The following is a 117,356-nucleotide window of genomic DNA, read 5'->3' as shown; positions in this document are numbered from 1 at the left end:
CCCCTGCTCATCCCAATACTTTTTTGATCCTGCTCGTAGGCCCTATCTACTGCCTTCCCCAGTCCATGCAGCTCTGTTCACCTTGAGTTGACCACGAGCAGTTTGAAACACGTGTTTCTCCTTGTCTTTCCCCCTTGTCCAACACTCGGCCTCTGCTGTCTCGCTCCCTTGTTGGTAGGGCCACGGTCAGTAGCTCAGTGCACAGAGAATCCCAGGGGTGATCCCATGTCCCAGCACTCCCAACACAGCCATTGGGAGGTACTGTTCATGTTCAGTTTGTTTTCCTGAGTGGAATCTCAGTTACTGAAGCATTACTCTTTGTGCTTTTAGTTTCCCATTACACAGTTTCTTTGCTGGCCAACTAGGGATGAAAATAAAACACCAGAAAGACTCAATGAGGCAGAGGATTAGAGAGAGGAACAGAAAGAGTTAACGGGCATGAGGGAATCTACAAACTGCTTTCAGGTAATCTGATGGAAATCCAGCTCTCCCAAGGCGATCATACCATCAGTTACTTTCCACATCAGTCTAGACACTCCAAGTCAGAAGGAACAGTTTCTAAATCGGGCCTCACTCAAATATTTCATCTCGCTGAACTCCAGCATGTGTGATTCTATCCATGGCAAAAGGCCTGATCCCTAAATGTGCTTCATATAAACAGATATTTGTTTTGTTTTTATTCGTTCATAGGATGGGGGCATCGCTGGCAAAGCCAGCATTTATTGCCCATCCCTAGTTGCCCTTGAGAAGGTGGTGGTGAGCCGCCTTCTTGAACTGCTGCAGTCCGTGTGGTGAAGGTACTCCCACAGTGCTATTCGGGAGGGAGTTCCAGGATTTTGACCCAGTGACGATGAAGGAATGGTGATATACTTCCAAGTCAGGATGGTGTGTGACTTGGAGGGGAACTTGGAGGTAATGGTGTTCCCGTGCACCTGCTGCCCATGTTCTTCTAGGTGGAAGAGGTCGCAGGTTTGGGAGATGCTGTCGAAGAAGCCTTGGCGAGTTGCTGCAGTGCATCTTGTAGATGGTACACACTGCAGCCACGGTACGCCGGTGGTGGAGGGAGTGAATGTTTAAGGTGGTGGATGGGGTGCCAATCAAGCGGGCTGCTTTGTCTTGGATAGTGTCGAGCTTCTTGAGTGTTGTTGGAGCTGCACTCATCCAGGCAAGTGGAGAGTATTCCATCGCACTCCTTACTTGTGCCTTGTAGATGGTGGAAAGGCTTTGGGGAGTCAGGGGGTGAGACACTCACCGCAGAATACCCAGTCTCTGACCTGCTCTTGTTGCCAACATATTTATGTGGCTGGTCCAATTAAGTTTCTGGTCAATAGTGAGACTCTAGCATATTGATGGCGGGGGATTTGGTGATGGTAATACCATTGAATGTCAAGGGGTGGTGACATTCAACGGCGTTACCATCATCGAATCCCCCACCATCAATATCCTGGGGGCTCACCATTGACCAGAAACTTGTTGGAGATAATCATTGCCTGGCACTTGTGTGGCGCGAATGAACACTGTCCAGGTCTTGCTGCATGCGGGCACGGACTGCTTCAGTTTATCGGCTAGTGTATTTATTTTGTCACAAAACTAGGTTTTAAAAGTATTTAAATGGTACTAATCTTGCACCAGCGATGGAGTGCTGTGTTGGCTTTTTATAGGATATTGTCAATTATCCCTATTGCCCTTATGCGGAGATATTATAGGATATTGTCATACATCCAATATAAGTTTTAAATCCTGTTAATGAGATAATAAAACACAACCCCTTACATGCAGTGCATATGAGATATTGGTACTGAAACACACGTAACAAGGACTCCTCAGGAGGTTGCAAGCGTGTCGTCTTGACTGCTTACACTAGCCTCAGCAAGACTAGGTCAATAACGACCAAGGAGAGCGAGTGTGGACTCCAGGGGAGCTAAATTCGGTTGATTTGCGCTAACGGGGCGCAAATCAACTAGCGCCCGGGCGCGGCGCTGCTAACACCTCCCGCGAAATTCAGCGGGAGGTTAGCGGCGGCATTAACCGTTAGTGCCGCGCTGCATCGCCGGCGATGACGTCATCGCCGTGCGCAGCACCCCGCTCGCGCCCCGGCTGTAACATTGGGTGGCGCCCCCCCCCCCTCGACTTACCGCCGGATGCTATGTCCACCCGGGTCAGGGGGGCCCTACCTGCAGCCGGGGCGGCGCTAGTTACAGGGGAGGTGGTGGGCGGCCATTTTGTTGCTGGCCGCCTGCCCGCACCTGCCCCCCGTTGCTGTCCCGGCCCCCGTGAAGCCCCCCCCCCCACACCCGCGGGGTGCCGGCTGCTCTCCGTGAGCCCGGCACTCCTCTTGAGTGCCAGGCTCGTTTGCCGGCACTCCCGATCCCTGGTGGCCCAGCTGGGCGCCGGGACGCACTGCGCCAGGCCCCTCCCCTTTACTATGGGCACGTCACGTCGCGGTTTTGGCTTGCAGCGCCCCAAAATTCTATCAAGGAGGAGTTGGATATATTTCTTAAGGCTAAAGGGATCAGGGGATATGGGGAGAAGCCAGGGACAGGGTGCTGAATTTGGATGATCAGCCATGATCTCAGTGAATGGCGGAGCAGGCTCGAGGGGCCGAATGGCCTACTCCTGCTCCTATCTTCTATGTTTCTATTTTTCTATCTTTTATAGGTATAATTACATAGGACAAATGTGGATAGAATATGTCCTCGCGCTCTGTGCGTATCCTGTTGATGTGTGAGCTCGTTTAGTGGTAAGGCTTGCTGCTGCCATTTGTTGCGGGCGCCCATTAATGTCTTGGGTTGTTTATTACAGTCCGGACATTCCACACACGAGTGCTCATTAATTTTCTGTCGCATTCAAAGTCTTATCTCTTCCCAGCACATCCACAACATAAGCCTATTCACGCTAGGTTACTCCCCTACCCTCTGCTAACTGGCTACATTTGCTGTGGCACCTCGTGGGTAGGTTAATGAAAAACACCCTACAGTGAAATACATAGAAACATAGAAGACAGGAGCAGGACGTTCTTGCCATGGAGGGAGTGCAGCGAAGATTCACTAGGCTGATACCTGGGATGGCAGGAATGACGTATGAGGAGAGATTGTGTCGATTGGGCTTATACTCACTGGAGTTTAGAAGATTGAGACGGGATCTCATCGAAACCTATAAAATTCTGTCAGGCCTGGACAGACTAGCTGCAGGAAGGATGTTCCTGATGGCCGGGGAGTCCAGAACCAGGGGTCATAGTCTAAGGATAAAGGGTAAGCCATTTAGGACTGAAATGAGGAGGAATTTCTTCACCCAGGGAGTGGTGAACCTGTGGAATTCTCTGCCACAGAGGGCGGTGGAGGCCAGTTCATTAAATATATTCAAGAAAGAGTTGGATATATTTCTTGAGGCTAAAGGGATCAAGGGATATGGGGAGAAGGCAAGGACCGGGTACTGAATTTGGATGATCAGCCATGATCACATTGAATGGCGGAGCAGGCTCGAGGGGCCGAATGGCCTACTCCTGCTCCTATCTTCTATGTTTGTATGTATTTCAAAAAGAAAATACTGCAGATGCTGGAAATCTGAAATAAAAACAGAAAATGCTGGAGAAACTCAGCAGGTCAGGCAGCATCTGTGAAGAGAGAATCACACAATCCAGATAGAGGCCATTTCGGCCCATCGAGCCTGCACCGACACATATCCCACCCTATCCCCACGTATTTAATCCCTTAACACTAAGGGTCAATTTATCATAGCCAAATCAACCTAACCCGCACATCTTTGGACTGTGGGAGGAAACCGGAGCACCCGGAGGAAACCCACGCAGACACGGGGAGAATGTGCAAACTCCACACAGACAGTCGCCCGAGGCCGGATTTGAACCCGGGTCCCTGGCGCTGGGAGGCAACAGTGCTAACCACTATGCCACTGTGCTCCACCACGAAACAGAGTTAACGTTTCAGGTCGATGACCTTTTGTCAGAACTGCATTTTTTAGGGCATCGAGGGGTATGAGGAGAGAGCGGGATTATGGTATTGAGATGGAGGATCGGCCATGATCATATTTGAAAGGGGGAAAGAAGATGCATAAACGTTAGTGTAGAGTGGGGGTGCATGATGGGGATTTGGCTCTATACAAAAATGGTCAGGAAAGGCAGTGCATAGCATGACCTCACATAATCACGTAACTGGGCTGGCCACAAGGTACAATCAAAAACATCGAAATTCAAATGTTGCAAGACAGAGGGGGTGCTCAAGACGTGTGATCGCCCTAGAAACCAGACAGCCTAACAATATCCCAAGGACATTAAGTATATCAGGAAGCAGACACGAAGTCAACAGTTCTTGGGACTAGGACAAAGGGCCAGTAAACAAATGCTGATGGTCATAGCGCAGAACATTCTAGAAGGTAGGCGGGAACAATGTATAGCACAACAAACTGTATGTATAAATATCTACTAACTGCTGTAACAATTGGGAGAAGCTTGACGAAGGCGGAAGCAGGCTGTCTCCCCACCAGGGGCCGCCCCACCGGAGCGAATAAAGGCTGTTTGGACCCTCGATCTCGGACTTGTGTTGAGTGATTTTGAAATTACTCCACAACAATACTGAATGGCAGAGCAGGCACGAAGGGCCGAAGGGCCTACAGCCGCTCCTATTTTTCTATGTTCCCTGTTTCTATGTGCTGGACGAACTATGCATGATTTCTGAGGACAGCCCCAGTCACTATTCTGTTTCAGGCTGGTCCACAAAACGGTTCAGAACGATATTGACAAAAGGAAACTGAGACCTAAAGGGCTTATGGGTGACAATGGTCCTCAGCTCTTGCATATTCAACTTCTGTAGAACAGTCATTCGATTCAAGCTGTCTTGCACAAGCGGGTACTGGGTGAAGCCGAATTACCTGTATCGTTAAGACTGCTTTAGCAAGCTCCAGTATGATTTGGATAGGTTGGGTGATTGGGCAGACGCCTGGCAGATGCAATATAACGTGGATAAATGCGAGGGTATCCACTTTGGTGGCAAAAACAGGAAGACAGATTATTATCTGAACGACAATAGATTGGGAGAAGGGGAAGTGCAACAAGAGCTGGGTGTCCTTGTGCACCAGTCGCTGAAGGTAAGCATGCCGGTGCAGCAGGCGGTTAAGAAGGCAAATGGTATGTTGGCCTTCGTAGCGAGAGGATTCGAGTACAGGAGCAAGGATGTCTTGCTTCAGTTGTACAGGGCCTTGGTGAGACCACACCTTGATTATTGTGCGCAGTTTTGGTCGCCTTATCTGAGGAAGGATGTTCTTGCCATGGAGGGAGTGCAGCGAAGATTCAGCAGGCTGAACCCTGGGATGGCAGGAATGACGTATGAGGAGAGATTGAGTCGATTGGGCTTGTACTCGCTGGAGTTTAGAAGAATGAGAGGGGATCTCATTGAAACTTATAAAATTCTAACAGGACTGGACAGACTAGATGCAGGAAGGATGTTCCCGATGGCGGGGGAGTCCAGAACCAGGGGTCACAGTCTAAAGATAAGGAGCAAGCCATTTAGGACAGAGATGAGGAAGAATTTCTTCACCCAGAGAGTGGTGAACCTGTGGAATTCTCTACCACAGAAGGCAGTTGAGGCCAATTCATTAAATATATTCAAGAAGGAGTTAGATATATTTCTTAAGGCTAAAGGGATCAAGGGATATGGGGAGAAGGCAGGGACCGGGTACTGAATTTGGATGATCAGCCATGATCTCATTAAATGGCGGAGCAGGCTCGAGGGGCTGAATGGCCTACTCCTGTTCCTATCTTCAATGTTTCTATGTTTGAATGTTTTGTGTCATAACCTGCTGTCTGTCTCAATAAATGATTTTTAAAAATCTAAATCGCCAGTAATAAAAACAGAAAATGCTGGAGCTACTCAGCAGGTCAGGCAGCATCTGTGGAGAGAGAAACAGAGTTAATGTTTCAGGTTGATGACCTTTTGTCAGAGCTCTTGAAAAAGGGGTCCGTGTTACCCCACCCTCCTCCCCAGGATTCGGTGCAGGAGGCGAGCTGGGATTGTGAAGCCCCCAACCATTCACAGCCATGGGGAGAGGGAGATTAATTGAACGGACTATGACTGGTTGAACGTTGTATTACCATAAATAGATATTTGAGGAGCTGCGCAGCACGTAAAGGAAAGGACCGTGTGCTCAAGGCATTAACTGAGACCATTCCCGTAACTGCCTTCTATCCCTCTATAACAACTAAGGATTATTCCTAATCCCAAGAAGATTGGGGAGAGGGTCCTGTGGGGTCAGGCGGCAGTGGATCAGCCGATCCATTGTCCACTCCAAAGAAATTCTCCAGAGGAAATATCAAAATCATCATTTTTTTTGGCAGAACCTGCTACAACATAAACCTGACACTCCCAATCCCCTTCAGACTTTGTCTCCCTCCAGTATGAGTTGAGGTGTATTGTGTACGTCTGTGGCTTGTATTAGGCCTGTGTCTCACTGCACTTGCACTGTGCCGACTTGCCTTGACACGCTGCCGGCTTATTTACAGCAGCTTTTGAGTTGTCAGCTATTTCCATGCGGGGTGAGGCGCGGAGGAGGAGGCTCGACCAGCTGTTTTTGAAGCTGGGGATCAGCTTTTGCCTGTTCTGCCGTTTGGCAGATATGCCGCAACCCATCCCCAGCCCCACTGCTGACCCGACTAAAGAGCCTTTCTAGAACGCCCTTCACAACCTCAGGACCTCCCAAAGCACTTCACAGCCAATGAAGTACTTTAGAAGTGTAGTCACTGTTGTAATGTAGTGAAATCCAGCAGCCATTTGTGCACAGCAAGATCCCACAAACAGCAATGAGATCAATAGCCAGAGAATCTGATTTAGTGATGTTGTTTGAGGGAAAATTGTCGGCCAGGACACCGGGTTGAGCTCCCCTGCTCCTCTTCCAACAGTACCGTGGAATCTTTTACACACACCGGGGCAGACGGGCCGCGATTTAACGTCTCATCTGAATGACGGCACCTCTGACAGTGCAGCGCTCCCTCAGTACTGCCCCTCTGACAGTGCGGCGCTCCCTCAGTACTACCCCTCTGACAGTGCAGCGCTCCCTCAGTACTACCCCTCCGACAGTGCAGCGCTCCCTCAGTACTGCCCCTCCGACAGTGCAGCGCTCCCTCAGTACTGCCCCTCCGACAGTGCAGCGCTCCCTCAGTACTACCCCTCCGACAGTGCAGCGCTCCCTCAGTACTACCCCTCCGACAGTGCAGCACTCCCTCAGTACTGCCCCTCCGACAGTGCAGTGCTCCCTCAGTACTGCCCCTCTGACAGCGCAGTGCTCCCTCAGTACTGCCCCTCTGACAGTGCAGTGCTCCCTCAGTACTGCCCCTCTGACCGTGCAGCGCTCCCTCAGTACTGCCCCTCCGACAGTGCAGCGCTCCCTCAGTACTGCCCCTCTGACAGTGCGGCGCTCCCTCAGTACTACCCCTCTGACAGTGCAGCGCTCCCTCAGTACTGCCCCTCTGACAGTGCGGCGCTCCCTCAGTACTACCCCTCCGACAGTGCAGCGCTCCCTCAGTACTGCCCCTCCGACAGTGCAGTGCTCCCTCAGTACTGCCCCTCTGACAGTGCGGCGCTCCCTCAGTACTGCCCCTCCGACAGTGCAGCGCTCCCTCAGTACTACCCCTCCGACAGTGCAGCGCTCCCTCAGTACTGCCCCTCCGACAGTGCAGTGCTCCCTCAGTACTGCCCCTCTGACAGCGCAGTGCTCCCTCAGTACTGCCCCTCTGACAGTGCAGTGCTCCCTCAGTACTGCCCCTCTGATAGTGCAGTGCTCCCCCAGTACTACACCTCCGACAGTGCAGTGCTCCCTCAGTACTGCCCTTTCAACAGTGCGGCACTCCCCCAGTACTGCCTGTCCGACAGTGCAGTGCTCCCTCAGTACTACCCCTCCGACAGTGCAGCGCTCCCTCAGTACTGCCCTTTCAATAGTGCGGCACTCCCCCAGTACTGCCCCTCTGACAGTGCAGTGCTCCCTCAGTACTGCCCCTCTGACAGTGCGGCACTCCCTCAGTACTACCCCTCCGACAGTGCAGCGCTCCCTCAGTACTGCCCTTTCAATAGTGCGGCACTCCCCCAGTACTGCCCCTCTGACAGTGCGGCGCTCCCTCAGTACTGCCCCTCCGACAGTGCGGTGCTCCCTCAGTACTGCCCCTCTGACAGTGCAGCACTCCCCCAGTATTGCCCCTCCAACAGTGTGGCGCTCCCTCAGTACTGCCCCCTCTGACAGTGCGGCGCTCCCTAAGTACCACCCCTCTGACAGTGCGGCACTCCCCCAGTACTGCCCCTCCGACAGTGTAGCACTCCCTTAGTACTGACCCTCTGACAGTGCAGCGCTCCCTCAGTACAGCCCCCCTCTGACAGTGCAACGCTCCCTCAGAACTGTCCCTCTGACAGTGCAGCGCTCCCTCAGTACTGCCCCCTCTGACAGTGCAGCGCTCCCTAAGTACCGCCCCTCCGGCAGTGCGGCACTCCCTCAGTACTGCCCCTCCGACAGTGTAGCACTCCCTCAGTACTACCCCTGCGACAGTGCGGCGCTCCCCCAGTACTGCCCCTTCGACAGTGCGGCGCTCCCTCAGTACTGCCCCTCCAACAGTGCGGCGCTCCCTCAGTGCTGTCCATCCGACAGTGCGGCGCTCCCTCAGTACTGCCCCTCCGACAGTGCGGCGCTCCCTCAGTACTGCCCCTCCGACAGTGCGGCACTCCCTCAGTACTGCCCCTCCGACAGTGCGGCGCTCCCTCAATACTGCCCCTCTGACAGTGCTGCGCTCCCTCAGTACCACCCCTCCGACAGTGCGGCACTCCCTCAGTACTGCCCCTCCGACAGTGCGGCGCTCCCTCAGTACCGCCCCTCCGACAGTGCAGCACTCCCTCAGTACTGCCCCTCCGACAGTGCGGCACTCCCTCAGTACTGCCCCTCCGACAGTGCGGCGCTCCCTCAATACTGCCCCTCTGACAGTGCTGCGCTCCCTCAGTACCACCCCTCCGACAGTGCGGCACTCCCTCAGTACTGCCCCTCCGACAGTGCGGCGCTCCCTCAGTACCGCCCCTCCGACAGTGCAGCACTCCCTCAGTACTGCCCCTCCGACAGTGCGGCGCTCCCTCAGTACCACCCCTCCGACAGTGCAGCACTCCCTCAGTACTGCGCCTCCGACAGTGCGGCGCTCCCTCAGTACCGCCGCTCTGACAGTGCGGCACTCCCTCAGTACTGCCCCTCCGACAGTGCGGCACTCCCTCAGTACTGCCCCTCCGACAGTGCAGCGCTCCCTCAATACTGCCCCTCTGACAGTGCTGCGCTCCCTCAGTACCGCCCCTCCGACAGTGCGGCACTCCCTCAGTACTGCCCCTCCGACAGTGCGGCGCTCCCTCAGTACCGCCCTTCTGACAGTGCAGCACTCCCTAAGTACTGCCCCTCCGACAGTGCGGCGCTCCCTCAGTACCGCCCCTCTGACAGTGCGGCGCTCCCTCAGTACTGCCCCTCCGACAGTGCGACGCTCCCTCAGTACCGCCCCTCCGACAGTGCGGCGCTCCCTCAGTACTGCCCCTCCGACAGTGCGGCACTCCCTCAGTACTGCCCCTCCGACAGTGCGGCACTCCCTCAGTACCGCCCCTCCGACAGTGCGGCACTCCCTCAGTACCGCCCCTCCGACAGTGCGGCACTCCCTCAGTACTGCCCCTCTGACAGTACGGCACTCCCTCAGTACCGCCCCTCCGACAGTGCAGCACTCCCTCAGTACCGCCCCTCCGACAGTGCGGCACTCCCCCAGTACTGCCCCTCCGACAGTGTAGCACTCCCTTAGTACTGACCCTCTGACAGTGCAGCGCTCCCTCAGTACAGCCCCCCTCTGACAGTGCAACGCTCCCTCAGAACTGACCCTCTGACAGTGCAGCGCTCCCTCAGCACTGCCCCTCTGACAGTGCAGCGCTCCCTCAGTACTGCCCCCTCTGACAGTGCAGCGCTCCCTAAGTACCCGCCCCTCCGGCAGTGCGGCACTCCCTCAGTACTGCCCCTCCGACAGTGTAGCACTCCCTCAGTACTACCCCTGCGACAGTGCGGCGCTCCCCCAGTACTGCCCCTTCGACAGTGCGGCGCTCCCTCAGTACTGCCCCTCCAACAGTGCGGCGCTCCCTCAGTGCTGTCCATCCGACAGTGCGGCGCTCCCTCAGTACTGCCCCTCCGACAGTGCGGCGCTCCCTCAGTACTGCCCCTCCGACAGTGCGGCACTCCCTCAGTACTGCCCCTCCGACAGTGCGGCGCTCCCTCAATACTGCCCCTCTGACAGTGCTGCGCTCCCTCAGTACCACCCCTCCGACAGTGCGGCACTCCCTCAGTACTGCCCCTCCGACAGTGCGGCGCTCCCTCAGTACCGCCCCTCCGACAGTGCAGCACTCCCTCAGTACTGCCCCTCCGACAGTGCGGCACTCCCTCAGTACTGCCCCTCCGACAGTGCGGCGCTCCCTCAATACTGCCCCTCTGACAGTGCTGCGCTCCCTCAGTACCACCCCTCCGACAGTGCGGCACTCCCTCAGTACTGCCCCTCCGACAGTGCGGCGCTCCCTCAGTACCGCCCCTCCGACAGTGCGGCACTCCCTCAGTACTGCCCCTCCGACAGTGCGGCGCTCCCTCAGTACCGCCCTTCTGACAGTGCAGCACTCCCTAAGTACTGCCCCTCCGACAGTGCGGCGCTCCCTCAGTACCGCCCCTCTGACAGTGCGGCGCTCCCTCAGTACTGCCCCTCCGACAGTGCGACGCTCCCTCAGTACCGCCCCTCCGACAGTGCGGCGCTCCCTCAGTACTGCCCCTCCGACAGTGCGGCACTCCCTCAGTACTGCCCCTCCGACAGTGCGGCACTCCCTCAGTACCGCCCCTCCGACAGTGCGGCACTCCCTCAGTACCGCCCCTCCGACAGTGCGGCACTCCCTCAGTACTGCCCCTCTGACAGTACGGCACTCCCTCAGTACCGCCCCTCCGACAGTGCAGCACTCCCTCAGTACCGCCCCTCCGACAGTGCAGCACTCCCTCAGTACCGCCCCTCCGACAGTACGGCGTTCCATCCTTTTGACTCAGAGGTAAGGCTGCTACCAACTGAGCCAAGCTTACCCCAGCACACGCACTAATTGCAATTGTGCTTCAGTCCATTTTCAAATGTATTATTTAGTTTCACTCACTCCATGGCTTTCTCTCTTCCCTCTGTGGTCCCGCCGCCCCACCTACTGGGATGATGTGGCGCAACACCCTGAGGACACTGCTGGCCCGCAGCTGCCGAAGTCAGAGCGGAGGCTGTCCGATACACCGATGCACTGTCAGCCCGATACACTGTCAGCCCGGCAGTGGCGTGTTTACACTGCCTGGGTGCGACTGCAACTGCCTCGACCCTGGAGGCAGCTCTGTGCACCGGGCTTAAAGGCCGGTAATTTTTCAGTGGATGTTGGGAGCAGGAGATGGGAGAGCTCACACACTGAAATAAGTTAGCAAAACGCTGCGGATGCTGGAAATCCGAAATAACAACAGGAAACGCTGGAAAAACTCAGCAGGCCAGGCAACATCCGTGGAGAGGGAAACAAGAGTCAACGTTTCAGGTCGAAACCCTTCGTCAGGACTGAGAAAAAAAAGCAGGAAATGAAACAGATTCAGAAGCAAGTTAGGGGGCTGGGAAATGGGGGAGGGGATGAAAGAACAAAAGGGAAGGTCTGGGAGGGGTGAGGAGACATTAAGAGATATTCAAGGCACGAGACGAGATGGTAATAGGCCAAGTAAATAGACAAAGGATGGCTCTAGATGAAGTCCTGACGAAGGGACTTCGACCTGAAACGTTGTCTCTGTTTCCCTCTCCACGGATGTTGCCTGGCCTGCTGAGTTTTTCCCGCGTTTTCTGTTGTTACACTCAAATAAGTCTCGGGTAGATTTCTGGAGCGGCAGGAGGCCCAAGTACTTTGTGTACGCTGCAATGCTAAGGTTTATTGTTCTGTGTCTTCTTTTAGGGCCTTCCTTAGAAACCACCTCTTTGGCCAAGGAGCCCGTCACTTCCTAATATCTCTTTCTGTGGCTTTGCATCCATTTTTTAAATTGTGCCTCTGTGACAGCTGGGGACCGTTCTCTACAACAACAACTTGTATTTATATAGCGCCTTTAACGTTTTAAAACGTGCCAAGGCGCTGCACAGGAGTATTTTAAGAGAACAAATTTGACACCGATCCACATAAGGATAAATTACGGCAGGTGACCAAAAGCTCGGTCAAAGAGGTAGGTTTTAAGGAGCGTCTTAAAGGAGGAGAGAGACGTAGCGAGGCGGAGAGGTTTAGGGAGGGAATTCCAGAGCTTAGGGCCCAGGCAACAGAAGGCACGGCCACCAATGGTTGAGCGATTATAATCAGGGATGCTTAAGAGGGCAGAATTAGAGGAACGCAGATATCTCGGGGGGGGAGGGCGGCGGGGGGGAGGCTGAAGGAGATTACAGAGATAGGAAGGGGCGAGGCCATGGAGGGATTTGAAAACAAGGATGAGAATTTTGAAATCGAGGCGCTGCTTAACCGGGAGCCAATGTAGGTCAGCGAGCACAGGGGTGATGGGCGAACGGGACTTGGTGCCGGTTAGGACACGGGCAGCCGAGTTTTGGATGACCTCAAGTTTATGTAGGGTGCAAAGGCAGTATATAAATATATAGTGATGAATTGGACTTGGGTGTACAGGGCACAATTTCAAAATTTGCAGATGACACAAAACTTGGAAGTATAGTCAACAGTGATGAGGACAGCGATAGATGCCAAGAGGACATTGACAGGCTGGTGGAATGGGCGGACACGTGGCAGATGAAATTTAACGTAGAAAAGTGCGAAGTGATACATTTTGGTAGGAGAGACAATATAAACTAAAGGGTGTGCATGAACTGAGAGATCTGGGGTTATATGTGCACAAATCGTTGAAGGTAGCAGGGCAGGTTGAGAAAGTGGTTAAAAAAGCATACGGGATCCTTGTAGGATTTGCAAAATTCCCACATTTCCCCAAGGTTATTAATAAAAAGGGACCCTGTATGGACATTTAAAAAGGGTACCCAAAAGATGGCGTCCGCACCTCGTGACTGAAAGCCTGTGAGATTTTAAAAGCTTGGACACTGCAGCACAGAACAGGCTGCTTTGGGAAATCGAAACTTAAAATGCATTTCTGTGAAAAGGGCTTTTGTGTTTGAAAAACCAGACAGCTAGGCAAACATTGAATATGCATTTCGTCAGATTGGAAGAGATCAACCCAGTTAGGCCTAAGCATGAGGCCATTAGTTTGTCCGCATAAATAATCAGAAACAGCTTAAGGGAGCCATCAAGGCTGGACAGGCTGATTAAAATGCATTAATGACAATACAACTCGGACATCAGGCCATCAGGTGCGACAAACGGCCATCTAAAGCTAGTTAGTTTAGATTGGTATAATCATTTAAAACAGCCCGCCAAAAGTTAAACAATGGACTGACCTGATTTGGCGCGCAGATTAAGGGCCATCGAAAGGAGTATAACTGTAGGCCCTTAGTAGCAATCGCTCTCTTCTCTTGACTCTGACCTCTTGTCTGGTCTTGGGCTGCCGCCGCTCGTACTCGTGCCCTGGCCTCATGGCGGGTTCTCTTCTCGCTCCCCGCATTAATTTCGCAACCAAGGACATCCATACCAATTGCGGGTGGGGGACGAGACCCGAGTCCAAAGTCATACAGGACACACGGGCCACAAAAGGGCGAGACGAGACGAAACGAAGCGAGACGAAGAAAAAGGTAAAGGCCCGACAAGAGCAGAGAAGGGCAGCAGAAGACGCACTAATTAAGACCGAGCGCCTAGTTATAAGCTGGCGCTTGGGGGAAGCAAATATATGGACAGTGAGACTAAGTTGGCTAGTTAAACACTGCGATTAAGCAGGCGTTAAATGCAGGTGTCCACGTCATAACGAATATACCGGCGCTCCAAGAATGGGTAGGAAAATCTAAGCAGTGAAGACTGCCAACCGTCTCGCTGACGCAACGTTACCGCCGACGACCGCCCGAGGGAGAAGAAGAAGAGAACCCATCGCGACGAGACGATGACGGTAGCTGAGGAGAAGAAAGGTGTGTCGCAGCAACAGCTCCAGCACCGTGCCCTGAGACCACGTGGCGACGGAGTACCCCAAAGGACAGGAGACTAGACCTCAAAACTCGCAATTGCTAAAACAACAGGCTTTGCTTTGGATTGGTGAGCATGAATTCCTGGCCCCTCATAGCTTAATCTAGTTAGGTATAGGGGTGGGATAAGGATAAGGGGATTGTTAAAGTAGTTGTTTTTCCCTCGATGTGCCATGTATCCCCCATTCCCTGTATAAGTATAATTATTGTTATATGCCTGTAATTTTTCTACCAGTAATTTCTCATAAGACTGTGTTTTCGTTTCTGTTTCAATAAAATCTTGGTTTTCTTTCACCAAACCACCTGTCTACTCGAGTTTTCTGTATCGCCGCCTGTACTTAAGTCCAGTGTCTAGAACCCAGGGGTATGGGAGCGATTCGAACTGTTCACAGACAGTCAGGGGCATAACTGACTGGGCGCACGCGCCACACGCCACCCCCTACAACTCTGCCGGCCGCTGGGTGTCCCCCATGCTGCTCGTGACTGGAGACCGTGACTGGAGACTGTGACCGGAGACCGTGACCGGAGACCGCGACTGAAGACCGTGACTGGAGACCGTGACTGGAGACCGTGACCGGAGACCATGACCGAAGACAGTGACTGAAGACAGTGACCGGAGACAGTGACCGGAGGCCGTGACCGGAGACCGTGACCGGAGGCCGCGACCGAAGACAGTGACCGGAGACCGTGACCGGAGACCGTGACCTTGACCGTGACTGGAGACCGTGACCGGAGACCGTGACCGGAGACCATGACCGAAGACAGTGACTGAAGACAGTGACCGGAGACCGTGACCTTGACCGTGACTGGAGACCATGACTGGAGACCGTGACCGGAGACAGTGACCGAAGACAGTGACTGAAGACAGTGACCGGAGACTGTGACCGGAGACCATGACCGGAGACAGTGACCGAAGACAGTGACCGGAGCCCGTGACCAGAGACCGTGACCGGAGGCCGCGACCGAAGACAGTGACCGGAGACCGTGACCGGAGACCGTGACCGGAGGCCGCGACCGAAGACAGTGACCGGAGACCGTGACCGGAGACCGTGACCTTGACCGTGACTGGAGACCGTGACTGGAGACCGTGACTGGAGACCATGACCGGAGACCATGACCGAAGACAGTGACCGGAGACCGTGACCGGAGACAGTGACCGGAGGCCGTGACCGGAGACCGTGATCGGAGACCGTGACCGGAGATCGTGACCTTGACCGTGACCGAAGACAGTGACCGGAGACCGTGATCGGAGACCGTGACCGGAGGCCGCGACCGAAGACAGTGACCGGAGACCGTGACCGGAGACCGTGACCTTGACCGTGACTGGAGACCGTGACTGGAGACCGTGACTGGAGACCATGACCGGAGACCATGACCGAAGACAGTGACTGAAGACAGTGACCGGAGACAGTGACCGGAGGCCGTGGCCGGAGACCGTGATCGGAGACCGTGACCGGAGATCGTGACCTTGACCGTGACTGGAGACCGTGACCGGAGACCGTGACCGAAGACAGTGACTGAAGACAGTGACCGGAGGCCGTGGCCGGAGACCGTGATCGGAGACCGTGACCGGAGATCGTGACCTTGACCGTGACTGGAGACCGTGACCGGAGACCATGATCGGAGACCGTGACCGAAGACCGTGACCGGAGACCTCACACCCTGGGATTTGTCGCCAGTGTACAGCTGTACAGTGCATGTTTCAGAGCAGGGTGTTCCTGGCTGCTCCGAGAATTTTGTCTGCGTTCAATTGGTGGGGGGTGGGCGGAATTATGAGAAATTATTCCAGTCCTCAGTGCTGCCAGCTCAGTCGCCACAAAAATTCAGTGGGAACCTCGTTAGTGTCTCCCAGTTCTGATGGATTATTCAGAATGGGATTATGTCTGAACACCTCCAATATTATCCCAGGACCGTGAGGGTGGGCAATGTGGTCTGATTCTCCCACAGGAACAAACATCACTGACATCTCATCTCCAGACTGGAAATGCCACAACATACGGTTTTGACATTGGAGGCAACGTGTTGTGGGAGATATTTGCCTTGTGTAGACATCACATGTGTGACTCATTGTCTGAGAATGGCCATATCATGAATGCAAGTCAATAGCTGGGATCGGTACTGTGCAGGTCTGGGTAGCTGCTGTCACCGGGACCTGTTTATTAACTGAATGTTGTTATCCCACCGAAAAGCTAAGGGAGATAATGAACTCTTTAAGAAATAAGATTCCTTCGCTGCCTTTTCACAACCAGGCTTCCTCCAAGAATACTCTCTGAGAGCAGCAGAAATCAGATCACAGTGAGGGACGTGTTACAAAAAGGATGCATTATATCAGGGGTCATGTTTTATCAAAGTACAGTATTATAATCCAAGATGGTGTTAAATCAGACAGGGTCATAATCCAGGGCCACGTTTCTACAATCTAACATCATGTTATATCAAAGTATTTTAATTTAAACTCATGTTACATCAAAGTATTATAATCCAAGGTCGCTTTGTGTCTGTCATTGTTTTATCAGATAGTATTATACCAGACAGTGCTGTAATCCTTCTTCTTCTTAGGCAGTCCCTCGGAACCGAGGATTACTTGCTTCCACATTAAAAATGAGTTCTCAGGTGACTGATGAGTCCAATGCGGGACCTACAGACTCTGTCACAGGTGGGGCAGACGGTGGTTGAAGGGGCGGGTGGGTGGGGTGCTTGGGTTGACGTGCGCTTCTTGCGCTGCCTGCGCTTGGCTTCCGCTTGCTCCCGGCGAAGAGCCTCGAGGTGTTCGGCGCCTTCCCGGATGCTTTTCCTCCACTTTGTGCGGTCTTGGGCCAGGGATTCCCAGGTGTCGGTGGGGATGTTGCACTTTTTCAAGGAGGCTTTGAGGGTGTCCTTGAAGCGTTTCCTCTGCCCACCTGGGGCTCTCTTGCCGTGCCGGAGCTCCGAGTAGAGCGCTTGTTTTGGGAGTCTCGTATCGGGCATGCGGGCAATGTGACCCGTCCATCGGAGCTGATCGAGCGTGGTCAAAGCTTCGATGCTGGGGATGTTGACCTGAGCAAGAACACTGACGTTGGTGCGCCTATCCTCAAATCAAAAAAAAACAAATCAACTTTTATTGTCATTGTTAGTGCACAAGTGCAGTACAACGAAATGTAGGCTTGCGGCTCCCGAGAGTGTACATTTAGATTAAGACATTTAAACATTCCACATACATTAACATAAACATAACCATAATAAAGTGCATTGGCAGATGTGCAGGCTTTAGAGTTTATTTGTGGAGTTCAGTAGGATGACAGCCCTGGGAAAGAAGCTGTTCCTAAATCTGGTCATACAGGTGCGAATGCATCTGTAGCGTCTCCCAGATGGCAGGAGGGCGAACAGACTGTGGCTGGGGTGGGTAGGGTCTTTGATGATGGACCGTGACCTCCGTAGACAGCGTTTCTGGTATATGTGCTCTATGGTCGGTAGCCGGGTGCCGGTAATGCGTTGGGCAGTTTTGACTACCCGCTGCAGGGCTTTCCGGTCATAATAGCTACAGCTGCCATACCATACTGTGATAGAGTTTGTCAGGATGTTCTCTATTGTGCAGCGGTAAAAGTTAGAGAGGATCAGGGGTGACAGGTTACATCCCTTCAGCCTCCTTAGGAAATATAGGTGCTGCTGGGCCTTCTTCACCAGAGAGGAGGTATTGAGGAACCAGGAGAGGTCTTCCGTGATGTGGACTCTGAGGAACTTAAAGCTGTCCACCCTTTCCACCACAGCCCCATTGATGTGGATGGGGGTGTGACTACCGCCTTTAGACTTCCTGAAGTCCACAATGATTTCTTTGGTTTTCTTGATGTTAAGGGCCAGGTTGTTATCGGCGCACCACTTCACGAGATGCTGGACCTCCTCCCTGTAGGCTGACTCATCGTTGTTGGTGATCTGGCCTACTACCGTGGTATCATCCGCAAACTTGATGATGGTGTTGGAACCATGAACAGCCACACAGTCGTGGGTGAAGAGGGAGTAGAGGAGGGGGCTCAGCACACATCCTTGTGGTGCCCTCGTGTTCAGGGTCAGTGGGGGGGAGGTGTGGTTACCTAATTTGACAGTTACCTATCCTGCCAATGGATTTGCAGGATCTTGCGGAGGCAGCGTTGGTGGTACTTCTCCAGTGCTTTGAGGTGCCTGCTGTACATGGTCCATGTCTCTGAGGCATACAGCAGGGCGGGTATCACTGCTGCTCTGTAGACCATGAGCGTAGTGCCGGGTTTGAGGTCCTGGTCTTCAAACACTCTCTTCCTCAGGCGACCGAAGGCTGCGCTGGCACACTGAAGGCGGTGTTGGACTTCGTCGTCGACGTCTGCCCTTGTTGACAGTAGGCTCCCGAGGTATGGAAAGTGGTCCACGTTGTCCAAGGCCTTGTCGTGGATTTTGATAATCGGGGGGCAGTACTGTGTGGCGGGGGCAGGTTGGTAGAGGACCTTTGTCTTACGGATGTTTAGTGTAAGGCCCATGCTCTCGTACGCTTCGGTGAAGGTGTTGACGATGGTTTGGGTGAGGAGGGAGGAGGCTGTAATCCAAGGTAGTGTTATCTCAGTGACTGTTTTATCAGGGAGTATTATATCATACAGTGCTGTAATCCAAAGTTGTGTTATCTCAGTGACTGTTTTATCAGGGATTATTATTATAGTATATAAGCTGATTAGGGAGAGTTAGTATGGTACTGTGGCGTTGCCACATTGGGGAAACACTGTGTGTATGTAGATAAACCTGTATAATCCCCTTTTAACTGCTGTATTCCCCTCCCCCCGTAAGACAGTTGCAAGCTGAGAGGAATAAGGCACGTTCAGACTTGCCTGCTGCTGAGAGAAGGAAAACCAATCAGGTTCCAGCAGGTGACCAATCCGTGAGTCATCACAGGTTCGCGGGCTTCACGAATTCAGTACTGTATTGTGAGAGTTGGAGTAAAGACCTATTTCTTGTAGCTCGCTGTGTTGCCTATTTCTTTACGCGGGAGACCGTAGTCCCCCACAGTACTTACTAAACAGTAGGTCATGTCTAACTAATCTAATAGAGCCTGTTTGACAGAATCCCTGAGGTGGTGTTTAGAGTATGGTCAATGACTGAAGTATACATGGATTTTCAGAAGGCTTGTGATAAGGTTCGACACAAGAACCTGCTAGCTAAAATTAAAAGCATGGAATTGGGTACAATGTCACAGCACAGACGAGAAATGGGTTGGGATATAGGATGCCAGAGCTGGGATAAAACTTACCCTCTTGGATTGGTTAGTGTTGACAACTGTAGACTCCCAGGAACTGGTGCTCAGGCTCTACTTTTTCACAATCTATAAATGACCCGGATTTGACAGTATAGGGCAGTATATTTAAGTTTTCAGATCGTACTAAACTAAGAGGTTTACCTTTTAAATTTATTTATACATTCATGGAATGTGGGCGTCGCTGGCAAGGCCAACATTTTATTGCCCATCCTTAATTGCCATTCAGAAGGTGGTGGTGAGCCGCGGTCTTCAAACGCTGCAGTCCGTGTGGTGAAGGTGCTCCCACAGTGCTGTTAGACAGGGGGTTTCAGGATTTTGACCCAGCGACGATGAAGGAATGACGATATACTTCCAAGTCAGTATGGTGTGTGATTTGGAGGGGAACTTGTAGGTGATGGTGTTTCTGGATGGTAGAGGTCACGGGTTTGGGAGGTGCTGCCGAAGAAGCCTTGGCGAGTTGCTGCAGTGCACCTTGTAGATGGTACACACTGCAGACACGGTACGCCGGTGGTGGAGGGAGTGAATGATTAAGGTGGTGGATGGGGTGCCAATCAAGCGGGCTGCTTTGTCCTGGATGGTGTCGAGCTTCTTGAGTGTTGTTGGAGCTGCACTCATCCAGGCAAGTGGAGAGTATTCCATCACACTCCTTACTTGTGCCTTGTAGATGGTGGAAAGGCTATGGGGAGTCAGGAGGTGAGACACTCACCGCAGAATACCCAGCCTCTGACCTGCTCTTGTTGCCACAGTATTTATGTGGCTGGATCAGTTAAGTTTCTGGTCAATGGTGACCCCCCAGGATGTTGATGCTGGGGAATTCGGCGATGGTAATACCGTTGAATGCCAAGGGGAGGTGATCAGAATCTATCTTGTTGGAGATGGCCATTGCCTGGCACATGTGTGGCGTGAATGTTACCTGCCACTTATCAGCCCAAGCCTAGATGTTGTCCGGGACTTGCTGCATGTAGGCATGGACTGCTTCATTATCTGAGGAGTTGCAAATGGAACTGAATACTGTGCAATCTGAATCATGGAGAATGATTTTAAAATAAATGTATTGGAGGACAGGAGGGGGAGGGGCAAGAGAAGCAGCAAAGGAAGAGGGAGGTGTGATGAGGGAGTGGAACACTGTACAGAACAGCATTGAGGATGGACTACTGGATCAGTTGGAGTTGGTGTGCGATGGAGCTCAAGAGACCCCTAAGGACTTTAGGGAAAAGTGGGTCCTGGTGATGACATAGGCTCAGTGGTGCCCCCCTCCCCCGTACAGATACTCCATGGTGTCCCAGTGTCCAACAGCTCATTCTCTGTCATGTCCGCCTTTGCTACCAAGGTGTCAGCTGTGGCTCAGTGGTAGCACTCTCGGCTCTCAGTCCCACTCAAGCCCCACTCCAGAGACTTGAGCACATATTCCAGCCTCCACTTCCGTGCAGTACTGAGGGAGTGCTGCACGGTCAGAGGTGCGGTCATTTGGATGAGACGCTAAATCGAGACGGTGTCCGGGCTCTGAGGTGCTATTTGAAGAAAAGCAGGAGCGTTCTCCCCGGTGTCCTGGCCAATATTTATCCCTCAACCAACATCACTTAAACAGGTTATTTGGTCAATATCTCATTTATGGAGTGGTAAATAGCGAGGAGGGAAGCCTCAGGCTACAGGACGATATAGAGAAGATGGTTAGATGGGCAGAACAGTGGCAAATGGAATTTAACCCTGAAAAGTGTGAGGTGATGCATTTTGGGAGGACTAACAAGGCAAGGGAATACACAATGAATGGTAGGACCCTAGGAAGGACAGAGGATCAGAGAGACCTTGGTGTGCGTGTACATAGATCCCTGAAGGCAGCAGGACAGGTAGATAAGGTGGTTAAAAAGGCATGGGATACTTGCCTTCATTAGCCGAGGCATAGAATATAAGAGCAGGGAGGTTATGAGGGAGCTGTACAAAACGCTAGTAAGGCCACAGCTGGAATACTGTGTGCAGTTCTGGTCGCCACACTATAGGAAGGATGTGATTGCATTGGAGAGGGTGCAGAGGAGATTCACCAGGATGTTACCTGGGCTGGAGCGCTTCAGCTATGAGGAGAGACTGGACAGACTGGGGTTGTTTTCCTTAGAGCAGAGAAGGCTGAGGGGGGACCTGATTGAGGTGTACAAAATTATGAGGGGCATAGATAGGGTAGATAGAAAGGAACTTTTCCCCTTAGTAGAGGGGTCAATAACCAGGGGACAAAGTTTCAAGGTAAGGGGCAGGAGGTTTAGAGGGGATTTGAGGAAAAGCTTTTTCACCCAGAGGGTGGTTGGAATCTGGAACTCACTGCCTGAAAGGGTGGTAGAGGCAGGAACCCTCACAACATTCAAGAAGCGTTTAGATGAGCACTTGAAACGCCATAGCGTACAAGGCTACGGACCAAGTGCTGGAAAATGGGATTAGACTGGGCAGGGCTTGATGGCCGGCGCGGACACGATGGGCTAAAGGGCCTCTTTCTGTGCTGTTTCACTCTATGAGCTAAAAATTCGGTAGCGCCCCGTTTGGGGCGCTACTCCTGGCGATGCGCAAAGTTTAGCGCCAGGTGCACTTTAGCGCCACCTAGCGCGATATTGGATTGCCGTGCCCCTGAAGGTGATTGCAGCGCTAAATCAGGCGCTGCACGAGACGCCTAAGGCGCTAACCCGGCGGCGCAACCCAATTTTGCGGCGGCGGGGCGCAGCGCAGGTGCTGTCAATAATCACTTTCCCTGAGACACACTGGCGCCAGCCAGCTCTTAAAGGGGCAGGTGAATTGGCATCACCAGACACACTCACTGCCTTGTAGGCCTTCAAAGCAGTGGGAGCCTACCTGTGGCGCACCATCCTAGCAAGACATGGAAAGGGTGAGGCAGAAGGCGGAACGCCTCACTGATGGGGCATTGGATGCTTTGGTTGGCACAGTGGAATCAAGGCCAAGGAAGATGGTCGGAATGTGATTTATGTTTTGGACAGTCTCCCGGGTGTGAGAGGCAGTTATGTGTCAGTGTATTAGTTTTGCTTTCTGTTGCCATAGCTTTCTCATGTTTGAAGGAACCACATTTTGTGTAATGAAACACTTTCTTCATTTACAATGCCCATGTCTGCTATACAATGGCCATGTCTGCTATTTACATGCATCTTGCCCATCACAGGCTTGGGGGTATAAGACCGGTTCCATTCCTGTTCTTGGAATGGCAGCAAGCATTCCGTGAGAGGGGCCTAGAAGCTACTTCTGATCAGCCTCTGACGCGCAGCCTGAGAAGAGCCACTCGCGTAGAAGTTCAGGCCAGCAGGCATCTTCTCAGCCACCGACAGAGATGTCCTGCACCTTATCTAAGGCTGCAGATCTGGCTGAAGCAGCTGGCACAGCTCAGTCACCACCTCCTTTCTAAATCGCAGCCTTCTGACACACTGCTCCTCCGACATGTTCATGTAGGAAAACTGCTGTCGGAAAACCCTGCCAGCGTAAGGTCTGGTGTGGCGACGTCTGTTGGCCCTCCTCCGTCTGGCCATGCCCGCCCCCCTCTCCCAGCGTCTCAGTGCCCTTTCCAGATGATTCAGCAGCAGGACGTTCCCCTCCAATGCAGCCCCCATAATAAGTGCGCACAGGAAGTTTACCCGTTGTAAATGCTCACCAACAGCAAGGTGATGGTCAGAAGGCTGAAGTTCGTCTGCCTGCGCTGGCTCAGTGGTCAAATGGCTCTCAGTGTGCAGCTCAGCAACTCTGTGTAGCTCTCGAGGAAGTTGTGCTCCAAAAAATGGCTGCCGCTTTTAAACCACACCAGTCCCCTTTAAATAACGCTCCTCCAGCCCGAGAGCGACTTGGTAAGGTTCCAGGTAAGCTGTCACTATTAGCGCCAGGCGCTACGGAGGGGGGCGCCACTGAATTTCCGGTCTGGGGCGCCCAAAAGGCATTGCACACTCAAATGACGTCATAATCTGCCTGCGCCCATGAGCGGGCGCTAAGATTTAGCGCCGGCGCTAAATGCATGCTCAATATGGGGCGAGGCGCTAGGCGCCCTGCGCCCACCTGGAAATTGGCTAGCGCCCCACTTCTTGGCCTCTTTAGGCGTTAATCGGTGGCGCTAACAGCCGAATTTATGACTCTATCCTAGAAATTCAGTATAGCCACGTTTGGGGCGCTACAGCATGGCGTTTGCTAACTTTTGCGCCCGGCGCAACGTAGCGCCACCTTCGCCGATATTCAGTTGCATCGCCCCAAGAGGTTGCTGCTGCGCTAAAGCAGGCGATGCACGACTATCATTAGGCGCTAAGCCGGCGATCCAGGGCGCAAACACCGAAGGCGGGCGCAGCGCAGGTGCGGCGAGTTGCTCATTGAGGGCAGACAGTCAGGCGCCGGTCAGCACTTAAAGGGGGAGGGTGGAATTGCTTGGCTGCCACGCCCTGCACACTGCAGCCCTAAGGCAAGGCCTGAACACTGCTTCTGGAACAGCTCCACGCCCAGGAGAATGGAGAAGGCCAGGGATAGAGCGCAGTGCTTCAGCGAGGGTGACCTGAGGCTGCTGGTTGGCGCAGTGGACCGCAGGCGCCATATCCTCTTCCCTGAGGGTGGCAGGAGGCCGCTGCCCGCCGAATATCGGAAAGCATGGAGGGATGTGGCAAACCAGGTCACGTCCAACAGTGTGGTTGGCAGGACACCAACCCAGTACCGGAAAAAATTCAACGACCTCACTCGGGTTGTCAGGGTGAGTACCCTTTCCAGTATCCTCCTCATCCCTGCATGTGCACCTCACTTTATGGCCAAACAGGTCTGAAAGCCCTAATGGCCAGCCCTCATCCAGCAGCTATGGGACTGTCATGAAAAGCACTTGCGCAATCAGGACTTTAGACACTGTCAGGGCTATTCGACCATGGGAGGCAGTGCGGCCAAGATCAGGGTTTGACACTGTCAGGGCTAATCGAACATGGGAGGCAGTGCAGGCAAGATCAGGGCTTGACACTGTCAGGGCTAATCGAACATGGGAGGCAGTGCAGGCAAGATCAGGGCTTGACACTGTACTTAGAGGCGGTCCTTTCTCTTGCAGGCCAAGCTGGCACATAACAGAAGACAGCAGGCCGTCCTGACCTGAAACAGCTGAGCGACCTCGAGCAGCGAGTGGAGCGGATCATGGCAGGCCGGCTGAGTGGCCCCGTCGCCACTGGAGATGCTGACCCTGTTCTGGGCACCAATGGTAAGGTCATCACCTTTTTGACCTCTCCCTTTCCACTTGCGCCTCACACCAGCATCCTTTGCCACTATTGAACCAATGCAGTGCACAGCAGCACTCATGCCTCCCTCGCTGCCGCCCTGTCCTCACTCTAAAGCAACTCTTGTGCCTCCCTGCTTTCAGATGGTGACTCGCCAGGTGAGGAGGCGGCCCCTCAAGCTGGCACTGTGTCCGAGTCAGACATAGAGGTGGAGGAAGAGGAAGCCAGCCCATCAGGGACACCCTCAGCCGAGGCAGCCCATGGCCATGATGGTGACACGTCTTCCCTGGAGGGGAGCAGGGGGGAAGGGTCGGAGGATAGTGAAGCTCCGGGGACCAGCGGGCTGCAGCAACGCGGGAGGGGTGGGGAAGCTCGGCGGCCTTCTCCCCGGAGGGTGAGTGCGGCCTCCAGTCCTGCTACGGTGAGCGCAGAGGAAGTGCGGCTCCTAGCGGAAATGGGCGCCCAGGCTGAGCGCAGGCACACTGAGCTCATGGCTGCAGTGGCAAGGATGCCTGACTCCATAGAGTCACTGGCAAGGAGTGTGCAGGAATTCGGGGCAGCACAGGCCAGGAGTCTGCAACAATTCAGTGCAGCACAGGCCAGGAGTCTGGAACAATTCAGTGCAGCACAGGCCAGGAGTCTGCAGGACATCGCGGCAGCACAGGCTAGGAGTCAGCAGGACTTCGCTGCTTCACAGGCGGCTTCTAGCCAAGTGCTCAGTCGTGCCGTGCATTCACTGGCTGCTGTCATGCAGACACAGACCAGGGCCACACGGGCACTAACTGCTGCCACACTCGCTGGGTCGGCCAGGCATCGCCGGGGCACTCGCAGTGCCGCAGCAGCCCAGCAGTCTGTGCCTCAGCAGATTGCTGCGCATGCTGCAGTGCTGGCCCGTGCGCGTGCCAATGTATCAGCCGACCAGGGAGTGCCTGTGATCTGTCAGGTTGGCAGCATTCCTACAACCAACACTGTCACTCCTCCATTGCAGCTGCCACCAGCTGTTGGACAGACTGCTGCCGCCCAAGCAGAGTTGGAGCAATCAGCAGCCGGCCCCTCCAGGGCCAGAGCTGGTGCAGGCCGACCCCCAAGGGCATCTGCCGTCTCACCATCTGACCCTCAGCAGCCTTCCCCCAGCCTTGCTGCAGCCACTGGGGTCCCATTGAGGAGGAGCTGCAGGGCGGGCAGGGGCCAGTCACGGAAGCGAAACGGATCACCCTCGCAGGGGAAAAAGTAGAAGGTGTGGCCAAATGTTTTGTTTTACTTATAAAAGCCGAGACTGGTGTATTTGTTTCATATTTAAAGGCCGAAACTGGTGTATTTGTTTTACTTGTAAAGGCTGAGACTGATGTATTTGTGTTTTTGGGGGGGTTTCTCTCCATTAGTTTGTCATGTGGGAAGGGCACAGAGGTATCATAGTAAAAAAAATTCTTAAATTGCACTGTCCATGCTTTCTTTTGGAAGTCCTGGTTGCCCTGCTCGGCGGAGGGCTTGTGGAGCGGCTACATTCATCTTCTGCCATTGGCACAAGCCATTCCCTGAGAGGGGGGCCTAGAACCGACGTTCAATAAGCCGCCCTCCTGTGCTGGTCCTCCTCCTCCTCCTCCTCCTCCTCCTCCTCCTCTGGTGGTCCTCCAATGTCTGCTGGCAGTGGCTGAGTCCTGCGGATAGCCAGGTTGTGCAGCATGCAGCACACGACAACGAAATGGGAGACTCGCTCAGGCGAGTACTGTAGGGCTCCTCTGGAACGATCCAGACAGCGGAACCGTTGCTTCAGCACGCCGATTGTTTGCTCAATGATGTTCCTGGTTGCTTGATGGCTGTCATTGTATCGCTCTTCAGCAGGGGTGCTGGGCGCACGGAGCAGGGTCATCAGCCAGGTGCACAAAGGATAGCCTTTGTCCCCGAGAAGCCATCCTCGTGGGTGAGGCTGGGCCTCGAACATGTCTGCCACAGAAGTCTGGCGCAGGATGAAGGCATCGTGGCTGCTGCCTGGAAAGCGGGCATTGACAGCTAGGATGAGCTGCCTGTGGTCACACACCAACTGCACATTGAGCGAATGGTAGCCCTTCCGGTTGCGGTAATCCTCGGCATTCTCTAGAGGTGCCCGCAAAGCCACATGCATGCAGTCAATGGCGCCCTGCACCATGGGGAAGCCCGCTAATGCTGCAAAGCCCATTGCACGCTGTTGCTGCTTGTCAACGGTCATGGGGAAGGAGATGAACTGACGTCTCCTTCTGAAAAGGGCATTGGTCACCTGGCGGATGCAGAAATGTACTGCAAACTGGGAGATGTTGGAAATGTCCCCAGTAGCGGATTGGAAGGAGCTGGTGGCATAGAAGTTGAGAGCCACCGTCACCTTAACTGCCACCGACAGAGACGTCCTGCTCCTCAGCTGTGGCTGCAGATCTCCGCGAAGCAGGTGGCGGATCTCAGTGACCACCGCCCTTCTGAATCGCAGCCTCCGAACACACTGCTCCTCAGACATGTTCAGATATGAGAACTGCTGGCGGTATACCCTGGGTGGGTAAGGCCTCCTTTGCCGACGCCTGTTGCCCTTTCTCCGTCTGGCCATGACTGGCACTCTCTCACGTCGTCTCTGAGCCCTTTGAATGCAATGGAGAAGCCCAACGTTTCCACCCATTGCAGCCCCCATTATATGTTTCCAATCAATGCTATGACTCTGAAGTTAAAGACAAGTGCAAAGCTGTGGCCTGAAGCCACAAGTACCTGTGCGAGTGTTGAGCCAAACCAGAAAGCTCTCTGCCTTTGTCTCTCTCCAAAGATCCGTCTCTCACAAAGAAGGAGTGGTGCAAAATGGCTGCCATTTATACTGCAGGAGGAGTCCCCTTTAATTAGCGCCCCCCGCGCCCCGCAGCGACTGGGAACCATTCCCCTCTACCAGTCGCTAGGGGCGCCAGGCGCACAATAGGCCGGCGCCACTGAATTTCCGGTTTGGGGCGCACAAAGGGCGTTGCACCATGAAATGACATCAGGATCTGCGCGCGCAGCTGAGCGCGCGCAAAGGTTTTGCGCCGCCGCTAAATCTTAACTGAAGTTCGCGAGAGGCGCAGATCGCGCTGCGCCCGGGCGCTAGCCGCTTAGCACCCCACTTCTCCTCCTCCTAAGGCGCTAGTGGCTGGCGCAAACAACTGAATTTCTAGGCCTATGTTTGTGGGAGCTTGCTGTGCGCATATTGGCTGCTGCGTTTTCCTATGTTACAACAGTGACTACACTTCAAAAAGTACTTCATTGGCTGTAAAGCCCTTTGGGGTGTCCTGAGGTCATGAAAGGTGCTATAGAAATGCAAGTTCTCTCTTTTGTTATTGTGACCCCCCCCCTCCTTACTAACCCCGATGTGTGGCTCAATAGACAGGGCGGAGGAAGTATCTAAAAATAAAGGGGAAGGAGTGGGAGTCTGACTTGCACTGTGATTACATTGAGCAACGACACCGCTTCATAGACAGGGGAGACATTTAATGCTGAGGAGTTACTTGTGGTCACCAAGAAGCAAAGTCATTAAATGTGTTGCAAAAAATCTGGCAGACACCTTGCTGTGTGTGTCAATTTCCTAACGAATTAGATTAGGAAAGGCGGGGGATTGGAGCTGATATAAATACAGACACCCAGGTACATCGATGGGAAGATCGCAGCAAGGAGTAAGTCGGCGCTGTGCAATGGTTTGTGCTTTAAGGCTTTTGGTGCGGGGTTGTCTGCGGGAGTGTTGATACCAGGCGGCAGCGGGCTGTGTACTTGGGTTTACTCTTGTTTTTGGAGAGCTGGGTAAAGGCAGGGATTCAAGTAGTCGAGGGGCTGGCTGTCTTCGAGTCGAAGCTCGAGTCAGACAGTCACGGGGTGGGGGCTCGCTTGTGCGTTTCACCTGCTGTTATCTGTAGTTTGCTGCCTGAATGGGGGAGCTGGCACGGCTGGGGGCGGAGGGGGGGGGGGGGCGGGGTGTGAGTTTGTGTGACCCACGTAAATACTGTTTAATTACAGGGGAAAGTTCCCCAAAGCAGGTTTGAGCCCACAGTCGGTTTAAAAACAAGCGTTTGTGATATTAACAGTCGATCGGTTGTTTAATGGCTGGAAAATGGGATTAGAATAGATGGCCGGCGTGGACACGATGGGCCGAAGGGCCTCTTTCTGTGCTGTATAACTCTATGATGAGGGTAGTGCAGTTGATGTAGTCTACATGGACTTCAGTAAGGCATTTGACAAAGCCCCACATGGGAGACTGGTCAAGAAGGTAAGAGCCCATGGGATCCAGGGCAATTTGGCACATTGGATCCAAAATTGGCTTAGTGGCAGGAGGCAGAGGGTGATGGTCGAAGGTTGTTTTTGTGACTGGAAGCCTGTGTCCAGTGGTGTACCGCAGGGATCGGTGCCGGGTCCCTTGCTGTTTGTAGTGTACATTAATGATATAGATATGAATGTAGGAGGTGTGATCAGTAAGTTCGCAGATGACAAGAAAATTGGTGGAGTGGTAAATAGCGAGGAGGGAAGCCTCAGGCTACAGGAAGGTATAGACGGGCTGGTCAGATGGACAGAACAGTGGTAAATGGAATTTAACCCTAAAATGTGTGAGGTGATGCATTTTGGGAGTACAAACAAGGCAAGGGAATACACAATGAATGGTAGGACCCTAGGAAGGACAGAGGATCAGAGGAACCTTGGTGTGCATGTACATAGATCCCTGAAGGCAGCAGGACAGGTAGATAAGGTGGTTAAAAAGGCATATGGGATACTTGCCTTCATTAGCCGAGGCATGGAATATAAGAGCAGGGGGGTTATGATGGAGCTGTACAAAACGCTAGTTAGGCCACAGCTGGAGTACTGTGTGCAGTTCTGGTCGCCACACTATAGGAGGGATGTGATTGCTTTGGAGAGGGTGCAGAGGAGATTCACCAGGATGTTACCTGGGCTGGAGCGCTTCAGCTATGAAGAGAGGCTGGACAGGCTGGGGTTGTTTTCCTTAGAGCAGAGAAGGCTGAGGGGGGACCTGATTGAGGTGTACAAAATTATGCGGGGCATAGATAGGGTAGATAGAAAGGAACTTTTCCCCTTAGTAGAGGGGCCAATAACCAGGGGGCATAGATTCAAGGTAAGGGGCAGGAGGTTTAGAGGGGATTTGAGGAAAAACTTTTTCACCCAGAGGGTGGTTGGAATCTGGAACTCACTGCCTGAAAGGGTGGTAGAGGCAGGAACCCTCACAACATTCAAGAAGCATTTGGATGAGCACTTGAAATGCCATAGCATACAAGGCTACGGACCAAGTGCTGGAAAATGGGATTAGAATAGACAGGGCTTGATGGCCGGCGCGGACACGATGGGCCGAAGGGCCTCTTTCTGTGCTGTATATGACTCTATGGCCTAGAAATTCGGTGGCGCCCCATTTGGGGCGCCAGTCTCGTCAGGGCGCCGGAAGTACCGCCCCAGAAGGAGTCGCGAGCGCCCGCCGGAAATTCAGTTTCAGCGCCCCAAACGGAAGCGTGGCGCTGCTCGAGGCGCCCCGCATTCGTCTTGGGGCGCTGCAACAGAAAATCGCAGCGCAACGTGCCGCAGGCAGAGATCGCGAGTGCCGGCAAAAGAGCCCGGCACCGAGGAGAAGTGCTGGGTTCTTGGGACACAGCCGGCACAACGCAGGGGGGTGCTCAGGAGGCCGGGGACGGCGGTGCGAAGAGGCGCTGGCAGGCGGCCAGCAAACAAAATGGCCGCCCCGTACCTCCGCGCCTCTACCGCCGCAGGTAGGCCCCCCTGAACCGGTCGCAAATTGCGACCGGCGTTACAGTGGGGGGGCGCTACCAAATTTCGCTATCGGGGTGGTAGCGGGGCGCTGCGCACACCGATGACATCATCGGTGGTGGTGCAGCGCTACCGACTAACGCCGTCATTAGTGCCCCTCTAAATTTCGCGGGAGGCGTGGCCAGTGGCACTAAACCCACTAAATGCCCTCTTTGGGCGCTAACTGGTGGCATAGCCCACCGAATTTCTAGGCCTATGACTCTAAATTGCTGGAGCGGGGTATCTCGCGGCGAGCACCGTAAATCGGTTTTCTTTCCTCACCCTTCAGATCGTATTACTTCTGCATTGCAAACTGTTAGAAATGTGAATTGATAGCAACAGGAATCTCCTTAACCATTGAAATTTAAGGATAGAGAAAGAAATGGAGTTAACGGCAGAGAAGGAAGGTGAATTAGAATCAAATTAGATACGGAAAGAGGAATAAAGAGAGGGAAAGAAACAGAGAGAGAAAAAAAGAGACATAAAGGAAAAGTATGAAAAAAAAATTTTTAAGTAAAATTTAAAAACCTCTACGAACAATTTACTACTTGCAGGAGTGAGACTCCACAGTTTCATTGCTCCCTTTCTGGGTCTCCAAGGTTGAGTTTCATGTCAGGACCATTAACAGGGTCCTTACGCTGTGAAATACCAGCCTTCAATGGCTGCGGCAAGTTGAATTCATATTTACGGTGCAAATCCAGCAATTTCCTGACCCTCACGGGGCGGTTGAGGGCGCGCTCCCGTTTTCACGAGGCTGATGGCGGAACGGCACCAATCGGCCATCAACTTGTGGCGAATCGCAACTCACGCCGTCTCTCTTCCTCGCCGCGAATTGCTGGCCTTTTTACGCATCAATAATGGCCATGAACTCGCCGTTACTTCTGGGCCGAGAATGTGTTTCTGGGCCTTTCCTCGCTCTGTTATTTTAATGAACCTATTTATTTTGTTCCCTTTGGTTAGCGTGTCCTCTAATGAGGTTTATATGAAAGGTCTTGGGTATGTCCTGCCAGTTTACAGAACCAGAACCCTGGGGCACTGACTGAAGGGCGACGTTCTAAGCAGCGTGACTGCAGGCACTGGTCTCTGCGGCAGGTCCATCGACTTTTCTAGTGGGGTTGACACCAGAGGGACAGCCTTTAACAGGTCAGGTGTTGACCGCGATGCCCTAGTCAGCTTATCCATTGAGCCAGCAAACCACACAGAGCAGGAAGATCCCATACTTGAGCTGAGTCAGTTGAACTCAATTGCCCTCAGTGTTTCTGGGATAAGGTTCCTGCTCCTGTTGGCATGCAGGTGCAGCAGGCGGTTAAGAAGGCAAATGGTATGTTGGCCTTCGTAGCGAGAGGGTTCGAGTACAGGAACAAGGATGTCTTGCTACAGTTGTACAGGGCCTTGGTGAGACCGCACCTTGAGTATTGTGTGCAGTTTTGGTCGCCTTACCTGAGGAAGGACGTTCTTGCCATGGAAGGAGTGCAGCGAAGATTCACCAGGCTGATACCTGGGATGGCAGGAATGACATATGAGGAGAGATTGTGTCGATTGGGCTTATACTCACTGGAGTTTAGAAGATTGAGAGGGGATCTCATCGAAACCTATAAAATTCTGTCAGGCCTGGACAGACTAGATGCAGGAAGGATGTTTCTGATGGCCAGGGAGTCCAGAACCAGGGGTCATAGTCTAAGGATAAGGGGTAAGCCATTTAGGACAGAAATGAGGAGGAATTTCTTCACCCAGAGAGTGGTGAACCTGTGGAATTCTCTGCCACAGAGGGCGGTGGAGGCCAGTTCATTAAATATATTCAAAAAAGAGTTGGATATATTTCTTAAGGCTAAAGGGATCAAGGGATATGGGGAGAAGGCAGGGACAGGGTACTGAATTTGGATGATCAGCCATGATCTCATTGAATGGCGGAGCAGGCTCGAAGGGCTGAATGGCCTACTCCTGCTCCTATCTTCTATGTTTCTATGGCTGTACACCAGCCCTCCCTCCCTTTCTCCCACACCACCCTCCCCGCCCACCTTGCTGGAGGTACACGTGTGGCTGTTCAAGTGAGGAAAGGATTGTCCTCAGCAGAGATGCCACAACTGTCGACTAGCCTGCCAACACTCACTGTCAAGGCTCACGCATTAATCATAGCCACTTAGGTGAAGAACTGGAGGAACTTGAACCCCACCAAGGACACTGGAGATGGGGTGAACGGTAGAAGGGGAGAGGAGGAGGAAATGAATTGGTAACAAATATTAACCAGTAAAGAGTAGGTGCTAATCTATTGGATTTTTCTCTGATCTCCAGCACGCAGCGATCATCTCTTGGACACAGACCAGCTGATAAAATGCTTCCAGTGTTAGTGGTGATGTTGTATCTGCTGTCTCAGGGCTTTTTGGCTCAATGGTAAGTGATGTATCCGAAAACTGGACCTGGTGATATGCCAATTCAACACTTAACCCTTTCCCCTGCAGAGCAGACTAAGTGATATACAAAGTCGACGCTCAGCTATGTACGGATGACAGACTTCGATTGGAGGTTCTAAAACAGTCTTTATTCGCAGGCCTGGGGAGAACCTTCTGAGACTGCTCTCAGATACAACTCCACCGATATCCTAGCAATGTTCACAATTATACAAAAATCAAACCCCTGCCCTAGGGGCGGGGGCAAAGCTTATCAGCATATACAGAGTTATTGCTGAATGGCAGTTATAAACCGTGACATTTCATCCTTCCAGCCGCTTACAAATCATAGTTCTGTTATCAGTTGGTCCCGTGACCTTCTGTGATTGTGGCCTCATCTTAATCTATTGCTTTACAACTGTCCTTTGTCTCTAGCTAGGTGGTTTGTTTGTTAACATGCTTCCTTAAGATAACAGTCCTTGTTCAATCTCTGCAAAGCACAGATACTGACCTTGTCTCATGTTACTTCTGCAAAGCAAGAACATTATCTTTGGTCCCACCAGACTTTGATGTAATGGAACCCTGTTGTGGGTTTACAAACAAACAAATTCTTATGTATGTTATTGTGGCGACATGCCACCACTGGACATAATCCGCTCACGGCGGCACGGACAGTTTAAGCAGACGCCCCCAGCCGGGGGCCTTTTCCTCCAGCAACTTGTTTCCCGCAGGGACAGGCTGCCGGGAGCACTTCCTGTCTGGGAAGTATTTAAATGGATGCGCGGGCTTTTCCAGTTCCTCTTTGCATGAGGTAGAATACAAGCAGTTGTGTTTTACTAGCTCTGGTCTCGACTCCCACGTTTGCCGCGGTATCTCAACACTGGTGACCCCGACGCTCAGGACGAATCCTAAGCTAGCATGGCGGATACAAACGCAGTCACGGTTAAATTACCGGACTTTTGGGAGAACCTGGCCGAAGCCTGGTTCGTTCAAGCTGAGTCCAGATTCCGGCTGAAACACATTACAGTCGACGCCACAAAGTACGACTACCTCGTCTCTGCTCTCACCTACGCCACAGTCCCCAAGGTTTGGGCAGCGCTGCAGAATCCACCACCGGACGGCAAGTACGAACATCTGAAGGCTGCGCTCCTTAAAAAATTTCAAACGTCCTCTTACCAGCGCCACTGCCAACTCCTTGACCTCCCCGGCCTTGGTGATGCTTCACCCTCGGATCTGCTTTCCCACATGCTGTCCCTCTCGGACGACAAAAACCCCGGCGCCCTCTTTCGCACGCTTTTCATTCGGCAGCTCCCCGCCAGCATCCGCCCGCTCATTGTGGAGTCTGGCTCTACGGACCTGAGTGACATAGCCGAAAAGGCCGACCGGCTGCTCTCTGCACAGTCCGCTCGCGACGTCGCGCCCGACCTCACGGCAACGACCACGCGGTCTTCCCGGCCCACTAGGCCCGACCGCCCTACCACTCCAGGTCACTGCTACTACCACACCCGTTTTGGTGCTAGGGCCCAACGCTGCACGCCACCGTGTACTTTCAAACCCCCCCCGCACCGGCCCCCGCGATGGCCGTGGGGCAAAAGGGGCCTCTACTGTACGTCACCGACGACAGAACCAACCGCCGATTTCTGTGTGACACAGGGGCCCAGCACAGCATCACCCCCGCCTCCGCCCTCGATATCCAACGCGGCACACGGGGTATCACGCTGGCCGCAGCCAATGGCTCTGACATCCGCACATATGGCACCCGCATGGTCACGCTCGACCTCGCGGGCCGCCGCTACCGCTGGGAGTTCCTCACAGCCAAGGACCTCTGCCCACTCATCGGCGCAGACTTCCTACGCGCCCACGGCCTCCTTGTCGACATTCCGAGGCACCGCCTCGTCAACATCAACACGATGGCCCCCATCCCCGGCGCATTTACCCTGGCCCGTTCGGCCGGCCTGACGACCTACTGCCTCGCCAGAGCCACGGACGACTACTCGGCACTCCTAGCCGAGTTTCCCGCCCTCACTAACCCGACCTTTTCGGCCAAAGCCGCCAAACACGGTGTGGAGCACTATATCCCCACCACCGGCCCCCCAGTTTCTGCCCACGCCCGCAGACTCAACCCAGCCAAGCTGGAAATCGCGCGGGCCGAGTTCACCACCATGGAACAACTCGGCATCATCCGCCGCTCCAGCAGCCCTTGGGCCTCGCCCCTCCACATCGCCCCCAAGCCCGGCGGAGGCTGGTGCCCTTGCGGGGACTACCGCCGCCTTAACGACGCCACCACCCCCGACCGATACCCGGTGCCACACATCCAGGACTTCTCGGCCCGACTGGCCGGACGAACCGTCTTTTCCAAAGTCGACCTGGTGCGCGGTTACCACCAAGTCCCCGTACACACCGCGGACATCCCCAAAACGGCCGTCATCACCCCATTTGGCCTGTTCGAGTTCCTGAGGATGCCCTTCGGCCTCAAGAATGCAGCCCAGGCTTTCCAGCGCCTGATGGACTCAGTCCTCCGGGAACTAAACTTCCTATTCGTCTATCTAGACGACATTCTCGTGGCCAGCTCCTCCAAACAGGAACACCTCGAACACCTTCGCATCCTGTTCGGGCGCCTAGCCCAACACGGGCTCATCCTCAGCCCGGCGAAGTGCCAATTCGGCCTAACCGAGATCGATTTTCTCGGTCATCACATCACCCCTGCTGGGGCCGCCCCCCTGCCCAACAAGGTGCAGGCCGTCCAGCAATTCCCCCGCCCCACAACCATCAAGGGCCTCCAGGAGTTCCTCGGGATGGTGAACTTCTACAACAGGTTCATCCCCAGAGCGGCAGCCCTCATGAAGCCCCTATACGACTCCCTCCGAGGTAAATCCGGCAAGATGGACGTAGCCTGGACCACTGGCACGTCAGCCGCCTTCGACGCCACCAAAAACGCGCTCGCCGACGCCACCCTGCTCGCGCACCCGAGGGCCGATGCCCGGGTCGCGCTCACCACCGATGCCTCCGACCACGCGGTCGGCGCCGTGTTCGAGCAGTGGGTCAATGGCGCGTGGCAGCCACTTGCCTTCTGCAGCCGCCAACTGCGCCCCCCGGAGGTCAAATACTCCACTTTCGACCGCGAGCTTCTCGCGCTCCACCTGTCGGTCCGCCATTTCAGGTTCCTCCTGGAAGGCCGCCCCTTCACCGCGTACATGGACCACAAGCCGCTCACATACGCGATGGCCAAGCACACCGAACCCTGGTCCGCTAGGCAGCAACGCCAGCTCGCGGCCGTGTCCGAGTTTACTACGGACATCCAGCACGTCTCCGGTAGAGACAACATTGTCGCCGACTGCCTTTCCCGTCCCGCCATCTGCGCGAATCACCTCGCGGTCGACTACGCGCAACTAGCAGCGGCCCAGCTCACGGACCCAGACCTCCTCTCGGCGGCTACCAGCCTGCCAGGGCTACGCCTAGTCAAGGTCGCGCACGGGCCCGAAGCCACGGCAGTCACTTGCGACGTCTCACTCGGCCAACCCAGGCCGGTCATCCCTGAAACCTGGCGCCGCCGCATCTTCGACGCGCTCCACGGGCTCTCCCACCCGGGTACCCGCGTATCCGTCAAACTCCTCTCCCAGCGTTTCGTCTGGCGCGGCCTCAGCAGAGATGTTCAGACTTGGGCCACCTCCTGCCTCGCCTGCCAACGGGCTAAGGTACAGCTGCACACAAAAGCACCCCTGGGAGACTTCGAGGTACCCAGCCGCCGCTTCGACCACGTACACGTCGACATCGTCGGTCCCCTGCCGCCATCGCAAGGCCAAACTTATCTCCTCATGATGGTCGACCGCTACACACGCTGGCCTGAGGCAGTGTCGCTGACCTCCACCACCACAGCCGACATCGCCAGGGCGTTCGTTAACACCTGGGTTGCGAGGTTCGGCGTACCGACCGACATAACCTCCGACAGAGGCGCCCAGTTCACCTCCGAACTCTGGACGGCCACAGCACGCAACCTCGGGGTGACGCTCCACCGAACCACGGCGTACCACCCGCAGGCCAACGGGCTTTGTGAACGCTTCCACAGGTCACTCAAGGCCTCACTCCGCGCCGGCCTGCAGGACAGTACCTGGACTGACCGCCTACCGTGGGTGCTACTAGGCCTACGCACCGCGGTCAAGGAAGACCTCCAGTCCTCGGCAGCGGAGCTAGTCTACGGACAACTGCTGCGCGTCCCAGGCGAATTCCTTCCGGAGGCTACCACGCCTTGGTCGGCCGAACAGCAGCGGCTCAACTCTTTCTCTTCCGCTCAGCAGTTCGCCCCACTTCCGGTCAACCGACACGGCGAACTCACACCTCACGTCCCGCCAAATTTACAGCAGGCGCGTTTCGTCTTCGTGCAACACGACGCGCACCGCGGACCCCTGCGACCCCCGTACGACGGACCGTACGAGGTGCTACAAACCGGGGACAAGGTCTTCAAGCTGCGACTCGGTGACAGGGTCAACACAGTCTCCATCGACCGGCTCAAACCAGCACACACAGAACCAGGGGAACAGGTCCCCATGGCCCGGCCTCCAACTAGAGGCCATCCCGCCAGCAAGCCAGCGCAGCCGGCGGCGAACCGCCCGGCCCCACCAACTAGACCGGCGACCACTCAGAGCCGCTGCGGCAGAACCATCAGACCACCGTCACGACTCGTCCACTCCTCCTAAGCGGATTCTGGGGGGAGCTCTGTGGCGACACGCCACCACTGGACATAATCCGCTCACGGCGGCACGGACAGTTTAAGCAGACGCCCCCAGCCGGGGGCCCTTTCCTCCAGCAACTTGTTTCCCGCAGGGACAGGCTGCCGGGAGCACTTCCTGTCTGGGAAGTATTTAAGTGGATGCGCGGGCTTTTCCAGTTCCTCTTTGCCATGAGGTAGTATAAAAGCAGTTGTGTTTTATTAGCTCTGGTCTCGACTCCCACGTTTGCTGCGGTATCTCAACATTATCTTGTATATGTGCTGCCTCGCCTGGCCGAACAGATATCCTCCCCAATCTTCCCACGGGCCTCTCAGTCAATTAATCCTGTTTTTAGAGCTTAGCTGGATAAATACAATAAGTACAGACCTATATACCGTTTTAACTCAGGGTATGAATTAATTCGCTACCTCCACCCTGTACATTGGTGCTACATTATACATATTCTAACATAAACTAAAGTATAATATTAATTTGGTTACTACAGTAAGTAACCATTCGCATTATCAATTTTCGTAAAAACAAAGATCAGTGACTGTCATCGGAACGTAGAAATTCCTGGACCATAAAAGACCAAAGTCCCACCTAATTCGCCTTCTACCATCCTGGGAGTCCCATGATACAACGATAATGGGGTCATTGACCAATCACAGCAATCAATCTCCATCAGTGAATCTACAACAGCCCCATACACGAGGTGAGGAAAACCCCCAGTTGGTGGAGAGCTTTGGGAACCATCGGTCCAAAGTCACCTGTTCCTCTCGAGCACGCTACACACACCGCACATCATGTCATAGAGTCATAACAGCACAGAAGGAGGCCATTTGGCCCATCGAGTCCGTGCCGGCTCTCGGTAGAGCAATCCAGTCAGTCCCATTCCCCCGCTCTACCCCCATAGCCTTGCAAGTTTATTTCCCTCATGTGCCTATCCAGTCTTCCCTTAAAAACATTGAGTGTCTCCGCTTCCACCACTTCCGTCGGCAGCGAGTTCCAGATCCTCACCACTCGCTGCGTAAAAAAGTTTTTCCTCACATCCCCTCTGCATCTCTTGCCCAAAACCTTAAATCTGTGTCCCCTAGTCCTTGTACCATCAACTAGTGGGAACAGCCTTTCCCCGTCTAGCCTATCCAAACCCGTCATAATCTTGTACACCTCTATCAAATCACCCCTCAACCTCCTTTGTTCTAATGAAAACAAATCCATCTTCTCCAACCTGTCCTTGTAGCCAAGATCCCCCATCCCCGGAACCATTCAGGTAAATCTCCTCTGCACCCTCTCAAGTGCCTTCACATCCTTCCTAAAGTGTCGTGACCAGAACTGGATGCAATACTCCAGTTGTGGCCTAACCAGCGCTTTATAAAGGTTCAGCATAACTTCTCTACTTTTGTACTCAATACCTCTATTTATGAAGCCCAAGATCCCATAGGCTTTGCTAACCACTCTCTCAATATGCCCCACCACCTTCAGGGACCAATGCACATTAACTCCCAGGTCCCTCTGTCCCTGCACACTCTTTAAAACTGTGCCATTAAGTATATATTTCCTCTCCCTGTTCCTTCTGCCAAAACACATCACCTCACACTTCTCTGTGTTAAATTCCATCTGCCACTTGTTTGCCCATCCTGCTATCCTTTCTATATCCTGTTGCAGTCGATTGGTATCATCATCACTGTTTGCCACGTCCCCAAGTTTGGTGTCATCGGCAAATTTAGAAATTCTACTCTTTATTCCAATATCCAGCTCATTTATATATATCAAAAAAAGCAGTGGCCCCAGCAGTGACCCTTGGGGAACACCACTGTCTACCATCCTCCAGTCTGAAAAACAGCCATTTACCACAACTCACTGTTTTCTGTCCTTAAGCCAATTCCTTACCCAATCTGCCACTGACCCACCTACTCCATGAGCCTCATTTTGTTAACCAGCCTTCTATGTGGTACTTTGTCAAACACCTCCTGAGAATCCATGTAGACAACATCTATTGCATTCCCTTCATCAATCCTCCTTGTTACTTCATCCAAAAATTCAATTAGATTAGTCAAACACGATCTGCCTTTTACAAATCAGCGTTGGCTCTCCTTAATTAGCTTAAACCTCTCCAAGTGCCCGTTAATTTTTTCCTTGATTATTGTTTCTAAAACTTTACCCACCACTGATGTTAAACTGACCGGCTTGTAGTTACTAGGATTGTCCTTACACCCTTTCTTGAACAATTGTGTCACATTTGCCACTTTCCAATCCTCAGGCACCTCCCCCGCATCTAGGGAAGATTGGAAAATTATGGCAAGCCCTTCGCTATCTCCTCCCCCAATTCCCGTAGCAACCTGGGATGCAAGCCATCTGGATCAGGCGTCTTATCCACTCTAAGCATACCCAGCCTTTCTAGTACATCCTGCCTATCAATTTTCACCCCTTCTCATTGCTTCTACCTTTTCCACTTCTACTGATATTTGGTCAGCATGTCTCAAATTATTCAGATAATGTATCCCAAAATATTGTCTTCTGGAAGAAATCTATCTCATTTGTATTTGAATGAAGCAACACTAACTGCTTCCACCACCTCACTATGGAGCCCTTCAATAGATTATGAATGGGTTTCACTATGGCTGACTGACTCATGGTGCAATGACATGTAATGACTAAATCCCACTATTGGATTTTGCAGGAGCAGGAATCCGTACTTCTGTGCCGATGCTGAGGAGTGTTACTCCTTCGTAACCATCTGCAGCGATTCAGAATATGAGGTAATCTTGAATAGTCACCCCATGCTGATCAAACTAATCAGACCAAGATAACAGTGAGCATTAATGCTTTCTGAAATGAGCTCGCACCTCAGTTTCCTATCTTCACACGTCAATATTTTACTTTAAATGATCAAAGGAGGATGCCGAGAAACTCCAGTATGATTTGGACAGGTTGGGTGATTGGGCAGATGCATGGCAGATGCAATATAACGTGGGTAAATTTGAGGTTATCCACCTTGGTGTCAAAAACAGGAAGGCAGATTATTATCTGAATGGCAATAGATTGGGAGAAGGGGAAGTGCAACGAGACCTGGGTGTCCTTGTGCACCAGCCGCTGAAGGTAAGCATGCAGGTGCAGCAGGCGGTTAAGAAGGCAAATGGTATGTTGGCCTTCGTAATGAGAGGGTTCGAGTACAAGAACAAGGATGTCTTGCTGCAGTTGTACAGGGCCTTGGTGAGACCACATCTTGAGTATTGTGTGCAGTTTTGGTCGCCTTATCTGAGGAAGGATGTTCTTGCCATGGAAGGAGTTCAGCGAAGATTCACCAGACTGATACCTGGGATGGCAGGAATGACGTATGAGGAGAGTTTGGGTCGATTGGGCTTGTACTCGCTGGAGTTTAGAATAATGAGAGGGGATCTCATTGAAACTTATAAAATTCTGACAGGACTGGACAGACTAGATGCAGGAAGGATGTTCCCAATGGTCGGGGAGTCCAGAACCAGGGGTCACAGTCTAAGGATAAGGGGTAAGCCATTTAGGACAGAAATGAGGAGGAATTTCTTCACCCAGCGAGTGGTGAACCTGTGGAATTCTCTACCACAGAAGGCAGTAGAGGCCAATTCATTAAATATATTCAAGAAGGAGTTGGATATATTTCTTAAGGCTAAAGGGATCAAGGGATATGGGGAGAAAGCAGGGACAGTGTACCGAATTTGGATGATCAGCCATGATCTCATTGAATGGCGGAGCAGGCTCGAGGGGCCGAATGGCCTACTCCTGCTCCTATCTTCTATGTTTCTATGTTAAATGTGGAGAGTTGAGATGGGCAATTCCTCCTCTGTGCAGTGGTAGCAAAGATAAGTTCGTTTTATGTTGGCCCTCGGTACAACATTCCTTCTTCTTACATAGGAACAGGAGGAGGCCATTCTACTAAACCATGGCAAATCTGTACCTAAACTCCATTTACTTGCCTTTTCTCCATATTCCTTGATGCCAAAACAAAAATCCATCGATCTCAGCCTTTTGGGAGAGAGAGGTTCAGATTTCCACTATCTTCTTTGTGAAAAATGTTTGCTGATTTCACTCCTAATGGGCCTTGTTCTAATTTACATGATTAAGATTCTTGGGGGAGGGCTGGAGGGCTGTCCAGAGTGGGCCAGGACTCTGCCATTAATTGGTGTAAGTAAGAGAAGGGGGAAAATGAACAAAGGGCCTTTGCTTCTCTAGCAGCCTGTATGTTGGCGGTAGATTAGGGTCATGCCTGGAACAATATGTTTTTGGTGATGCAATAACAAAAATAAAATAACAAGACAGAAAAAGGAGGACCAACCATCACCTACAAAGCCCTGAGAGCAAATCAGCCCTGTATTCCATCTTTACCTGACCTTACAGCATCGGCGCTGACTTTAGAACGCTGGATATTGGTGGATGAAAGCTTAGCATTTCGATTTTCACCATTCTCATGGCGATTTCAGCGCATTTATTTTATCATCCCAGTATACCAGGCATCCTTCTGTTATCAATGGCAACAGTATTTTAAAAAATGTATTCTTTCTTGATATGTGGATGTCGCTAGCAAGGCCGGCGTTTTTTGCCCAACCCCAAGTGGTTTAGATACAACTTAGAGGGCAGTTAAGAGTCAACCACGTTGATGTGAGACTGGAGTCACAAATAGACCCAGACCGGGTAAGGGCGGCAGAGTTTCATCCCTAACGAACATTAGTGAACCAGTTGGGGTTTTATGGAAATCCAACAGCTTCATGGTCACCGCTACTGAGACCATGGGGTAGATTTTCCTGGGGCCGTCAGGCGGGGTTTCAGGCATGCCGGGGGGGGGGGGGGCTAAAGTCCCAAATTCAGGGGTCCCGACACCATCCCGCCCAAAACCCGCCCCCACGTAAGTTTCAAAGGAAGCGGGCAGCCGCCCCGCACTGGGACCCGCCGACCTGAGGCGGGAAGGGATTAGTGCCAATTAACTGCCTGTTAACAGGTAGTTAACAGGCAGTTTTTAGCCTAATCCCTATTTTGAGGGGTGTCGTGTGGGATTCCCCACGCCAGGTTAGAGGAGTCGGGCCGTCGGGTTGAAGGAGGGGTCGCGATGTCGGTGTTCAGGTGAGTGATGGGTGCATGAGTGCAAAGGTAAGTGTGTTTGGTGTGTCTAAAGTGTGTAAAGAAGTTTAAATTACCTGTACTTACCTTAACAGCCTTTCCTCCTCTGGGTGTCGGGAGTCCATCACTCAGCCGGCACTGAAAGCAAAATGGCTGCGAGCTGTCAAAAGTGACAGCCTGCAGCTTTCATTGCCGGTGAGACTTCTAACTGAGTCTGTGTAGAAGGACTCAGGTTAGAAGTCAGACTGTCGGCGTTTGACAGCTTCAAACAGCTGTGAAACACTGATATTTCATCTGTCAAGAACTCTTGACAGATGAAATTTCAGTCTGTGACGTCACCTGTTGCCGGGTGGCCCTTAATTGGCCTGCCGCGGGCTCAACAAGGTCAATCAAGGGAAAATCGCGCGGATTGGCTGGGCGTCGATGTAGGCGGGACTAAAACCCAAAAGTTGTAGTCCCACCTCCTTCCCGACAGCTTAGGGAAAATCTACCCCCATCTTTTTATTCCCAGATTTTTCAAACTGATTTCAAATTCTGAAACTGCCCTGGTGGGATTTAAACTCACATTCTTGGCATTACTAGTCCAGTAACATAACCAGTACGCTGCCATGCCCTGAATTTCTAGGTAGAAAAGTGTTGTATTGCTTCAGTGTACTCCATTGGCTGTGAAGTGCTTTGCGATGTCCTGAGGTTATGAAAGGCACTATTAAAAATACAGGTTTATCTTTTCTAAAAATGAAAAAAAAATTCCATCGAGCATTTGGTGAGTGTTAAAAAATTGTAGACGTGAGCCTCTGATATCAGGGCTGAACAGTGTGCAATCTGACCAAGTGAATCAGTGTTCACACTGTGATTCTTCCAATAGACACGTGCCTACGAACCCAGTACGTGGATCGGGACTCTTGTTTTGCCCACAGAGGGGAGGTACCGTGCGGTTAACCGCCTATCGGAATACTTTCATAAGAAAAATGGACCAGGTAGGCCACGGCTGAACACGTGAGTTAAATGAACACGAGCCCTGGGAGGCTTGATTTACATCTGAAACAATGCAAAGCAGGAAAAGAAAGCAAACTCTGCGCACGAGAGAAAAACAAATCAAGCTCGACCAAACCAACACAAATAAGACCAACCCAAGCAAAACCAAACCAAACTAATTCAAGCCAAGCCAAGCCAAACCAAACCAAACTAATTCAAGCCAAGCCAAACCAAACCAAACTAATTCAAGCCAAGCCAAACCAAACCAAAGTAATTCAACACAAGCCAAAACAAACCAAACTAATTCAACCCAAGCAAAACCAAACCAAACTAATTCAACCCAAGCCAAACTAATTCAAGCCAAGCCAAACCAAACCAAACTAATTCAAGCCAAGCCAAACCAAACCAAACTAATTCAACCCAAGCCAAACTAATTCAAGCTAAGCCAAACCAGATCAAACGAATTAAACCCAAGCCAAACCAAACCAAACTAATTCAAGCCAAGCCAAATCAAACCAAACTATTCAAGCCAAGCCAAACTAAACCAAACTAAAATAAAAACAGAACATGCTGGAGATACTCAGCAGATCAGGCCGCATCTGTGAAGAGAGAAAGAGAGTTAACGTTTCAGGTCTGTTGTGTCCGTGTATAATTGGACACAGACTGCAGGAGAACGGTACAACAGGTGTTTACTCAGCGTGGCTCACACTGGAACTGATCTGTACAGATTACTACTCAGGGCTATATACAGGTGTGGTCACTGCCGGTACTGCAGTATACATGAGCTGTAAAAGATAGTTCCCCCCTTAAAGGTATATACATTACAATTCCTCCCCTTTTAGATTAACAGTACCATAACACTCATTTAACAATTAAATATCAAACTAATTACAATTAACACGTTTAACATGCAACATTAGCTGAAAATAGTCTATTTATATATTCAGTCTTTGGGGAGGCTTCCTGATCCTTTCTGGATAGCGCCTTTCCTGAGTGTCTTGCTCTTGGTGCGGAGGCGATTCTGGCCCCCTGTCGTCGGTTGGTTCATCAGCTTCCGATGCTACTGTTTCTGGGGTAGATGCGACCTGTACGTCGGGTTAGAATCATAGAATCATAGAAAGTTACAGCACGGAAGGAGGCCATTTCGGCCCATCGTGTCCGCGCCAGCCAACAAAGTGCTATCCAGCCTAATCCCACTTCCCAGCTCTCGGTCCGTAGCCCTGCAGGTTCGAGCATCCCAAGTGCACATCCAAGTACTTTTTAAATGTGGTGAGGGTTCCTGCCTCTACCACCCTTTCAGGCAGTGAGTTCCAGACCCCCACAACTCTGAGTGAAGAAATTTCCCCTCAAATCCCCTCCAAACCTTCCACCAATTACTTTAAATCTGTGCCCCCTGGTTTTTGACCCCTCTGCTAAGGGAAATAGGTCCTTTCTATCCACTTTATCTAGGCCCCTCAATAAGGTCTCCCCTCAGCCTCCTCTGTTCCAAGGAAAACAGACCCAGCCTATCCAGTCTTTCCTCATAGCTAAGATTCTCTACTCCCAGCAACATCCTTGTAAATCTCCTCTGTACCCTCTCTAGTGCAATCACACCTTTCCTGTAATGTGGTGACCAGAACTGCACGCAGTACTCTAGCTGAGGCCTAACTAGTGTTTTATACAGTTGAAGCATAACCCCCCCTGCTCTTGTATTCTATGCCACGGCTAATAAAGGCAAGCATTCCGTATGCCTTCTTAACCACCTCAGATACCTGGCCCGCTACCTTCAGGGATCTTGGGTCTAACCAAAGTTCTATACAAGTTTAACATAACTTCTCCACTTTACAATTCTATCCCTCTAGAAATGAAGCCCAGTGCTTTTTCATAGAAACATAGAAGATAGGAGCAGGAGTAGGCCATTCGGCCCCTCGAGCCTGCTCCGCCATTCAATGAGATCATGGCTGATCATCCAAATTCAGTACCCTGTCCCTGCCTTCGCCCCATAGCCCTTGATCCCTTTAGCCTCAAGAAATATATCCAACTCTTTCTTGAATATATTTAATGAACTGGCCTCCACCGCCCTCTGTGGCAGAGAATTCCACAGGTTCACCACTCTCTGGGTGAAGAAATTCCTCCTCATTTCAGTCCTAAATGGCTTACCCCTTATCCTTAGACTGTGACCCCTGGTTCTGGACTCCCCGGCCATCAGGAACATCCTTCCTGCATCTAGTCTGTCCAGGCCTGACAGAATTTTATAGGTTTCGATGAGATCCCCTCTCAATCTTCTAAACTCCAGTGAGTATAAGCCCAATCGACACAATCTCTCCTCATAAGTCATTCCTGCCATCCCAGGTATCAGCCTGGTAAAAACTACCGGCCAACGTGGGTTTGCTTTTTTTGTTAAAATGGCCTTAACTTGTTAATGTTGGAATTTATCATCATCATGAGCACTGACATGAATCAGGTCATTCATGAAAGAAAGACTTATGAAATAATACTGAGCGGCCTGCTGGTGGCGCTGTCCAGGGAGAGTATAAATACTCGGGCACGGGCCCAGCTTGCACAGGACATTAACAGGAACTACAGGAAACTTTTTTTTAATCCGGCACCGACGTGGTGCCGGTTCATCAAAAATTCCAGATAACCGAACGCTATAGTAAAAGATACGGAGAGCTGACAGCGCCGTATAAAGCAACAAACCCTGTTGCTTAGCAACAAGTGCAGAACAATGGCCACAAGTTCAAAGCATCTCTGTAGCTTAGCAACAGCTGCAGCCACAACCTTGCATAGCAACAGATGGAGGAAGGCAAGTAGAATATGAAGTAAAACTTACCTGAACCTATTCCTGAATTTTGCCGGTTAACCGAGATTTCCGGTTATTTAGGTGCCGGTAAATCGAAAGTTTCCTGTAGTGAAGGACACAACTAGACCTCCATGTTGTAAAACGCTTAGACCAAGTGCCTAGTAGTTTTCTTATGTCAAGCACCATGATCTGTTCTCCAGACCGAGGCCATCACCCCACCCTCTCCCCCAATACTCAATTTAAACCAGGCCAACGTATCGAGGATTCACGTGGTCTGTAATCTACCCAAGAGCTGTAAACCAGGTACGTATGGGCGAGGCATGGGGTTGACTTGTTCCTGTGACTCTAGGGTCTGGTCAGCATGGCATCTCACGATGCTCTCCCCAACGTCCACTGTGTACATTAGTGGGCCCTGCCGTGTGCATATCGTTCCTGGCTGCCATTTTTCTGTTCGGTAGTCGCGGGCCAAGACTGGTTGCCCTACATTGAAGCTCCTTGTTGGCTTCTCATGGATTTGCTGGAATTGCTTACTCTCAACATCTCTTCGTACGTTTGGTCTGAGCAAATCCAGGCGAGATCTTAACCTTTGGTTAAAGAACATCATGGCTGGGGCCTGGTTGGTGACTGCATGTGTCGCATTCCGGTAGGCGAACAGGAAATTGTCCACCTTGTGCTGCAGCGGAATGTTGTCATTGTACATAGCCTTTATTGCCTTCTTAAAGGTTTGTACGAACCTCTCAGCCAATCCATTTGTGGCTGGATGATACGGGGCGGATGTGTAATGCCTTACCCCATTCTTTTTCAAGAACCTCCAGAACTCTTCGGACACAAACTGTGGTCCGTTGTCGGAGCAAATCTGTTCTGGCAAGCCATTCCTGGCAAAAATGGTCCGTAGGACTGCAATAGTTTTCTCCGTGGTGGTGGAGGACATTTTGATGACCTCAGGCCATTTCGAGTGCGCATCCATGGCTATTAAAAACATTGAGTCCATGAATGGACCAGCAAAATCAATATGCACCTGTTGCCATGGAGATGAGGGCCACTCCCATGGGTGTAGAGGGGCCTGTGGTGGTGCATTTTGGACTTTCTGGCATCCTGAGCAACTCTTGGTCAGGTCCTCAATTTGTTTATCGATTCCCAGCCACCACACATAAGCCCTGGCTAGGCTTTTCATTTTTACCCCTCCCAGATGACCCTCATGAAGCTCATTGAGCACTCTATCCCTTAACTTGGGTGGAATTACCACTCGGGATCCACACATCAAGGTCCCCCGGCACACTGACAGCTGTTCTCTCCTTGTCGAGAATGCTGGCAACAGTGAGTCGCCATGTGCTGGCCATCCCTTCACCATCAAATCACATACCCGAGACAGTGTCGGGTCATTTCGGGTTTCCTTTTTGATACAAGCGTTAGTTACCGGTAGGTATTCAACGATAGTCGAATGGAATATTTCAACAGGATCCACTGCTGGTGCTTCCTCCGCAGTCGGCAGTGGCAGGCGTGATAGCCCATCAGCATTTCCATGCTGTTTCGTGCCCTTATATTCAATCTCATAGTGGTGCGCCCCTAGAAAAAGTGACCATCTTTGTAGTCGTTGCGCAGTCATCACCGGAACGCCCTCCTTCGGATTAAAAATGGAGACAAGAGGCTGGTGATCCGTCAGCAAAGTGAATTTCTGCCCGTGCAGATAGTGATTGAACTTTTTCACTCCCCACACTAGGCTGAGGGCCTCCCTGTCAATCTGGGCGTAGTTACGCTCGGCTGAGGTTAGTGATCGTGACGCAAAGGCTATTGGCCTCTCTGAGCCGTCCGAGAATTTGTGCGACAGCACCACTCCAATGCCGTAGGGTGACGCAGCACATGCCAACCGAGTTGGTAATGCTGGGTTGTAATGGGCCAATACCTCTTTCGATGTGATTAGTGTTTTGCTCTTCTGGAAAGCTCGTCTACATTCGTCACTCCACTTCCATGGCACCCCAGTTTGCAGTAGGTTGTTCAGTGGGTGTAGTATTGTAGACAAATTTGGCAAGAACTTATGGTAGTAGTTTACCAGCCCGAGGAACGACCTCAGTTGTGACACATTTTCCGGTGCTGGAGCCTTGACTACTGCCTCAATCTTCTCTGGGGACTTATGTAGCCCCTCTTTATCGATAACGTGGCCACAATACGAGATCTGTTTTCTAAAAAACTCGCATTTGGGGCGGTTAGCTCGGAGCCCATATTCCTGCAATCTAGTGAGCACCTGCTCCAGGTTGGCAAGGTGATCACTGTCATTTTTGCCCGTGACCAGGATGTCGTCCAAATAACACTGGGTCCCTGGGATCCCTTGCAGGACTTGTTCCATTGCCCTCTGCCAAATAGCCGGAGCTGATGCTACCCCGAATACCAGCCGGTTGTATTGGTAGAGACCTTTATGGGTGTTGATTGTGAGGTATTTTTTTGATGCTTCTTCTACCTCCATTTGCAGATACGCCTGGGCCAGATTGACCTTAGTGAAGCATTTCCCTCCAGATAGCGAGGCGAAAATATCTTCAATCCGCGGAAGTGGATATTGTACGGTGTGAAGGAACGGGTTCACTGTTACCTTAAAGTCCCCACAGATGCGAACCTTCCTTGGTTCCCCAGGCGTGCTGCTCAACGACTTTTTCATCACAGGGACGATGGGTGTAGCCCACTCGCTCCAGTCTACCTTGGACAGTACACCTTAACGTTCCAGAATCTCCAGCTCTGCTTCGACGGCTGGGCGGATCGCAAAAGGTACCGGTCTGGCCTTAAAAAATTTTGGGCTTGCATTTTCTTCAATTTTAATCATCACTGTCATGCCTTTTAGTGTTCCGAGTCCTTGCTGGAATACTTCTTTCGCGGTGTTTGACATCTTTGACAGTCGCCCAGGTGTGACGTCGTCATCCTTTTTGTCAGCCACAGTCAGTGCCTGTATGGAATGCCAATCCAGTTGTATTTTCCGGATCCATTCACGTCCCAGTAATGGTGGTCCTCCATCTTGTAATACATACAGCTCTAGTTTTGGTGTTTCCTTACCGTTATATATAACGGTCACCCTTATTTTTCCTTTGGGGTAGACTTTTTGCCCCGTGTACGTCTTCAAAATAATTTTTGTGTCTCTCAAGGGTATGTGTGAGAATAGCCGCTTGTAGTCCCGTCGGTTTATGACTGTTAGGGCTGATCCTGTGTCCAATTCCATCTTTACCTGGACTCCTGCTATCTTGAGAGTGACCCAAATGGTTCCGTGATCCTCCATTGTGATCACATTATGTAGTTTCAGACAACTCAGTTCCCAGCTTTCGGAGTCGTTATCACTCTTTTGTTCGTCTGAACTATTCTCCGTCATCTTATGTACCTTCTTGTACTTTTCTTTGGTAGGTTTCTTATTGCTGGTTTTCTTTCCCGACCTGCAGACTCGTGCTATGTGTCCTACTTTTCCACATTGTCTGCACACTTTGTCTTTGAACCAGCAATCATTCTGGTCGTGTGTTGTTCTGCCGCAGCGATAGCACTTCTCTGTTCCATATGACATTTCGTTTGTGCCATATTCTTGCGGTCTCTGTTGTATCTCTGCAGCGCCCCGTGCTGCTGCTTCATATGATACCGCAATGCTGAAAGCCTTTTCCAGCGTAAGGTCCTTTTCAGATAAAAGCCGTTTCTGGGTTCCTTCACTTTGAAGCCCATACACAAACTTGTCCCTTAAGGTATCTGCCAGTCCCGCTCCAAACTGGCAGTGTTTCGATAGTTTGCGCAGTTCTGTTAAATAATCAGCATTGCTTTCATCCTCATGCTGGTTCCGTTTGTGAAAGTTGAATCTTTCTGCTATCAGCAGCGGTGTGGGGTTTAAATGTTCCTGTAATATCGTTACTATGTCTTCAAAACTCTTTTCCATTGGCTTCGTTGGGGTTACTAGATTTCGTAATAAACCATACGTCTTTGCACCCATTGAATTTAACAATACCGACGCTTTCTTGTCATCTGACACCTCATTTGCCTTGCAGTATACCTCTATTCGTTCGACATATGTAGTCCAATCTTCGACTTCATTGTCAAATGCGGTGATGCTGCCACTCTTCGGCATTTTGGGTGTGGCTTAAAATGGCGTCTCCCAATGGCTTAAAATGGCGTCTCCCGCACTTTCCTTCCTCCCCCACTGCTGCCAACGCCGCTCCCAGCGGTTCTCGTGGCAATGGCGGCGCCCTGTAGGTTTCGCGCGCTTCTCCTGCGCTGCTGCCAACGCCGCTCTCAGCGGTCCTCGTGGCAATGGCGGCGCCTCGCGGGTTTCTGCGCGTCTCTCTCTCCCTCTCTTCGATGCTGCTCGGCCCCTGAACACTGGCTGTGCCCTGTGCGCGCTGCCCTCTCTCTCTCTCCCCCGTCGACGCTGCTCGGCCCTTTGCTGTGCCACTCGGTCGGGCTCTAGCCCGCCGCTGTCCGGGAAGGGTCTGCGCACTACCTGTTGCCAGCCCGTTTCGCTGGACCACCTCGACTGGAAAGCCAAGCCTGGCTCTCGACAGCCTCCCCCGCAATTCTCGAGTCTCTGCTGGATGACTGGGTGGCTGCCCGTGGTCGACGCTCGAGTCTCTGGCCTTGACCTCCAATCCACTGAACTCCAGGAACGAATCCCCGGGAGGTGATGCAGAGTTGCAGGTAGGTTCGAACTTGCCTTGTCGCCAATGTTGTGTCCGTGTATAATAAGACACAGACTGCAGGAGAACGGTACAACAGGTGTTTACTCAACGTGGTTCACACTGGAACTGATCTGTACAGATTACTACTCAGGGCTATATACAGGTGTGGGCACTGCCGGTACTGCAGTATACATGAGCTGTAAAAGATAGTTCCCCCCTTAAAGGTATATACATTACAAGGTCGATGACCTTTCGTCAGACAACTAAGTGATCTTGTGGGTGTGTAGGCTTGGCAATGCTCACCTAGATTGCCCCTTTTATCTTGCTTGCAGCTTCCTCCCGTACGTCTTGGCTACCTGGTTCTGTACCGGCCTTGCGGCATGCGAGCCCCAGCCTTAGTCGAAGTTCATCCCGGTTGGAAGAGCAAGGCTCAGCTCGTCTTGATGTTACGTTGTGTGGAGGGCAGGAGAGAGAGAGCAAGCTATCCAAACTGCTCTTTTTATACTCCTCCAATACACAAACTGTTGTCTGTGGTTTTAATGGACACATGGACAAATGGATGCATTTTGGACGGACAAATAAGGCAAGGGAATACACAATGAGTGGTAGGACCCTAGGAAGTACAGAGGGTCAGAGGGACCTTGGTGTACATGTACATAGATCCCTGAAGGCAGCGGAACAGGTAGATAAGGTGGTTAAAAAGGCATATGGGATACTTGCCTTCATTAGCCGAGGCATAGAATATAAGAGCAGGGAGGTTATGATGGAGCTGTACAAAACGCTGGTGAGGCCACAGCTGGAGTACTGTGTGCAGTTCTGGTCGCCTCACTATAGAAAGGATGTGATTGCTTTGGAGAGGGTGCAGAGAAGATTCACCAGGATGTTACCTGGGATGGAGCGCCTCAGCTATGAAGAAAGGCTAAACAGGCTGGGGTTGTTTTCCTTGGAGCAAAGAAGGCTGAGGGGGGACCTGATTGAGGTGTACAAAATGATGAGGGGCATCGATAGGGTAGATAGAAAGGAACTTTTCCTCTTAGTAGGGGGGTCAATAACAAGGGGGCATAGATTCAGGGTAAGGGGCAGGAGATTTAGAGGGGATTTGAGGAGGAACTTTTTCACCCAGAGGGTGGTTGGAATCTGGAACTCACTGCCTGAAAGGGTGGTAGAGGCAGGAACCCTCACAACATTCAAGAAGCATTTGGATGAGCACTTGAAATGCCATTGCATACAAGGCTATGGACGAAATGCTGGAAAATGGGATTAGACTGGACAGGGATGGATGGATGGCGCGGACACGATGGGCCGAAGGGCCTCTTTCTGTGCTGTAAAACTCTATGACTCTATGACTCTATGGCCTGGGGGAATGGGTTTTCGATCTCTTGAAAGGTTTTTGATCTCGTTTCGATCTTCCTGCCGATTAACTTAACGAGTTCATCTTGACTAGAACAATGAGTTGTCAGCCTTGCTAATCAAGACTTGGGAGTGGGATCCTCGGGCCATTGTTCCCAGGACAGTTTGTTTCCATATGAATGAGTCAGCTCCAGCTTGAGTGGTTTTACACTGCTCCCCCCCCCCAAACAGTCTGTCCAGTTTTTAATAGGGGTTAAAAATCCAAAAATCCATGAAGTCTGCGTCGACTGCTACAGGCCCCCCTTTGATATTTCAACTTTTCCCAGACAGAAATATCATCAAAAGTTCTGTCGTCTTCCGCTGCGGGAGGCGCACTGTATATCCCAACCAAACCGTACATCAACTTTTACTCCAGGGTCCTGTAACTCACACTTTATGCAACAAATCACATCACAGTTACAGGTGTATATACAAACAGACAGTCAACTCCGGGCTATTCTTTAATCAAAGCTTGCCACCGGTTTCGGAGTGTTTTACTTCGCTTTCTGCATGATAACCGGAGAGTTATTATCTTAATGGCAAGAAACTGGAAAGTACTGAAGTACAAAGGGATCTGGGGGTCCTGGTGCACGAAACTCAAAAGGTTAGTATGCAGGTGCAGCAAGTGATCAAGAAGGCCAATGGAATGTTGGCTTTCATTGCTAGGGGGATAGAATATAAAAATAGGGAGGTATTGCTTCAGTTGTACAAGGTATTGGTGAGACCGCACCTGGAATACTGCATACAGTTTTGGTGTCCATACTTAAGAAAGGACATACTTGCTCTCGAGTCAGTACAAAGAAGGTTCACACGGTTAATCCCGGGGATGAGGGGATGGACATATGAGGAGAGGTTGAGTAGATTGGGACTCTACTCATTGGAGTTCAGAAGAATGAGAGGCGATCTTATTGAAACATATAAGATTGTGAAGGGGTTGGATCGGGTGGATGCAGGGAAGATGTTCCCGGTGATGGGTGAAACTAGAACTAGGGGGCATAGTCTTAGAATAAGGGGCTGCTCTTTCAAAACTGAGATGAGGAGGAACTACTTCACTCAGAGGGTGGTAGGTCAATGGAATATGCTGCCCCAAAAAGCTGTAGAAGCTACATCATTACATAAATTTAAAACAGAAATAGACAGTTTCCTAGAAGTAAAGGGAATTAAGGGTTACGGGGAGCGGGCAGGAATTTGGACATGAGTCTAGGTTCGGATCGGTCATGGCCCTGTGGGTAGCGGAGCGGGCCCAGGGGCCGTGTAGCCTGATCCTGCTCCTATTTCGTGTGTCTAATTCTGTTAGATTCAGGAGATGGTTCTGTGATAGTGGATTGGCGGTTAGGATCAGATCAGCCATGATCTTATTGAATGGCGGAGCAGGCTCGAGGGGCCGATTGGCCTACTCCTGCTCCTATTTCTTATGTTCTTATGTTCTAAGGTAAAACACTAAGACACATTGAACTATTAAAATCACATGAGAAATCACACGAATCCATGGGGGAATCTCGATATTCAGACCGATGTCCCACCATGGCGGAGAAACCAGTTCTTTTATCTCATTCCCCGTTTCCCTGTTCCGTTGCTCAAGGGTATAGAAATGCTTTTGGGAGAGTCCAACCTCCTTTATTAATTTAGTGAGGTGTTCGGGCAGAGGAGGAATTTCATGTCCGAACCGTGTTAGGTATTGTTGCTGGTCCTGTACCGTGTCGTTCACCGTGAGGTGTACCGTGGTGGGCTCTGGAATGCGAATGATGCGCTCTTGAGCCACCTGAACTTCTGTGTGGGGTTTGAAGCAGAAAGTCTTATCGGTGACCGGGCACCAAGTGTCGTTGTGTACCCGGTACTGGTCCACGCTTGTCGCGACGCAGTACGTCCCTCTGCCCACATATGCTACCTGGGGTGGAACGTGGCTTTGGGCCATCACCTCCATGGTGCAATTAATGGGCTCCGCACCCTCTGATTCAAACCCGCACACCGGCCGATTAAACACATTCAAATGCTGGGGACACAACACCATGTGCGCGCCCCTGCTCTGGCATCCAGTGAGGTCAGTGCCGGTCATGGCGTTCTCCCACTTTACAACAAACGGTGGGGTCCCATGATGTCGCACATGCACCCCGTTCTTTAGGACGCCAATATTCTCTACTCGATATACCACCGCTGGCCGCGGCGACCCACCCATTACCGGCATCCGGAGTACAATCCCCATTACAGTGTGGTTGGACTGGCTACAGTCAACTGGGACCGGGTATGCCTCTGACGCCAGCCGGAGTTGGCACGGGCTCATTAAATTTTCATACGGGCTGAGCGCAGTGAGGTGCCGGTTGCTGACCCACGAAGGGACGCGACCTCGCTGTAGGTCCTCCAAGTTACTGCACCCTTCGTTCAGCAGCCACGCACCGTACAACACACACGCATCGTTTTTCGCTGCCTGCGCCGAGGCATTCTGATCCTCCTGATCAAACTATTGATCGTCTGAGCGTGTGCCTCCAGCTCGGCTATGACTTCCTTTAAATGTATCGTCATAGGCCTGATCCTTCCCGTAACTCCGACCCCTCTAGCTCGTTACCCTCCCGCATTATCTTTCGCAGCTGGTCCCTTAAGGTGTTGGCCTGCATCTGCAACTGTGCATCGTCCATACTGTTGATCATGGACGTGCCCGTGCTGAAGGCTGTAGCTGCATCATTAAATACCCCCCCGTCTATATCTCCCCGAACCAACGCGATGGTTTACCATTAAATCGTACAGACTTTCCCGATTCACGTCCCCGTAACTTAATTCATAAAATTGTCGGAACATTTCCTTCAACAGGGTCTCATAATTTTTCCGTTTCTACCGGACACCACCGGGGCAGCTGTACCCGGGTTAAATTTAAAATGACCAACGCGACTTCAAGACCTTGCCGGTCGGGACTAACGCTAACCCATTCCTCGGTCCCGGTGTGGTGGCGGGGCAACTAATCTGTGTTTGTTGTACCGGTGGGGCTGTGGGCAGGGGCTTCCTCTCGTGTGCTACCAGTTCTGTGGAATTTACTGTGTTGGGAGGGTCTGGGATCACACAGGAGTCCCCACTCTGATCCCATCCGATCCCGGCCCCGGAATCCTGCCACCGCCGCAAGAAGGCGATCGACAGAGCCGCCGGGCAGACCCGTTCCGACCCCCAAATACACACGTAAATTCCCTGTTCCTCTTTCCACCATTTATTCCAGCACATTTCTACTCCCCCCCTCACCCCCGTAATCTGTCAGTACGTATCGTCTCCCAGTTTCTCCCAGTCTGTGGATCTGTTACCCTTGGCCTGGCCCGACTTCCTTAACCACCGCCACCGTCCCAAGGGAATGTGTCCCTCACATCTTAGACAGACGCGTTTCCCCTCGGTCACCCTAACCCGTGTGGCTGTGACCTGCAGTTTGGGACACGGTATGGAAGCTTCTCCATACGTGAAAACCTCGCCGCCGGAGTACCGAGTCGTGTTCGATCCCAGCCACCCTGGCCACCTTCCCTTGTGGAAGTAAGTGGCCATTCCGTCCGTGTCCCCTGTCCTACCCCACTGTGTCACAGTAGGCCCGTTCCTTCCTGTGCAGCCGTAGAGGAAGGACACCTCGGTGTCTCCTCTTTCCATGCTGCCAATCCCGATCATCATTAGGAATAGAAGTACGATATCCATCTCCCTTTGTTCCTCCGATCTCCTTTGGTTCCCTCGCAAAACAAAAGCAAAACAGTTCCACTCTGTGAGAGGGTTTTCCTCCACGGATCTGGTTTTGGTTATTTACAAGATATTTACAGTGTTCCCTGCCGCATTGACAAGCGCCCCATTTAAGACCTCTCCCGTCGGGGCCTCTTGCGGCTCGCGGTCAGCGAGTAGGGAGGCGTCCACGGCACCCTAGGCCGTGGGACCCGACTGCTCCTCTTTACCACTCCGTCCTCCGGGTCATCATCGTCCCACACCATGGGAGGAAGACCCGCGTCCACCAGGCTCATGACTGTGCCCTGGTACCTCTTGACTTTTGTTTTCCCCTCCTCGGAGTTAAACAACTTGCACTGGTTTACATGAAACCATTTTGTGCGTTTCGGGAGTTTTACTGCATACAGAAACATAGAAGATAGGAGCAGGAGTAGGCCATTCGGCCCCTCGAGCCCGCTCCGCCATTCAATGCGATCATGGCTGATCATCCAAATTCAGTACCCGGTCCCTGCTTTCTCCCCATACCCCTTGATCCCTTTAGCCTTAAGTATACCATGGGGCTCGCTTTATCTACGATATTATACGGCCCCATATACAGCGGCTCGAACGCCCCTACTCGGGCGTAATTACGGACCATTACCTGGTCTCCCACCTCCCATTCGTGGGTTCTCTAGGGTTCTAACAGCAGCCGATTTTTCTGGTGCTGGCTCCCCAGGTTACTGGCTGCCTGCCAGTGAATCTGTTTTAAAGTCACGTACAGATTCTGGACAAACCTGTCCCGTTTTACCTCCCTGACCTGCGCTTCGGTGAGGACCGGCGCCAGCACGTGGGTTGGGGTGCGCATAATCCTCCCGGTCATCAGCTCGTGTGGGGAGTACCCTGTGCTTCTGGAAGGGCTGGCCCAGACACCCATTAAAACTAGAAACAAGACCTCATCCCATCTCTGCGGGAACGGGCCTATCTCCTTCCTCAGTCTTTCTTTCAGTGTCCGGTTCATGCGCTCCGCAATCCCTGATGACTGGGGGTTGTGAGCCACATGCCACTTCCTTTGTATTCCCAAGAGTTTTAAGGTGGTCTGCGTCACCTGCCCCGTGAAATGGCTCCCTTGGTCGGACTCCACGACCTGTGGCAGCCCCCACCGGGAGAACACGTCCCTCACCAGGATCCTAGCTGTTGCTAGTGCCGCGGCTGCTCGGCAGGGGAAGGCTTCCACCCACTTGGAGAATACGTCCACCAGGACTAAACAGTACTTGTCGCCTGCTTTAGTGGTGGGCAGTGGTCCGATGAAATCGACCTGCAGGGATCGCCACGGCTCCTCTACCCTCCTGGTGTGTCCTATGGGGGCTGCGGATCGGGGTTATTGGCTGCGCACACCAAACAGTGCGCACAGAAAACCCGGACATCCTCCCTGAGCTGGGGCCACCACCCTGCCTCCTCTACCCTTTGCCAGGTAGTTTCCGGCCCTGGGTGTCCCGCTCCCGGGCCCCCATGGACCAACTGGAGGAACTCCTCTCTGTGCTGCGCTGGGACTACCCACCAATCCCCTTTGAAAAGCATCCCCTCTTTGATACTAATGTCCGCTGCCCCGAACGGACCTTCTATGGACTCCCCATTCTCTCTCTTTACCAGGACGGCATTAAGGACGGGACCCTGGGCTTGGACCTGCTTTAAGGCCGGGGCCAAAGCTTCCCCCTGTGTGCCTCCCTTGTCCTGGATTGCAGCTACCGGACCTGCTTTGTACGGATCCCAGAATACTCCTTCCCTGGCCCCCTGTTTGGCCAGCTCGTCTGCCTTTTGGTTGCCCTCCCACTTGGGCTCTGTCTTTGAATGGGCTTTAACTTTGTGAATATAGTGATTTCCCCGGGTGCTACCTAGTAGCGGTGCTGTTGCTAGGGGCTTCCCATCTGCGGACTTGAATCCGCGCCTGGCCCAGATTGCCAAGTATTCCGTGCATGAGTTGCACGTGAACATAGAGTCCGAGCAAATGGTGTAGGGGGTGGGGAACTCGTCGGGGTGGGTGACCACGGACGCCACTGCCGCCAGTTCGGCGTGCTGAGCGGTCAGGGTGTTGGGCAGTTTAATGGCCTTCGCTATTTTAGCCGTAGGGTCATAGATTCCACACCCGGTGAGACGCTCCCCCTTCACGACCGAACTGGACCCGTCTATATAGATGTCCCGGCCCGTCGGGTGTATCCCGACCCGGAATCCTTCATCTACATCCCACACCCCTTCTACCGTACACGTGTGGGCCATCCCTGGGTAAATCATGTTGGCTGCTAGCTTTGGCTCGGTCAACCCCTGCACTCTCAAGTTCTCGCCCTCGCTACACCCGTTGATTCCCCCCTACCTGCTCGACCTCAATAAAGTGAACTGTGGGGTCCCCATCCTGTTTTAATTTGGGCAACTCTGCTACCGTGGCTTGCAACTGCGGGGTGGTGAATGGGACCACGTGACCGCTCTGCAGCGGGTGCAGTTCACCGTTTGGTGTGGGCGGACCGTACTTTTGCTGCCGCAGAGGATACGTTGGTCTCGGTGGCGCTTCCGGCGCCGGTGGGACTTCCCTGCCCTGAACCTTATCCTCTGCTTCCTGACCCTTCTCGTCCCACTCCACCTGGGTTTCCCCTGGTGCCATTAAACAGACCATGCCTCTGGCCCCAGACAAGGCTTGGGTCAATTTTTTAATCCTTTCTTCGCAGGGACCGTGATCAGAGTCTTCATAGCCCCTACTTCTGGCTACCTTATGAGCTATTTTAATATCCCTTAGCTGACCCTCCAAACCGTCAGCTCTCGTTGTTAATCTTGCGTTCTCCTCCCGTAAGGCCTGCTCATTTAACCTGGCCTCCGTAACCTGGCACCGCAGGTATTCCCCCATATTATGGGAGGTCTCTTCCTGTGCGCGTCTTTCTTGTCTTTCCTCGCGCAACTCCTCCACTAGTCTACTCCCGACTATCCCCCTTGTGTCTGACTTGTCTTCAGACTCCTTCATAGAAACATAGAAACACAGAAGATAGGAGCAGGAGCAAGCCATTCGGCCCTTCGAGCTTGCTCCGCCATTCAATGAGATCATGGCTGATCATCCAAACTCAGTACCCTGTCCCTGCCTTCTCCCCATATCCCTTGATCTCTTTAGCCTTAAGAAATATATCCAACTCCTTCTTGAATATGTTTAATGAACTGGCCTCTACTGCCTTCTGTGGTAGAGAATTCCACAGGTTCACCACTCTCTGGGTGAAGAAATTCCTCCTCATCTCTGTCCTAAATGGCTTACCCCTTAGCCTTAGACTATGACCCCTGGTTCTGGACTCCCCGGCCATCAGAAACATCCTTCCTGCATCTAGTCTGTCCAGGCCTGAAAGAATTTTATAGGTTTCGATGAGATCCCCTCTCAATCTTCTAAACTCCAGTGAGTATAAGCCCAATCGACACAAACTCTCCTCATACGTCATTCCTGCCATCCCAGGTATCAGCCTGGTGAATCTTCGCTGCACTCCTTCCATGGCAAGAACGTCCTTCCTGAGATAAGGCGACCAAAACTGCACACAATACTCAAGGTGCGGTCTCACCAAGGCCCTGTACAACTGCAGCAAGACATCCTTGTTCCTGTACTCGAACCCTCTTGCTATGAAGGCCAACATACCATTTGCCTTCTTAACCGCCTGCTGCACCTGCATGCTTACCTTCAGCGACTGGTGCATAAGAACACCCAGGTCTCTTTGCACTTCCCCTTCTCCCAATCTATTGCCATTCAAAAAATAATCTGCCTTCCTGTTTTTGCCACCAAAGTGGATAACCTCACATTTATCCACATTATAGTGCATTTGCCATGTTTCTGCCCAATCACCCAACCTGTCCAAATCGTACTGGAGTTTCACGACATCCTCCTCACAGCATACCCTCCCACCCAGCTTTGTGTCGTCTGCAAATTTGGAGATATTACATCTAGTTCCCTTGTCCAGATCATTAATAAATACTGTGAATAGCTGGGGTCCAAGGACCGATCCCTGCGGTACCCCACTAGTCACTGCCTGCCACTCGGAAAAAGACCCGTTTATTCCAACTCTTTGCTTTCTGTCCGCCAACCAGTTCTCTATCCAAGTCAATACCTTGCCCCCAGTCCCATGTGCCTTAATTTTGCACATTAATCTCTTATGCGGGACCTTATCGAAAGCCTTCTGAAAGTCCAAATACACCACATCCACTGGTTCTCCCTTATCTATTTTACCAGTTACATCCTCAAAAAATTCCAGTAGATTAGTCAAGCATGATTTACCTTTTGTAAATCCATGTTGACTTTGTCCGATCCTGTCACTGCTTTCCAAGTGCTCCGCTATTACATCTTTTATAATAGACTCTAGCATTTTCCCCACTACCGATATCAGGCTTACCGGTCTATAATTCCCCGCTTTTTCTCTACCACCTTTTTTGAATAGTGGGGTAACGTTAGCTACCCTCCAATCCATGGGTACTGTTCCAGAGTCTATCGAGTACTGGAAGATGACCAGCAATGCATCTACTATTTCTAGGGCCACTTCCTTAAGTACCCTAGGATGTAGATTATCAGGCCCTGGGGATTTATCGGCCTTCAGTCCCATCAATTTTCCTAACACCATTTCCCTACAAATACTGATTTCTTTCAGTTCCACCCTTTCATCAGACCCGATGTTCCCCGGCATCTCTGGGAGGTTATTTGTGTCCTCCTTTGTGAAGACAGAACCAAAGTATGTATTTAGTTGGTCCGCCATTTCTTTGTTCCCCATTATAAATTCCCCTAATTCTGACTGCAAGGGACCTACGCTTGACTTCACCAATCTTTTTCTCTTCACATACCTATAAAAGCTTTTACAGTCAGTTTTTATGTTCCCTGCAAGCTTACTCTCATAATCTATTTTCCCTTTCTTAATTAATCCCTTTGTCCTCCTTTGTTGAATCCTAAACTGCTCCCAGTCCTCAAGATTATTGCTTTTTCTGGCCAATTTATATGTCCTCTCCTTGGATCTTATGCTATCCCTAATTTCCCTTGTTAGCCACGGTTGAGTCACCTTTTTTGTTTTATTTTTATGCCAAACTGGGATGAACAAATTCTGTCGTTCATCCATTCGGTCTTTGAATGTTTGCCATTGCCAATTCACCGTCAACTCTTTGAGTGACATTCCCCAATCAATCTTACCCAACTCGCTCCTCAGACCATCGTAGTTTCCTTTATTTAAATTGAGGACCCTAGTCTCTGAGTCAACTACTTCATTCTCCATCTTAATGAAGAATTCGATCATATTATGATCGCTCCGACCCAAGTGGCCTCATACAACAAGATTGCTAATTAATCGTTTCTCGTTACATAATACCCAGTCTAAGATGGCCTGATCTCTGGTTGGTCCCTCGACATATTGGACAAGGAAACCATGCCGTAAACACTCCAGGAATTCCTCCTCCACAGTATTGTTACTAATTTGGTTAGCCCAATCTATATGTAGATTAAAGTCACCCATGATGACTGCTGTGCCCTTATTGCACGCTTCTTTAATTTCCCTTTTAATGCCATCCCCAACCTCCGCCTTACTGTTTGGAGGTCTATATACCACTCCCACTAACGTTTTCTTCCCCTTAGTATTTCTCAATTCTACCCATACAGATTCCACATCATCAGAGCTAATATCCTTCATTACAATTGTGTTAATCCCTTCTTTAACCAGTAATGCTACCCCACCTCCCTTTCCTTTTTGCCTATCTTTCCTGAATATCGAATACCCGTGGATGTTGAGTTCCCAGCCTTGGCCATCCTTGAGCCATGTTTCCGTAATCCCAACCAAATCATATTCGTTTACCTCTATTTGCGCAGCCAATTCATCCACCTTATTATGAATGCTCCTCGCATTAAGACACAAAGCCTTCAGGCTTGTGTTTTTTAACGCTCTTAGACCTATTAGAATTATTATTTACTGTGGCCACATTTGATTTAAACCATTGATTTCTCTGACTGCCACTTTTGTTTTTCGCCTTCCTATCTTTTGCTTTTATCCTTGTTTCCCTTTCCTCTGTCTCCCTGCTCAGGTTCCCAACCCCCTGCCAGTTTAGTTTAAACCCTCCGCCAGAGCACTAGCAAACACTCCCCCTAGGACATCGGTTCCAGCCCTGCCCAGGTGCAGACCGTCTGGTTTGAACTGGTCCCACCTCCCCCAGAACCGGTTCCAATGTCCCAGGAACTTGAAACCCTCCCCTTTGCACCATTCCTCTAGCCACGTATTCATCTGAAGTATCCTTCTATTTCTACTCTGACTAGCACGTGGCACTGGTAGCAATCCTGAGATTACTACCTTTGAGATCCTTTTCTTTTAATTTACCTCCTAACTCCCTATAATCCGCTTTTAGGACCTCATCCCGCTTTTTACCTATATCGTTGGTGCCTATATGCACCACGACAACTGGCTGTTCACCCTCCCCTTCCAAGATGTTCTGTAGCCACTCTGGGACATCCTTGACCCTTGCACCAGGGAGGCAACACACCATCCTGGAGTCTCGTTTGCGGCCGCAGAAACGCCTATCTATTCCCCTTACAATAGAATCCCCTATTACTATAGCTCTCCCATTCTTTTTCCTCCCGTGCTGTGCAGCAGAGCCACCCCTGGAGCCAGGAAGTTGGCTGCTGCTGCTTTCCTCTGATAAGCCACCCCCCCCAACAGCACTCAAAGTGGTGTATCTGTTTGAGAGAGGGATGTCCACAGGGGACCCCTGCACTACCTGCCTGTGCCTAGTACTCCGCCTGTTGGTCACCCATTCCCTTTCTTCCTGTCCAACCACTACCTGCGGTGTGTCCAACTCTGTAAACGTGCTATTCACAATGTCCTGAGCATCGCGAACGCTCCAGTATGCAGCCAATCGCAGCTCCAGTGCCGCAATGCGGTCTGTCAGTAGCTGCAGCTGGATGCACTTCCTGCACATGTAGTAGTCAGGGACACAGGAAGTGTCCCTGAGTTCCCACATATCGCAGGAGGAGCATACCACGTAGCCGGGCTGTCCTGCCATGACTTACCCTTCAATTAATTGAATTGAATTTAAATCAATCAATCCCACTAATTACATTACAGTTAAATGGTTTACCAACAGTCCCCGCTACACCAGAGAGACCTTAGTAACTATAAACCTCGGAGTTAAAGTTTAAAAAAGAGAGAAATACTCACCAACCAATCACTTACCTGCTTCCTGGTGACGTCACACTTTGATTACTTTTTACCTTTCTCCCCCGCTGCTGAATTGGTAAGCCTCGGTCACTGCCGCCGCTTTTAACTGCCGCCGCGCTACTCACTCCACACCCAGGTCCGCCGCTCTGGTCGGGCCTCGTTCGCTGCCGTTGCTTTTAACTGCCGCCACGCTCCTCACTCCACACCCAGGTCCGCCGCTCTGGTCGGGCCTCGGTCGCTGCCGCCGCTTTTAACTGCCGCCGCGCTCCTCACTCCACACCCAGGTCCGCCGCTCTGGTCGGGCCTCGTTCGCTGCCGCCGCTTTTAACTGCCGCCGCGCTCCTCACTCCACACCCAGGTCCGCCGCTCTGGTCGGGCCTCGTTCGCTGCCGCCGCTTTTAACTGCCGCCGCGCTCCTCACTCCACACCCAGGTCCGCCGCTCTTCAGCTCGTTTTTGAGCTTTTCAACCTGCTCCCGGAGCAGTTGAACTTGCTTTTGGAAACTGAGGAGCCAGATCGCCTTCTCTTTGGACTTCCTGTGCTCCTTGCTCCCTGTCCACTCTGCGGCCCTGTCCTGGGGACTCTCAGCGCGCAACATCTCCAGCACCCATTGTGGGATACGTTAACCTTTGTAAACATGTAAGAGGAAATTCTGTCCTCCATTCCAGATCTCTTGCCCTCCAAACTGTCCATAACTAATCCGCAACCTATCGTCCTGCCGCGGTCGCCAGATCTGCAACCGGTTTTTGCGGTGACCAATTTCCTATGGCCCCTGCCGCAATCACCAATTATTGTAAGTGGTTTCGCGCCGCCCGTAGCGAGCACGCAAACCCTCTTACTACAAATTCTGGATGATAGGGATTACTGAGGACAGATTTGAACACGGACAGCGTTTTCAGGCTCACCCATACAGTGTTTATTAAGGTTAACAAAAACCACTCCACTCGCATACAGTACAAGTGGTGTGAACACAACAGTACAGTTTAAACAGTACAACGATGACTTGTCCAACAAGCACCTGCCGTGCTGACTTATCACCGCCAAAAAACACCCTCCCGTGAACTAAACTATCAGAGGATCCTTCCAATGCTAAACCCCCTCTGGTTTGGTAGGAACATACAGGCACCCCCTCACACAGCTAAGTGATCTTGTGGGTGTGTAGGCTTGGCAATGCTCACCTAGATTGCCCCTTTTACCTTGCTTGCAGCTTCCTCTCGTACATCTCGGCTACCTGGTTCCGTACTGGCCTTGTGGCATGCGAGTCCCAGCCTTAGTCGACGTTCGTCCCGGTTGGAAGAGCAAGGCTCAGCTCGTCTTGATGTTACGTTGTGTGGAGGGCAGGAGAGAGAGAGCAAGCTATCCAAACTGCTCTTTTTATACTCCTCCAATACACAAACCGTTGTCTGTGGTTTTAATGGACACATGGCCTGGGGGAATGGGTTTTCAATCTCTTGAATGGTTTGAAATGGTTTTAGATCTCTTTTCGATCTTCCTGCCGATTAACTTAGCGAGTTCATCTTAACTAGAACAATGAGTTGTCAGCCTTGTTAATCAAGACTTGGGAGTGGAATCCTCGTGTAGTGTCCGTGTGTTGATAGAGACACTGAAGACAGGAGTTGGTTCATAGGTGTTTACTAAGCAAAGTCTGGGGGGGGTTCTAACGGATATACACAATGTACAGGCTTATATAGCCCGAGTGGCCATTACCGGCATTACAGCACACCTGGGGCTCTTAAAGGCACATACACTACAATTCCTCCCCTTTTAGCCAACCAGCACATCATATTTTAAGTAATTATTAATTACATGTTATAAGAAAAATAATATACACATTGCTGTAGTTAATTAATTATAAGTCAGTCTCTCAGGAGGCTTCCTGACTCGGTCCGGATAACGCCTCGGTGGTGTAGTAGTTTCTGGTGGTGTAGTAGGTTCTTTTGGCAAGGCTGATTCGGCTTGAATGCCAGTGTCGGGTTCATCGGGTTCCAGTATCACCGGATCGGAGGTAGATATGGGTATCTCTACTTCATCGTTAGGCGTATAGAGTTGTGGTGTAGGTTGTCCCTTTTCGGATGACTCTATGATTTGGTCAGCATGGCGCCCTATTATGCTTTCTCCGATGTCCACGGTATACATCAGTGGTCCTAGTCGTGTGCAGATAGTTCCAGGCTGCCATTTCTCGGTACGGTAGTCCCGGGCCAAAACTTGTTGACCTATCTGGAAGGTTCTAGTTGGCCTTTCATTCATGCCTTGAAACTGCCGGTTCTCCACGTCCCTTCTGATGTTGGGCTTGACCAAATCCAGCCGGCATCTTAGGTTTCTATTGAAGAACATCATGGCGGGAGTTTGGTTGGTAACCATATGTGTTGCATTCCTGTATGCGAATAAGAAGTTATCCACCTTGTGCTGAAGTTTTATGTCTTCATTACCCATGGCCTTTATGGCCTTCTTGAAGGTCTGGACAAACCTTTCAGCCAATCCATTGGTGGCGGGATGGTATGGGGCGGACGTGTAGTGCTTAACCCCATTGTTTTTTAAGAACTTCCTGAATTCTTCGGACACAAATTGCGGTCCATTATCAGAACAGATCTGTTCCGGCAGCCCATTCCTGGCAAATATGGTCCTTAATACTGTGATGGTTTTTTCCGTGGTGGTGGAGGACATCTTTATTACCTCCGGCTACTTGCAGTGTGCATCAACCGCGATTAAGAACATTGAGTCCATAAATGGACCAGCAAAGTCGATGTGTACCCTTTGCCATGGAGATGAGGGCCACTCCCATGGATGTAGAGGGGCTTGTGGTGGAGCGTTTTGGACCTTCTGGCATCCTAGGCAGCTCTTGGTCATTTCTTCGATGTCTCCATCGATACCTGGCCACCATACAAACACCCTGGCTAGGTTCTTCATTTTCACTCCACCCAGATGCCCCTCGTGAAGCTCCTTTAGCACTTTATCCTGGAGTTTGGGTGGAATCACCACTCTGGATCCACACATCAAGGTTCCTCGGCACACTGACAGCTGTTCTCTTCTTTGTGAGAATGCTGGCAACAGTGGTTCGCCATGTGCTGGCCATCCCTTCACTGTTAAATCGTAGACCCGTGAGAGAGTCAGGTCATTTCTCGTCTCCCTTTCAATGGCAGAATTTGTTACTGGTAGACATTCCACTATGGTAGAGTGGAACATCTCCACTGGGTCTACTGTAGGTGCGTCTTCTACCGTTGGCAACGGTAGGCGTGATAAACCGTCAGCATTCCCATGCTGTTTTGATCCTTTGTATTCTATGTTGTATTGGTGTGCCCCTAGAAAAAGGGACCACCTCTGTAGCCTTTGCGCTGTCATAATGGGAACACCCTTTTTAGGGTTGAATATGGAGATGAGGGGTTGATGGTCAGTCAACAAGGTAAATTTTTGTCCGTGTAGGTAATGGTTGAATTTCTTCACTCCCCATACCAGGCTGAGTGCTTCCCTGTCGATTTGGGCATAGTTACGCTCAGCTGAGTTTAATGAGCGTGATGCAAAAGCTATCGGCCGTTCTGAGCCATCAGGGAATTTATGCGATAATACTGCTCCTATGCCGTAAGGGGATGCATCGCACACCAGTCTGATTGGCAGTGATGGGTTGTAATGAGCCAACACTTCTTCGGATGTGATTAAGTCTTTGCATTTATGGAAGGCACGTTTACAGTCTTCGTTCCATTTCCAAATTACTCCTGTTTGTAGCAGTTCATTAAGAGGGTGTAGAAGAGTTGATAAGTTCGGTAAAAATTTATGATAGTAATTTATTAATCCCAGGAACGACCTTAATTGTGAAACATTTTCAGGTGCTGGGGCTTTTATGACCGCTTCAATTTTTTCAGGTGACTTATGCAACCCTTCCTTATTAATTATGTGGCCACAATATGATATTTGATTTTGGAAAAATTGGCACTTGGGGCGATTTGCTCGTAGGCCCTGTTCTCTCAGCCTAGTGAGCACCTGCTCCAAATTGGCAAGGTGCTCGTTGTCATTTTCTCCTGTTACAAGGATGTCGTCTAGGTAGCATTGAGTCCCCGGAATCCCTTGCAGGACTTGCTCCATAGCTCTTTGCCAGATAGCTGGAGCGGATGCTACTCCGAAAACCAGTCGATTGTACTGGTATAGACCTTTGTGTGTATTTATCGTGAGATATTTTTTAGAGGCCTCTTCAACCTCCATCTGTAGATATGCCTGTGCCAAGTCAATTTTGGTGAAACGTTTCCCTCCAGATAGTGAGGCGAAAATATCTTCTATCCTCGGAAGAGGATACTGTACTGTGTGAAGGATCGGGTTTACAGTCACCTTGAAGTCTCCACAGATGCGAATTTTTCTCTGTTCTTCAGATTTATCATTATTCAATGCTTTCTTCATGACTGGAACGATGGGTGTTGCCCACTCGCTCCAATCTATTTTGGATAATACGCCTGCCTTTTCCAAATTCTCCAGCTCTGCCTCGACTGCTGGACGAATTGCGTATGGCACCGGTCTTGCCTTAAAAAACTTGGGAATTGCTGCATCTTCCACTTTTATTGAGGCGGTGATGCCTTTCAAGGTTCCTAGTTTCTCTTGAAACACTTCTTTGGCGTTGGCCAAGATGTCTTTTAATCGTTCAGGTATGATGTCATCATCGTTTTTTTCTTTACTGGTCACCGTCAGTGCCTGAATGGAGTGCCAGTCTAAACGTATCTTTCTGATCCATTCACGTCCCAACAACGGTGGACCACCATCTTGTAGAATGTATAAATACAACTTTTGTATTTCTTTGCTGTTGTATACAACAGGCACCCTTATTTTTCCTTTGGGGTATACTTTCTGCCCCGTATATGTTTTTAAGATAATGGATGTGTTTTTTAAAGGTATATGCGGAAATAGCCTCTCGTAATCCCGTCGATTTATTACGGTTAGAGCTGATCCTGTATCTAGCTCCATTTTAACTGGGGACCCTGCTATCGTGAGGGTAACCCAAATGGTTTGGTAATCATCTTTGGCAAGTACATTATGTAATTTGAGACAGCTTAGTCTCTTGTTTTCGGAGTCGCTATCGCTCTTCTGGTCTTCAGAGCTACTGTCCGTCATCATTTGTACCTTTCTGTACTTTTCTTTATTGATTTTTTTTCCTGTCTGTGGATTTATTTTGTCCAGATCGGCATACTCGTGCAATGTGTCCAATCTTTCCGCATTGCCTGCATGCTTTGTCCTTGAACCAGCAGTCCCTCTGGTCATGGGTGGATCTGCCGCAGCAATAACATCTTTCGAAACCCTGTGTCATTTCATGGGTGCCGAAGTCCTGTGTCTTTTGTTGTATCTCTGCAGCTCCTCTTGCTGCTGCTTCGTATGATACAGCCATACTGAAAGCCTTGTCCAGTGTTAAATCTTTTTCAGAAAGCAGCCTTTTTTGTGTTCCTTCACTTAAGAGACCACAGACGAATTTGTCTCGAAGATAATCCGCTAGTCCTGCCCCGAATTGGCAGTACTTTGATAGCTTTCTTAATTCGGTGAGGTAATCAGCGTTACTTTCATTCTTGTGTTGATTTCTCTTGAAGAATTTGAATCGTTCCGCTATCAGCAGCGGTGTTGGGTTTAAATGTTCCTGCAGGGTATCAACAATTTCTTTAAAATTCTTGTCCTTTGGTTTGGCTGGAGTGATTAAATTTCGTAACAGCCCGTATGCCTTTGCGCCCATTAGGTTCAGCAGTACTGAAGCTTTTTTTTCATCTTCTATTCCATTTGCAGTGCAATATACCTCTACTCTTTCCACATATGTGGGCCAATCCTCTATTTCGCTATCAAAAGCATCAATATTGCCAGACTTAGGCATCTTAGAAAAGATATGGCGCTTCCCGCGCTTTCCCGCCGCTGCTGCCGATGACAACACTGTTTCCCGCGGTTTCCGTTCTTTTTTATTTATTTACCGTTGGAGACTCGTTCCCGCCGGACTTTCTCTGCAGGTCTGAACGCTGACCTGTTTGCAGCGCCGGCCGTCTCCCGAGTGCACCCTCCCCGTCTGTTATTGCTTGCCTCCGATTTCGCTGCTTGTTTCAGCTGTAGAGCCAGCCGCTGGAGCCCCAGCCTGACGCCCAGGAAGGATTAGCGCAGTACCTGCCACCAGCTTGGCCAGCTGGTGAAACCACAGCTTCTTTCACTTTCTTGAGTCTTCTGGACGCCCGAGGAGTCGATGTCCTTGAGGTGCTGCCGAATTGCAGGTAAGTCCGTTTCCACTTCGTCGCCACTGTAGTGTCCATGTGTTGATAGAGACACTGAAGACAGGAGTTGGTTCATAGGTGTTTACTAAGCAAAGTCTGGGGGGGGTTCTAATGGACAGGCTTATATAGCCCAAGTGGCCATTACCGGCATTACAGCACACCTGGGGCTCTTAAAGGCACATACACGACACCTCGGGCCATTGTTCCCAGGACAGTTTGTTTCCATATGAATGGGTCATCTCCAGCTTGAGTGGGTTTTACACTCCCCTCCCCCCAAACAGGCTGTCCAGTTTTTAGTAGGGGTTAAAAATCCAAAAATCCATGAAGTCTGCGTCGACTGCTACACCAAACCAAACCAAACTAATTCAAGCCAAACCAAACCAAACCAAACTAAATCAAGTCAAACCAAACCAAACCAAACTAAATCAAGTCAAATCAAACCAAACCAAATGAATTCAAACCAAACCAAACTAATTCAAGCCAAACCAAACCAAACTAATTCAAGCCAAACCAAACCAAACTAATACAAGCCAAACCAAACCAAACTAATTCAAGCCAAACCAAACCAAACCAAATGAATCCAAGCCAAACCAAACCAAACCAAATTAATTCAAGCCAAGCTGAACCAAACCAAACTAATTCAGGCCAAACCAAACCAAACTAATTCAAGCCAAACCAAACCAAACTAATTCAAGCCAAACCAAACTAATTAAGTCAAACCAAACCAAACTAATTCAAGCCAAACCAAACCAAACCAAACTAATTCAAGCCAAACCAAACCAAACCAAACTAATTAAGTCAAACCAAACCAAACTAATTCAAGCCAAACCAAACCAAACCAAACTAATTCAAGCCAAACCAAACCAAACCAACCTAAATCAAGTCAAACCAAACCAAACCACACTAAATCAAGTCAAACCAAACCAAACTAAATTAAGACAAACCAAACCAAACTAATTCAAGTCAAACCAAACTAAACTAATTCAAGCCAAACCAAACCAAATCAAACTAACTCAAGTCAAACCAAACCAAACCAAACTAATTCAAGCCAAACCAAACCAAACCAAACCAAACCAAACTAATTCAAGCCAACTCAAGCCAAACCAAATTAATTCAAGCCAAGCCAAACCAAACTAATTCAAGCCAAGCCAAACAAAACCAAACTCATTCAAGCCAAACCAAACCAAAGATGACCAACCCAGGCTAAACCAAGCCATCCAAACAAATTTGAGACAAGCCAAACAAACGAAACTAATTCAGCCCAAGCCAAATCAAACCAAACTAATACAACCCAAGCCAAACCAAAGATGACCAACCCAAGCCAAACCTTGCAGCCAAACTAATTGGAGCTGGTTAATATGCTGACTATCAGTGTGTTTCTGGGGTGTCCTGGGGTCAGTAGTGAGCTGGTTAACGTGCTGTCTATCAGTGTGTTTCTGGGCTGTCCTGGGGGTCAGTAGTGATCTGGTTAATATACTGTCTATCAGTGTGTTTCTGGGACATCCTGGGGTCAGTAGTGAGCTGGTTAAGATGCTGACTATCCGTGTGTTTCTGGGCTGTACTGGGGTCAGTAGTGAGCTGGTTAACGTGCTGTCTATCAGTGTGTTTCTGGTGTGCACTGGTGTCAGTAGTGAGCTGGTTAATGAGCTATCAGTGTGTTTCTGGGCTGTCCTGGGGTCAGTAGTGATCTGGTTAGCGTGCTGACTATAATGTGTTTCTGGGCTGTCCTGGGGTCAGTAGTGATCTGGTTAACGTGCTGACTATCCGTGTGTTTCTCGGGCTGTCTTGGGGTCAGTAGTGATCTGGTTAACATGCTGTCTATCAGTGTGTTTCTGGGCTGTCCTGGGGTCAGTAGTGAGCTGGGTAACGTGCTGTCTATCAGTGTGTTTCTGGGCTGTCCTGGGGTCAGTAGTGAGCTGGTTAACATGCTGTCTATCAGTGTGTTTCTGGGCTGTCCTGGGGTCAGTAGTGAGCTGGTTAACGTGCTGTCTATCAGTGTGTTTCTGGGGTGTCCTGGGGTCAGTAGTGACCTGGTTAACGTGCTGTCTATCAGTGTGTTTCTGGGCTGTCCTGGGGTCAGTAGTGAGCTGGTTAACGTGCTGTCTATCAGTGTGTTTCTGGGCTGTCCTGGGGTCAGTGGTGAGCTGGTTATCGTGCTGTCTATCAGTGTGTTTCTGGGCTGTCCTGGGGTCAGTAGTGAGCTGGTTAATGTGCTGTCTATCAGTGTGTTTCTGGGCTGTCCTGGGGTCAGTAGTGAGCTGGTTAACGTGCTGTCTATCAGTGTGTTTCTGGGCTGTCCTGGGGTCAGTAGTGAGCTGGTTAACGTGCTGTCTATCAGTGTGTTTCTGGGGTGTCCTGGGGTCAGTAGTGATCTGGTTAACGTGCTGTCTATCAGTGTGTTTCTGGGCTGTCCTGGGGTCAGTAGTGAGCTGGTTAACGTGCTGTCTATCAGTGTGTTTCTGGGGTGTCCCGGGGTCAGTAGTGAGCTGGTTAACGTGCTGTCTATCAGTGTGTTTCTGGGCTGTCCTGGGGTCAGTGGTGAGCTGGTTAACGTGCTGTCTATCAGTGTGTTTCTGGGCTGTCCTGGGGTCAGTAGTGATCTGGTTAATGTGCTGTCTATCAGTGTGTTTCTGGGGTGTCCTGGGGTCAGTAGTGAGCTGGTTAACGTGCTGTCTATCAGTGTGTTTCTGGGCTGTCCTGGGGTCAGTGGTGAGCTGGTTAACGTGCTGTCTATCAGTGTGTTTCTGGGGTGTCCTGGGGTCAGTAGTGAGCTGGTTAACGTGCTGACTATCAGTGTGTTTCTGGGCTGTCCTGGGGTCAGTAGTGATCTGGTTAACGTGCTGTCTATCAGTGTGTTTCTGGGCTGTCCCGGGGTCAGTAGTGAGCTGGTTAACGTGCTGTCTATCAGTGTGTTTCTGGGCTGTCCTGGGGTCAGTAGTGATCTGGTTAACGTCCTGTCTATCAGTGTGTTTCTGGGCTGTCCTGGGGTCAGTAGTGAGCTGGTTAACGTGCTGTCTATCAGTGTGTTTCTGGGGGGTCCTGGGGTCAGTAGTGAGCTGGTTAACGTGCTGACTATCAGTGTGTTTCTGGGCTGTCCTGGGGTCAGTAGTGATCTGGTTAACGTGCTGACTATCAGTGTGTTTCTGGGCTGTCCTGGGGTCAGTAGTGAGCTGGTTAACGTGCTGTCTATCAGTGTGTTTCTGGGGGGTCCTGGGGTCAGTAGTGAGCTGGTTAACGTGCTGTCTATCAGTGTGTTTCTGGGGTGTCCTGGGGTCAGTAGTGAGCTGGTTAACGTGCTGTCTATCAGTGTGTTTCTGGTGTGTACTGGGGTCAGTAGTGATCTGGTTGACATGCTGTCTATTAGTGTGTTTCTGGGGTGTCCTGGGGTCAGTAGTGAGCTGGTTAACGTGCTGTCTATCAGTGTGTTTCTGGGCTGTCCTGGGGTCAGTAGTGAGCTGGTTAACGTGCTGTCTATCAGTGTGTTTCTGGGGTGTCCTGGGGTCAGTAGTGATCTGGTTAACGTGCTGTCTATCAGTGTGTTTCTGGGCTGTCCTGGGGTCAGTAGTGAGCTGGTTAACGTGCTGTCTATCACTGTGTTTCTGGGCTGTCCTGGGGTCAGTAGTGAGCTGGTTAACGTGCTGTCTATCAGTGTGTTTCTGGGCTGTCCTGGGGTCAGTAGGGAGCTGGTTAACGTGCTGTCTATCAGTGTGTTTCTGGGCTGTCCTGGGGTCAGTAGTGATCTGGTTAACGTGCTGTCTATCAGTGTGTTTCTGGGCTGTCCTGGGGTCAGTAGTGAGCTGGTTAACGTGCTGTCTATCACTGTGTTTCTGGGCTGTCCTGGGGTCAGTAGTGAGCTGGTTAACGTGCTGTCTATCAGTGTGTTTCTGGGCTGTCCTGGGGTCAGTAGTGAGCTGGTTAACGTGCTGTCTATCAGTGTGTTTCTGGGGTGTCCTGGGGTCAGTAGTGATCTGGTTAACGTGCTGTCTATCAGTGTGTTTCTGGGCTGTCCTGGGGTCAGTAGTGAGCTGGTTAACGTGCTGTCTATCAGTGTGTTTCTGGGGTGTCCCGGGGTCAGTAGTGAGCTGGTTAACGTGCTGTCTATCAGTGTGTTTCTGGGCTGTCCTGGGGTCAGTGGTGAGCTGGTTAACGTGCTGTCTATCAGTGTGTTTCTGGGCTGTCCTGGGGTCAGTAGTGATCTGGTTAATGTGCTGTCTATCAGTGTGTTTCTGGGGTGTCCTGGGGTCAGTAGTGAGCTGGTTAACGTGCTGTCTATCAGTGTGTTTCTGGGCTGTCCTGGGGTCAGTGGTGAGCTGGTTAACGTGCTGTCTATCAGTGTGTTTCTGGGGGGTCCTGGGGTCAGTAGTGAGCTGGTTAACGTGCTGACTATCAGTGTGTCTCTGGGCTGTCCTGGGGTCAGTAGTGATCTGGTTAACGTGCTGACTATCAGTGTGTTTCTGGGCTGTCCTGGGGTCAGTAGTGAGCTGGTTAACGTGCTGTCTATCAGTGTGTTTCTGGGGGGTCCTGGGGTCAGTAGTGAGCTGGTTAACGTGCTGTCTATCAGTGTGTTTCTGGGGTGTCCTGGGGTCAGTAGTGAGCTGGTTAACGTGCTGTCTATCAGTGTGTTTCTGGTGTGTACTGGGGTCAGTAGTGATCTGGTTGACATGCTGTCTATTAGTGTGTTTCTGGGGTGTCCTGGGGTCAGTAGTGAGCTGGTTAACGTGCTGTCTATCAGTGTGTTTCTGGGGTGTCCTGGGGTCAGTAGTGAGCTGGTTAACGTGCTGTCTATCAGTGTGTTTCTGGGCTGTCCTGGGGTCAGTAGTGAGCTGGTTAACGTGCTGTCTATCAGTGTGTTTCTGGGGTGTCCTGGGGTCAGTAGTGATCTGGTTAACGTGCTGTCTATCAGTGTGTTTCTGGGCTGTCCTGGGGTCAGTAGTGAGCTGGTTAACGTGCTGTCTATCACTGTGTTTCTGGGCTGTCCTGGGGTCAGTAGTGAGCTGGTTAACGTGCTGTCTATCAGTGTGTTTCTGGGCTGTCCTGGGGTCAGTAGTGAGCTGGTTAACGTGCTGTCTATCAGTGTGTTTCTGGGCTGTCCTGGGGTCAGTAGTGATCTGGTTAACGTGCTGTCTATCAGTGTGTTTCTGGGCTGTCCTGGGGTCAGTAGTGAGCTGGTTAACGTGCTGTCTATCACTGTGTTTCTGGGCTGTCCTGGGGTCAGTAGTGAGCTGGTTAACGTGCTGTCTATCAGTGTGTTTCTGGGCTGTCCTGGGGTCAGTAGTGATCTGGTTAATGTGCTGTCTATCAGTGTGTTTCTGGGGTGTCCTGGGGTCAGCAGTGATCTGGTTAATGTGCTGTCTATCAGTGTGTTTCTGGGCTGTCCTGGGGTCAGTAGTGAGCTGGTTAATGTGCTGTCTATCAGTGTGTTTCTGGGCTGTCCTGGGGTCAGTAGTGATCTGGTTAACGTGCTGTCTATCAGTGTGTTTCTGGGCTGTCCTGGGGTCAGTAGTGAGCTGGTTAACGTGCTGTCTATCAGTGTGTTTCTGGGCTGTCCTGGGGTCAGCAGTGATCTGGTTAACGTGCTGTCTATCAGTGTGTTTCTGGGGTGTCCTGGGGTCAGTAGTGATCTGGTTAACGTGCTGTCTATCAGTGTGTTTCTGGTGTGTCCTGGGGTCAGTAGTGAGCTGGTTAACGTGCTGTCTATCACTGTGTTTCTGGGCTGTCCTGGGGTCAGTAGTGATCTGGTTAACGTGCTGTCTATCAGTGTGTTTCTGGGGTGTCCTGGGGTCAGTAGTGAGCTGGTTAACGTGCTGTCTATCAGTGTGTTTCTGGGCTGTCCCGGGGTCAGTAGTGAGCTGGTTAACGTGCTGTCTATCAGTGTGTTTCTGGGCTGTCCTGGGGTCAGTAGTGAGCTGGTTAACGTGCTGTCTGTCAGTGTGTTTCTGGGCTGTCCCGGGGTCAGTAGTGATCTGGTTAACGTGCTGTCTATCAGTGTGTTTCTGGGCTGTCCTGGGGTCAGTAGTGAGCTGGTTAACGTGCTGTCTATCACTGTGTTTCTGGGCTGTCCTGGGGTCAGTAGTGACCTGGTTAACGTGCTGTCTATCAGTGTGTTTCTGGGGTGTCCTGGGGTCAGTAGTGAGCTGGTTAACGTGCTGTCTATCAGTGTGTTTCTGGGCTGTCCTGGGGTCAGTAGTGATCTGGTTAATGTGCTGTCTATCAGTGTGTTTCTGGGCTGTCCTGGGGTCAGTAGTGAGCTGGTTAACGTGCTGTCTATCAGTGTGTTTCTGGGCTGTCCTGGGGTCAGTAGTGATCTGGTTAACGTGCTGTCTATCAGTGTGTTTCTGGGGTGTCCCGGGGTCAGTAGTGAGCTGGTTAACGTGCTGTCTATCAGTGTGTTTCTGGGCTGTCCTGGGGTCAGTAGTGACCTGGTTAATGTGCTGTCTATCAGTGTGTTTCTGGGGTGTACTGGGGGTCAGTAGTGAGCTGGTTAACGTGCTGTCTATCAGTGTGTTTCTGGGCTGTCCTGGGGTCAGTAGTGAGCTGGTTAACGTGCTGTCTATCAGTGTGTTTCTGGGCTGTCCTGGGGTCAGTAGTGAGCTGGTTAACGTGCTGTCTATCAGTGTGTTTCTGGGCTGTCCTGGGGTCAGTAGTGATCTGGTTAACGTGCTGTCTATCAGTGTGTTTCTGGGGTGTACTGGGGGTCAGTAGTGAGCTGGTTAACGTGCTGTCTATCAGTGTGTTTCTGGGCTGTCCTGGGGTCAGTAGTGACCTGGTTAACGTGCTGTCTATCAGTGTGTTTCTGGGCTGTCCTGGGGTCAGTAGTGAGCTGGTTAACGTGCTGTCTATCAGTGTGTTTCTGGGCTGTCCTGGGGTCAGTAGTGAGCTGGTTAACGTGCTGTCTATCAGTGTGTTTCTGGGCTGTCCCGGGGTCAGTAGTGAGCTGGTTAACGTGCTGTCTATCAGTGTGTTTCTGGGCTGTCCTGGGGTCAGTAGTGATCTGGTTAACGTGCTGTCTATCAGTGTGTTTCTGGGGTGTCCTGGGGTCAGTAGTGAGCTGGTTAACGTGCTGTCTATCACTGTGTTTCTGGGCTGTCCTGGGGTCAGTAGTGATCTGGTTAACGTGCTGTCTATCACTGTGTTTCGGGCTGTCCTGTGGTCAGTAGTGACCTGGTTAACGTGCTGTGTATCAGTGTGTTTCTGGGGTGTCCTGGGGTCAGTAGTGAGCTGGTTAACGTGCTGTCTATCAGTGTGTTTCTGGGCTGTCCTGGGGTCAGTAGTGATCTGGTTAACGTGCTGTCTATCAGTGTGTTTCTGGGGTGTCCCGGGGTCAGTAGTGATCTGGTTAACGTGCTGTCTATCAGTGTGTTTCTGGGCTGTCCTGGGGTCAGTAGTGATCTGGTTAACGTGCTGTCTATCACTGTGTTTCTGGGCTGTCCTGGGGTCAGTAGTGATCTGGTTAACGTCCTGTCTATCAGTGTGTTTCTGGGGTGTCCTGGGGTCAGTAGTGAGCTGGTAAACGTGCTGTCTATCACTGTGTTTCTGGGCTGCCTGGGGTCAGTAGTGATCTGGTTAACGTCCTGTCTATCAGTGTGTTTCTGGGGTGTACTGGGGTCAGTAGTGAGCTGGTTAACGTGCTGTCTATCAGTGTGTTTCTGGGCTGTCCTGGGGTCAGTAGTGAGCTGGTTAACGTGCTGTCTATCAGTGTGTTTCTGGGCTGTCCTGGGGTCAGTAGTGAGCTGGTTACCGTGCTGTCTATCAGTGTGTTTCTGGGGTGTCCCGGGGTCAGTAGTGATCTGGTTAACGTGCTGTCTATCAGTGTGTTTCTGGGCTGTCCTGGGGTCAGTAGTGATCTGGTTAACGTGCTGTCTATCAGTGTGTTTCTGGGCTGTCCCGGGGTCAGTAGTGATCTGGTTAACGTGCTGACTATCAGTGTGTTTCTGGGGTGTCCTGGGGTCAGTAGTGAGCTGGTTAACGTGCTGTCTATCAGTGTGTTTCTGGGGTGTCCTGGGGTCAGTAGTGATCTGGTTAACGTGCCGTCTATCAGTGTGTTTCTGGGCTGTCCTGGGGTCAGTAGTGATCTGGTTAACATGCTGTCTATCAGTGTGTTTCTGGGCTGTCCTGGGGTCAGTAGTGAACTGGTTAACGTGCTGTCTATCAGTGTGTTTCTGGGCTGTCCTGGGGTCAGTAGTGATCTGGTTAACATGCTGTCTATCAGTGTGTTTCTGGGCTGTCCTGGGGTCAGTAGTGAACTGGTTAATGTGCTGTCTATCAGTGTGTTTCTGGGGTGTCCTGGGGTCAGTAGTGATCTGGTTAACGTGCTGTCTATCAGTGTGTTTCTGGGCTGTCCCGGTGTCAGTAGTGATCTGGTTAACGTGCTGTCTATCAGTGTGTTTCTGGGCTGTCCTGGGGTCAGTAGTGAGCTGGTTAACGTGCTGTCTATCAGTGTGTTTCTGGGCTGTCCTGGGGTCAGTAGTGAGCTGGTTAATGTGCTGTCTATCAGTGTGTTTCTGGGGTGTCCTGGGGTCAGTAGTGATCTGGTTAACGTGCTGTCTATCAGTGTGTTTCTGGGCTGTCCTGGGGTCAGTAGTTAGCTGGTTAACGTGCTGTCTATCAGTGTGTTTCTGGGGTGTCCTGGGGTCAGTAGTGAGCTGGTTAACGTGCTGTCTATCAGTGTGTTTCTGGGCTGTCCTGGGGTCAGTAGTGAGCTGGTTAACATGCTGTCTATCAGTGTGTTTCTGGGGTGTCCTGGGGTCAGTAGTGAGCTGGTTAACGTGCTGTCTATCAGTGTGTTTCTGGGCTGTCCTGGGGTCAGTAGTGAGCTGGTTAACGTGCTGTCTATCAGTGTGTTTCTGGGCTGTCCTGGGGTCAGTAGTGATCTGGTTAACGTGCTGTCTATCAGTGTGTTTCTGGGCTGTCCTGGGGTCAGCAGTGATCTGGTTAACGTGCTGTCTATCAGTGTGTTTCTGGGCTGTCCTGGGGTCAGTAGTGAGCTGGTTAACGTGCTGTCTATCAGTGTGTTTCTGGGCTGTCCTGGGGTCAGTAGTGATCTGGTTAACGTGCTGTCTATCAGTGTGTTTCTGGGCCGTCCTGGGGTCAGTAGTGAGCTGGTTAATGTGCTGTCTATCAGTGTGTTTCTGGGATGTCCTGGGGTCAGTAGTGATCTGGTTAACGTGCTGTCTATCAGTGTGTTTCTGGGCTGTCCTGGGGTCAGTAGTGATCTGGTTAACGTGCTGTCTATCAGTGTGTTTCTGGGGTGTCCTGGGGTCAGTAGTGATCTGGTTAACGTGCTGTCTATCAGTGTGTTTCTGGGGTGTCCTGTGGTCAGTAGTGATCTGGTTAACGTGCTGTCTATCAGTGTGTTTCTGGGGTGTCCTGGGGTCAGTAGTGAGCTGGTTAACGTGCTGTCTATCAGTGTGTTTCTGGGCTGTCCTGTGGTCAGTAGTGATCTGGTTAACGTGCTGTCTATCAGTGTGTTTCTGGGGTGTCCTGGGGTCAGTAGTGAGCTGGTTAACGTGCTGTCTATCAGTGTGTTTCTGGGCTGTCCTGGGGTCAGTAGTGAGCTGGTTAACGTGCTGTCTATCAGTGTGTTTCTGGGCTGTCCTGGGGTCAGTAGTGATCTGGTTAACATGCTGTCTATCAGTGTGTTTCTGGGCTGTCCTGGGGTCAGTAGTGAGCTGGTTAATGTGCTGTCTATCAGTGTGTTTCTGGGATGTCCTGGGGTCAGTAGTGAGCTGGTTAACGTGCTGTCTATCAGTCTGTTTCTGGGCTGTCCTGGGGTCAGTAGTGAGCTGGTTAATGTGCTGTCTATCACTGTGTTTCTGGGATGTCCTGGGGTCAGTAGTGAGCTGGTTAACGTGCTGTCTATCAGTGTGTTTCTGGGCTGTCCCGGGGTCAGTCGTGATCTGGTTAACGTGCTGTCTATCAGTGTGTTTCTGGGCTGTCCCGGGGTCAGTAGTGAGCTGGTTAACGTGCTGTCTATCAGTGTGTTTCTGGGCTGTCCCGGGGTCAGTAGTGAGCTGGTTATCGTGCTGTCTATCAGTGTGTTTCTGGGCTGTCCTGGGGTCAGTAGTGAGCTGGTTAACGTGCTGTCTATCAGTGTGTTTCTGGGGTGTCCTGGGGTCAGTAGTGACCTGGTTAACGTGCTGTCTATCAGTGTGTTTCTGGGCTGTCCTGGGGTCAGTAGTGACCTGGTTAACGTGCTGTCTATCAGTGTGTTTCTGGGCTGTCCTGGGGTCAGTAGTGAGCTGGTTAACGTGCTGTCTATCAGTGTGTTTCTGGGCTGTCCTGGGGTCAGTAGTGAGCTGGTTAACGTGCTTTCTATCAGTGTGTTTCTGGGGTGTCCTGTGGTCAGTAGTGATCTGGTTAATGTGCTGTCTATCAGTGTGTTTCTGGGATGTCCTGGGGTCAGTAGTGAGCTGGTTAACGTGCTGACTATCAGTGTGTTTCTGGGATGTCCTGAGGTCAGTAGTGATCTGGTTAACGTGCTGTCTATCAGTGTGTTTCTGGGCTGTCCTGGGGTCAGTAGTGATCTGGTTAACATGCTGTCTATCAGTGTGTTTCTGGGGTGTCCTGTGGTCAGTAGTGACCTGGTTAACGTGCTGTCTATCAGTGAGTTTCTGGGCTGTCCTGGGGTCAGTAGTGATCTGGTTAACGTGCTGTCTATCAGTGTGTTTCTGGTGTGTACTGGGGTCAGTAGTGACCTGGTTAATGTGCTGTCTATCAGTGTGTTTCTGGGATGTCCTGGGGTCAGTAGTGATCTGGTTAATGTGCTGTCTATCAGTGTGTTTCTGGGCTGTCCTGGGGTCAGTAGTGAGCTGGTTAACGTGCTGTCTACCAGTGTGTTTCTGGTGTGTACTGGGGTCAGTAGTGACCTGGTTAACGTGCTGTCTATCAGTGTGTTTCTGGGATGTCCTTGGGTCAGTAGTGATCTGGTTAACGTGCTGTCTATCAGTGTGTTTCTGGGCTGTCCTGTGGTCAGTAGTGACCTGGTTAACGTGGTGTCTATCAGTGTGTTTCTGGGCTGTCCTGGGGTCAGTAGTGAGCTGGTTAACGTGCTGTCTATCAGTGAGTTTCTGGGGTGTACTGGGGTCAGCAGTGATCTGGTTAACGTGCTGTCTATCAGTGTGTTTCTGGGGTGTCCTGGGGTCAGTAGTGACCTGGTTAACGTGCTGTCTATCAGTGTGTTTCTGGGGTGTCCTGGGGTCAGTAGTGATCTGGTTAATGTGCTGTCTATCAGTGTGTTTCTGGGCTGTCCTGGGGTCAGTAGTGAGCTGGTTAACGTGCTGTCTATCAGTGAGTTTCTGGGGTGTACTGGGGTCAGTAGTGTTCTGGTTAACGTGCTGTCTATCAGTGTGTTTCTGGGCTGTCCTGGGGTCAGTAGTGATCTGGTTAACGTGCTGTCTATCAGTGTGTTTCTGGTGTGTCCCGGCGTCAGTAGTGAGCTGGTTAACGTGCTGTCTATCAGTGTGTTTCTGGGCTGTCCTGGGGTCAGTAGTGAGCTGGTTAACGTGCTGTCTATCAGTGTGTTTCTGGGCTGTCCTGGGGTCAGTAGTGATCTGGTTAACGTGCTGTCTATCAGTGTGTTTCTGGGCTGTCCTGGGGTCAGTGGTGATCTGGTTAATGTGCTGTCTATCAGTGTGTTTCTGGGCTGTCCTGGGGTCAGTATTGATCTGGTTAACGTGCTGTCTATCAGTGTGTTTCTGGGCTGTCCTGGGGTCAGTAGTGAGCTGGTTAACGTGCTGTCTATCACTGTGTTTCTGGGGTGTCCTGGGGGTCAGTAGTGAGCTGGTTAAAGTGCTGTCTATCAGTGTGTTTCTCGGGTGTCCTGGGGTCAGTAGTGATCTGGTTAACGTGCTGTCTATCAGTGTGTTTCTGGGCTGTCCCGGGGTCAGTAGTGAGCTGGTTAAAGTGCTGTCTATCAGTGTGTTTCTGGGCTGTCCTGGGGTCAGTCGTGATCTGGTTAACGTGCTGTCTATCAGTGTGTTTCTGGGCTGTCCTGGGGTCAGTAGTGAGCTGGGTAACGTGCTGTCTATCAGTGTGTTTCTGGGCTGTCCTGGGGTCAGTAGTGATCTGGTTAACGTGCTGTCTATCAGTGTGTTTCTGGGCTGTCCTGGGGTCAGTAGTGATCTGGTTAACGTGCTGTCTATCAGTGTGTTTCTGGGCTGTCCTGGGGTCAGTAGTGATCTGGTTAACGTGCTGTCTATCAGTGTGTTTCTGGTGTGTCCTGGGGTCAGTAGTGATCTGGTTAACGTGCTGTCTATCAGTGTGTTTCTGGGCTGTCCTGGGGTCAGTAGTGAGCTGGTTATCGTGCTGACTATCAGTGTGTTTCTGGGATGTCCTGGGGTCAGTAGTGAGCTGGTTAACGTGCTGTCTATCAGTGTGTTTCTGGGCTGTCCTGGGGTCAGTAGTGATCTGGTTAACGTGCTGTCTATCACTGTGTTTCTGGGGTGTCCTGGGGTCAGTAGTGATCTGGTTAACGTGCTGTCTATCAGTGTGTTTCTGGTGTGTACTGGGGTCTGTAGTGATCTGGTTAACGTGCTGTCTATCAGTGTGTTTCTGGGCTGTCCTGGGGTCAGTAGTGAGCTGGTTAACGTGCTGTCTATCAGTGTGTTTCTGGGCTGTCCTGGGGTCAGTAGTGAGCTGGTTATCGTGCTGTCTATCAGTGTGTTTCTGGGGTGTCCTGGGGTCAGTAGTGAGCTGGTTAACGTGCTGTCTATCAGTGTGTTTCTGGGCTGTTCTGGGGTCAGTAGTGAGCTGGTTAACGTGCTGTCTATCACTGTGTTTCTGGGCTGTCCTGGGGTCAGTAGTGAGCTGGTTAACGTGCTGTCTGTCAGTGTGTTTCTGGGCTGTCCTGGGGTCAGTAGTGAGCTGGTTAATGTGCTGTCTATCAGTGTGTTTCTGGGCTGTCCTGGGGTCAGTAGTGATCTGGTTAATGTGCTGTCTATCACTGTGTTTCTGGGCTGTCCTGGGGTCAGTAGTGAGCTGGTTAACGTGCTGTCTGTCAGTGTGTTTCTGGGCTGTCCTGGGGTCAGTAGTGAGCTGGTTAATGTGCTGTCTATCACTGTGTTTCTGGGCTGTCCTGGGGTCAGTAGTGAGCTGGTTAACGTGCTGTCTATCAGTGTGTTTCTGGGCTGTCCTGGGGTCAGTAGTGAGCTGGTTAATGTGCTGTCTATCAGTGTGTTTCTGGGCTGTCCTGGGGTCAGTAGTGATCTGGTTAACGTGCTGTCTATCAGTGTGTTTCTGGGGTGTCCTGGGGTCAGTAGTGAGCTGGTTAATGTGCTGTCTATCAGTGTGTTTCTGGGCTGTCCTGGGGTCAGTAGTGATCTGGTTAACGTGCTGTCTATCAGTGTGTTTCTGGGGTGTCCTGGGGTCAGTAGTGACCTGGTTAACGTGCTGTCTATCAGTGTGTTTCTGGGCTGTCCTGGGGTCAGTAGTGATCTGGTTAACGTGCTGTCTATCAGTGTGTTTCTGGGCTGTCCTGGGGTCAGTAGTGATCTGGTTAACGTGCTGTCTATCAGTGTGTTTCTGGGGTGTCCTGGGGTCAGTAGTGATCTGGTTAACGTGCTGTCTATCACTGTGTTTCTGGGCTGTCCTGGGGTCAGTAGTGAGCTGGTTAACGTGCTGTCTATCAGTGTGTTTCTGGGGTGTCCTGGGGTCAGTAGTGACCTGGTTAACGTGCTGTCTATCAGTGTGTTTCTGGGCTGTCCTGGGGTCAGTAGTGAGCTGGTTAACGTGCTGTCTATCAGTGTGTTTCTGGGGTGTCCTGGGGTCAGTAGTGACCTGGTTAACGTCCTGTCTATCAGTGTGTTTCTGGGATGTCCTGGGGTCAGTAGTGATCTGGTTAACGTGCTGTCTATCAGTGTGTTTCTGGGGTGTCCTGGGGTCAGTAGTGAGCTGGTTAACGTGCTGTCTATCAGTGTGTTTCTGGGATGTCCTGGGGTCAGTAGTGAGCTGGTTAACGTGCTGTCTATCAGTGTGTTTCTGGGATGTCCTGGGGTCAGTAGTGAGCTGGTTAACGTGCTGTCTATCAGTGAGTTTCTGGGGTGTCCTGGGGTCAGTAGTGAACTGGTTAACGTGCTGTCTATCAGTGTGTTTCTGGGCTGTCCTGGGGTCAGTAGTGATCTGGTTAATGTGCTGTCTATCAGTGTGTTTCTGGGCTGTCCTGGGGTCAGTAGTGAGCTGGTTAACGTGCTGTCTATCAGTGTGTTTCTGGGATGTCCTGGGGTCAGTAGTGAGCTGGTTAACGTGCTGTCTATCAGTGTGTTTCTGGGCTGTCCTGGGGTCAGTAGTGATCTGGTTAACGTGCTGTCTATCAGTGTGTTTCTGGGCTGTCCTGGGGTCAGTAGTGAGCTGGTTAACGTGCTGTCTATCAGTGTGTTTCTGGGCTGTCCTGGGGTCAGTAGTGAGCTGGTTAACGTGCTGTCTATCAGTGTGTTTCTGGGCTGTCCTGGGGTCAGTAGTGATCTGGTTAACGTGCTGTCTATCAGTGTGTTTCTGGGCTGTCCTGGGGTCAGTAGTGAGCTGGTTAACGTGCTGTCTATCAGTGTGTTTCTGGGCTGTCCTGGGGTCAGTAGTGACCTGGTTAACGTGCTGTCTATCAGTGTGTTTCTGGGCTGTCCTGGGGTCAGTAGTGAGCTGGTTAACGTGCTGTCTATCAGTGTGTTTCTGGGGTGTCCTGGGGTCAGTAGTGATCTGGTTAACGTCCTGTCTATCAGTGTGTTTCTGGGCTGTCCTGGGGTCAGTAGTGAGCTGGTTAACGTGCTGTCTATCAGTGTGTTTCTGGGCTGTCCTGGGGTCAGTAGTGAGCTGGTTAACGTGCTGTCTATCAGTGTGTTTCTGGGGTGTCCTGGGGTCAGTAGTGAGCTGGTTAACGTGCTGTCTATCAGTGTGTTTCTGGGCTGTCCTGGGGTCAGTAGTGAGCTGGTTAACGTGCTGTCTATCAGTGTGTTTCTGGGCTGTCCTGGGGTCAGTAGTGATCTGGTTAATGTGCTGTCTATCAGTGTGTTTCTGGGCTGTCCCGGGGTCAGTAGTGAGCTGGTTAACGTGCTGTCTATCAGTGTGTTTCTGGGCTGCCTGGGGTCAGTAGTGAGCTGGTTAACGTGCTGTCTATCAGTGTGTTTCTGGGATGTCCTGGGGTCAGTAGTGAGCTGGTTAACGTGCTGTCTATCAGTGTGTTTCTGGGCTGTCCTGGGGTCAGTAGTGATCTGGTTAACGTGCTGTCTATCAGTGTGTTTCTGGGCTGTCCTGGGGTCAGTAGTGATCTGGTTATCGTGCTGTCTATCAGTGTGTTTCTGGGCTGCCTGGGGTCAGTAGTGATCTGGTTAACGTGCTGTCTATCAGTGTGTTTCTGGGGTGTCCTGGGGTCAGTAGTGAGCTGGTTAACGTGCTGACTATCAGTGTGTTTCTGGGGTGTCCTGGGGTCAGTAGTGATCTGGTTAACGTGCTGTCTATCAGTGTGTTTCTGGGCTGCCTGGGGTCAGTAGTGAGCTGGTTAACGTGCTGTCTATCAGTGTGTTTCTGGGCTGTCCTGGGGTCAGTAGTGAGCTGGTTAACGTGCTGTCTATCACTGTGTTTCTGGGGTGTCCTGGGGTCAGTAGTGAGCTGGTTAACGTGCTGTCTATCAGTGTATTTCTGGGCTGTCCTGGGGTCAGTAGTGAGCTGGTTAATATACTGTCTATCAGTGTGTTTCTGGGACATCCTGGGGTCAGTAGTGAGCTGGTTAAGATGCTGACTATCCGTGTGTTTCTGGGCTGTACTGGGGTCAGTCGTGAGCTGGTTAACGTGCTGTCTATCAGTGTGTTTCTGGTGCGCGCTGGTGTCAGTAGTGAGCTGGTTAATGAGCTATCAGTGTGTTTCTGGGCTGTCCTGGGGTCAGTAGTGATCTGGTTAGCGTGCTGACTATAATGTGTTTCTCGGGCTGTCTTGGGGTCAGTAGTGAGCTGGTTAACATGCTGTCTATCAGTGTGTTTCTGGGCTGTCCTGGGGTCAGTAGTGAGCTGGTTAACGTGGTGTCTATCAGTGTGTTTCTGGTGTGTACTGGGGTCAGTAGTGACCTGGTTAACGTGCTGTCTATCAGTGTGTTTCTGGGCTGTCCTGGGGTCAGTAGTGATCTGGTTAACGTGCTGTCTATCAGTGTGTTTCTGGGCTGTCCTGGGGTCAGTAGTGAGCTGGTTAACGTGGTGTCTATCAGTGTGTTTCTGGTGTGTACTGGGGTCAGTAGTGACCTGGTTAACGTGCTGTCTATCAGTGTGTTTCTGGGCTGTCCTGGGGTCAGTAGTGAGCTGGTTAACGTGCTGTCTATCAGTGTGTTTCTGGGCTGTCCTGGGGTCAGTAGTGACCTGGTTAATGTGCTGTCTATCAGTGAGTTTCTGGGGTGTACTGGGGTCAGTATTGATCTGGTTAACGTGCTGTCTATCAGTGTGTTTCTGGGCTGTCCTGGGGTCAGTAGTGAGCTGGTTAACGTGCTGTCTATCAGTGTGTTTCTGGGCTGTCCTGGGGTCAGTAGTGAGCTGGTTAATGTGCTGTCTATCAGTGTGTTTCTGGGGTGTCCCGGGGTCAGTAGTGAGCTGGTTAACGTGCTGTCTATCAGTGAGTTTCTGGGCTGTCCTGGGGTCAGTAGTGAGCTGGTTAACGTGCTGTCTATCAGTGTGTTTCTGGGCTGTCCTGGGGTCAGTAGTGATCTGGTTAACGTGCTGTCTATCAGTGTGTTTCTGGGCTGTCCTGGGGTCAGTAGTGATCTGGTTAACGTGCTGTCTATCAGTGTGTTTCTGGGCTGTCCTGGGGTCAGTAGTGAGCTGGTTAACGTGCTGTCTATCAGTGTGTTTCTGGGCTGTCCTGGGGTCAGTAGTGACCTGGTTAACGTGCTGTCTATCAGTGTGTTTCTGGGCTGTCCTGGGGTCAGTAGTGAGCTGGTTAACGTGCTGTCTATCAGTGTGTTTCTGGGGTGTCCTGGGGTCAGTAGTGATCTGGTTAACGTCCTGTCTATCAGTGTGTTTCTGGGCTGTCCTGGGGTCAGTAGTGAGCTGGTTAACGTGCTGTCTATCAGTGTGTTTCTGGGCTGTCCTGGGGTCAGTAGTGAGCTGGTTAACGTGCTGTCTATCAGTGTGTTTCTGGGGTGTCCTGGGGTCAGTAGTGAGCTGGTTAACGTGCTGTCTATCAGTGTGTTTCTGGGCTGTCCTGGGGTCAGTAGTGAGCTGGTTAACGTGCTGTCTATCAGTGTGTTTCTGGGCTGTCCTGGGGTCAGTAGTGATCTGGTTAATGTGCTGTCTATCAGTGTGTTTCTGGGCTGTCCCGGGGTCAGTAGTGAGCTGGTTAACGTGCTGTCTATCAGTGTGTTTCTGGGCTGCCTGGGGTCAGTAGTGAGCTGGTTAACGTGCTGTCTATCAGTGTGTTTCTGGGATGTCCTGGGGTCAGTAGTGAGCTGGTTAACGTGCTGTCTATCAGTGTGTTTCTGGGCTGTCCTGGGGTCAGTAGTGATCTGGTTAACGTGCTGTCTATCAGTGTGTTTCTGGGCTGTCCTGGGGTCAGTAGTGATCTGGTTATCGTGCTGTCTATCAGTGTGTTTCTGGGCTGCCTGGGGTCAGTAGTGATCTGGTTAACGTGCTGTCTATCAGTGTGTTTCTGGGGTGTCCTGGGGTCAGTAGTGAGCTGGTTAACGTGCTGACTATCAGTGTGTTTCTGGGGTGTCCTGGGGTCAGTAGTGATCTGGTTAACGTGCTGTCTATCAGTGTGTTTCTGGGCTGCCTGGGGTCAGTAGTGAGCTGGTTAACGTGCTGTCTATCAGTGTGTTTCTGGGCTGTCCTGGGGTCAGTAGTGAGCTGGTTAACGTGCTGTCTATCACTGTGTTTCTGGGGTGTCCTGGGGTCAGTAGTGAGCTGGTTAACGTGCTGTCTATCAGTGTATTTCTGGGCTGTCCTGGGGTCAGTAGTGAGCTGGTTAATATACTGTCTATCAGTGTGTTTCTGGGACATCCTGGGGTCAGTAGTGAGCTGGTTAAGATGCTGACTATCCGTGTGTTTCTGGGCTGTACTGGGGTCAGTCGTGAGCTGGTTAACGTGCTGCCTATCAGTGTGTTTCTGGTGCGCGCTGGTGTCAGTAGTGAGCTGGTTAATGAGCTATCAGTGTGTTTCTGGGCTGTCCTGGGGTCAGTAGTGATCTGGTTAGCGTGCTGACTATAATGTGTTTCTCGGGCTGTCTTGGGGTCAGTAGTGAGCTGGTTAACATGCTGTCTATCAGTGTGTTTCTGGGCTGTCCTGGGGTCAGTAGTGAGCTGGTTAACGTGGTGTCTATCAGTGTGTTTCTGGTGTGTACTGGGGTCAGTAGTGACCTGGTTAACGTGCTGTCTATCAGTGTGTTTCTGGGCTGTCCTGGGGTCAGTAGTGATCTGGTTAACGTGCTGTCTATCAGTGTGTTTCTGGGCTGTCCTGGGGTCAGTAGTGAGCTGGTTAACGTGGTGTCTATCAGTGTGTTTCTGGTGTGTACTGGGGTCAGTAGTGACCTGGTTAACGTGCTGTCTATCAGTGTGTTTCTGGGCTGTCCTGGGGTCAGTAGTGAGCTGGTTAACGTGCTGTCTATCAGTGTGTTTCTGGGCTGTCCTGGGGTCAGTAGTGACCTGGTTAATGTGCTGTCTATCAGTGAGTTTCTGGGGTGTACTAGGGTCAGTATTGATCTGGTTAACGTGCTGTCTATCAGTGTGTTTCTGGGCTGTCCTGGGGTCAGTAGTGAGCTGGTTAACGTGCTGTCTATCAGTGTGTTTCTGGGCTGTCCTGGGGTCAGTAGTGAGCTGGTTAATGTGCTGTCTATCAGTGTGTTTCTGGGGTGTCCCGGGGTCAGTAGTGAGCTGGTTAACGTGCTGTCTATCAGTGAGTTTCTGGGCTGTCCTGGGGTCAGTAGTGAGCTGGTTAACGTGCTGTCTATCAGTGTGTTTCTGGGCTGTCCTGGGGTCAGTAGTGATCTGGTTAACGTGCTGTCTATCAGTGTGTTTCTGGGATGTCCTGGGGTCAGTTGTGATCTGGTTAACGTGCTGTCTATCAGTGTGTTTCTGGGCTGTCCCGGCGTCAGTAGTGAGCTGGTTAACGTGCTGACTATCAGTGTGTTTCTGGGCTGTCCTGGGGTCAGTAGTGGTCTGGTTAACGTGCTGTCTATCAGTGTGTTTCTGGGGTGTCCTGGGGTCAGTAGTGATCTGGTTAACGTGCTGTCTATCAGTGTGTTTCTGGGCTGTCCTGGGGTCAGTAGTGAGCTGGTTAACGTGGTGTCTATCAGTGTGTTTCTGGTGTGTACTGGGGTCAGTAGTGACCTGGTTAACGTGCTGTCTATCAGTGTGTTTCTGGGCTGTCCTGGGGTCAGTAGTGAGCTGGTTAACGTGCTGTCTATCAGTGTGTTTCTGGGCTGTCCTGGGGTCAGTAGTGACCTGGTTAATGTGCTGTCTATCAGTGAGTTTCTGGGGTGTACTAGGGTCAGTATTGATCTGGTTAACGTGCTGTCTATCAGTGTGTTTCTGGGCTGTCCTGGGGTCAGTAGTGAGCTGGTTAACGTGCTGTCTATCAGTGTGTTTCTGGGCTGTCCTGGGGTCAGTAGTGAGCTGGTTAATGTGCTGTCTATCAGTGTGTTTCTGGGGTGTCCCGGGGTCAGTAGTGAGCTGGTTAACGTGCTGTCTATCAGTGAGTTTCTGGGCTGTCCTGGGGTCAGTAGTGAGCTGGTTAACGTGCTGTCTATCAGTGTGTTTCTGGGCTGTCCTGGGGTCAGTAGTGATCTGGTTAACGTGCTGTCTATCAGTGTGTTTCTGGGATGTCCTGGGGTCAGTTGTGATCTGGTTAACGTGCTGTCTATCAGTGTGTTTCTGGGCTGTCCCGGCGTCAGTAGTGAGCTGGTTAACGTGCTGACTATCAGTGTGTTTCTGGGCTGTCCTGGGGTCAGTAGTGGTCTGGTTAACGTGCTGTCTATCAGTGTGTTTCTGGGGTGTCCTGGGGTCAGTAGTGATCTGGTTATCGTGCTGTCTATCAGTGTGTTTCTGGGCTGTCCTGGGGTCAGTAGTGAGCTGGTTAACGTGCTGTCTATCACTGTGTTTCTGGGGTGTCCTGGGGTCAGTAGTGATCTGGTTATCGTGCTGTCTATCAGTGTGTTTCTGGGCTGTCCTGGGGTCAGTAGTGATCTGGTTAACGTGCTGTCTATCAGTGTGTTTCTGGGATGTCCTGGGGTCAGTAGTGATCTGGTTAACGTGCTGTCTATCAGTGTGTTTCTGGGCTGTCCTGGGGTCAGTAGTGAGCTGGTTAACGTGCTGTCTATCAGTGTGTTTCTGGGGTGTCCTGGGGTCAGTAGTGAGCTGGTTAATGTGCTGTCTATCAGTGTGTTTCTGGGCTGTCCTGGGGTCAGTAGTGAGCTGGTTAACATGCTGTCTATCAGTGTGTTTCTGGGCTGTCCTGGGGTCAGTAGTGATCTGGTTAATGTGCTGTCTATCAGTGTGTTTCTGGGCTGTCCTGGGGTCAGTAGTGAGCTGGTTAACGTGCTGTCTATCAGTGTGTTTCTGGGGTGTCCTGGGGTCAGTAGTGATCTGGTTAATGTGCTGTCTATCAGTGTGTTTCTGGGCTGTCCTGGGGTCAGTAGTGATCTGGTTAATGTGCTGTCTATCAGTGTGTTTCTGGGCTGTCCTGGGGTCAGTAGTGAGCTGGTTAACGTGCTGTCTATCAGTGTGTTTCTGGGCTGTCCTGGGGTCAGTAGTGAGCTGGTTAACGTGCTGTCTGTCAGTGTGTTTCTGGGGTGTCCTGGGGTCAGTCGTGATCTGGTTAACGTGCTGTCTATCACTGTGTTTCTGGGGTGTCCTGGGGTCAGTCGTGAGCTGGTTAATGTGCTGTCTATCAGTGTGTTTCTGGGCTGTCCTGGGGTCAGTAGTGAGCTGGTTAACGTGCTGTCTATCAGTGTGTTTCTGGGCTGTCCTGGGGTCAGTAGTGATCTGGTTAATGTGCTGTCTATCAGTGTGTTTCTGGGCTGTCCTGGGGTCAGTAGTGAGCTGGTTAACGTGCTGTCTATCAGTGTGTTTCTGGGGTGTCCTGGGGTCAGTAGTGATCTGGTTAATGTGCTGTCTATCAGTGTGTTTCTGGGCTGTCCTGGGGTCAGTAGTGATCTGGTTAACGTGCTGTCTATCAGTGTGTTTCTGGGCTGTCCCGGGGTCAGTAGTGAGCTGGTTAACGTGCTGTCTATCAGTGTGTTTCTGGGGTGTCCTGGGGTCAGTAGTGAGCTGGTTAACGTGCTGTCTATCAGTGTGTTTCTGGGATGTCCTCGGGTCAGTAGTGAGCTGGTTAACGTGCTGTCTATCAGTGAGTTTCTGGGGTGTCCTGGGGTCAGTAGTGAGCTGGTTAACGTGCTGTCTATCAGTGTGTTTCTGGGCTGTCCTGGGGTCAGTAGTGAACTGGTTAATGTGCTGTCTATCAGTGTGTTTCTGGGCTGTCCTGGGGTCAGTAGTGATCTGGTTAACGTGCTGTCTATCAGTGTGTTTCTGGGCTGTCCTGGGGTCAGTAGTGAGCTGGTTAACGTGCTGTCTATCAGTGTGTTTCTGGGCTGTCCTGGGGTCAGTAGTGATCTGGTTAACGTGCTGTCTATCAGTGTGTTTCTGGGCTGTCCTGGGGTCAGCAGTGAGCTGGTTAACGTGCTGTCTATCACTGTGTTTCTGGGCTGTCCTGGGGTCAGTAGTGAGCTGGTTAACGTGCTGTCTATCAGTGTGTTTCTGGGCTGTCCTGGGGTCAGTAGTGATCTGGTTAATGTGCTGTCTATCAGTGTGTTTCTGGGCTGTCCTGGGGTCAGTAGTGATCTGGTTAACGTGCTGTCTATCAGTGTGTTTCTGGGGTGTCCTGGGGTCAGTAGTGAGCTGGTTAACGTGCTGTCTATCAGTGTGTTTCTGGGCTGTCCTGGGGTCAGTAGTGATCTGGTTAACGTGCTGTCTATCAGTGTGTTTCTGGGATGTCCTGGGGTCAGTAGTGAGCTGGTTAACGTGCTGTCTATCAGTGTGTTTCTGGGCTGTCCTGGGTTCAGTAGTGATCTGGTTAACGTGCTGTCTATCAGTGTGTTTCTGGTGTGTCCTGGGGTCAGTAGTGAGCTGGTTAACGCCCTGTCTATCAGTGTGTTTCTGGGCTGTCCTGGGGTCAGTAGTGATCTGGTTAACGTGCTGTCTATCAGTGTGTTTCTGGGCTGTCCTGGGGTCAGTAGTGAGCTGGTTAACGTGCTGTCTATCAGTGTGTTTCTGGGGTGTCCTGGGGTCAGTAGTGAGCTGGTTAATGTGCTGTCTATCAGTGTGTTTCTGGGCTGTCCTGGGGTCAGTGGTGATCTGGTTAATGTGCTGTCTTTCAGTGTGTTTCTGGGCTGTCCTGGGGTCAGTAGTGAGCTGGTTAATGTGCTGTCTATCAGTGTGTTTCTGGGCTGTCCTGGGGTCAGTAGTGATCTGGTTAACGTGCTGTCTATCAGTGTGTTTCTGGGCTGTCCTGGGGTCAGTGGTGAGCTGGTTAACGTGCTGTCTATCAGTGTGTTTCTGGGGTGTCCTGGGGTCAGTAGTGAGCTGGTTAATGTGCTGTCTATCAGTGTGTTTCTGGGCTGTCCTGGGGTCAGTAGTGAGCTGGTTAACGTGCTGTCTATCAGTGTGTTTCTGGGCTGTCCTGGGGTCAGTAGTGATCTGGTTAATGTGCTGTCTATCAGTGTGTTTCTGGGCTGTCCTGGGGTCAGTAGTGAGCTGGTTAACGTGCTGTCTATCAGTGTGTTTCTGGGGTGTCCTGGGGTCAGTAGTGATCTGGTTAATGTGCTGTCTATCAGTGTGTTTCTGGGCTGTCCTGGGGTCAGTAGTGATCTGGTTAATGTGCTGTCTATCAGTGTGTTTCTGGGCTGTCCTGGGGTCAGTAGTGAGCTGGTTAACGTGCTGTCTGTCAGTGTGTTTCTGGGCTGTCCTGGGGTCAGTAGTGAGCTGGTTAACGTGCTGTCTGTCAGTGTGTTTCTGGGCTGTCCTGGGGTCAGTAGTGATCTGGTTAACGTGCTGTCTATCGCTGTGTTTCTGGGGTGTCCTGGGGTCAGTAGTGAGCTGGTTAATGTGCTGTCTATCAGTGTGTTTCTGGGCTGTCCTGGGGTCAGTAGTGAGCTGGTTAACGTGCTGTCTATCAGTGTGTTTCTGGGCTGTCCTGGGGTCAGTAGTGATCTGGTTAATGTGCTGTCTATCAGTGTGTTTCTGGGCTCTCCTGGGGTCAGTAGTGAGCTGGTTAACGTGCTGTCTATCAGTGTGTTTCTGGGCTGTCCTGGGGTCAGTAGTGACCTGGTTAACGTGCTGTCTATCAGTGTGTTTCTGGGGTGTCCTGGGGTCAGTAGTGAGCTGGTTAACGTGCTGTCTATCACTGTGTTTCTGGGCTGTCCTGGGGTCAGTAGTGAGCTGGTTAACGTGCTGTCTATCAGTGTGTTTCTGGGCTGTCCTGGGGTCAGTAGTGAACTGGTTAACGTGCTGTCTATCAGTGTGTTTCTGGGATGTCCTGGGGTCAGTAGTGATCTGGTTAACGTGCTGTCTATCAGTGTGTTTCTGGGGTGTCCTGGGGTCAGTAGTGATCTGGTTAATGTGCTGACTATCAGTGTGTTTCTGGGATGTCCTGGGGTCAGTAGTGATCTGGTTAACGTGCTGTCTATCAGTGTGTTTCTGGGCTGTCCTGGGGTCAGTAGTGAGCTGGTTAACGTGCTGTCTATCAGTGTGTTTCTGGGGTGTCCTGGGGTCAGTAGTGAGCTGGTTATCGTGCTGTCTATCAGTGTGTTTCTGGGCTGTCCTGGGGTCAGTAGTGATCTGGTTAATGTGCTGTCTATCAGTGTGTTTCTGGGCTGTCCTGGGGTCAGTAGTGAGCTGGTTAATGTGCTGTCTATCAGTGTGTTTCTGGGCTGTCCTGGGGTCAGTAGTGAACTGGTTAACGTGCTGTCTATCAGTGTGTTTCTGGGATGTCCTGGGGTCAATAGTGATCTGGTTAACGTGCTGTCTATCAGTGTGTTTCTGGGGTGTCCTGGGGTCAGTAGTGATCTGGTTAATGTGCTGACTATCAGTGTGTTTCTGGGATGTCCTGGGGTCAGTAGTGATCTGGTTAACGTGCTGTCTATCAGTGTGTTTCTGGGCTGTCCTGGGGTCAGTAGTGAGCTGGTTAACGTGCTGTCTATCAGTGTGTTTCTGGGGTGTCCTGGGGTCAGTAGTGAGCTGGTTAACGTGCTGTCTATCAGTGTGTTTCTGGGCTGTCCTGGGGTCAGTAGTGATCTGGTTAATGTGCTGTCTATCAGTGTGTTTCTGGGCTGTCCTGGGGTCAGTAGTGATCTGGTTAACGTGCTGTCTATCAGTGTGTTTCTGGGGTGTCCTGGGGTCAGTAGTGAGCTGGTTAACGTGCTGTCTATCAGTGTGTTTCTGGGCTGTCCTGGGGTCAGTAGTGATCTGGTTAACGTGCTGTCTATCACTGTGTTTCTGGGATGTCCTGGGGTCAGTAGTGAGCTGGTTAACGTGCTGTCTATCAGTGTGTTTCTGGGCTGTCCTGGGGTCAGTAGTGAGCTGGTTAACGTGCTGTCTATCAGTGTGTTTCTGGGCTGTCCTGGGGTCAGTAGTGAGCTGGTTAACGTGCTGTCTATCAGTGTGTTTCTGGGGTGTCCTGGGGTCAGAAGTGAGCTGGTTAACGTGCTGTCTATCAGTGTGTTTCTGGGCTGTCCTGGGGTCAGTAGTGATCTGGTTAACGTGCTGTCTATCAGTGTGTTTCTGGGCTGTCCTGGGGTCAGTAGTGATCTGGTTAACGTGCTGTCTATCAGTGTGTTTCTGGGCTGTCCTGGGGTCAGTAGTGATCTGGTTAACGTGCTGTCTATCAATGTGTTTCTGGGATGTCCTGGGGTCAGTAGTGAGCTGATTAACGTGCTGTCTATCAGTGTGTTTCTGGGCTGTCCTGGGGTCAGTAGTGAGCTGGTTAACGTGCTGTCTATCAGTGTGTTTCTGGGGTGTCCTGGGGTCAGTAGTGATCTGGTTAACGTGCTGTCTATCAGTGTGTTTCTGGGCTGTCCTGGGGTCAGTAGTGATCTGGTTAACGTGCTGTCTATCAGTGTGTTTCTGGGATGTCCTGGGGTCAGTAGCGATCTGGTTAACGTGCTGTCTATCAGTGTGTTTCTGGGCTGTCCTGGGGTCAGTGGTGAGCTGGTTAACGTGCTGTGTATCACTGTGTTTCTGGGCTGTCCCGGGGTCAGTAGTGAGCTGGTTAACGTGCTGTCTATCAGTGTGTTTCTGGGCTGTCCTGGGGTCAGTAGTGAGCTGGTTAATGTGCTGTCTATCAGTGTGTTTCTGGGCTGTCCTGGGGTCAGTAGTGATCTGGTTAACGTGCTGTCTATCACTGTGTTTCTGGGCTGTCCTGGGGTCAGTAGTGATCTGGTTAACGTGCTGTCTATCAGTGTGTTTCTGGGATGTCCTGGGGTCAGTGGTGAGCTGGTTATCGTGCTGTCTATCAGTGTGTTTCTGGGCTGTCCCGGGGTCAGTAGTGAGCTGGTTAACGTGCTGTCTATCAGTGTGTTTCTGGGCTGTCCTGGGGTCAGTAGTGATCTGGTTAACGTGCTGTCTATCAGTGTGTTTCTGGGGTGTCCTGGGGTCAGTAGTGAGCTGGTTAACGTGCTGTCTATCAGTGTGTTTCTGGGCTGTCCTGGGGTCAGTAGTGAGCTGGTTAACGTGCTGTCTATCAGTGTGTTTCTGGGGGGTACTGGGGGTCAGTAGTGAGCTGGTTAACGTGCTGTCTATCAGTGTGTTTCTGGGCTGTCCTGGGGTCAGTAGTGAGCTGGTTAACGTGCTGTCTATCAGTGAGTTTCTTGGGTGTCCTGGGGTCAGTAGTCATCTGGTTAACGTGCTGTCTATCAGTGTGTTTCTGGGCTGTCCTGGGGTCAGTAGTGATCTGGTTAATGTGCTGTCTATCAGTGTGTTTCTGGGCTGTCCTGGGGTCAGTAGTGAGCTGGTTAACGTCCTGTCTATCAGTGTGTTTCTGGGCTGTCCTGGGGTCAGTAGTGAGCTGGTTAACGTGCTGTCTATCAGTGTGTTTCTGGGCTGTCCTGGGGTCAGTAGTGAGCTGGTTAACGTCCTGTCTATCAGTGTGTTTCTGGGGTGTCCCGGGGTCAGTAGTGATCTGGTTAACGTGCTGTCTATCAGTGTGTTTCTGGGCTGTCCTGGGGTCAGTAGTGATCTGGTTAATGTGCTGTCTATCAGTGTGTTTCTGGGCTGTCCTGGGGTCAGTAGTGAGCTGGTTAACGTGCTGTCTGTCAGTGTGTTTCTGGGCTGTCCTGGGGTCAGTAGTGAGCTGGTTAACGTGCTGTCTGTCAGTGTGTTTCTGGGCTGTCCTGGGGTCAGTAGTGATCTGGTTAACGTGCTGTCTCTCACTGTGTTTCTGGGGTGTCCTGGGGTCAGTAGTGAGCTGGTTAATGTGCTGTCTATCAGTGTGTTTCTGGGCTGTCCTGGGGTCAGTAGTGAGCTGGTTAACGTGCTGTCTATCAGTGTGTTTCTGGGCTGTCCTGGGGTCAGTAGAGATCTGGTTAATGTGCTGTCTATCAGTGTGTTTCTGGGCTGTCCTGGGGTCAGTAGTGAGCTGGTTAACGTGCTGTCTATCAGTGTGTTTCTGGGCTGTCCTGGGGTCAGTAGTGACCTGGTTAACGTGCTGTCTATCAGTGTGTTTCTGGGGTGTCCTGGGGTCAGTAGTGAGCTGGTTAACGTGCTGTCTATCACTGTGTTTCTGGGCTGTCCTGGGGTCAGTAGTGAGCTGGTTAACGTGCTGTCTATCAGTGTGTTTCTGGGCTGTCCTGGGGTCAGTAGTGAACTGGTTAACGTGCTGTCTATCAGTGTGTTTCTGGGATGTCCTGGGGTCAGTAGTGATCTGGTTAACGTGCTGTCTATCAGTGTGTTTCTGGGGTGTCCTGGGGTCAGTAGTGATCTGGTTAATGTGCTGACTATCAGTGTGTTTCTGGGATGTCCTGGGGTCAGTAGTGATCTGGTTAACGTGCTGTCTATCAGTGTGTTTCTGGGCTGTCCTGGGGTCAGTAGTGAGCTGGTTAACGTGCTGTCTATCAGTGTGTTTCTGGGGTGTCCTGGGGTCAGTAGTGAGCTGGTTAACGTGCTGTCTATCAGTGTGTTTCTGGGCTGTCCTGGGGTCAGTAGTGATCTGGTTAATGTGCTGTCTATCAGTGTGTTTCTGGGCTGTCCTGGGGTCAGTAGTGAGCTGGTTAATGTGCTGTCTATCAGTGTGTTTCTGGGCTGTCCTGGGGTCAGTAGTGAACTGGTTAACGTGCTGTCTATCAGTGTGTTTCTGGGATGTCCTGGGGTCAGTAGTGATCTGGTTAACGTGCTGTCTATCAGTGTGTTTCTGGGGTGTCCTGGGGTCAGTAGTGATCTGGTTAATGTGCTGACTATCAGTGTGTTTCTGGGATGTCCTGGGGTCAGTAGTGATCTGGTTAACGTGCTGTCTATCAGTGTGTTTCTGGGCTGTCCTGGGGTCAGTAGTGAGCTGGTTAACGTGCTGTCTATCAGTGTGTTTCTGGGGTGTCCTGGGGTCAGTAGTGAGCTGGTTAACGTGCTGTCTATCAGTGTGTTTCTGGGCTGTCCTGGGGTCAGTAGTGATCTGGTTAATGTGCTGTCTATCAGTGTGTTTCTGGGCTGTCCTGGGGTCAGTAGTGATCTGGTTAACGTGCTGTCTATCAGTGTGTTTCTGGGGTGTCCTGGGGTCAGTAGTGAGCTGGTTAACGTGCTGTCTATCAGTGTGTTTCTGGGCTGTCCTGGGGTCAGTAGTGATCTGGTTAACGTGCTGTCTATCACTGTGTTTCTGGGATGTCCTGGGGTCAGTAGTGAGCTGGTTAACGTGCTGTCTATCAGTGTGTTTCTGGGCTGTCCTGGGGTCAGTAGTGAGCTGGTTAACGTGCTGTCTATCAGTGTGTTTCTGGGCTGTCCTGGGGTCAGTAGTGAGCTGGTTAACGTGCTGTCTATCAGTGTGTTTCTGGGGTGTCCTGGGGTCAGTAGTGAGCTGGTTAACGTGCTGTCTATCAGTGTGTTTCTGGGCTGTCCTGGGGTCAGTAGTGATCTGGTTAACGTGCTGTCTATCAGTGTGTTTCTGGGCTGTCCTGGGGTCAGTAGTGATCTGGTTAACGTGCTGTCTATCAGTGTGTTTCTGGGCTGTCCTGGGGTCAGTAGTGATCTGGTTAACGTGCTGTCTATCAGTGTGTTTCTGGGATGTCCTGGGGTCAGTAGTGATCTGGTTAACGTGCTGTCTATCAGTGTGTTTCTGGGCTGTCCTGGGGTCAGTGGTGAGCTGGTTAACGTGCTGTCTATCACTGTGTTTCTGGGCTGTCCCGGGGTCAGTAGTGAGCTGGTTAACGTGCTGTCTATCAGTGTGTTTCTGGGATGTCCTGGGGTCAGTAGTGATCTGGTTAACGTGCTGTCTATCACTGTGTTTCTGGGCTGTCCTGGGGTCAGTAGTGATCTGGTTAACGTGCTGTCTATCAGTGTGTTTCTGGGATGTCCTGGGGTCAGTGGTGAGCTGGTTATCGTGCTGTCTATCAGTGTGTTTCTGGGCTGTCACGGGGTCAGTAGTGAGCTGGTTAACGTGCTGTCTATCAGTGTGTTTCTGGGCTGTCCTGGGGTCAGTAGTGATCTGGTTAACGTGCTGTCTATCAGTGTGTTTCTGGGGTGTCCTGGGGTCAGTAGTGAGCTGGTTAACGTGCTGTCTATCAGTGTGTTTCTGGGCTGTCCTGGGGTCAGTAGTGAGCTGGTTAACGTGCTGTCTATCAGTGTGTTTCTGGGGGGTACTGGGGGTCAGTAGTGAGCTGGTTAACGTGCTGTCTATCAGTGTGTTTCTGGGCTGTCCTGGGGTCAGTAGTGATCTGGTTAATGTGCTGTCTATCAGTGTGTTTCTGGGCTGTCCTGGGGTCAGTAGTGAGCTGGTTAACGTCCTGTCTATCAGTGTGTTTCTGGGCTGTCCTGGGGTCAGTAGTGAGCTGGTTAACGTGCTGTCTATCACTGTGTTTCTGGGGTGTCCTGGGGTCAGTAGTGAGCTGGTTAACGTGCTGTCTATCAGTGTGTTTCTGGGCTGTCCTGGGGTCAGTAGTGACCTGGTTAACGTGCTGTCTATCAGTGTGTTTCTGGGCTGTCCTGGGGTCAGTAGTGAGCTGGTTAACGTGCTGTCTATCAGTGTGTTTCTGGGCTGTCCTGGGGTCAGTCGTGAGCTGGTTAACGTGCTGTCTATCAGTGTGTTTCTGGGGTGTCCTGGGGTCAGTCGTGACCTGGTTAACGTGCTGTCTATCAGTGTGTTTCTGGGCTGTCCTGGGGTCAGTAGTGAGCTGGTTGACGTGCTGTCTATCACTGTGTTTCTGGGCTGTCCTGGGGTCAGTAGTGACCTGGTTAACGTGCTGTCTATCAGTGTGTTTCTGGGGTGTCCTGGGGTCAGTAGTGAGCTGGTTAACGTGCTGTCTATCACTGTGTTTCTGGGCTGTCCTGGGGTCAGTAGTGAACTGGTTAACGTGCTGTCTATCAGTGTGTTTCTGGGATGTCCTGGGGTCAGTAGTGAGCTGGTTAATGTGCTGTCTATCAGTGTGTTTCTGGGATGTCCTGGGGTCAGTAGTGATCTGGTTAACGTGCTGTCTATCAGTGTGTTTCTGGGCTGTCCTGGGGTCAGTAGTGATCTGGTTAATGTGCTGTCTATCAGTGTGTTTCTGGTGTGTACTGGGGTCAGTAGTCACCTGGTTAACGTGCTGTCTATCAGTGTGTTTCTGGGGTGTCCCGGGGTCAGTAGTGAGCTGGTTATCATGCTGTCTATCAGTGTGTTTCTGGGGTGTCCTGGGGTCAGTAGTGATCTGGTTAATGTGCTGTCTATCAGTGTGTTTCTGGGCTGTCCTGGGGTCAGTAGTGATCTGGTTAACGTGCTGTCTATCAGTGTGTTTCTGGGGTGTCCTGGGGTCAGTAGTGAGCTGGTTAACGTGCTGTCTATCAGTGTGTTTCTGGGCTGTCCTGGGGTCAGTAGTGATCTGGTTAACGTGCTGTCTATCACTGTGTTTCTGGGATGTCCTGGGGTCAGTAGTGAGCTGGTTAACGTGCTGTCTATCAGTGTGTTTCTGGGCTGTCCTGGGGTCAGTAGTGAGCTGGTTAACGTGCTGTCTATCAGTGTGTTTCTGGGCTGTCCTGGGGTCAGTAGTGAGCTGGTTAACGTGCTGTCTATCAGTGTGTTTCTGGGGTGTCCTGGGGTCAGTAGTGAGCTGGTTAACGTGCTGTCTATCAGTGTGTTTCTGGGCTGTCCTGGGGTCAGTAGTGATCTGGTTAACGTGCTGTCTATCAGTGTGTTTCTGGGCTGTCCTGGGGTCAGTAGTGATCTGGTTAACGTGCTGTCTATCAGTGTGTTTCTGTGCTGTCCTGGGGTCAGTAGTGATCTGGTTAACGTGCTGTCTATCAGTGTGTTTCTGGGATGTCCTGGGGTCAGTAGTGATCTGGTTAACGTGCTGTCTATCAGTGTGTTTCTGGGCTGTCCTGGGGTCAGTGGTGAGCTGGTTAACGTGCTGTCTATCACTGTGTTTCTGGGCTGTCCCGGGGTCAGTAGTGAGCTGGTTAACGTGCTGTCTATCAGTGTGTTTCTGGGATGTCCTGGGGTCAGTAGTGATCTGGTTAACGTGCTGTCTATCACTGTGTTTCTGGGCTGTCCTGGGGTCAGTAGTGATCTGGTTAACGTGCTGTCTATCAGTGTGTTTCTGGGATGTCCTGGGGTCAGTGGTGAGCTGGTTATCGTGCTGTCTATCAGTGTGTTTCTGGGCTGTCCCGGGGTCAGTAGTGAGCTGGTTAACGTGCTGTCTATCAGTGTGTTTCTGGGCTGTCCTGGGGTCAGTAGTGATCTGGTTAACGTGCTGTCTATCAGTGTGTTTCTGGGGTGTCCTGGGGTCAGTAGTGAGCTGGTTAACGTGCTGTCTATCAGTGTGTTTCTGGGCTGTCCTGGGGTCAGTAGTGAGCTGGTTAACGTGCTGTCTATCAGTGTGTTTCTGGGGGGTACTGGGGGTCAGTAGTGAGCTGGTTAACGTGCTGTCTATCAGTGTGTTTCTGGGCTGTCCTGGGGTCAGTAGTGATCTGGTTAATGTGCTGTCTATCAGTGTGTTTCTGGGCTGTCCTGGGGTCAGTAGTGATCTGGTTAACGTCCTGTCTATCAGTGTGTTTCTGGGCTGTCCTGGGGTCAGTAGTGAGCTGGTTAACGTGCTGTCTATCAGTGTGTTTCTGGGCTGTCCTGGGGTCAGTAGTAATCTGGTTAACGTGCTGTCTATCAGTGTGTTTCTGGGCTGTCCTGGGGTCAGTAGTGAGCTGGTTAACGTGCTGTCTATCAGTGTGTTTCTGGGCTGTCCTGGGGTCAGTAGTGATCTGGTTAATGTGCTGTCTATCAGTGTGTTTCTGGGGTGTCCTGGGGTCAGTCGTGAGCTGGTTAACGTGCTGACTATCCGTGTGTTTCTGGGCTGTCCTGGGGTCAGTAGTGAGCTGGTTAACGTGCTGTCTATCAGTGTGTTTCTGGGCTGTCCTGGGGTCAGTAGTGAGCTGGTTAACGTGCTGTCTATCAGTGTGTTTCTGGGGTGTCCTGGGGTCAGTATTGATCTGGTTAACGTGCTGTCTATCAGTGTGTTTCTGGGGTGTCCTGGGGTCAGTCGTGAGCTGGTTAACGTGGTGTCTATCAGTGTGTTTCTGGGCTGTCCTGGGGTCAGTAGTGACCTGGTTAACGTGCTGTCTATCAGTGTGTTTCTGGGCTGTCCTGGGGTCAGTAGTGAGCTGGTTAACGTGCTGTCTATCAGTGTGTTTCTGGGCTGTCCTGGGGTCAGTCGTGAGCTGGTTAACGTGCTGTCTATCAGTGTGTTTCTGGGGTGTCCTGGGGTCAGTCGTGACCTGGTTAACGTGCTGTCTATCAGTGTGTTTCTGGGCTGTCCTGGGGTCAGTAGTGAGCTGGTTGACGTGCTGTCTATCACTGTGTTTCTGGGCTGTCCTGGGGTCAGTAGTGACCTGGTTAACGTGCTGTCTATCAGTGTGTTTCTGGGGTGTCCTGGGGTCAGTAGTGAGCTGGTTAACGTGCTGTCTATCACTGTGTTTCTGGGCTGTCCTGGGGTCAGTAGTGAACTGGTTAACGTGCTGTCTATCAGTGTGTTTCTGGGATGTCCTGGGGTCAGTAGTGAGCTGGTTAATGTGCTGTCTATCAGTGTGTTTCTGGGATGTCCTGGGGTCAGTAGTGATCTGGTTAACGTGCTGTCTATCAGTGTGTTTCTGGGCTGTCCTGGGGTCAGTAGTGATCTGGTTAATGTGCTGTCTATCAGTGTGTTTCTGGTGTGTACTGGGGTCAGTAGTCACCTGGTTAACGTGCTGTCTATCAGTGTGTTTCTGGGGTGTCCCGGGGTCAGTAGTGAGCTGGTTATCATGCTGTCTATCAGTGTGTTTCTGGGGTGTCCTGGGGTCAATAGTGATCTGGTTAACGTGCTGTCTATCAGTGTGTTTCTGGGCTGTCCTGGGGTCAGTAGTGAACTGGTTAACGTGCTGTCTATCACTGTGTTTCTGGGCTGTCCTGGGGTCAGTAGTGACCTGGTTAATGTGCTGACTATCAGTGTGTTTCTGGTGTGTACTGGGGTCAGTAGTGAGCTGGTTAATGTGCTGTCTATCAGTGTGTTTCTGGTGTGTACTGGGGTCAGTCGTGAACTGGTTAACGTGCTGTCTATCAGTGTGTTTCTGGTGTGTACTGGGGTCAGTAGTGACCTGGTTCACCTGGAGCTGATGTCTTTTCTTCCTCTTTCCACAGGTATAGAGATAGAACGAACTGCACCAATCCTCACCACCTTCCAGAACATCAATGGGCAACTCCAAGAGACAGTTGTATATTTTATGCTTCCCCGAAGATTCTTCATTCATCCCCCCGCTCCAACGGATACAGCCGTGAGTGCGCCTTTTGGACCTTTTCCAGTAGCAGATCCCAGCATTCATTCTATCTGTGCTGTCTAGGAGCCTTGCTGAGATATTCCTGCACTGGGTAGCCTATTCACCATGTCAACACATGAACTAGTAACCCGCACCAGGGCATCTGGAGCTGGAGTTCCTATTTGTGATATTAGCTGACAACCGTTCAATGTGTTCCCTTCACAGCCCTCTGTCCGTAAGTTCAGAGACATTGGGCTCTCTGGTGTTATAACTGGACTGGGGGCAGGTAGAGGATGGACATTTCAGTGGGTCCTGATTATGCTTGGACTCCGCCCCTTTTTTCCACCCACATGTAAATGCAGGAATGGCATCGTACAACACGGTTCCCGCCTTCAGGCTCCTTAGCAATGCTGGGCGAAGGGAAGCCTAACCGATCCCTAATGTTCAGCATTGCCCAGGTGCATTGATGAAAATCGGGCCCTTCCTCGCTCTCCGATCGATTGCCCAGTGTGTCGGAGACTGCATTGATAATCCGGCCCCTCCTTACTCTTCGATCCACTGCCCAGATTGAGCAAACCGGCCTTTTGCAAAGCGTGCCATTCACAGGGGCCCGGCCCACCAATTCTGCTCTAACTGCCAGAGGCGGGTAACCAGAGTTGCCCTGATATCGGCAGTGCACCCACCCAATACACGGGAGTCCTCTGACCCCTCGGGAATTCCGATGGGGTCGGGGGATGCTTGGGGTCAGCGGCCGGAGGTTCAGCTTCACCTTGGCTACGAGGCCCTGAGGGGATTTGGGGCCATGAACCTGTTTTGTTTTAATTGGGTCGATGCCGTCACTAAAATAGTGGACAGGGGAATGTGACATGAATATGCTAAGTGCCTGTCAGCTGTTATGTGGACCCTCGTGACTATAATGAGAAGCTCCGGACACAGGAAGGCAAATGGTATGCTGGCCTTCATTACAAGAGGATTTGAGTACGTAGAAACATAGAAGATAGGAGCAGGAGTAGGCCATTTGGCCCCTCGAGCCTGCTCCGCCATTCAATGAGATCATGGCTGATCATCCAAACTCAATACCCTGTCCCTGCCTTCTCCCCATAACCCTTGATCCCTTTAGCCTTAAGAAATATATCTAACTCCTTCTTGAATATATTTAATGAATTGGCCTCAACTGCCTTCTGTGGTAGAGAATTTCACAGGTTCACCACTCTCTGGGTGAAAAATTCCTCCTCATCTCTGTCCTAAATGGCTTACCCCTTATCCTTAGACTGTGACCCCTGGTTCTGGACTCCCCAACCATCGGGAACATCCTTCCTGCATCTAGTCTGTCTAGTCCTGTTAGAATTTTATAAGTTTCAATGAGATCCCCTCTCATTCTTCTAAACTCCAGCGAGTATAAGCCCAATCGACCCAATCTCTCTTCATACGTCATTCCTGCCATCCCAGGTATCAGTCTGGTGAATCTTCGCTGCACTCCCTCCAGGGCAAGATAAGGCAACCAAAACTGCATACAATACTCAAGGTGTGGTCTCACCAAGGCCCTGTACAACTGCAGCAAGACATCATTGTTCCTGTACTCGAATCCTCTCGCTATGAAGGCCAACATACCATTTGCCTTCTTAACCGCCTGTTGCACCTGCATGCTTACCTTCAGCGACTGGTGCACAAGGACACCCAGGTCTCGCTGCACTTCCCCTTTTCCCAATCTATTGCCGTTCAGATAATAATCTGTCTTCCTGTTTTTGCTACCAAAGGGGATAACTTCACATTTATCCACATTATACTGCATCTGCCATGCTTCTGCCCAATCACCCAACCTGTCCAAATCATACTGGAGTTTCTCTGCATCTTCCTCACAGCACACACGCCCACCCAGCTTTGTGTCATCTGCAGACTTGGAGATATTACATCTAGTTCCCACGTCTAGATCATTAATATATATATTGTGAATAGCTGGGGTCCTAGCACCTATCCCTGCGGTACCCCACGAGTCACTGCCTGCCACTCGGAAAAAGACCCGTTTATTCCAACTCTTTGTTTCCTGTCTGCCAACCAGTTCTCTATCCAAGTCAGTACCTTACGCCCAATCCCATGTGCTTTAACTTTGCACGCTAATCTCTTATGCAGGACCTTATCGAAAGCCTTCTGAAAGTCCAAATACACCACATCCACTGGTTCTCCCTTATCTATTCTACCAGTTACATCCTCAAAAAATTCCAGTAGATTTGTCAAGCATGATTTACGTTTTGTAAATCCATGTTGACTTTGTCCTATCCTGTCACTGTTTTCCAAGTGCTCTGCTATTACATCTTTTATATTGGACTCTAGCATTTTCCCCACTAGTGATGTCAGGCTTACCGGTCTGTAATTTCCTGTTTTCTCTCTACCACCATTTTTAAATAGTTGGGTAACATTAGCTACCCTCCAATCCATGGGAACTGTTCCAGATTCCATCGAATGTTGGAAGATGATCAGCAATGCATCTACTATTTCTAGGGCCACTTCCTTAAGTATCCTAGGATGTAGATTATCAGGCCCTGGGGATTTATCGGCCTTCAATCCCATCAATTTCCCTAACACCATTTCCCTACAAATACTGATTTCATTCAATTCCTCCCTCTCATTAGACCCTATGTTCCCCGACATCTCTGGGAGGTTATTTGTGTCCTCCTTTGTGAAGACAGAACCAAAGTATGTATTTAATTGGTCTGCCATTTCTTTGTTCCCCATTATAAATTCCCGTGATTCTGACTGCAAGGGACCTGCGCTTGACTTCACCAATCTTTTTCTCTTCACATATCTATAGAAGCTTTTACAGTCAGTTTATATGTTCCCTGCAAGCTTACTCTCATATTCTATTTCCCCCCTCTTCATTAATCCTTTGCTGAATCCTAAACTGCTCCCAATCCTCAGGTTTGCTGTTTTTTCTGGCCAATTTGTATGTTCTCTCCTTGGATCTTATGCTATCCCTAATTTCCCTTGTTAGCCATGGTTGAGTCACCTTTTTTGTTTTAATTTTTATGCCAAACAGGGATGAAGAAATTCTGTAGTTCATCCATCCGATCTTTAAATGTTTGCCATTTCCTATCCACCATCAACCCTTTAAGTAACATTCCCCAATCCATCCTAGCCAACTCACGCCTCATAGCATCGTAGTTTCCTTTATTTAAATTAAGGACCCTAGTCACTGAGTCAACTACTTCACTCTCCATCTTAATGAAGAATTCTATCATATTATGATCGCTCCTCCCCAGTGGGCCTCGCACAACAAGATTGCTAATTCATCCTTTCTCCACCAGGTCCCTCAGCCCCCACCCCCACCCACCCCCAGGCCCCACAAGGAGTGCTTTGTCTCCCCCACCCCCCGCCCCACAACCCCTGTTCTGAGCCCGGCCCCATGAGCCCCCCATTCACTCCTCCCCCAGGAGTGCTCCGTCCCCCCTATAGCCCCCACCACCTCCCTCCCAGGCCCGCAAGGGGTCCACGAGCCTCCACAGCTCCTTGGCTAGCCTCTTCCTCTCCCCACTGCCATCCACTGCCAAAGCCCTTGTCCAGCGCTGAGGGCCTGGACCTGAGGCCCCCGACCCAACTTTCCACCCCTGTTGGTCCTGCCGGTTTCTGCCGGGAGATGGTGCCTGGGAGTTAAAATGGCTCGGACCTCATGCTGAGATCCCCGTAGGGGGCTTTCCCTCCCAGTGCCTCAACCCCACCCACCCACCAGTAAAGGTCCCCTTCCATTTCAAAACGTGCACCCTCTCTTAGACTACATCCTACTCCCCCCTGCCTCATCGTCCTCTGCTCCCCAACTGACCAGGAAACTCTCCATCTCCTGCTTGACAGCTGATTCCATCTTCAAGCACCCAAGGCATCGTCATCAGTCTCTCAGTGCTGGATACAGAGTGATGGGGTGAGGGGCAAGGGGGTGCTTGAAGGGTATCTGTGAAGGGCAAGTCCATACCCACTCCTAATATAGAAGCAGTACATCTTCCCGGGGAGCACTGAGCATGATAGAAACCCTTTCTTTTCCATTGTAGGTATTCATAAGGCGTTTTGCCCCAATGACCATGTTTGTGAAATCGTTCGTGGGCTTGTTCCCAAATGTGCGACAGAAATCGCAAGATCTGTATGAGGACCTTCTTCGCCAAAGGGAGATCTTTCAGCAGGATCGCTTCTACTTAACAGAATATGACAGGTAGGGGTCAGGCTCGGGGCACGGGGAAGACACCGGGGCTTGAGTCACACACTGGGGCACGGGTCGGGTACCGGGGTGCGGGTCACACACCGGGGCTCGAGTCACAAACCGGGGCGCGGGTCAGGTACCGGGGCTCGGGGAACTCACCGGGGCTCGGGTCACACACCGGGGCTTGAGTCACACACCGGGGCTTGAGTCACACACCGGGGCTCGAGTCACACACCGGGGCTCGAGTCACACACCGGGGCTCGGGTCACACACCGGGGCTTGAGTCACACACTGGGGCTCGAGTCACACACCGGGGCTCGGGTCACACACCGGGGCTTGAGTCACACACCGGGGCTTGAGTCACACACCGGGGCTCGAGTCACACACCGGGGCTCGAGTCACACACCGGGGCTCGGGTCACACACCGGGGCTCGAGTCACACACTGGGGCTCGAGTCACACACCGGGGCTCGGGTCACACACCGGGGCTTGAGTCACACACCGGGGCTTGAGTCACACACCAGGGCTCGAGTCACACACTGGGGCTCGAGTCACACACCGGGGCTCGGGTCACACACCGGGGCTCGAGTCACACACTGGGGCTCGAGTCACACACCGGGGCTCGAGTCACACACTGGGGCTCGAGTCACACACCGGGGCTCGAGTCACACACTGGGGCTCGAGTCACACACCGGGGCTCGGGTCACACACCGGGGCTCGGGTCACACACCGGGGCTCGAGTCACACACCGGGGCTCGGGTCACACACCGGGGCTCGGGTCACACACCGGGGCTCGAGTCACACACCGGGGCTCGAGTCACACACTGGGGCTCGAGTCACACACCGGGGCTCGGGTCACACACCGGGGCGCGGGTCACACACCGGGGCGTGGGTCACACACCGGGGCTCGGGTCACACATCGGGGCTCAGGTCACACACTGGGGCTCGGGTCACACACTGGGGCTCGGGTCACACACCGGGGCTCAGGTCACACACCGGGGCTCGGGTCACACACCGGGGCTCAGGTCACACACCGGTGCTCGGGTCACACACCGGGGCTCGGGTCACACACCGGGGCTCAGGTCACACACCGGTGCTCGGGTCACACACCGGGGCTCGGGTCACACATCGGGGCTCAGGTCACACACCGGGGCTCGGGTCACACACCGGGGCTCGGGTCACACACCGGGGCTCAGGTCACACACTGGGGCTTGGATCACACACCGGGGCTCGGGTCACACACCGGGGCTCGAGTCACACACCGGGGCTCGGGTCACACACCGGGGCTCGGGTCACACACCGGGGCTCGGGTCACACACCGGGGCTCGGGTCACACACCGGGGCTCGGGTCACACACCGGGGCTCGGGTCACACACCGGGGCTCGGGTCACACACCGGGGCTCGGGTCACACACCGGGGCTCGGGTCACACACCGGGGCTCGGGTCACACATCGGGGCTCAGGTCACACACCGGGGCGTGGGTCACACACTGGGGCTCGGGTCACACACCGGGGCTCGGGTCACACACCGGGGCTCGGGTCACACACCGGGGCGTGGGTCACACACCGGGGCTCGGGTCACACACCGGGGCTCAGGTCACACACCGGGGCTCGGGTCACACACCGGTGCTCGGGTCACACACCGGGGCTCGGGTCACACACCGGGGCTCGGGTCACACACCGGGGCTCGGGTCACACACCGGGGCTCGGGTCACACACCGGGGCTCAGGTCACACACCGGGGCTCGGGTCACACACCGGGGCTCAGGTCACACACCGGTGCTCGGGTCACACACCGGGGCTCGGGTCACACACCGGGGCTCGGGTCACACACCGGGGCTCGGGTCACACATCGGGGCTCGGGTCACACACCGGGGCTCGGGTCACACACCGGGGCGCGGGTCACACACCTGGGCTCGGGTCACACACCGGGGCTCGGGTCACACACCGGGGCTCGGGTCACACACTGGGGCTCGGGTCACACACCGGGGCTCAGGTCACACACCGGGGCTCGAGTCACACACCGGGGCTCGGGTCACACACCGGGGCTCGGGGAACACACCGGGGCTCGGGTCACACACCGGGGCTCGGGTCACACACCGGGGCTCGGGTCACACACCGGGGCTCGGGTCACACACCGGGGCTCGGGTCACACACCGGGGCTCGGGTCACACACCGGGGCTCGAGTCACACACCGGGGCTCGGGTCACACACTGGGGCTCGGGTCACACACCGGGGCTCGGGTCACACACCGGGGCTCGGGTCACACACCGGGGCTCGGGTCACACACCGGGGCTCGGGTCACACACCGGGGCTCGGGTCACACACCGGGGCTCGGGTCACACACCGGGGCTCGGGTCACACACCGGGGCTCGGGTCACACACCGGGACTCGGGTCACACACCGGGACTCGGGTCACACACCGGGACTCGGGTCACACACCGGGGCTCAGGTCACACACTGGGGCTTGGATCACACACCGGGGCTTGGGTCACACACCAGGGAACACACCGGGGCTCGAGTCACAAACCGGGGCGCGGGTCAGGTACCGGGGCTCGGGGAACTCACCGGGGCTGGGTCACACACCGGGGCTCGGGTCACACACTGGGGCTCGGGCCACACACCGGGGCGCGGGTCACACACCGGGGCTCGGGTCACACACCGGGGCGCGGGTCACACACCGGGGCTCGGGTCACACACCGGGGCTCGGGTCACACACCGGGGCTCGGGTCACACACCGGGGCGCGGGTCACACACCGGGGCTCGGGTCACACACCGGGGCTCGGGTCACACACCGGGGCTCGGGTCACACACCGGGGCTCGGGGAACGCACCGGGGCTCGGGGAACGCACCGGGGCTCGGGTCACACACCGGGGCTCGGGGAACGCACCGGGGCTCGGGTCACACACCGGGGCTCGGGTCACACACCGGGGCTCAGGTCACACACTGGGGCTCGGGTCACACACCGGGGCTCGGGGAACACACCGGGGCTCGGGTCACACACCGGGGCTCGGGGAACACACCGGGGCTCGGGCCACACACCGGGGCTCAGGTCACACACTGGGGCTCGGGTCACACACCGGGGCTCGGGGAACACACCGGGGCTCGGGTCACACACCGGGGCTCGGGGAACACACCGGGGCTCGGGCCACACACCGGGGCTCGGGCCACACACCGGGGCTCGGGGAACGCACCGGGGCTCGGGGAACGCACCGGGGCTCGGGTCACACACCGGGGCTCGGGGAACGCACCGGGGCTCGGGTCACACACCGGGGCTCGGGTCACACACCGGGGCTCAGGTCACACACTGGGGCTCGGGTCACACACCGGGGCTCAGGTCACACACTGGGGCTCGGGTCACACACCGGGGCGCGGGTCACACACCGGGGCTCGGGGAACACACCGGTGCTCGGGTCACACACCGGGGCTCGGGTCACACACCGGGGCTCGGGGAACACACCGGGGCTCAGGTCACGCACCGGGGCTCGGGGAACACACCGGGACTCGGGTCACACACCGGGGCTCGGGGAACACACCGGGGCGCGGGTCACACACCGGGGCTCGGGTCACACACCGGGGCTCGGGGAACACACCGGGGCGCGGGTCACACACCGGGGCTCAGGTCACGCACCGAGGCTCGGGTCACACACCGGGGCTCGGGTCACACACCGAGGCTCAGGTCACACACCGGGGCTCGGGTCACACACCGGGGCTCAGGTCACACACCGGGGCTCGGGTCACACACTGGGGCTCGGGTCACACACCAGGGCTCGGGTCACACACCGGGGCTCGTGTCACACACCGGGGCGCGGGTCACACACTGGGGCTCGGGTCACACACCAGGGCTCAGGTCACACACTGGGGCTCAGGTCACACACCGGGGCTCGGGTCACACACCGGGGCTCGGGTCACACACCGGGGCTCGGGTCACACACCGGGGCTCAGGTCACACACTGGGGCTCAGGTCACACACCGAGGCTCAGGTCACACACCGGGGCTCGGGTCACACACCGAGGCTCAGGTCACACACCGGGGCTCGGGTCACACACCGGGGCTCGGGTCACACACCGGGGCGTGGGTCACACACCGGGGCTCGGGGAACACACCGGGGCTCGGGTCACACACCGGGGCGCGGGTCACACACCGGGGCGTGGGTCACACACCAGGGCTCAGGTCACACACCGGGGCTCAGGTCATACACGGGGCTCGGGTCACACACCGGGGCTCGGGTCACACACTGGGGCTCAGGTCACACACCAGGGCTCGGGGAACACACCAGGGCTCGGGGAACACACCAGGATGCGGGTCACACACCGGGGCTCGGGTCACACACCGGGGCTCGGGTCACACACCGGGGCGTGGGTCACACACCGGGGCTCGGGGAACACACCGGGGCTCGGGTCACACACCGGGGCGCGGGTCACACACCGGGGCGTGGGTCACACACCAGGGCTCAGGTCACACACCGGGGCTCGGGGAACACACCAGGATGCGGGTCACACACCGGGGCTCGGGTCACACACCGGGGCGTGGGTCACACACCGGGGCTCGGGGAACACACCGGGGCTCGGGTCACACACCGGGGCGCGGGTCACACACCGGGGCTCGGGTCACACACCGGGGCTCGGGTCACACACCGGGGCTCAGGTCACACACTGGGGCTCAGGTCACACACCAGGGCTCGGGGAACACACCAGGATGCGGGTCACACACCGGGGCTCGGGTCACACACCGGGGCTCAGGTCACGCACCAAGGCTCGGGTCACACACCGGGGCGCGGGTCACACACCGGGGCTCGGGGAACACACCGGGGCGCGGGTCACACACCGGGGCTCAGGTCACGCACCAAGGCTCGGGTCACACACCGGGGCTCGGGTCACACACCGAGGCTCAGGTCACACACCGAGGCTCAGGTCACACACCGGGGCTCGGGTCACACACTGGGGCTCAGGTCACACACTGGGGCTCGGGGAACACACCAGGATGCGGGTCACACACCGGGGCTCGGGTCACACACCGGGGCTCGGGGAACACACCGGGGCTCGGGTCACACACCGGGGCGCGGGGAACACACCGGGGCGCGGGTCACACACCGGGGCTCAGGTCACGCACCGGGGCTCGGGGAACACACCGGGGCTCGGGGAACACACCGGGGTGCGGGGAACACACCAGGATGCGGGTCACACACCGGGGCTCGGGGAACACACCGGGGCTCGGGGAACACACCGGGGCTCGGGGAACACACCAGGATGCGGGTCACACACTGGGGCTCGGGGAACACACCGGGGCTCGGGGAACACACCAGGATGCGGGTCACACACCGGGGCTCGGGTCACACACCGGGGCTCGGGGAACACACCGGGGCTCGGGTCACACACCGGGGCGCGGGTCACACACCGGGGTGCGGGGAACACACCGGGGCGTGGGTCACACACCGGAGAACGGGTCACAGACTGGATTACATTTGTCCATGACAGCGGAGGGAGGGCACGGCGTTAAACCAGTGCTGGCAATGCACCTTTCTGCCATTGTGTGGGGGAGTTATTTCCCACCCCTCCTCCAGAATCCCACATGTCCTCCACAGTCCTTGTGTATGGGAGCTGATGGAGAAATTCTTTGGGGGTCCGGCCTGGAGTTACCGTGGGTGTCCGTACAGCACTCCCCCTCCCCGAGGAACCTGGTGGCCATAGTGGGATATGAGGCAGTGATGCACACTCCATGCGATCAATCACCATTTCTTTTATCATTCAATCCCGGATGTGGGCTTCACTGGAAAGGTCGGCATTTATTACCCATCCCTAATTGCCCTGAGAAGGTGGTTGTGGGCCTTCTAGCGGTTTGAGGGTTTGGGATTTATTCTGTACTTGTCAGTCAATGATACTGTATGTGAGAGTTAGATTAATTCTGTCTCTGTCACTATCTGGTACTGTATGAAGAGAGATTGGGTCGATTGGGCTTATATTCGCTAGAGTTTAGAAGAATGGGAGGGGATCTCATTGAAACTTATAAAATTCTAACAGGACTGGACAGACTAGATGCAGGAAGGATGTTCCCGATGGTCGGAGAGTCCAGAACCAGGGGTCACAGTCTAAGGATAAGGGGTAAGCCATTTAGGACAGAGATGAGGAGGAATTTCTTCACCCAGAGAGTGGTGAACCTGTGGAATTCTCTACCACAGAAGGCAGTTGAGGCCAATTCATTAAATATATTCAAGAAAGAGTTGGATATATTTCTTAAGGCTAAAGGGATCAAGGGATATGGGGAGAAAGCAGGGACAGGGTACTGAATTTGGATGATCAGCCATGATCTCATTGAATGGCGGAGCAGGCTCGAGGGGCCGAATGGCCTACTCCTGCTCCTATCTTCTATGTTTCTATGTTGATACAAACCGAGTGGCTTACTGGGCCACTTCAGAGGTCAGTTAAGAGTCAACCAAGTTGGTGTGGGATTGGAGTCACCTATAGGCCCAGACCGGGTAAGGACGGCAGGGTTTCTTCCTTTTAATAAACCAGTTGGGGTTTTAAGACAATCCGACAGCTTCATGGTCACTTTAACCGACACCAGCTTTTTATTTCCAGATTTTTAAAAAAATCTGATTTCAAATTCTCAAACCTGCACAGCGGGATTTATAATCACATTCTCTGGAGCCCAGTATTATCCCCTGCACTATTGTACCCTACTTCAGGTCATTTCCCTGCCCTCACCCCCTCTGGTGCTGCGCCCCAGGCGGTAAAGAAGGCAAATGGTATGTTGGCCTTTGTAGCGAGAGGGTTTGAGTACAGGAACAAGGATGTCTTGCTGCAGTTGTACAGGGCCTTGGTGAGACCACACCTTGAGTATTGTGTGCAGTTTTGGTCGCCTTATCTGAGGAAGGATGTTCTTGCCGTGGAGGGAGTTCAGCGAAGATTCACCAGGCTGATACCTGGGATGGCAGGAATGACGTATGAGGAGAGATTGGGTCGATTGGGCTTATACTCACTGGAGTTTAGAAGAATGAGAGGGGATCTCATTGAAACTTATAAAATTCTAACAGGACTAGACAGACTAGATGCAGGAAGGATGTTCCCGATGGTTGGGGAGTCCAGAACCAGGGGTCACAGTCTAAAGATAAGGGGTAAGCCATTTAGGACTGAAATGAGGAGGAATTTCTTCACCCAGAGAGTGGTGAACCTGTGGAATTCTCTACCACAGAAGGCAGTTGAGGCCAATTCATTAAATATATTCAAGAAGGAGTTAGATATATTTCTTAAGGCTAAAGGGATCAAGGGATATGGGGAGAAGGCAGGGACAGGGTACTGAATTTGGATGATCAGCCATGATCGCATTGAATGGCGGAGCAGGCTCGAGGGACCGAATGGCCTACTTCTGCTCCTATCTTCTATGTTTCTATGACCACCGATTTCATCTCACTCACCGTTTTATTCCACTCATCCCTCCGCCCATTCCGTTGACTCGAGCCAAGGGGTGGGCACATTTGAAGAGAAAGCGATTGAGCACATTGAAAAGGAGAGTTTTTCTGCTGACTAACTGCTGTTTTCATTTTTGCCGGGGGTGGTGGTGGTGGTGATGCACCTTTCTACAGCCCGCTGAGGTTCTTCAATCGACACAATGAAGTCTGGTACCTGGCCTGGGGAATGCCCAGGTGCTCAGCCAGGTACGGGAGATCACAGTCAGCAGCCTGATGTCACCGAGCCACGTCTGACCAATCCAGCGCACTAGTGACGGGGAGGCGAGGGTCTCGCAGCATCAACAGTTACCCGTCTGACCTTCTGGTGCTTTGTTAAGCTCTCCTCTCTCGTACGCTGCACTGCAGGCCTGCTTTGTCTATTTCACTCATTGTCTCTGCTTTCCCCCTCTGTCTCTCTGTACCTCATCCCAGGGGTGATTCCTCGTGTGCAGTTATTCAGTGAATACCAGCAGCCTATTCGAGTGCTCCGGGGACAGCCCCCCAGCCCGATCCTGGAATTTCGTGCACTCGTGCTTCTTGGGATAGGGATCGGGAGTGGGAACCCTGACTGATTGTTATTAATTCCGTCCCTACACCTGGGGAGCTGGGGCCAATTGCAGCTCCCAGTCCCCGTCGGAGATCAATGAACTCAACACAGGTCGATCCGGGGATTGGGTTGATTGGGTTTATACTCGCTGGAGTTCAGAAGAATGAGAGGGGATCTCATTGAAACTTATAACATTCTAACAGGACTGGACAGACTAGATGCAGGAAGGATGTTCCCGATGACGGGGGAGTCCAGAACCAGGGGTCACAGTCTAAGGATAACGGGGAAAGCCATTTAGGACAGAGACGAGGAGGAATTTCTTCACCCAGAGAGTGGTGAACCTGTGGAATTCTCTACCACAGAAGCCAGTGGAGGCCAATTCATTAAATATATTCAAGAAGGAATTGGATATATTTCTTAAGGCTAAAGGGATCAAGGGATATGGGGAGAAGGCAGGGACAGGGTACTGAGTTTGGATGATCAGCCATGATCTCATTGAATGGCAGAGCAGGCTCGAGGGGCCGAATGGCCTACTCCTGCTCCTATCTTCTATGTTTCTATCTCGAGGGCCAAGGTTATCAGAGATTTGGGCGCATGCAGACTCCAAAAAAAAAATGCACCTTGTAGTCTTTAACTGTGAAAGTCACCCCTGTGACAATGTACTTCCTGACCCTCGACATTTACTTCATCAGACTCATTCCCCTCCACCTGACAGGTGTCACAGCTCAACAGGACGGGAGCAATCGGTACAAATTCGGGCATCGGCCGCTGATGATTTCCCCGTCCGTTAAAATCAAATGATGAGACCATTGCCAGCAGCTCGTGCCCGAAATCGCGGCAAGTATTTCTGCCTGGTTAACGACTTACGCCCAGACAGCGCTCATAATGCAGGCCGACACTTCAGTGGAGTACTGAGGAAGTGCTGCACTGTCGGAGGTGCCATCATTCAGATGTGATATATTGGCCCAGAAATTCGGGTCGGGGGCTTCCCGCGGGTGCAAGCCTCCGACCTGCACTTACCTAGCGCGCCGACCATTGAGCTGTGGGCCCCTGTGGGATTCCGATCCTGGGCCTCCTCCAACTGCCGGCGCGCAGTGCTTGCGTATCCCAGGGGCGCAGTTAGTTCGATGCATCCCCTGGGATCACGTGGGCCATGGGGAGCCAATGGTAGCAGGGAATGCTTCATTCATAAGTTTGACAGGAAGAGCTGTCAAACCTATAAATACAATAAGCCCCAAAACATCACTAAATGTTCAAATACATTTTTAAAAAAATCACATTTTTAAAATAAATATAAATTACATGAAATAACTATTTTAAACAATAATTTAAATTTTTGAAAAAGTTAATTACATTTTCTAACGGGGCTAAAAATAAACTTACCTTTCTTTAAAGTATTTACAAATAATAAACCTGTGGAAAAAATGTTTTAATTTTAATTAATTCACCACTTACCTTGTTAAAAGCAGGCCTTGCGCCGGCTTTTAACATGTGTAACTCCTGGAGACTTACCCTCCCGGAGAAACCTGGAAAAAAAACGTAAGTTCGACGCGCACGCGCTGCCTCGCCGGCGCACGCGTTCCACCTCTGAACCCCTTCTTTCAAGGGGAACGGAAGTTCCGGTTTCCCGCGCATGCGCAGTGCGTGCACGAAACCGGCACTTCTGTTGGGCCTACACGTGAGTACCCCGTGTGTGTGTACTCACACGTTGGGACCCGAATTTCTGGGCCATTAAACCGAGGCCCCATCTGCCCTCATGAGTGGATGTAAAAGATCCCACGGCACTATTGGAAGAAGAGCAGGGGAGTTCTCCTGGTGTCCTGGCAAGCATTTACCCCTCAACACCAAAGGCAGATTCTCAGCTCATTTATCACATTGCTACTTGTGGGAGCTTGCTGTGCACAAATTGGCTGCTGCGTTTCCCTAGACTACAACAGTGACTACATTTCAAAAGTGCTTCATTGGCTGTGAAGTGCTTTGGGACGTCCTGGGTGTCGTTGTGCAGCAGTCGCTGAAGGTAAGCATGCAGGTGCAGCAGGCGGTTAAGAAGGCAAATGGTATGTTGGCCTTCATAGCGAGAGGATTCGAGTACAGGAACAAGGATGTCTTGCTGCAGTTGTACAGGGCCTTGGCGAGACCACATCTGGAGTATTGTGTGCAGTTTTGGTCGCCTTATCTGAGGAAGGATGTTCTTGCCACGGAGGGAGTGCAGCGAAGATTCACCAGACTGATACCTGGGATGGCAGGAATGATGTATGACGAGAGATTGGGTTGATTGGGCTTGTATTCGCCAGAGTTTAGAAGAATGAGAGGGAATCTCATTGAAATTTATAAACATAAAATTCTAACAGGACTAGACAGACTAGATGCTGGAAGGATGTTGCCGATGGTCGGGGAGTCCAGAACCAGGGGTCACAGTCTAAGGATAAGGGGTAGGCCATTTAGGACAGAAATGAGGAGGAATTTCTTCACCCAGAGAGTGGTGAACCTGTGGAATTCTCTACCACAGAAGGCAGTAGAGGCCAATTCATTAAATATATTCAAGAAGGAGTTGGATATATTTCTTAAGGCTAAAGGGATCAACGGATATGGGGAGAAGGCAGGGACAGGGTACTGAATTTGGATGATCAGCCATGATCTCATTGAATGGCGGAGCAGGCTCGAGGGGCCGAATGGCCTACTCTTGCTCCTATCTTCTATGTTTCTATGTCCTGAGGTGGTGAGAGGTGCTGTAGAAAGATCTTTATTGAAAACTGCTGCTGACACACTCGACAGAACTGTCTGTGCGTTGACCCAATGAACATTCGTGGCTGCAAATCCCCATCCTTGGTGCTGCTGAACTGGAACCTCATGCTGT

At 52.0% G+C, this 117,356-nt stretch overlaps 1 protein-coding gene across 1 annotated transcript; it reads left to right on the top strand.

Annotated features, from left to right (window-relative positions):
- The first annotated feature begins 32,720 nt into the window (after window positions 1-32,720).
- Window positions 32,721-114,187, top strand: LOC147096474 (heme-binding protein 2-like). The gene is made up of 6 exons (XM_085973828.1): window positions 32,721-32,779; window positions 40,165-40,243; window positions 43,441-43,552; window positions 102,210-102,343; window positions 106,363-106,520; window positions 114,088-114,187. Exons 1-6 carry the CDS (start codon window positions 32,721-32,723, stop codon window positions 114,185-114,187), a joined length of 642 nt encoding a protein of 213 aa, XP_085829954.1.
- The last annotated feature ends 3,169 nt before the right edge of the window (window positions 114,188-117,356 follow it).

The sequence above is a fragment of the Somniosus microcephalus genome, unplaced genomic scaffold (assembly GCF_052327205.1).
Source record: "Somniosus microcephalus isolate GS21.2 unplaced genomic scaffold, FLI_Smic_1.0 unresolved_chr1, whole genome shotgun sequence".
Taxonomy (NCBI): Eukaryota; Metazoa; Chordata; class Chondrichthyes; order Squaliformes; family Somniosidae; genus Somniosus; species Somniosus microcephalus.
This window is presented reverse-complemented; position numbering and strand designations above follow the sequence as displayed.

Excerpts from the sequence above, each read along its gene's own strand:
- LOC147096474 (XM_085973828.1), top strand. The coding sequence starts at position 32,721 with ATGCTTCCAGTGTTAGTGGTGATGTTGTATCTGCTGTCTCAGGGCTTT. Across the intron at positions 32,780-40,164 it reads CAGGGCTTTTTGGCTCAATG|GAGCAGGAATCCGTACTTCT; the intron begins GTAAGTGATGTA and ends TGGATTTTGCAG. Across the intron at positions 106,521-114,087 it reads TACTTAACAGAATATGACAG|CCCGCTGAGGTTCTTCAATC; the intron begins GTAGGGGTCAGG and ends ACCTTTCTACAG.